General features: G+C 37.9%; 1 protein-coding gene across 3 annotated transcripts; it reads left to right on the forward strand.

Annotated features, from left to right (window-relative positions):
- Positions 1–598: 598 nt before the first annotated feature.
- Positions 599–74,540, forward strand: SDHAF3 (succinate dehydrogenase complex assembly factor 3). 3 transcript variants are annotated; one of them, XM_032643081.1, is made up of 3 exons: positions 690–822; positions 2,504–2,685; positions 74,311–74,540. In XM_032643081.1, the coding sequence occupies exons 1-3, from the start codon at positions 816–818 to the stop codon at positions 74,512–74,514; spliced, it is 393 nt and encodes a 130-aa protein (XP_032498972.1). In that variant the 5' UTR covers positions 690–815; the 3' UTR covers positions 74,515–74,540. The 3 variants fall into 3 exon arrangements, with proteins under 3 accessions (XP_032498973.1, XP_032498972.1, XP_032498971.1); XM_032643080.1 differs by lacking the exon at positions 690–822 and adding an exon at positions 849–1,400; XM_032643082.1 differs by lacking the exon at positions 2,504–2,685 and having other exon boundaries at positions 599–822.
- The last annotated feature ends 69,639 nt before the right edge of the window (positions 74,541–144,179 follow it).

Raw genomic sequence — 144,179 nt, forward strand, 5'->3', positions numbered from 1 at the left:
ATGTTCTCTAATTATTCTTCTAAAGCCAACTTGACATGAGCTAAGGATTGAAACCTGCTGGCTCAGGTCTCACTTGAGTTACATGAAACAGGTCACGCCTTCAGGGTACAAATTAGGAGCACAGCCCTGTGCAAGGTACGTGGGTGGGTGGGCTCGTGAATGGAGAGATTAATCCCATTCCGATCCCTCTCGCAGAACGCAGGAACACTGCAAAGACATCTGAAGTGTCTTTAGCCAACCATGGAAGGCTTCCTGGAGGAGTCTGATTTTGACGAAGCCTTTCTTAAGCCTTTATCAGGAGGAAAAGGGGTAAGATGAATGGAAAAGATGATGGGGTGTAACGGAGTGGTAACAAGCACCAAAGCCAGACTCCTGGTGGACGACCGCTCCGCCCCAGACGCAGCCCCTAGGTAGTCGCTGCGCTGGCGCTCCACGAAAGCTACGCCCCTTTCAGAGAAGGACCGGCCCATTTCTGCCCGCTGCTGCCCCTCGCGTTTCCGGAAGGTCCTGATATTAGGCCGGACCCAACCGGATGCAGGTCGCGCGCCCTCTTCCGCTTGTATTTGGGTTACTTATACTCAGCTTGTAAGGAGAGGCAGGCGCGCGTGGTCTCTGCGCAGGCGCGGCCTGTGGTCCACGCTCGGAGTTATGCCTGTTCGGCACGTCTCGCGTGTCCGGGCCTTGTATCGGCGCATTTTGCTGCTGCACCGGGTTCTGCCCCCAGACCTCAAAGCCCTTGGTGACCAGTACGTGAAGGACGAATTTAGGAGACATAAGACCGTTGGTTCTGACGAGGCCAAGCGATTCTTGCAGGAATGGGAGGCAAGTAACTGCCCCCTTTTCTTCGCCCCAGATCTTTGAGGTCCCTCAGCGGTGTCCCGGTTTGTCTCTGGCAGAGGCCGCCTGACCCGGCTGGTTTCCCCGGGCCTCACGAGCTCGAACACAGCGGCAGCCTGTTCCGTTTGAATTAAACAGCGCAAAGCCGTTCAAACAATACTTCCCAAAGTTACGTCCCAAGCTGGTCTGTTTATCCCACAGGTTCCTCGCTGGAGCACATCCCGTTACAACAGCGTGTCCAGTTCAGTTCAAGTTTTGCCAGGCGCTGGAGGGGTGAGGATGGAGGTTACAAAACTGAATAAGTCACCGTCAAGTGCTTAAAAGAGCTTACCGTTTGGCAGCTTTTTTGTCCCCTCCAGTGCGTTGCACGTAGCAAGCGCCTATTGATAAATTAATGGTTTTCTCGTTACTAGTTTTCAGAGTTTTAAAGGCTTGTTTCTATAATTACTATTTTTAAAATCCCAGTGCTCTTTGTTGGGTCTTAATATTCTCAGTTGACTGATAACAGAAATCGGATAAGACTGGGGGTAATTACAAGCGGTGGGCAAAAATGCTGGTCAGAGGTAAGTCAGGTGAAAGTTGGTTTCTTCGTAGTCTCAAGTCACGTTATTCTGTTGAATTGCTCTGCATCATTGCACTAAATCTTAATCAGACACATGCGTTAGGGATTAACCCTTTGATTTTTCCCTCCCTTTTTTGAGTGAAGTCAAATGATATTCAGAGTGTTTCATTTAGAGTGTTTCGTGGGGTTGGGAGACATGCAGCACTGCCCCTAGTTATTTGCAAATATAAAGAAATGAATGAAATTGGCAATTAGGGCGACAGGTATTTGAAAGCATGAAGCAGTGTTGGTTTAAGAACTGAGGTAAGCAGTTCTTCAGCCTAAAAAGTTGATGGCTATAGAGATTATTGAAGTCTGTTTTTTAAAAAAAATCATAAAGGGTGAACACAGGGTGAACATTAGGGTGAACACCGAACTTTTTCACTGAATTGCAGAATTTTTTATTGTAGACTCATGTATGCTTGCAAGAGAGACATTTAGGACAACGGTGAAATTTAGAACTTGCCTAAAAATTATGTGTATTAGATGTAGTGAGGCTGCCTAGAGCCAGGGAAGTTGAATCTTAAAAATGCAGACTGCTCTCTTTTAATATGGTAACTTGGTCTTGAAGCCAGAAGAACTGGATTCAAATTCAGGTACCGGCATTTATTAAATGTCAGGTCACTTTTCCTAGTCTTATTTTCTTATCTGTAAAATCATAACAGTATTTACAATATGCACCTCTAAATTAGTGTATGTAAATGTAAGTGACATCTTTTAAGCCAAGTCAGTTTGTGGCAGGACAGGAAGAAGTCTAGCTCTATGTTGGGAAGAAATAAGGGCACTTTGGGAGGTCCTAAGAACTGGGAAGCGTTTTAGGGAAAGAGTAGGAACCCAGAATAAATTGATAATAGGCTAGAGGAAAGAGACATTTTTAAAAAACTGGTTTTAAAAAAAAATGTGCTGATCAACTGAGGAGACTTGGTGTCAGGAGTTCAGCTTAAAAAAAAACAAACTCACAAAAACCCAAAAAACTCTCCTAGTGCTATGTGGCATTTGGTCTCTAGGATTCTTTCACACACTTCTAAAATTGCTTATGAACTTGAATTTGCTTTACTTTAAAAGGCAAAGTTGGATATGGATACCACTGGAGAAGAGAAGGGAAGGGTCAGGAATATGAGAGGACTCAGTATTGGGAGGAGAGTTCCCTACTCCCTTTCATCTATTCCCTTCTGATCACAGAAAACTGGCAAATATTAGAGCAAATTCATCGGGGGAAATTTCTGTTCAAGGACCTTTGGGGGAAGGTAAGAGGAAAGTATTTCATTTTATCTTAAGGATAAAAATGTAAATGCATATTTACAGAGTAAATAGTGAATTTGTATAATTCCTTACCATAGAGAAAAAAATGTTAAGTTCAGGGAGAGATGTTTGACAACTGGTTAGTAAAATACCCCTTGTAATCTTATTCCCAAGCCTTTTAGGGGACAACTGTTAAAAGTGGAATTGGGGCAGGGTAGATCAGGGGGTCTTACTTATTATGGCACTTTTAAAGTTCTGACTATGCTCAGTTTTGAAGAATAGCTGTTTTAGGTAATGCTTTCCATTTTTCTTTCTGTGCCGACCCAGTTGTGGAGAGAAGAACTTCTTACCACTATTTTCTGGGAAATTAGAATAAACGTTGAAAATTAAATAGCAAGTAAAAGACCTTCGTGTTAGAATGTGAGACGAAACACAGCTCCTTAGGAGCCACTTTGAAAAGACTCCCTGTGTTTAATTTTTCATTTTTTTTGCGCCATTTATTTATGTCTGTTGCTTTCTTGCCTGGTTTCCATTGTTTTCCTTAAGTAGCTGCTTTGTTCTGTGTCTCTTGGGGGAGGTTTATAGTGGAAGTTTCTGTAAAAAGCAAAATGCTTAAACATTCTTTAAATAGTTATTGATCACTTATTGCCAGGCAAAGTGCTAGGCATCGTAGGACACACAATGAATAATATATTTTACTTTTATGGTGTACAAATTTAGAGTATAATAGACGATTATAGTATGAAAGGGTGTCTCTGAAGTGCTATAGGGGCAAGGAGGGAATGGAGGAAGCTGAGGCCACATGTAATGTCTGAGCTGAGGTTTGAGCAGGTCAGAGTTACCTTGTCAAGAAAAAGACTCTAGAAAGAGGGAATAACCTATGCAGAGTTATTGAGGTAAGAAACAGTATGACTTTTTCCAGGATCTGCAGTGATGTGTTTAGAATTTAGTGTATTACATGGGAGATAAGGAAGAGATAAAGCTAAAGAGGTGACAAGAGACAGGATATTCTGTTAAGGATTTTAGGTCTTTATTTTGAACATTGAAAGATTTTAAGCAGTGGTGAAAATGATTCAAATTATATTCTAGAAAGATCACTTTAACAGCAATAGAAAGGAATGATTGAAGAACGAGACAGATTGAAGGTAGGGAGAACTGTTAGGAGAGATGTAGTAATCCCAAATATGTATGTGCCTGAACTAAGACAGAGATGTTGAGGATGGAGAGGGGGTTTTTGCGTTACCCTTTTTAAGGTAGAATGGGACTTGACTTGGTGACTGATACAGGATTAATTAGAGGGGAGGCCATAGAATGGATAACTGTCAAGTTTTGGAATACGATACCAATAACCAGAATAAGTATATAGGAGGAGGAGGTGGGGGATGAGTTCAGTATGGTACATTTTTGTGTTAAAAATTCTGGTGGGACAGTCAAGTGGAGATGTTTTGAGATATATTTACTCTGATACTCAGGAGACAGATTGTGGCTGGAGATAGAGATTTGGAATTCATTATTTGTAATTAATGGTCCAAAGGTATGAATTAAAGTGCCCAGGCTGGGTATAACGGGGGAAGCTAGATAGATAGTGGTCAAAGATAGACCACTAACATTTAGGAGTTAAAGAGAATGAAGGTAGTAGTGTAGTGCTGGAACTGTTCTTTTCTTTTTCTGTACTCAGTTGTTCCTAAGCTACTTCTGCAAAGGAACATACTTTTTCCCTTCCTGATTATGTTTAAGTCTTTAGATTTGTATGATAGTCTTTATCATAATATTTGCTTTTTTGTTTTATTTTGTTGTATTCATTTTAGAGAGGAGGAAATGCTTCAAATTTCATGTAACTGTGCATTTGTAACTCATGTGGGATATCTTACGAGTTTGAAGTGGATCATCAGATTAAAAAAATGTATGATTACATTGCATGTCATCTATATTTAGAGTTTCCTTAACTTAATATAATTAGGGTTGGATGGGTATTTTGCAGTTTTTATAATTGTACGTCTCTCTTACCTAATTTGAGGACCTCATTTTGTTGGTTTTGAACATCCTGATTTGAACTTTGTATTTTAGTTTGTGGGAGAAAAGGAATGAATTACCTCTCTGTTCAATAGATGGATTGTATGTGTGGGGGATCATCTACCAAGTATGACGGAGTCATCTGGGAACCTCTTAGTTGTACTGTTTATTCCGCATGTTACTCAGTGTGGTGTTTTTGTGATGGTTTATTGGGTGGGGATGGTTTATTGAATGGTGATATGTCACACATGTGTGTTTTCCACATTAAGCTTTACCATTTAAAAAATTTTAGCCATACTGTGGTCCTTAACTAATGGTTGAAAAAGGGGTGAAGGTGAGGATTTGAAACAGTATATCCTTGGAACATAAAATGTTTCTTTTTTTCATTTCTGAAGTATTTGGAAGCTTTTACCATATTTTTTGTTTAGAAATACTTAACTTTTATTGGTGTCAGTTGTGTTATAACCGTGCTTGTGTTATAAAGTAACTTAAGATGTTTTTAAAAATCATAGTTTGATCAACATTGCAAATATTATTGACTTTATACTATATTACTGGAACATAGAGGTATGTCCTTTTATTTAAGTGATTTTAAAGTTATTGGAATTTATAGATTTAAAATGTAATAGAATGATAGTATTAATATGCTAGTAGTTATGGTTCTAAAACAGATCTGTGTGTGTGTAGGGGTGTGTGTATGTCTATATACCACACAGACTTAAGAATTTGAAGTAAGTTTTTCCACAGAATTTAATAAAAGGATTATATATATATGCATAATATTGATTTTACTGGTTTACCTATTATTGTGAGATAAATTATTTTACGGTTGCTTAATAAGAACAGATGTCTGAAATTTTACATAGGGAGTATTAGAATTGATTGAAAGGGGCTTCACATTGCTTCAGTAAACTTGTTTTTTAGGTTAATGCTCTTAAGCTTTTTTTTTTTTTTTTTTTTAAATATTTTTATTTATTTATTTATGGCTGTGTTGGGTCTTCGTTTCTGTGTGAGGGCTTTCTCTAGTTGTGGCAAGCGGGGGCCACTCTTCATCGCGGTGCGCTGGCCTCTCACTGTCGCGGCCTCTCTTGCTGCGGAGCACAGGCTCCAGACGCGCAGGCTCAGTAATTGTGGCTCACAGGTCCAGTTGCTCTGCGGCATGTGGGATCTTCCCAGACCAGGGCTCGAACCCGTGTCCCCTGCATTGGCAGGCAGATTCTCAACCACTGCGCCACCAGGGAAGCCCTCTTAAGCTTTTTTGAAAAACCAAAGTAATGTATGTATGTGGTTAAAAAAAATTAGTGTGAGAGGGCTTATAATAAAGAGCAATATATTCTTTTCTATTCCTTAATTTATCTGTTCTGGGGACATTTTTCATTTTATTTTGGTGTCTTTCAGGTTTCAAGTATCTTGTGAATTTGGTTATCTGTCCAAATTTACAAGTAAAGCAATAAGAAACTGAGAACTCTGCATATAGGTAGGCTTGTTGATTAGAAAATTACTTTTAGGATCACAGAGTTTCAGTAAATCTCCCTTGGATTTGCTTCTTGCTCCTCATTTTCTTTACCTCCCTGGTGTTTGTGTTCAGTTGGTTCTGGCAGTTTGGCTTTATCTTCAGCTGTTATTCTCTGTTTTGTTTTCTAAGCTGTAGCTGCTTCTACTGAGGCTGTTTTATTAGTTAAACTTCTCCACCTGCTTTCCATTTTGAGAACCTTATTGAAATCTCTTGGCTTCTAATGGCTCCTTTCTTAGTCATTATGGATCGCGCCTTTAAAAGTTTTTCTGTTAGTTCAGTGGAGTTTTGGAAGGGAGAAGAAATAAGAAATAAGCTTCTGTGATTTGTCCAATCTGCCGTCTCAAACTGGGGATTCTCAGTGTTTTCATTTTAAAGATGAAGAAACTAAGGCCTGTAGAAGTAAAATGACTTGTTTGGTGCCACACAACTAGATACGATGAAAATCTTGTGCTCTCACCTCATGAAAATCAGTTAAGATTTTGGAAATTAATGTTTCCAAAAGACTATTCAATTTTTGTTTAACGTAAAATGATTATATATTTTTTCTTTGAATTTTGCTTTTTTGCTTATTACAGTTTATTTGTATATTTGGTTTGTTTTCCAGTTTTGGTATTTTTCCTAAGGGACAGGGAAGATTTTTAAAAAATCATGTTTCTACCTAATACACCTCTAGCATAATTAGGAAATGTTTAGGTAATGATTTATTTGTATGTTTATTATCCCAAGGTGCTAATTGCGACACATTTCTTTCTCAAAGATTTTTTTCATTAATGACAGAATAGAAGTTGCTGTAATGTAACTGTTAAACTGTCGTGCTAGTCAGGCACATATATTTCCTGTGTGATTTTTGGCTTCAGTTGTCTTAGTAGGGGAAGTAATATTTTACCCTTGAAATTACAGATGGACCAAAAAGTTCTCTTTTACCTCTATGATTATATTAGGAGATGAGTTAAAACTATATCAAACAGCTTAACCCACTTTACCCTTTTCATTGGCACCACTGATTTCTCTCTTTAATCTTTTCTTTTAGTTTTAGGGTTGTGTGTTACCATAGTAATACCACGGACAATAAAAATACAGTACATTTTATTTCTCTTTGTAATACTTACCATTAACATAAAGTTAATAATTCCTGAATTAAAAATTAGTTAAAATAAGAGGCAAATGGAATGTATTTGGGATTAATGTGATAGATGATTGATAGCATTAGTATAAAAAGAACTTAGCTTGGACTGGGAAAACACTTAACAGCTTTAATACAGGAATGGGCAAAAGGGACTCTAATAAGAGGTCATTCTCTGACTTATATATGAATTTAACTGCTGTGTTGAATGTATATGGTAATAGTGAAAAATTTAAATCAGTATAGATGTCCAGTGATGGCAGAAGAATGAAATTATAACGTAGCCATAATATGGATGGGTTAGTATGCAGCTCTTAGTAATGGTGTTTCAGAAGAATTAATGGTATAGAAAACTGCTCATGATACAATTAAAAATAAACAGTGTTTATCTTTGGGTGCTGGGATTAAGGATGATTATAATTTTCTTCCTTGTACCTCAGAATTCCAGATCATGTGCTACTTTCGTAATTATAAGAAAGTCAGTAAATATGATTTTAAACGATGCAGTTGGATATGCTCAGCCTTTTTGTTACCAATCTTGTGTCACAAAGCATAGGAAAATACATACATTGAGTCAACTAGCACCTTATAAATATAGTTCCTAATTTTGCCCTTTAAATTTTGTAGGTTAAACTTAGACTTCTTCATGTTTAATAAATAATGTCAGTTATATATCTTAATTATTTCTTGCTGAGTTTTGTAAAATTAAAACAATCTAAATGTGTAGACTTTTTTATTCAGTATTGTAAATGGCCACTGAAATAAGAGAAGAAATAAAAGGCATCCATATTGAAAAGAAAGAAATAAAACTGCCTTTATTCACAGGAGATATGATTATGTAGACAATTTGATTTAATCTACTAAAAAACTTCTGGAATTTAATAAGCCAGTTTAGCAAGGTTGTATGATACATGGTCAGTATATAAAAACTAACTGTACTTTTATATACTAGCAGTGAAAACTTGGAAATTAAACTTTTTAAATATCACTTACCAACAAAAAATATGAAATGCTTAGGGAAAATTCAGACAAAGGATGTTCAGACCTCTACACTGAAAACTACAAAGCATTGCTGGGAGAAAATAAACATGTATAGATTAAAAATTAAACTTTATCTAGTTACTGTTTTTTCCTTAACCACTAGAAGACATATTTAGAATTTAGAATCTTTAGGGCTCTAAACTGAGAGCAGAAAAGAGTCATCAGGGCCATCTATCTGGTATAGTTTTAAGTCTTTTTAAGCAACGTGAAGAATCTTCTCATGTTAATTTCTTAGAGATCATACTTAAATAGTCATAATTCATAATTCTCAAATTAAGTTGCTACTTAATAACTGTTAGAAATCTATTTTAATTTTTTGCCTTTTTCTAAGCATTGTAGAAGGTTGCATGAAGGCTGACAGTGTATTAGGACTGGCAGAGGAAATTGGTTAACTGTTGGTTTGTCTTCTGGCAAGTGAGACAGAGAGAGGATGGAAGGTGGCTTGGAAACCAGTAGGCTTAAGAAGGAGATTCTAGGTACGTTTGTGCCACCCAAGATTGTCATTGTAAGTTCTGGGAATTGATCTTGTACATTTGGAATTGTACTTTATCAGCATACTCAGAGATGATCCAATATTGACTTCAGATTCACACTAACTAAATTTATGTAATACTGAAGTATAAGCTAGAATGCTGATTTCTATGGGTTGGGGAGTGGGGGCTGATAAAGAGGGCTCTCCTTTTCCAGGAGTCAGAATATTCATATTTAGATCCAGGGACACTTCTTTCAGATGTGTCTCAGAATTTAGAATTTTTTAGGTTTTAGAAAGGTAAGGAGTATGATTGAATTTTAAGACACACCCCTGTGGGATCTGGAGTGGTACCCTGTAATCAAGTACATTAATATTTCTGCAGTAAAGCATTTGACTGTTCATATTCAGCAGAGTAAATAAACGCTTCACATAATCCATTTAGGTCCGATTTGCTACCAGATGAGTTCTGAAACAGCTTTTGTTTTTTGAAACTTCTTTGACTTCAGAATTGCAAGTAAGCGATTGTGGACCTCTATTAAGCTTTCTAGGAAACTGAATTAATGCTTGGAAGGTTACCTGGTAAACACAGAATTAAAATAATGGGAACTGGGTAGGCATGAGAGATTTTTCATCAGGCCTTGTAGTAGAAAACATCCCTTTAGTTTACAGTAGAAAACACTGTGGGTCCTCATGCTTCACTGCCCTTTTTTCCTGGACAGTGCTGAACACACATTAGAAAGTTTGCCCCCTCTTGATACTTTATTTTTATTTTAAGCACATTTTTTTCCTGCCAAAACATTATTATTATTATCAGTGTGTTGATAGATTAAGCTACCTAATTGGTCTTCTGGGCCTGAGAGAATTCAGATGTCTCCCATTGTGTGTTGATTTTTTTAGCTCAGTTCCCAAGGGAGGATCATATTTATCTTATTTAGAAGTTTTTGGTCTTCCCTAATCCTAAATTAGTAAACTTGGAGCATTTCTAAAATAAATTGAATTTTGACTTCTAAGCTTTCAAACACTAAAATATTTATGCTTTATTTGAATAGATTTTAAACATGGCCTATTTTTTTTCAAAAAACATTTCATCATTATAAACATAAAAAAATAGCAGAATGTTGTATATTGTATGTTTAAGTAGCAAAGCTTTCTGGACTTTGCTGTAGTGACTCTTCACTTTGCTGCAGATGAAGGTGTCTAGTTTGTTTAAAACTATCCCATTGAATAAAAAAAATCACACACTTCTCATAGGAACTTTCCCCTTTCCACACTAAGAATGGCAACTGATGGCATGGCAAATACGTATATATAAAAACAACTATAGGGCTTCCCCGGTGGTGCAGTGGTGCCAACGCAGGGGACGTGGGTTCGAGCCCCGGTCTGGGGAAGATCCCATATACCGTGGAGCAGCTAAGCCCGTGTACCACAACTACTGAGTCTGTGCTCTAGAGCCCGTGAGCCACAACTGCTGAGCCCATGTGCCACAACTGCTGAAGCCCACGCACCTAGAGCCCATGCTCCACAACAAGAGAAGCCACCTTAATGAGAGTCCAGAACACCGCAACGAAGAGTAGCCCCGGATCGTTGCAACTAAAAAGAAAGCCCACACACAGCAACGAAGACCCAATGCAGCCAAAATAAATAAATTTATAAACAAACAAACAACTATAATAACATCAGCATGCAGCATCAATGGGTCTAGCCTCACAGCACAGACCCAAAGCTCTAACCCCTCCAAAAGGTAGCTTGTTCACTGCCTCACACTTCCCAGCCTGGCTGCCTACTTATTCATTCTATAAGGTATAAATACGTACAGTTGATAATGCAGGATTTCTAGCCAATAACCATAGTTAACACCACTTAAAAAACACCATGAACATATTTAAATGCCTTTACTAGGCTAAGCAAGATGCACAGAGTGAGAAAAACGTCTTATTTTAAAATATTTGGAAATATATACAACTTTGATACAGTTTCAGGGTACTAATAACGACCTTGGCTACTTCATGTAAATTACTTAACATTTCTAGTACACTTCTAGAAACTGCAATATGATTATATTCGAATTTTGTAATTAAATCTAATGAGGGCAGAGCCATCTTAAAGAAGTTTGTTGTATTTTTCCCTACTCTGGAATTCATGTGGAGTTAGATTCTCAAGTTTATTTCTCTATCCTCCTCTTTCTCAGCCCCCTTCTTCCTCCTGTCATCCTCTTCATCTTCCGTTTTTAAGGCAACATGTGTCTCCTTTGCACCGTCAGATTTTCCTGAGTCGGCTAAACCTTTTTCCCATTTCTCCTTCAGCCTCACTACCTTGTTATTGTAAGGCTGCTTTTTTTGCTCTCAGATTACTCCACATCTGTTTGGTCTTCAGTGGAGGTGCCAGGGTTTGTGGATCTGATCTCAGCGTGGAACTCTGAACAGAACACTCCCAGTAGTGGCTACTCAGGAGCATTAGGATCCTTCCTGCTTCTCTTAGTTGTTCCAAAATGCTCCATTTCTGGATCATCAGATTTGGATTTCCTTTTCCCAGACATTGTCTTCTATATCTCAGAGCACTTCTTAGAAAGCTGCAAAGGAAAAATCAAAAACAAGCTGCAACGCTGATGGGGTCTCTTGGATTTTTCTTCTTTTGTACCTCTGGCTTGCCTGCACAATGAAGGCAGAGAAGACCCTTTGGTCTTTGGTTTCTTAGGTCACCTTCAGCCATATTGATTCATTGTTTGCTAGCCTCTGCGTGCAATTTTACTGCACACAGTAAAGAAACAGTTAACAAGAAACCAGTATTAATGATTATGATAGACATACATGTATATACTTAAGAACTATATAAAATTTGTTTTCCTGTACCATTTTCAGCTATTGTATTTAATCTTTTTGTGTCACCTGCTAGGTTAGTCAAGCTATTGGGACAAAGATTGTAATAATAACGTTTTGGAAGCTTGATACTTTTGTAACTACTTTTATGCTATGAGTGCATTTCTGAAAAGTTGTTTATAAGTTGATTTTAAAAAATTTTAACTGTATTTTAAGTATACTGGCAGATTAACTATTTAAAGAAATTCTTTTGTTAATCCTTTTGTAAAATGAATAATCGGCCCATAATTTCCTTCTTTGTGTAAACCTGCATTTGCGTACATGAAATTTGTTTTAAATAGGGTTTGTCTACAAATGTCGATGCATGTGTCTAAAAAGAAAAAAATTTAATTTCTGTTTGTGAAGAACAAATTCAGATTTGGCACTTTTGATAAGTAAGACATACCAGATTATTTTAGTTCTATTCTTTTCAACTAAAGCATATTTTAGATAGCATTTTGCTATCAAAATATGCTCTACACCTTTAATGGGTGGCAAGAAGTTCATATGTTAAGATTGAACTGTAGTATATTTTTAAAGTATATTTTCTTAGTAATAGAGCTAGTGTGAAGTTATATAAAGTTTAAAAAGTTATTTAGTAGTTTTACCTTTTCTTAAAAGCATAACTGGAATCTCAAATCTTAATGATTTTTGTCTTTAAAAATTTTGCTTTATCTTAGTCTGTACTTACAGAGGTAGATGTATATGTTGCTTCTAATTATGTTTGTTAGCTTTCTACTTAACTGTAGTTGGGTGATACCCAGCACTTTACTCCTCTGATACTAGGATGATAGATAACTCATCCTTCTTTTAGTTTGGATACTGAAATCTTGTTAACCAGTATTAACCATAAACAGCTATTTAGTCCACAGTATAGCATAAATGTGGTATATTTATGATGAAAAAATAAAAATGTAATTGCCATTGTGTAATATTTTTTTTTTTTTTTTTTATGCATTACGCGGGCCTCTCACTGTTGTGGCCTCTCCCGTTGCGGAGGACAGGCTCCGGATGCGCAGGCTCAGCGGCCATGGCTCACGGGCCCAGCCGCTCCGCGGCATGCGGGATCCTCCCAGACCGGGGCACGAACCCGTGTCCCCCGCATCGGCAGGCGGACTCTCAACCACTGCGCCACCAGGGAAGCCCCCATTGTGTAATATTTTAATTGTACTGTGGTTAAATAGACTTTTTCTGCAGGGCTGTCTGGGAGCCTTACTACTCTTTGTTATACTGTTTCTTTGGGAAAGTATATACAAATTAAAGTCTAGAGCATTGGGAACTTGGCCCCATCTCTTAGACCAGCAGCACAACCTATTGGATAATCAGTCAAAGGAGAAGCCCTCGTGATTTAACATGGGTACTGTTTGATTCCATGGAAAGTAAAGCCTTTCCTCGATAACTGAGGAAGAAGTCAGTGGGTTAGAGAACCCTTGGAAATGTCCTGGGATCTAGTAGAGACACGTCTTCTAATATAAATAAGGCCAGCCATTTGTTTGTTCATGGCCTTAACAAGTTGAGTGTCAGGGATAATCTAGAGGACATTATTAAGGGCAAAAACTGGAAAGAAAGCAAAGAATCAGGAGGAGAGGTTTCAGCAACAAGTTCAAGGTGGGACATGGAGAAATTGTTCCAAATGTAGGTCTTGAATTGTGTGAGGCTGGGAGGACTGGACAGGAGGAGCCCAACTGAGTTTATTTGTTCACTGATTCATTCAATGCCTACTATTTTTCAGGGGATACAGAGCTTAATGGTCAGTATCCATAAGGAGTTCATAAGTGTGGTACTTGTCTGTATAAGATAGAAGAAAACTCATTGTACTCTAAAGAGTAGTAGTTGAGAATGTTGGTCTTCTGGCAGCAGGGCAAACAAAGAGTGGTGTGATTACAGGAGGAAAACTTCTCTTTCCCTTAGCCATTCAATTTATGATTGTTAGGCAGTTCTCTGTCACTTGCAGTTCCTTATTCTGACTCTGTTCTGTTGGATTTTGAAGATCTTTTTATCTTTGAGTTTCTTTTTAAAATATAATTACCCTATGAGAGATTCCATTTTAAATTATTGGCAGCTAGCACTTTAATGATTAACAATGACATTGATTAACATCCAGCTACTTACTGTGTGAACGGATAATTTGATTAACCACTCTAAGCCTCAGTTTCCTCATCAGTGAAATGGGAATACCAACAGTACTTACTTCAAAGGTTAAGGATTAAATAAGATAATATGTGCACAATTGTTGCCTTGTACATGGTAAGTTCTCAATAAGTGTTAACTATTTTAGCTGTAGCGTGTGGTAGGAAGGAGATTTGATAGGAAGGAGTTTTGAAGGTACTGAAAACAAATTTTGTAATTTCATTATTCTTAATTCTTCCTTCTTTCCTATCTTCCATATCCAGTTAGTTGCCAAATCTGGTTGATTCCTTTTACCATATCAGAACTCTGACCTGTTGTCTCCATTCTCTTTGCCTCTGGATGTTTGTAGTAATTTCATAAATAATCTTGCCTTTAGTCCCTTTTAAATGTCAGCTTATAAAACACAACTTTGATCATATTATTGCCCTCGTAAAAAGCCATCACTGTTTTCCGATTGACCTCTCTTGAACCCAAGTTAAAAACTGTGCAAAATCTGACTTGAATATGTTTTTCCTACCTTACATCTCAATATTCTTTGTCAAGTTTCCTAAGTTCCAGTCATACTCAACAGAGAATGTGGCCTTAAGTTGTCGTGGCATCACTATTCATTTGCCCTAAATGTTTTCCTGTCTTTTTCTGTATAGCCAAATCCTAAAATGTCTTTCATAACAGCTCCAATCCTTTGCTATCAACTGTTTCTTGATTAATTCTCTCAGTAAAAAGCAAAACTCTGTCTTCTAATTTTCTAAAACATTATTTTGTATTTTTGTTTTCTTCATGCTTTCTACAGTGTATTATAATTATTTGTGTACATCCTTTTTGATGCTAGTAGAGGGTAAATTCCTTGAGGACGAAAACTATGTTTTATGTATCTTTGTGTACCTTAAAGCTCCAAGGACAGTATTTTGCTTATGATAGATGCTCAGTAAATCTTGTTTTTTTCCTCCAAAAGAAAAATGTGTGATTTTTCAGATGAAGACCAAACATGTTGGATAAAAAGTTAACCAAATATATGAATTATGGTTTATAAAGATTAATAGTTTAAGCAAAGGCTTTTAGCCTGATTATGGGAATCTTAAATTGTATTTCATAAATAAATGAGAATTCAGTGTTGTATTTCATAGTGTACTAGGCTTATTCCAAGCACTTTAATCCATGTTTTTAATCTAGATATGCTGTCAAGTCAGTAGGCATATGAATGCATGAATAGCTGGTTCAGGTTTTTTTTTAAATTAATTAATTAATTTTTGGCTGCGTTGGGTCTTGGTTGCTTCACGCGGGCTTTCTCTAATTGTGGCAAGTGGGGGCTACTCTTCGTTGCAGTGTGTGGGCTTCTCATTGTGGTGGCTTTTCTTGTTGCAGTGCACAGGCTCTAGGCGTGTGGGCTTCAGTAGTTGTGGCACACGGGCTCAGTAGTTGTGGCTCGTGGGCTCTAGAGCACAGGCTTAGTTGTGGCGCACGGGCTTAGCTGCTCTGCGGCATGTGGGATCTTCCCAGACCAGGGCTCTAACCCGTGTCCCCTGAATTGGCAGGTGGATTCTTAACCACTGCACCACCAGGGATGTCCTGGTTCAGTTTTAGATATGTATATATATATTTTTTTCTTTTTCCATTTAATATAGTGTTTTAAGTGCCTAAGAATGGAGAGAGATAATTAAAGAGTATTTAGGAAATTTAAGATCATGAACTGGGAGAGTCCTAGGACAGGCATAATTGCTAAGAATCTTGGAAACAGAAAAAGAAGTTGGGTGTCTGTCAGGCAGTTTCCTTAAGCTAAAATGAACACCATCTTCTCTCCGGAAGAAGAGAGAAACTAGGAGCAACTTTGCATAGTCATTTTCACTAAATTCTTCTGAGAATATTTACCTTGTTTACAACCAGATTCATTCATTCCTTCTAGTATTGACTGGAATACTCCAGTCAGATACAGGAATTTTTTGTGTAAGTGTAATTTCAAAAATTTCCACATGATGGCAGAAGATATCTGGAAACACGTTATTGAATGAAATTCAGAAAACTTCGTATTTCAGTTTTATCTGAAATAGTGTCTTTTCACATTTCTACTAGTAATTTTTACACTTGTATTGTCTGATAGAGATAGTTATTGGTATTTTGAACATTGTAAATGTTTTCACTAATTTTAAAATTTCAAAAAGAATAATTTTTTTTCCTGATTTCTTTTATATAATTTAAATTCATTTTTGAAGGTTTCATGGGTCTCCCCTGAATAGTGTTTTAAATACTTGTTTTGGTAAATGTCTTTTTTCTTAGTAAGCCAGTTTAGCGGAGATTGAGTTCAGTTATTTACTATTTATAGATAAATGTGTGAAACCAAATATGTGGACTTTTATTCAACTTTATGTTAGAAATTAAGGAATTGATTCAACATACATTCTTTTGTGTGAATACACCTCATGCTCTCTTGACTGTTTTGTTTTTTGCCTCCCTTCTCTATCACTGTCAGGTCTTCTCTGAAATCTTCCCTGTATTAATTTAAGAAATTCGTTCATTCTGGGGCCTTCCCTGGCGGTCCAGTGGTTAAGACTCCACACTCCCAATGTAGGGGGTTAGGGTTCAATCCCTGGATGGGGAACTAATATCATGCTGCACAGTGTGGCAAAAAAAAAAAAAAAAAAAGAGATTCATTCATTCTGTATATGTTTGTTAAATATTTACCATGCTTCACATAGTGCCCTCAACAATGATAATTGATAGTGTTAAAAAAAAAAAATTCACCAGATGTAATCTTCATTTGCTGGAGTTCACAATCTTACAAGACAGATAGCTACAAAATACATTATTGTGTTTGAGTTGATGTTTGTGGTTCTTATAAAGCAGTATACTTTGCATAAAATTTTAAAGAGTATGCAGCTTTTACATAGTTATGGTAGATTACTTCTGAAAGCATGAATTAGAAGAACAATGACCTGAAAAACATCAAAATAAACATATGGAAATTTTGTGAAAATGTAAATAGACCAAGATATTTTGTTTGTTTGTTTTTTGAACACTAGGTGATAGATGATCTAGTTAAAAAAGAGAGGGGGGAATAACATGGCAATTTTTGTATTGGTTAGTAACATTCTGTTTTTTTTTTAAATGATGTGTATCAAGAAGCTATTTTATTTTTACATATATTTTTTAACATCTTTATTGGAGAATAATTGCTTTACAATGGTGTGTTAGTTTCTCCTTTATAACAAAGTGAATCAGTTATACATACACATATGTTCCCATATCTCTTCCCTCTTGCGTCTCCCTCCCTCCCACCCTCCGTATCCCACCCCTCTAGGTGGTTACAAAGCACCGAGCTGATCTCCCTGTGCTATGCGGCTGCTTCCCATTAGCTATCTAGTTTACGTTTGGTAGTGTATATATGTCCATGCCACTCTCTCACTTTGTCACAGCTTACCCTTCCCCCTCCTCATATCCTCAAGTCCATTCTCTAGTAGGTCTGTGTCTTTATTCGCGTCTTACCCCTAGGTTCTTCATGACATTTATTTTTCTTGGATTCCATATATATGTGTTAGCATACGGTATTTGTCTTTCTCTTTCTGACTTACTTCACTCCGTATGACAGACTCTAGGTCCATCCACCTCACTACAAATAACTCAATTTCGTTTCTTTTTATGGTTGAGTAATATTCCATTGTATATATGTGCCACATCTTCTTTATCCATTCATCCGATGATGGACGCTTAGGTTGCTTCCATGTCCTGGCTGTTGTAAATAGAGCTGCAATGAAAATTTTGGTACATGACTCTTTTTGAATTATGGTTTTCTCACGGTATATGCCCAGTAGTGGGATTGCTGGGTGATATGGTAGTTCTATTTTTAGTTTTTTAAGGGCTCTCCATACTGTTCTCCAATTTGCGTTCCCACCAGCCGTGCAAAAGTGTTCCCTTTTCTTCACACCCTCTCCAGCATTTATTGTTTCTAGATTTTTTGATGATAGCCATTCTGTCCGGTGTGAGATGATATCTCATTGTAGTTTCTTTTTTTTTTTTTTTTTTTTTTTTTGCTGTACGCGGGCCTCTCACTGTTGTGGCTTCTCCCGTCACGGAGCAACAGGCTCTGGACATGCAGGCTCAGCGTCCATGGCTTATGGGCCTAGCCACTTCACAGCATGTGGGGTCTTCCTGGACCGGGGCATGAATCCATATCCCCTGCATTGTTAGGCAGACTCTCAACCACTACGCCACCAGGGAAGCCCTGTTGGAAGATTTTTAATCACAGTTTCAATTTCAGTGCTTGTGATTGGTCTCTTGATATTTTCTATTTCTTCCTGATTCAGTTTTGGCAGGTTGTGCATTTCTAAGCATTTTTCCATTTCTTCCAGGTTGTCCATTTTATTGGCATAGAGTTGCTTGTACTACTCTCTCATGATCTTTTGTATTTCTGCAGTCAGTTGTTACTTCTCCTTTTTCGTTTCTAATTCTCTTTTTTTTTTTTGCAGTACACAGGCCTCTCACTGCTGCGGCCTCTCCCGTTGCAGAGCACAGGCTCTGGACACGCAGGCCCAGCGGCCATGGCCCATGGGCCCAGGTGCTCTGTGGCATGTGGGATCCTCCTGGACCGGGGCACGAACCCGTGTCCCCTGCAAAGGCAGGCAGACCCTCAACCACTGCGCCACCAGGGAAGCCCTCTAAGTCTATTGATTTGCATCTTCTCCCTTTTTTTCTTGATGTGTCTGGCTAATGGTTTATCAATTTTGTTTATCTTCTCAAAGAATCATCTTTTAGTTTTATTGATCTTTGCTATTGTTTCCTTCATTTCTTTTTCATTTATTTCTGATGTGATCTTTATGATTTGTTTCCTTCTGCTAACTTTGGGGTATTTTTGTTCTTCTTTCTCTAATTGCTCTAGGTGCAAGGTTAGGTTGTTTATTCAAGATGTTTCCTGTTTCTTAAGGTAGGATTGTATTGCTATAAACTTCCCTCTTAGAACTGCTTTTGCTGCATCCCATAGGTTTTGGGTTGTCATGTCTCCATTGTCATTTGTTTCTAGGTATTTTTTGATTTCCTCTTGATTTCTTCAGTGATCACTTCGTTATTAAGTAGTATATTGTTTAGCCTCCATGTGTTTGTATTTTTTACGTATCTTTTCCTGTAATTGTTATTTAGTCTCATAGCGTTGTGGTCGGAAAAGATACTTGATACAATTTTAATTTTCTTAAATTTACCAAGGCTTGATTTGTGACCCAAGATATGATCTATCCTGGAGAATGCTCCATGAGCACTTGAGAAAAATGTGTATTCTGTTGTTTTTGGATGGAATGTCCTATAAATATCAATTAAGCACATCTTGTTTAATATATCATTTAAAGCTTGTGTTTCCTTATTTATTTTCATTTTGGATGATGTGTCCATGGGTGAAAGTGGGGTGTTATAGTCCCCTAGTATGATTGTGTTACTGTTGATTTCCCCTTTTATGGCTGTTAGTATTTGCCTTATGTATTGAAGTGCTCCTATGTTGGGTGCATAAATATTTACAATTGTTATATCTTCTTCTTGGATCGATCCCTTGATCATTATGTAGTGTCCTTCTTTGTCTCTTCTAATAGTCTTTATTTTAAAGTCTATTTTGTCTGATATGAGAATTGCTGCTCCAGCTTTCTTTTGATTTCCATTTGCTTGGAATATCTTTTTCCATCCCCTCACTTTCAGTCTGTATGTGTCCCTAGGTCTGAAGTGGGTCTCTTGTAGACAGCATGTATATGGGTCTTGTTTTTGTGTCCATTCAGCCCGTCTGTGTCTTTGGGTGGGAGCATTTAATCCATTTACATTCAAGGTAATTATTGATATGTATGTTGTTAGTTGTTTTGGGTTTGTTTTTCTGGGTCTTTTTCTTCTCTTGTTTCCTGCCTAGAGAAGTTCCTTTAGCATTTGTTGTAAAGCTGGTTTGGTGGTACTGAATTCTCTTAGCTTTTGCCTGTCGGTAAAGCTTTTGATTTCTCCATCGAATCTGAATGATGTCCTTTCTGGGTAATCTTGGTTGTAGGTTTTTCCCTTTCATCACTTTAAATATATCCTGCCACTGCCTTCTGGCCTGCAGAGTTTCTGCTGAAAAAATCAGCTGATAACCTTATGGGGATTCCCTGTATGTTACTTGTTGCTTTTTCCTTCCTGCTTTTAATATTTTTTCTTTGAATTTAATTTTTGTTAGTTTGATTAGTATGTGTCTTGGTGTGTTTCTCCTTGGGTTTCTCCTGTATGGTACTCTCTGCACTTCCTGGACTTGGGTGGCTATTTCCTTTCCCATGTTATGGAAGTTTTTGACTCTAATCTCTTCAAATATTTTCTCAGACCCTTTCTCTTTCTCTTCTTCTGGGACCCCTATAATTCAAATGTTTTAGTGTTTAATGTTGTCCCAGAGGTCTCTGAGATTGTTCTCATTTCTTTTTATGTTTATTTTCTTTATTCTGTTCCTCAGCAGTTATTTCCACCATTCTATCTTCCAGCCCCCTTATTTGTTCTTCTGCTTCAGTTATTCTGCTATTGATTCCTCCTAGTGTATTCTTCATTTCATTTATTGTGTTGTTCATCACTGTTTGTTCTTTAGTTCTTCTAGGTCCTTGTTAAAAATTTCTTGTATTTTCTCAATCCGTGCTTCCATTCTATTTCTGAGATTTTGGATTATCTTTACTGTCATTACTCTGAATTCTTTTTCAGGTGGGTGACTATTTTCTCTTCATTTATTTGATCTTGTAAGTTTTTACCTTGCTCCTTTGTCTGTAACATTTTTTTGTCATCTCTTTTTTTTTTCTTTGATGGGTGGGGCTGTGTTCCTCTCTTACTGGTTGTTTGGCCTGAGGTGTCCAGCACTGGAATTTGCAGGAAGTTGAGTAGAGCTGGGTTTTGGTGCTGAGATGAGGACCTCCTGGAGACCTCACACTGATTAATATTCCCTGGCGTCTGAGGTTCTGTGTTAGTCCAGCAATTCGGATTCAGCGCTCCCACCACAGGAGCTCAGGCTTGACCCCTGGCCTGAGAACTATGATCCTGTCCTGTAAGCTGTGTGGGGGAAAAAAAAAAAAAGACAAAGAATAAAATATAAAATAAAATTAGAAAAATGAAAAATATGTTTGAAAAAATAAAAATATAAATGAAACAAGAGCCAAAAAGACCAGAAAAGGCCTTGGTGGGAGGGGGGGGGCGGCTCAGGCAGGGGTGGGGCTTAGGTAGGGGGGTGGGGCCTAGGCTTAGCACAGATGGAGGGGGCCCTGAAGGGCGGAGGTTTAGTCCTGGGACCCCAGCAGGCTCGTGGGTGCCTGAGTGGACGGGAAACGCTGGTTGCATTCTCCTCTGATCTCCAGATGGTCTCTCGTCATTCCTGTGAATCCCCGCTCTGTGGGTGGGCCCCTCAGAGTGTGGGAACTCCTCCCCCCACCACCCCTCAGGGGTGCCGGTCCCCTCACACCTCCACTTTTCCTCCCCCTATCCCTCACTCCCACGCCCCCAGGACCCACTCTGCCGGAGGGGAGCCCTGGAGGGCTGAGGTTTAGGCTCAGGACCCCAGCTGGCTTGCCGGGGCCCAAGCGGTTGGGGGAGTCACTAGTCGTGTTCCCCTCCAATCCCCTGATTCCCTCAAGGTTTCTCCCTGTCCTCACTGATCCCTGCTCCGTGGGTGGGCCTCTTTGATCTTGGGAACCCATCCCCTCCCCCAGCTGCCCCTCAGGGGTGCTGGTCATGACCCGCCTCTGCTTTAACTTTCCCCATCCTTCACCGCCCGTGTCCTACCCAGTTGTGTGGGGATTTGTCCCATCTCTCTAGGTGTCCGAGCCCCAACCTGGTACGTGCCCTAGTTGTGAGGAAATATGAACTCTGCGTCTTCTTATTCTGCCATCTTGACTTCTCTCTCACCCCACGTGCACAGTGTTATCTACTGGACACTGGGGAAGTCCCAACAAATATTTTTATAAGACAAAACTTGTTAGATAAATTGTCTTTATTTATTGATTATTTTGAATGTTTTATCAGATTCAGCTGGTCCAAAACCACAGGCCCTTTTAAATTTTCATCCATTTTGGTATGAATATAAATACATCCAACTGTAAATATTGGAGATCCTTCAAAAGATTGTTCCCAAGAGGCTTCCCTGGTGGTGTAGTGGTTATGAATCTGCCTGCCAATTCAGGGGACATCTGTTCGAGTCCTGGTCCGGGAAGATCCCACATGCCATGGAGCAGCTAAGCCCGTGCGCCACAACTACTGAGCCTGCACTCTAGAGCCCATGGGCCACAACTACTGAGCCCGCATGCCACAACTACTGAAGCCTGTGTGCCTACAGCCCATGCTCCATAACAAGAGAAGCCACTGCAATGAGAAGCCCATGCACCACAACAAAGAGTAGCCCCTGCTTGTCGCAACTAGAAAAAGCCCACACACAGCAACTAAGACCCAACACAGCCAAAAATAAATAAAAAAAAAAATGAAAGAAGTTACCTTGCTTAAAAAAAAAAAAGATTGTTCCCAGAAGTTGAGATAAATATGCAATGATAGAATTTCATAGTTATGTCTTATATACCATTTGTATTCTTAAAATTTAATTTTAATTTATTGTTTGTTTCTTGTTTTTGTAGCAGTAAATCTCAGTCTTCCTGTTTATAAGCTTTATTTTCAAAAAATGCCATTTGTTAAGAGTTAAAAGGTTAAGCTTTTTGCTTCTTTGTCTCATATTTGAAGAATTCCTACTGATTTTAACAAAATGCAACCAAAATGTAAGGAACTCCTTTACAAAAAAGTTCAGTATCTTTGTAGGACACTTAAGTTGATTTATAAATTAGGTTTTTAAAAGGTCCGGTATTTCTAAAATTTGTATGTGATAGCACAAAGAGAAAGTTCATACAGCAATGCTGAATTGTTGCATTCAGTGTCAGCCTTGTTATAAAGATTTTGTAGATTATTCTTTCTGTATAAACTACAGAGTTTTAAAAAAATATATCAGTTTTGACAACAGATTCTGCTTTGATTAGTAGAATATCACAGTTTGGGCATAGTTATAAATTATGTACATACCACAACCAATGCCAAGTACATTGCTTCTCTAAGGGTCTCTAAATTTAATAGTAACTTTTTTTCTTGGCATTTTGCTCTACCAAAATTTATATTCATGTTATCACTGTAAAAACAAGTAATTTTATCTTTCATGTTGAACTTTTAAACAGAATTTATAATGGCTCAATAGTGTCAGATATTTCACCTTTAAGAATGAATTTCTAATAGCTTTACTTTGATTCCATGAATTGGATAAAGAAATCAAGCTATTATTTAATTGGTTTTCTATTTGAAGCATCTGGTATCACTGATACCAAGTTAACATCATTTAAGTTTTTGCAAAGTTACTCTTTTGCAAACAGTTTAACAGTGATTGCTTTTTATTTAAGCAGATGATAATCTAGAGTAGAAATGAGTAAAATTAATTTAGACAATTAGAGATTTGATCTAATTGAAAAAAATGCTTCTAGTGTTACGTGTAAACGTAGTATCTGTAGCTACACATGTTAGGTTGTCTCCGTGCACAGTCTTCTTAAAATACTTCATTATAACTTTAAAGTAGATACCGGTGCTGAATCAGTGAATTTGTATCTGCTGCTTTTCATGTGGTCAGTGATACTGCCTGCAGTAGTGTCCATGTTGCACATCTATTATCAAATTTTTTTAAGAAATGGAAATTCTGTACTTAATTTTTTATCCAAGATGCTTTTTTTTTTTAACACTGGTACCAAAAGAGTCGATGACAAAATAAAAAAGCGTTGCCAGACAATATACATAAATAGTTGTAGATTTGTGCTGTATGTTAAATGACGAAACTACTCTGGTAGGTTCAAACTCTGTGTTTTTTTCCCTATATACTCTATTTCCCTTACATATTTCACATGTACCTAACCTATAATTTCCCATGTTTCCTGCTGAGCCTACAGAATGGCAGCTTTGTATTTGGGTGAAGCACAGACCAGAGCAGAACTGCCTGGTAGACTAAGTATTTGGTAAGGGAAGTAGAGTCAAAAACTTATTTGACTGTTCTACTCCCAACCAGAAGGAGTTATATCTCTGGACCCTCTGTGCCTCTGTGCACTTGATTTTATTTGTTTCATATCTGGCCAAAGCTACAGGCTCCGATCCTATTAAAAATTGTTTAAAATTTCTTTACTTTACATGTAATTCTGATTTTAGGTAACTAATTTTATTAGTTCTTTTTTAACTTTTGAAAGGAAACTTATCAAAATCACTGTTTACTAAAAATGTCTCTTTAGATTGTCTCTTATCTTAAAAATACTTTTTTACATGACTGGGACCAATCAGCAGGGGAAACCACACAGTAATTTGAATAGGAAGGTGTAATATAAAGAATTAGTAATTATAACAAGAGATTGGAGTAACAAGAGATTGGCTAGGAAGAAGTGAAGAGAATAGGAATAACATAAAAGGAGCAACCACTCCCCTCAGGGCTGAGGGAGAGTGCACAAAGCCATGTCCCCCCACTCCAGGTGAGAGCCAGATCTTGTTGGAGAGGGCACAGCAATAGCTCTCTGGATGGCAGAGAAGTTGCTGTGGTGCGCTGTTGTCAGAACTTGCCAGAAATTAGCACCTAAGGGTGCTGAGGAAAGCTGTTTACAGGGAGGTGTCTCACTGGGGACCTCTGAGCGGGATGACTAGAGGAGCTGTGGGCTGCTGGTTGTTGCTGGCTACCAGGCACCACAGGAGATACGAGTGCTACAGGAGCGGGTCTGGAGAAAGCTGTGCACGCTTAAGCACTCCAGAACAAGAAGGCAAAACCTTCCTCCTGCACTTTCTCCCATGCCCTCTCCTGACGCAGCTTAACATCCAGCCTGCTGGCAAAGGAAGAATAGTTAAAGGGCCCAGATGCATTTCACAGAGCAGGCTTTGAGCGAATTTGGAGCTGTGGCTGTAAATTAATAACCAGCACAAAAACAAACAGCCTTCTCATTTTGCTGTGCTCTAGTAAGTTGCAGTTGCCATTCATCATGAAATTTGTAGTACCTTCTTCCAGTCCTTTTTTTTTTTCTTTTTTCATGTTTTGGTCATTGTACTAGCTTTTGCATCTACTCGATTCTGCATCAGTAATATGCCTTTCTATTAAATTTTAAAAGTTGTCCGTACTAAATTTTTAAGCTTAAAAAACAAATTTAATTATATTTTAACTTTAAAAGTATTTTGATTTAATTACCAATTAATAGGTATCACTGTAAGTCATTCTGTCTTGCATAAAGTATTCTAATACACGATACCTTGGTGCCTATAAAAACATCACTTGAGCGGGACCAATCCATTCACACTAACTGGATTGGTTAATATGCTTGTGTGTAATACTAGAAATAATGCTTGCACTCCCCTCCCCCTAGTAGTATAATACAGTAATGATATCTTACACAAAGCAACTGTTAAACCAAAATCAAAACGAGAAAGTTGTATTTACTGGGAAGATATTTTATGTTAGTTGTTTTTTTTGAAGTTTATTTTGAATTCATTATAGATTCATAGGAGTTTGCAAAGAAATGTACAGGGGTCTTGACCCATCTTTGCCCAGTGTTAACATCGTGTATAACTATAGTACAATATCAAAACCAAGCAATTGGCATTGTTTACAGTCCAGAGAACTTATTCATATTCCTCTAGTTACAAATGCACTTTGTGTGTGTGTGTGTGTTATAGATCTGTGCAATTTTATATGGATAGGTAAGCACCAGCACAATGAAGATAGATATGTACCATCACTAGAAGGCTTTTTTGTGCTACCCCTTTGTAGGCACATTTACCCCATTCCTAATCCCTGGCCACTAATCTGGTCTCCATTTTAATAATTTTGTTATTCAGAAATGTTATATAAATGGTATCATGTAACTTTTTGGGGTTTGCCTTTTCCTTTAGCACAATTCCCTTGAGGTTCATCCAAACTGCTTTGTGTAGCAACAGTTCCTCTTTTATTGCTGAGTAATATTTCATGGTGTAGTTGTGCCACAGTTGGTTTAACCATTCTTAAAGCACTGTCCACTGAAGGACATTTAGGTAGTTTGCAGTTTTTGACTATTATGAATAAAACTGTTATGAACATTTGTATATAAACTCCTATATAAAATGTCCTCATTTTTCTGGGTTAATTCCCAAGAGTACAATTGCTGGGGTATATGGTAAGTCCATTTGAAAGGAATTTCCAAGCTATATGCTAGAGTGACTGCCATTTTATATACCTATCTGTAATGTATAATTGACCAGTTTCTGTACATCTTCATTAGTGTTTATTGTCACTGTTCTTAATTTTAGCCATTTTGATACGTGTGTAGTGATATCTTATTGTGTTTTAATTTGCATTTTCCTAAAGACTAAGATGGTGAACATCTTTTCATGTGATTATTTGTCATCTGTTACGTTGTCTTTGGTGAAATGTCTGTTCATGCCTTTTTGTGCATTTTCTAATTAGATTTTCTTTCTCTTGAGTTTTGAGAATTCTTTATATATTCTAATACTGGTCTTTTGTCAGATACATGGTTTGTACATATTTCTTGTAGTCTGTAGTTTGTTTTTCATCCTCTTAACAAGATCTTTTTCAGAGAAAAAGTTTTAAATTTTGATGAAGTCCAACTTACTGTTTTTTTCCTTTTATGGGTCATGTTTTTGGTGTCAAGTCTAAGAACTCCTCATTTACCCCCAGGTCCTGAAGATTTGCTCCAGTTTTTTTTTTAATGAAAGTTTCATAGTTTTACATTTAACATTTAAGGCAGTGATTCGTTTTGAATTAACTTTTGCATATGGTGTGAGGTTTAACTCAAGGTTCATTTTTTGGCCTATGGATGTCGAGTTGCTTCAGCACAGTTTCTTGAAAAGGCTGTTTCTCTTCCACTGAATTGCTTTTGCACCTAAAAAATCAATTAGGTATGTTTCTGTGAGTCTGTTTCTGGGTTCTGTGTTTTTCATTGATCTTTGTGTCTATGCTTCACCGCACTGTATTGTTTGCTATGGCGATATAGTGAGCCCTAACATCAGGAAGCGTGATTCCTGTCACTTTATTTTTCTTTTTCAAAACTGTTTTGGCCATTCTAGGGCCCTTCCTTTTCCATATACATTTTAGGATAAGTTTGTCTATGTGTAAAAAAAAAAAAAATTTCTGGGATTTTGATAGGGATCGTGTTAAAACTTGGGGAGATCAACTTAGGGAGCATTGACATCTTTACCATGCTGAACTGCTTCAGTTTTTAAATTTAAATTTTAATGAAATAAAATTAAGAATTCATATTCTCAGTAATCATATTTCAGGTACTCAATAGTCATGTTGGTTTGTGCTACTCTGTTGGACAATGTAGCTCTAGACTCCTGTACCTACTGTTCCTTGTTTCTGGAGCCCTTCTTCCTATTTAGCTTTAATCAACTTTAAGCTTATTCTTGTAGACTCAGCTTAGATGGCACCTTGTCCTAGACACCTTCTCTGCCCCATGTCTTGTTTCTCAGCCCAAGTTCTCCCACTGAACTCTGTTCATTTCTATTTATGGCGATTATTATGCAGTCATTCCTCTTCATTATTACATTGTATGCTAATTACCTTTCTTACTTGTCTGCTTCATCACTAAATTATAAGCTGCCTTGAATCAAATTGTGTGATTATCCTTGTATCTCTAGTACTTCACATTAAGTGTGTGCTCAGTAAATAATTGGTGAGATATGAATAGTAGTATCAAATCTAGTTAATTTACTTATTTTCTAGAATTGTGGTCTCAGCTTTTGGAGCATGTATTACATATGTGTATATATATTTATTATAAAATCTGAACATGTCTTATGATTAGCTAATATCTGCAGCAAATTATAACTTAGGGTAGAGCATTCATCATTAACAACAGTGGATGTCAATTTGTATTTCGATACTTCTGAAAATTTGTGGCTGATTTTTTTTTTAGATCTGATTATATTTCCATTTTTTAAAAAAGTATGGTACCTCTGTCACAACTAATGAACAAGTCTTGGTACACTGTTGCTTACTAAAGTCCATTCTTTATTCATATTTGCTTAGATTTTACCTAAGGACCTTTTTCTGATTTAGGATCCCATCTAGGAGAGCATATTACATGTCTCCTTAGCCTCTTGTAGACTGTGACAGTTTCTCAGGCTCTCCCTGTTTGTGATGACCTTAAGTTTTGAGGAGTATAAGTCAAGTGTTTTGTGGAATGTCCTCCAAATGGGATTCATCTAATATTTTCCTCATGAATAGACTTGAAATTACAGGTTTTGGGGGGAAGACCACAGAAGAAGTAAATGCCATTCTCATCACATCATATCAAGGTACATTATTGCCATTGTTTTTACCTTGTTAATGTGGCTGATGAGCTTGTACTCATCATTGGAAAAGTGTCCATTCTCCATTATCTCCTTTGCTTGTGCTTGCATTATTAATATTGTCTTCAACCAGAAGTTTCTCTATAGGCATCTCTTAAAGCCATTGTTCATTTTATGAGTTAATTTAACTAGATAATATAAATTATAAATATACTTAATTGACCCATCACACTGGAGCACATCCAAATACTGTACACCAGAAGCAGATGCACGGGTTATAGGGACAGGTCTCTGTCAGTTCGGTGACATGGGGGAACTGGAGAACTAACCTCATGTTATCTTTTGCCTGAATCCTGCATGACCTTGACTATATTACAGTTATGAGGATGCCAGTGATAGCCTGTAATTTAAATAGCAATAAAATAAAATTTCTCTTATATTTGAATGAAAAACTTAAATAGAAATTCTGATATTTTCTTCCTTTACCCCAGTGGATTGCCTTGCTGTAATCCCTGTATCCTTGAGGTGCTCACATCTGCTCTGGAGAGGAATGATCTACTGGAAGAATTTCAGAGATCATTTTAGTACCTCACTAAATTGATTCTTTTCTGCATTCTCCAGGCTTCCTCACATTATTATTCCTTTGTGCACAGTTTCCTTGTTATGACATTTCCTTCTGTTTTCTGATAACAAGACTGGATGTACATTCCTACATTCCAGTTAGTTAGAACCTGGGAATCCATATAGAAACCCCAGCCATTGCTAGATTACTTGTCTTAAAACTTTTCTTTTGGGGAGTGGGTTAATTAGCAGGGTACTTCTAGGAGGCTGACATTTATATTCTGTAGGAATATAGATGAATGCTTTCGCTCTTTTGCCTTTTTTTCAGAACAAGTCTTCATTTCTTTTCATCTTATAATAAACACTTTCCTATTTTCCCAATGTTTATGAGTAACTCTTTGAAATGGGAAGATGCATGTGCTGTAACACTGGAAAAAAAATTAGAAAATAATATAGACCAAGATCATTTTAAGGAAATCCAGTGTATAGCATCTAAAGCTAAATCATGATTAATTAGGACTATTTTATCTCTGAAGGGATTTTTAAGCATTAACAAAGTATTTAGGAAGAAACCCTTTCATTCTGTAGTTCATTTAATATATTTCAACTTATCAAAATTTGACTCATGAAACATTTTCAGAATTTTCCACTATAAAGTGAGGCATATATCTCTAGGCATTTATGACTGATTCCTGTTGTTAAGGAATTCCAGTTAATGGATTCTATATAAAGCAATATTTGGGCAAGCTATGCTACTATATGTTATTATACTTCACAAGTGTAATAGTTAACGATACATGTTTTGTTGGGGGGGGATCTTGGGGGGTATCTGTAATCTTTTTAAGGAAAATAAGTATGATATATTCCATTTTATACAGTATTACAAGCATTATATAATATTTCTATGTGACTTTTACTTATCTCAACATTTACGGTCTATGTAATAGTCTGAAAATTCCAACCTAACTAACTATATAATACTAAATGCTAAGTCTCTAAATATGAAAGGTAAATTGCAAAATTCAGTAACTGGCATTTTGATGCTGCTGTAAGGAGAAGAAATTCGTGATACTTTTTTTTTTTTTTTTTTTTTTTTTTTTTTGCGGTACGCGGGCCTCTCACTGTTGTGGCCTCTCCCGTTGCGGAGCACAGGCTCTGGACGCGCAGGCTCAACGGCCATGGCTCGTGGGCCTAGCCGCTCTGCGGCATGTGGGATCTTCCTGGACCGGGGCATGAACCCGTGTCCCCTGCATCAGCAGGTGGACTCTCAACCACTGCGCCACCAGGGAAGCCCTAATGGTACTTTTAAGTGTGACATATGGCAGCATGCTCAAGGAAGTTATTAGTATTTTATGTCTGTTTGACGTTTTTGAGATACTGTTTTCTGAATTTTTTTAAATGTATATGTTTTAGTGAATTTCGTGAAACTCTTGTTAATTTTTTTGTTTAAAAATATTTGTTCAAGATGAATGCAGGGTTTGGGCATTCCAGGTAAACTGTTAACAATTGCATGTTTTTGCATTCGTTACTTTGCCTTCCCATTGTTTCAAATGATTCTCTTTTTATTATTCAGAGCTATTCTCTTGTCATATATTCCTCATCTAAACCATTTTCAAAAGAGTAATTGAATGGATTTGAATAGATTTGTATTGACTATGTTACTCTACAATTTTAGCTTGAAACTAGTCATAGTTATTATTTTCACAGTTACTTCTGCCAGATGTTAATACTAAAACTCTGACTCAGATGAAACTCACCTTGTAAGATAGATTCTAGCAAAGTTACATTTGAGCATATATAATTCCATTTACCTAATGACTTATATAATGAAATATAAGATTTGGTTGGGCTGGCCAACATACACTGCTCTAAGTAACTTATTGGAAAGTATATCTATCTGTAAACACATTTAAACAGCCTATTTTTTGGTATTTTTTTCCTTTTAATGTTTTTGTTAGTCAACAATATAAATAAAATATATTTTCTAAGAGCCTAATTAAACAAGAACATAGTATAAAGAAGTCACTCATTTTTCTTTAAACAAGTTCTTTATTTCACAGCAAAATAGCATGCATATCTTCTAGGTTTTTTAGATTCTAGGTCTGAATTACTCATAGAATTAACACCAACTTCTCTAACAAATAATCCCCAAATCTCGGTGGCTTAATATAAAAATTTATGTCTTGCTCTTGAGAAGTGTGTGTAGATGTTACTATTCAGATAGCTTTCCCAGAAGGATCTCCTCTAAGCAGTGACTCTGGAATCTTAACTCAGTCAACATTTTAGACATGTGGCCATTTGCATGACCTTGTAAATTCTCAGAAATATGTGGGTGTTTTTCAAAACCCTTACTCCCCAAAGGTATCTCATTCCTCAGCCTTTCCTTCTAGGGTTTTTGGTTAGTCTGTTGCTTGCCTCAACTGTTACCCCTTGCCCCAGGTATCAGTGTACATTTGCCTTACATGTTTTTGACAAATGTGTCTTGGTGGTTCCCCAGCACTGGGTGATTTCCGAGTAGGACGAGATAAAGGAATGCTGCTCCTCCAGGGAGTCACCAAACAGGTCACAACAAATAATCCCAATTGTCTGAGAATAAGGTCTGTTCTGTTCCCTCTGATACTGGGTACCCGTTCTGGGACCATGAGCTGTTGTCTTCAAGACCAGCCCAAGGCTCTCTGACTGAGATTCAGCTATTTTTCCTTGACTAAACATTTACCTGGTTACTGCAAGCTTTCCACTAGTTTCCAGAATTCTGGAAAAGTTGGTTTTGACAATTTTTACCAGTGTATTTGTTGCTTTTGTGGAGGAGTTAACTATTGGGGGGTTTCCTACTCCACCATTGTTGCTGACATCTGGTTCTACGATTTTTAATGTTTAAGAATGGTTCTTTCCTGAGGACATTGGGAAAGAAGAGGTGATAATGACAAGGAGATATTACCCATTTGATACTAATGGAAAAGTAGCCAAATGGTGATGCACTGTAGGCAGTTGTAAATGTGGAACTGTAGTGAAAGGCAGAGGTGTCAGGGTTTGAGATTAGAGTTTGGATTTGGTAATGTTGAACCTCTGGAACTCAGAAGTGAATTTGTAGAAAGAATAGTAAAGGGCTTCTGAGGCCTTAGGTTTGGAGAACAGTCTATAGTTGTGTAAAATGAAACTGAAATTGGTGTGGTGCAGTAGAACTTTTTCAAGTGGAAAAATTATTTTTGGAATTTGGTGTAAACTAACATTAATTTCTCCTTGTGCCAGTTTCTTTGTCATTTCTGAAAAAGATATTTAGTGTATAGAGTCTTTGGGACTCTACTTCACAATTAGCTGCCATTGGTTGGGATTGGAAGAAAGAATGATATCAATAGTAGTGTTTCTCTGCTTAGTTTTTATCAGAGAATCACTGATTTGTTACCTTTCTTTTACTTTCCCAATTTCTTACCCCTCCTCAAACTCAGGTAGATTATTTGTAGTTACTATTAATACCAGAGTTTTTTGATCTCTGCTGAATCATCTTGGAACAACCAATTTAGCGAAACTAACTTTCTGTTACCTAGCCAGTCCTTCAAGTATTCAAACCAGTCTTACCCCGTTTTCCACTTCTCATTCTCCTTTCCCTTCCAGTTTTTACTTCTCTCATATTTAACGCTTTTATTACAGGCTTATAGGCTTTTATGAAAAGGCAATGAGATGAAATTTATTAAAAATTCCAACATACTTCACTAATTTCCAGGGAGAAATACCAGAGGCTTTAATTATTTACAACTGCCAAAAATCTCATTAAATTTCAAAATTGTAGTTCATAAATATAGACTGAATCATAACCTCTTGGGAAGTGCAAAATAATTTCTCCCTAGTGACTCATAAGTTGTCTTTTAAAAATCAATCCGTAATTAGACTGTAAAAGAAAGGACATGATCATGAAAGTTTTAATTGCTCCCTACGTGTATTTTACCAAAGTAATAACGTTAAAAAAAATTGGAATAGGACAGTATACTCTAGACTGTGTTGTTGAAAGGAGAAACACCAAAAGCATTTCCCCTAGCATATTGGTTTAGAACATGTTAATTTGTATATCAACTAATGAAGTATAGAGATTTTACGGAAATTTTGTTTAGAGTTGAATATTCAGTTTTGTGAATATGTATTCTTTAAAGTATTCTTACTCTGTTGTATGAGGAGTAGTATAAAAACTTACATTAATCTGTATGCACTGGAGAATATGTGCACGCCTTGAAGGCTGGTTTCATTATAAGCCCAGGGCTTAACTCAGTGAAATGGGGAAACTTGTTAAGGAACATGGGGGCAGGAATCCTGTGGAGTGCAGCATCTCCAGTTCTCTGCATTTTCTTACTGTCTTAATATGAGCTTAACTGGGAAATGAGGAAGGTGACAATTACAGCGTGCTTGGCAGGGTTCCCCTTTACTCACTTGGCGGCATGGGAGACGGGTCCAGCCTACTCAGTCATTGTCTCATTCTTCTTGGAACCTGTAGGGACTAAGATTTTTAGTAGCTGTATTGGTTCTGATCTCAACTTGTTTAAAGTTGTGGTCTAGCAGGGCAGGCTGCCTTTGGAAAAAGATTCTAAGGTCCAGTTCACCTAGGAGGAGTGTACATCAAATTTAACCCTGTGTGACCTGTATGTCTCTTCATTATTCTGATGATTAAGAATTGCTGTTATGGAAATTAATAATTTTTACACTTTGAAATTTTATAGTTAAGCTGTGTTTAAGAGACTTTTAAAGATACGTTCCTGATTCTGTTTGAGAAGTTACCTTCTTTAAAAAGAATGGATAAGACTATATGAAACGGCACTTTTGTTTTGTAAGAGAGAATTATTTTTCTTAAGCTGATTTTACTACACTATGGTATAACATTTATGAGGAGTAAGCCAGAACTTACAGTTGAGCTTGAGTAGGTGCATGCATTATAAATAATCAGAAATTTTTTCATGGTTTTCATTTTGAGTCATTTTAGTGATTGACCATCATGCAGATGTGTCTAGTTTTTCTTTATTGTGATTAAAGTGTAGAATTTTTACTTAATAATGGTGGGATTATTTGATACATGTAACGTAACATGCACCTCTTAGTTTCTAGTAAATCTAAGCTAACGTGTTTATGTCCATGAATATCCCAGAAATTTTCCTGTGCTAAATATGATATATAGAAATGTGTATATTGTAGAATGTTGTTCTTACGTTAATAATGAATTATACGTCTGTTATTTTCATCCTGAGATCATATTGAATACGTTAAATTGCCATTTTAACATATTCAATAAAGACTTTATTGAAGAAAGTAACCCTTCTCCAAGCCCTTGATAGCATCTGAATGTTAATATTTTTGTGTTTGTTTAAAATTTTTTGAAATTTAAGATATACCAAAGTAGAATAAAATTACAAAAAAATCTTGCTAAGTTAGACTCTGGCCTTTAGAGTCACTTTAATTTTATACTGATAATTTTTTAGAAACTAAAACTACCAACAGATTATGATCACAGTACCTCTGTTCCAACAGACATTCAGTTGATTTCAGTAATGTTCCAGGGTCCATATTAGCTTTTTATCTTTAGAATGGGAGTTGACTTTTCCAAATATTTATTGTCGTGAAGTATTGAACACACTTTATGATGTGACATTTAAAAAAACAATATTTTTATTTGAGTCCTTTATTAAATTTAAGCTGTCCTTCTTTGCTACTATAAAGTTTTAAAATTTTAATTTAAAAATAATCCTTAGAAGCTGTGTTTTGGTTTATTAGCATTTATGAGCATATGCTATAGGACATGTTCTGTGGTTTTATTTGATTGTAAGAATTAAGAGACAGTAAAAGTGGTCAAAAATGTGATATTTTATGTACACTCAGTTTTTTACTGTTATAGTAGTTCTTTGTTGCACCTTACAGTTAAAAAGGATACTTTTATTTGGTGACAGGTTCTCCAGGGCAACCTTTTCGTACTATTTCTTTTCATTAAACACTTATGACATTTCAAATTTATCATTAAACACCTATCAGTCCCTGGATATTAGAGGGCAGAATAAAGAGCAGTGTTTATCATAATTGGTGCCTTCTCCCCAGGTATTTATGTTAAGCAGAACTGATCTTCTGTGTGGGCTGTGCACTTACATACATGGTTGTGTGGAAATTGACAGATTGCAGCCTTCCTGAAGGAAGGAGTCAGGAAAAGAGAATGTTGAACCATTATAGTAGTCATTCTCAAACTTTAGTGTACATAAGAATCATGTGGAGGACTTTTTGTTGTTGTTGTTGTTTTTGCGGTAAGCGGGCCCTCTCACTGTTGTGGCCTCTCCCGTTGTGGAGCACAGGCTCCGGACGCGCAGGCTCAGCGGCCATGGCTCACGGCCCCAGCCATTCTGCGGCATGTGGGATCTTCCCGGACCGGGGCACGAACCCGTGTCTCCTGAATCGGCAGGCGGACTCTCAACCACTGCGCCACTAGGGAAGCCCGTGGAGGGCTTCTTAAACACAGATTGCTGGATCCCAATTGAAGTTTCTGCTTTGAAGATCTGGGATGAGACATGATTATTTGCGTATTTAACAAGCTCCCAGCTGATGCTGGCGCTGTTTGCTGTTTCAGAGACTTAAGACAGATCAGGCTGACAGGAAAATCAGAAGGAAGACTACACTTTAAAAATGAAGGCAGATTGGAAATCTAAGAAGCAATTAGATAATAGGGTTATGGAAAAATTGGTTCTAGTTCACAAACACCTACCCTACCTGCCAGAGAGGCAATATCACCACATGTTCTTCTAAATTTTTTTTCAGTTTTAAGTTTACATAGTTTCAAAAGTCAAGTAGTACCAAAACATTTATAATAAAAAAAAATCATTACCCTATCTTATCCTTCTCCATTCCTGCATTTTTGCTTCCCAGAGGCAATCACTTTTTATTAAGTTTTAAGTCACATAATTAGATTTTCAGCTGATAGATCTTACATATAAACACAAAAATGCCTTTTTACTGTATGCATATTACCTATAACGAAGAAAAATTGGTAAGCATCTGGTTGAAGTACAGAAAAGGGAAAGGGGAAAGCATAAAAATGTCTAATATGCATAGATTGAATAAATAACTTTGATTTAATATATACATCATTGATACCTTATTTAATTAGCTGTCTAGTATTGTTGTTCTTTTTAAAGTATGAATCCCAAAATACAAAGGGCTTTTATAGCTGCAGTTTCAGTCTCGGTCTCCCTATCATCCTGTAAGGTTTTAGATTAATAAACAAGAGAAGAGATGGCATTTCAGTTGGAGAGAATAGCTGGAGTAAAAGTTTAGAAGCAGGATAAAGCAGATATAGAGATGGATCTTAAGAGAAAGGTGATTTGGTATTTGCTTGCTTATTAGTTCATTCATTGATTGTTCATTGTCTATTATGTGAATAAAACATCTTCCCTTCCAAGGAGGAGCTTTAGGTCCAGTAGCTGTGATAGGTATATAAATAAAAAATTAATAAAACTGTGATAAATGCCAGAGTAGAGTTGGATATATATACATAATATATATATATATATAATATATATATAATATATATTATATATATATTACTGTGGGAGTAGGGAATACCAATTAAATTTAAGTTGAAAATAATTTTGGACTGGTTAACTGGAGTTGGTTGATAGAATTTAAATTTGATCCAGTGGGAACTAGGACACCACTGTGGTTTCTAACATAAGAGAATGACTGTGTTAATGTCATTGTGGTTTCTAACATAAGAGAATGACTGTGTTAATGTCATTGTTTCTAAATATATAGTGGAAAGGTAATAATTACCTCCAAACTAAACACAGGGCGATTTATGGTTCTTTTATATAGCTCTGACAGGCCACCAGCCGTCTTGATGAATTGTTTTGAGTTGTTCGCAGTGAATAACTGGGGGTGAAGTTTTAGAGTGAAACTAGTCTACTAGTTTGGGGAAGGAGGGAGGACAGACTAACATAATTTCTTATAATTTGCTGCATACTGAAGCAATATATTATTATCGTGTAAATAACTAGTGAACTTAAACTATAGGAAAGATGGCAAAATAAATATATTAGGGAACAGTTTAAAATGGTGTATCATGGCTATGAGGAAATTCTAATGGAAAGCAATAGCTTGGAGTTCTTTGATCAGTGGAGTAACTCACTTTTTAAAAGATTAAACTGTAGCTGGCTGAAGAGCAAAGAGACAGTGTCTCCATGAGAATCATCCTCTGAAACAATGGTTTTTTATTAAGCAGTCTTTTAGATTTATCATCATTTGAAAAAGTTTACACATATGCAAAGTGGCTACATTGATACTATCCTTTAAATAAAAATAAAAGCTAAAGGAAACTGATGTGATAAATTATTTACTACAGAGACTATTATTTTTAGTGATGCAGGTTTTACATGTATAGAGAGAAAAGAGAAGAGGAAGGCATGGACATCCTTAGAACTGCTTTGAGGTTGAATTTTTTTTTTTTTTTTTTTTTTATTTTTGCTGTACGCGGGCCTCTCACTGTTGTGGTGTCTCCCGTTGCGGAGCACAGGCTCCGGACGCGCAGGCTCAGCGGCCATGGCTCACGGGCCCAGCTGCTCTGCGGCACGTGGGATCCTCCCGGACCGGGGCACGAACCCGCGTCCCCTGCATCGGCAGGCGGACTCTCAACCGCTGCGCCACCAGGGAAGCCCTGAGGTTGAATTTTTAAGAGATCAGACTATACTTGTATTTATAACTGGCAAAATAAATTTCTTGATTTCAAATTAGAGTATCTGAAACTTTTTTCCTGTTTGTTTTTTTGCTTGTTTCGCTTTCATTTTGGTTACTGTTCAGTATTCTGTTACGTGGTTTTTTAAGTATTTTATTTATTTGAAAAATAACATTGGACTTTCAAATGTGGGATTAAAGAGACCTTTCTGCCTCTTTAATAATATTTTTTGATTAAAAAATAAACTGATATTAGGGAAGATTTTGTAAAACAGTATAAAGGAGAAATTAAAACCACTCTCAAATAATCATGTTTTTATTAATCCTCACTGAATAGCCTCATTTTATTGGGATAAATCAGGGTCTGAAATCTGATGTTTAAATTTGCAAGTTCATTCAGATTTGTCAAGTTCTCTGTGTTTTTGTGGTAATTTAGACTGTGGTGTTAAATTGGCAATTTCCTTTGTGAAACCTTCAAAGTCTAACACAAACAACATAGCATATATGAACTTCCTTAAGATGTGTGTTATAGGAAATGTGTACAGAGTGCCAGCAGAGCACTAAAGGCAAACCTAGAGTGAGGGTACAGACATCATGGAGAAGAAAGTGATGAGCTGAGTCTTGAAGTTGTATGCCATGAAATAAATAAGGACAGTCCACATAGAGGGAATATATGGATGTTGATGCATGAACGAGCAGGGATATATTTGGGAACTATAGGCAGTTTGTAATGAGGCTGGTGACATCAGCAGGGGCCAGATGATGAAGGATCTTATAGATTAGTAGAAATAGTAGTTACCATCCTTGCAATTTGAGGAATCAAATGCATGTCTGAAAGTTATTCATTAAGCATACTCAGAGCGATGTAAAAGAGCTTTTACGATTAAGCTTTTACAGTGATAAACCTTCTTCCACTTGAAGGTCGTGTTCAAGGATAAAAATACTTATTTGGCTGATCTAGGCACCCTCTCACTTGAAAATACTTGGTAACATTTTACAATATTCAGTGCCTTTTTCACGCCAGAGCAGTTAAAGAGGGATGTGTTCAGATGGATTTACACTTTGGCTTTGTGTTTTCCTCATGTCTTTTACTTTTTGCCTTTTACTTTTTAAAAAATCATTGCTCTATAAACTAATTTTTGTTCCCTCTTCCTGTTATTTTTCTTTTTAAACCTATGTATAAATATCCTAAGTTCATTTTTTGTATGCTTAATCATGTAGTCTCCTTTAGTGATTGAGTTATTTTTGTTTGTTTTGTTTTTTGGTTTAGTTATAGACATGTAGATTCTGGGTAACTCATGTAACATAATTGTCATAATGATAATGCTACACTCCCTCATTTGGTTCATTCAAATAATATTTAAATGTAGAAAATAACTGTTAAGACATAGTGTATTTTAATTTTCTGTTAAAATTTGTCTTTCAGAAATAAGTAGTATTTAATGTAATAATAGCCTGCTTTGGATCATGGCACACAACCCCAATTTGAAGTGTGGAATTACTGTCAATTTCATCTGTGATTTTTAAAATACATTGTTTAACTCGATAGACTAACTCACTTGATCTTTTAATAGATTGCTGTGGAGAGTGTCTGAGAATTTTGTAGGTTGCTATGGATTTTTTCATGCAACCCAGAATATTAAGCAGTAATTAGTTAGAAAACATACTGCTCGTTTTATTTTCTTGATAAAATCTCGAAGATTTTCTAAAAAGTTTACACGAAAGTATAATTTGAATGCATCATCTTTCTTAGTTTATATAATTGTTTATTCTCTTTTTAAAAAAATATGGAATTATCCTGCATTGTAGATAAACGGATAGTAAAAAAAAAAAATCCTCTATTGGTAAATGCAGAAAATTGAGTTTTAAAAAAATATATAATTATACAGCTTTTTATTTACAAAACACGTGTCTGTAGAGTGAAAAAGAAATGAATTATAAAAATTTATCATTTCAGTTCTTGTATGTTTTTGTGATTTTTTTTTTTTTAACCTTGTATAAATGAGATAACTGCAGGGGGGGGAATGTATCAATTTAAGAAGAAAAACCAAAGTATAATGTTGATTCTGTATATTATTATCTTCCTTTTTTCTATTTTCTTCGATCAGTGTATCAGTGGTGTAAGCTGTTTCTGTTCCCTATGATTTATTACATCAGTTGGGTATATGCATTCTTATTTCACTGTATTCTTGCAATCTTCATTATAGTTAATTTTATTTCCTTGCTAATTTTCTGAATCCTCCCCCCTCCAATGGCATCAGGTTGCGAATAGGGAGTAGGTAAGGACGGGTTGGCTAGTTCCTTTTTCTTAACAGCTTTACTGTGGTACCATTGATGTACAGTGAGCTGCACATATTAAAAGTATATAATTGGGTGAATTTTGGCCTATGTATATACCCATGAAGCCATCACCACTACTAAAATAACAAAAGATTACTAATTTTTGTTCCCTCTTCCTGTTATGTCTTTTTAAACCTATGAATAAATATTCTAAGTTCATTTTTTGTATGCTTAATCATGTAGTCACCTTTACTGATTGAGTTATTTTTGTTTTTTGGTTTAGTTATAGATATGTAGATTCTGGGTAACTCATGTAATATAATTGTCATAATTCTACACTCCCTCATTTGGTTCATTCAAACAATATTTAAATGTAGAAAATAACTCCAAAAAGATTCCTTGTGCCTTACTTTAATTCTATTTTCTTTATTGCACTCCACCGTCCCCCTTGGGCCCAGGACAGCACTGGGTTTGTTTGTTTTTTTCTTGTCAGTTCAAATCAGTTTATATTTTCTAAAATTTTATATAAATGGTATCATACAGTAAGTATTTGCTTTTGTCTGGCATTTCGCTCAGCATAATTATTTTGGGGATTTATCAGTGTTGTAGCTGAGTAATAATAATACATTGGCCATAACAGAATTTGTTTATCCATTCACCCCTTATTGAACAATTTGGGTTGTTTCCAACTTTGGTTATTATAAACAAAGCTGCTGTGAGTATATGTGTACAGGTCTACAGGTCTTTGTGTGGGCATATGCTTTTATTTCTCTTGGGTAAATATCTAAGATTGAAATAGCTGGGTCATTTTTTTCACATTTTAAGGAACTACCCTACTGTTTTCCAAAGTGGTTGTACCATTTTACATCACCCCCAGCAGTGTTTGAGAGTTCAAGTTATGCATCCTTGCTAACACTTGGTATGGTTAATCCTTTTAATTTTAGCCATTCTGATGTGTGTGTAGTTGTAGCTCAGTGTGGTTTTAATTTGCATTTCCTTGATAACTAATGATTTTGAGCATCTTTCCATGTGCTTATTTTGATCCCTATATTTTCAGTGAAGTATCTGATCAAATCTTTTGCCTCCTCCCCTACCCTTTTTTCAAATTGAAGTATAGTAGATTTACCATATCGTGTTAGTTTCAGGTGTACAGCACGGTGATTCAGTTATATATGTTCTTTTTCATATTATTTTCCATTATAGGGTATTACAAGATATTGAACTTCATTCCCTGTGGTATACAGTAAATTCTTGTTGCTCATCTATTTTGTATATAGTAGTGTGTATCTGTTAATCCCATACTTCTAATTTATTCCTCCCTGCCATCCCTGTTGGTAACCATAAGTTTATTTTCTATGTCTGTGAGTCTGTTTCTGTTTTGTAAATAGATTCATTTGTATTATTTTTTAGATTTCACATGTAAGTGATTATAATACTTGACTTTCTCTGACTTACTTCACTTAGGATATACTCTAGGTCCATCCATGTTGCTGAAAATAGTGATATTTTATTCTGTTTTATGGATGAGTAGTATTCCATTGTATATGTATACCACATCTTTATCCATTCATCTGTTGATGGACACCTAGGTTGCTTCCATGTCGTGGCTGTTGTAAATACTGCTGCTATGAACATTGGGGTGTATGTATCTTTTCAAATTAGAGTTTTTGTCTCTTCTGGATATATGCCCAGGAGTGGGATTGCTGGATCATATGGTTTTTTTAGTTTTTTTAAGGAATCTCCATACTGTTTTCTGTAGTGGTTGCACCAATTTACATTCCCACCAACAGTGTAGGAGAGTTCCCTTTTCTTTACACCCTCTCTAGCATTTATTATTTGTAGACTTTTTGATGATGGCCATTCTCCCCAGTGTGAGGTGATTGCTCATTGTGGTTTTGATTTGCATTTCTCTAATAATTAGGCATGTTGAGCATCTTTTCACGTGCCTGTTGGCCACCTGTGTGTCTTTTTTGGAGAAATGTCTATTTAGGTCTTCTGCCCATTTTTTGATTGGGTTTTTTTTTTGATACTGAGTTGTATGAGCTGTTTGTATATTTTGGAAATTAACCCTTTCTCAGCTGCACCCTCCTTTTTAAATTGAGTTGTCTCTTTATTACTGAATTATGAGAATTCTTTAAATGTCCTAAATACAAGTCCTTTGTCAGATATGTTTTGATGAACATATTCATCAATCTGTGGCTTGCCTTTTCATTTTTCTAACAGTGCCTTTAGAAAAGCAAGCCCAGTTTATCAATTTTATCTTATATGGATTGTTTTTAGTGTTGTATATAAGAAAGTTTTGTGACCCCAAGGTCACAAAAATGTTTCCTTGGGTTTTTTTCTAGAGGTTTTAACTTTGGGGTATATGATTAATTTTGGCTTAATTTTTGTTCATGGTGTGATGGAAGGATTGAGTTTTCACTTTTTTGCATATAAATGTTCAGTTCTAGTATATTTTACTGAAAAGATGATCCTTTTTCCATTGAATTCCTTTGTGCCATGTAAAAAATCATTTGGCTGTTGGGGCTACTTCTGGGTTCTCTATTTCATTCTGTTGTTCTTTGTGTCTGTCTTTTTGCCAGTACCACACTGTCTGGATTATTGTACTTTCATAGTGAAGTCTTGAAATGAAGTAAGCAAGTTGTTCAACTTTGTTGTTCTTTCTCAAAACTGAACTTTTCTAGTTCCTTTGACTTTCCATAAGTGTTTTAGAATCAACATGTCAATTCCTACAAACACCCTACTGTAATTTTGATTGGGATTACATTGAATCTGTGAATCAGTTTGGGGAGAATTGACACAGGTATGTCTTTGATTTTGTGAGTGTGTGTGTGTGTGGTGCTATGCATTTTGGTACTAACTCCTTTTTCCTGAGTGCCTGTATTAATCCTAATACTTTTAGTCAATTTTTTAAAGTTTTCTTGATAACTATATTATATACAAATCAGTTTTCCTCTTTTCTAATAGTTATATCTCATTTATTTTATATCTTACTGAGTTGTCCATACATCTCATTTTGACATGTTTTCTCCCAAATAGAAATAAAAAAGACTTCAGTTGTTTTGTTTTTATAGATTTAAAAAAATTTTTTAACATCTTTATTGGAGTATAATTGCTTTACAATGGTGTGCTAGTTTCTACTGTATAACAAAGTAAATCAACTATACATATACATATACCCCCATATCCCCTCCCTCTTGTGTCTCCCTGCCACTTTCCCTATCTCACCCCTCTAGGTGGTCACAAAGCACCCAGCTAACCTCCCTGTGCTATGCAGCTGCTTCCCTGCTATGCAGCTGCTTCCCACTACCTGTTTTACATTTGGTAGTGTATATATGTCACTGTTACACTCTCACTTTGTCCCAGCTTACCCTTCCCTCTCCCCGTGTCTGCAAGTGCATTCTCTATGTCTGCTTGTTTATTCCTGTCCTGCCCCTAGGTTCATCAGAACCTTTTTTTTTTAGATTCCATATATATGTGTTAGTATATGGTGTTTGTTTTTGTTTTTCTCTTTCTGACTTACTTCACTCTGTATGACAGACTCTAGGTCCATCCACCTCACTACAAATAGCTCAATTTCGTTTCTTTTTATGGCTGAATAATATTCCATTGTATATATGTGCCACATCTTCTTTATCCATTCATCTGTTGATGGACACTTAGGATGCTTCCATGTCCTGGCTGTTGTAAATAGTGCTGCAGTGAACATTGTGGTACATTACTCTTTTTGAATTATGGTTCTTTCAGGGTATATGCCCAGTAGTGGGATTGCTGGGTCATATGGTAGTTATAGTTTTAGTTTTTTAAGAAACCTCCATACTGTTCCCCATAGTGGCTGTATCAATTTACATTCCCACCAACAGTGCAAGAGTGTTCCCTTTTCTCTACACCCTCTCCAGCATTTATTGTGCGTAGACTTTTTGATGATGGCGATTCTGACCAGTGCGAGGTGATAGGTCATTGAGGTTTTGATTTGCATTTCTCTAATGATGAGTGATGTTGAGCATCCTTTTGTGTGTTTGTTGGCAATCTGTATATCTTCTGTGGAGAAATGTCCATTTAGGTCTTCTGCCCATTTTTCGATTGAGTTGTTTGTTTTTTTGATATTGAGCTGCATGAGCTGCTTATATATTTTGGAGATTAATCCTTTGTCAGTTGCTTCCTTTGCAAATATTTTCTCCCATTCTGAGTGTTCTCTTTCTGTTTATGGTTTCCTTTGCTGTGCAAAAGCTTTTAAGTTTTATTAGGTCCCATTTGTTTATTTTTGTTTTTATTTCCATTTCTCTAGGAGGTGGGTGAAAAAGGATCTTGCTCTGATTTATGTCATAGAGTGTTGTGCCTATGTTTTTCTCTAAGAGTTTTATACTGTCTGGCCTTATATTTAGGTCTTTGATCCATTTTAAGTTTCTCTTTGTGTTGGTGTTAGGGAGTGTTCTAATTTCATTCTTTTATATGTAGCTGTCCAGTTTTCCCAGCACCACTTTTTGAAGAGGCTGTCTTTTCTCCATTGTATATTCTTGTCTCCTTTATCATAGATAAGGTGACCATATGTGCATGGGTTTATTTCTGGGCTTTCTATCCTGTTCCATTGATCTGTATTTCTGTTTTTGTGCCAGTACCATACTGTCTTGATTACTGTAGCTTTGTAGCATAGTCTGAAGTCAGGTAGCCTGATTCCTCCAGCTCCATTTTTCTTTCTCAAGATTGTTTTGGTGCTTTGGGGTCTTTTCTGTTTGCATACAGACTGAAATTTTTTGTGGTAGTGCTGTGAAAAATGCCATTGGTAGTTTGATAGGGATTGCATTGAATCTGTAGATTGCTTTGGGTAGTAGACTCATTTTCACAATATTGATTCTTCCAATCTAAGAACATGGTATATCTCTCCATCTGTTTGTATCTTTAATTTCTTACATCAGTGTCTTATAGTTTTCTGCATACACGCCTTTTGTCTCCTTAGGTAGGTTTATTCCTAGGTATTTTATTCTTTTTGTTGCAGTGGTAAATGGGAATGTTTCCTTAATTTCTCTTTCAGATTTTTCATGATTAGTGTAGAGGAATGCAAGAGATTTCTGTACATTAATTTTGTATCCTGCTACTTTTCCAAATTCATTGATTAGCTCTTGTAGTTTTCTGGTAGCATCTTTAGGATTCTCTATGTATAGTATCATGTCATCTGCAAACAGTGACAGCTTTACTTCTTTTCCGATTTGGATTCCTTTTATTTCTTTTTCTTCTCTGATTGCTGTGGCTGAAACTTCCAAAACTACGTTGAATAGCAGTGATGAGAGTGGGCAACCTTGTCTTGTTCCTGATCTTAGTGGAAGCGGTTTCCGTTTTCACCACTGAGAATGATGTTGGCTGTGGGTTTGCATATATGGCCTTTATTGAGGTAAGTTCCCTCTATGCCTACTTTTTGGAGTTTTTTTTTTTTTTTTAACATAAATGAGTGTTGAATTTTGTTGAAAACTTTTGATGCATCTATTGATATGACCATATGGTTTTTATCCTTCAATTTGTTAATATGCTGTATCACATTGATTTGTGTATATTGAAGAATCCTTGCATTCCTGGGATAAACCCCACTTGATCATGGTGCATGATCCTTTTAATGTGCTGCTGGATTCTGTTTGCTAGCATTTTGTTGAGGATTTCTGCATCTGTGTTCATCAGTGATATTGGCCTGTAGTATTCTTTTTTTGTGACATCTTTGTCTGGTTTTGGTATCAGTGTGATGGTGGCCTTGTAGAATGAGTTTGGGAGTCTTCCCTTTGCTATATTTTGGAAGAGTTTGAGAAGGATAGGTATTAGCTCTTCTCTAAATGGGCTTTTGTTTGTTGGAAGATTTTTAATCACGGTTTCAATTTCAGTGGTTGTGACTGGTCTGTGTATATTTTCTATTTCCTCCTGGTTCAGTCTTGGAAATTTGTGCTTTTCTAAGAATTTGTCCCTTTCTTCCAGGTTGTCCATTTTATTGGCCTGTAGTTGCTGTAGTAATCTCTCATGATCCTTTGTATTTCTGTAGTGTCAGTTGTTACTTCTCCTTTTTTATTTCTAATTCTGTTGATTTGAGTCTTTTCCCTTTTTTCTTGATGAGCCTGGTGAATGGTTTATCAATTTTATCTTCTCAAAGAACCAGCTTTTAGTTTTTTGATCTTTGCTATTGTTTCCTTTATGTCTTTTTCATGTATTTCTGATCTGATCTTTATGATTTCTTTCCTTCTGCTAACTTTGGGGTTTTTTTGTTCTTCTTTTTCTAATTGCTTTAGGTGTAAGGTTAGGTTTTTTATTTGAGATGTTTCTTGAGGTAGGATTGTATTGCTATAAACTCTTCTCTTAGAACTGCTTTTGCTGTATCCCATAGGCTTTGGGTCTTCGTGTTTTCATTGTCATTTGTTTCTAGGTATTTTTTGATTTCCTCTTCGATTTCTTCAGTGATCTCTTGGTTATTTAGTAGCACATTGTTTAGTCTCCATGTGTTTGTATTTTTTACAGATTTTTTCCTGTATTTGATACCCAGTCTCATAGCATTGTGGTCAGAAACGACACTTGATATGATTTCAGTTTTTTTAAGTTTCCCAAGGCTTGATTTGTGACCCAAGATATGATCTATCCTGGAGTATGTTCCATGAGCACTTGAGAAGAAAGTGTATTCTGTTGTTTTTGGATGGAGTGTCCTATAAATATCAATTAAGTCTCTCTTGTTTAATGTATCATTTAAAGCTCGTGTGTCGTTATTTATTTTCATTATGGATGATCTATCCATTGGTGAAAGTGAGGTGTTAAAGTCCCCTGCTCTTATTGTGTTACTGTCAATTTCCTCTTTTATGACTGTTAGCATTTGCTGTATGTATTGAGGTGCTCCTATGTTGGGTGCATATTTACAATTGTGATATTTTCTTCTTGGATTGATCCCTTGATCATTATGTAGTGTCCTTCTTTGTCTCTTCTAATAGTCTTTATTTTAAAGTCTATTTTGTCTGATGAGAATAGCTACTCCAGCCTTCTTTTTATTTCCATTTGCATGGAATGTCTTTTTCTATCCACTCACTTTTCACTCTGTATGTGTCCCTAGGTCTGAAGTGGGTCTCTTGTAGACAGCATATAGATGGGTCTTGTTTTTGTATCCATTAAGCTAGTCTGTGTCTTTTGGTTGGAGCATTTTAACCCACTTACATTTAAGGTAATTATTGATATGTATGTTCCTATTACCATTTTCTTAATTGTTTTGGGTTTGTTATTGTAGGTCTTTTCCTTCTCTTGTGTTTCCTGCCTAGAGAAGTTCCTTCAGCATTTGTTGTAAAGCTGGTTTAGTGGTGCTGAATTCTGTTAACTTTTGCATGTCTGTAAAGGTTTTAATTTCTCTGTCGAATCTGAATGAGATCCTTACTGGGTAGAGTAATCTTGCTTGTAGGTTTTTCTCTTTCAGCACTTTAAATATGGCCTACCACTCCTTTGTGGCTTGCAGAGTTTCTGCTGAAAGATCAGCTGTTAACCTTATGCGGATTCCCTTGTATGTTATTCCCTTGTATGTTATTTGTTGCTTTTCCCTTGCTGATTTTAATATTTTTTCTTTGTTATCAATTTTTGATAGTTTGATTAATATGTGTCTTGGTATGTTTCTCTTTGGATTTTTCCTATATGGGACTCTCTGTACTTCCTGGACTTGATTATTTCCTTTCCACGTTAGTGAAGTTTTCAAGTGTAATCTCTTCAAATATTTTCTCAGTCCTTTTATTTTTCTGTTCTTCTGCTGGGACCCCTATAATTTGAATGTTGGTGCATTTAATGTTGTCCCAGAGGTCTCTGAGACTGTCCTCAATTCTTTTCAACCTTTCTTCTGTATTGTGCTCTGCTATAGTAATTTCCACTCTTTTATCTTCCAGGTCACTTATCTGTTCTTCTGCCTCAGTTATTCTGCTATTGATTCCTTCTAGAGAATTTTTAATTTCATTTATTGTGTTGTTCATCATTGTTTCTTTGCTCTTTAGTTCTTCTAAGTTCTGCTAAAATGTTTCTTGTATTTCTTCCATTCTATTTCCAAGATTTTGGATCATGTTTACTATCATTACTGTGAATTCTTCTTCAGGTAGACTGCCTATTTCCTCTTTCTCTGTTTGGTCTGGTGGGTTTTTACCTTGCTCCTTCATCTGCTGTGTTTCTCTGTCTTCTCATTTTACTTAACTTACTGTGTTTAGGGTCTCCTTTTTGCAGGCTGCAGTTTCATAGTTCCCATTGTTTTTGGTGTCTGCCCCTAGTTGGTAACGTTGGTTCAGTGGGTTTTGTAGGCTTCCTGGCGGAGGGGACTGGTGCCTGTGTTCTGGTAGATGAGACTGGATCTTGTCTTTCTGGTGGGAAGGACTGCGTCCAGTGGTGTGTTTTGGGGCGTCTGTGAACTTACTATGATTTTAGGCAGCTTCTCTGCTACTGGGTGTGGTTGTGTTCCTGTCTTGCTAGTTGTTTGGCATGAGGTGTCCAGCACTGGAGCTTGCTGGTTGTTGAGTGGAGCTGGGTCGTAGCCTTGAGACAGAGATCTCTGGGAGAGCTCTCACTGATTGATATTACGAGGGGCCAGGAGGTCTCTGGTGGTCCAATGTCCTGAACTTGGCTCTCCAACCTCAGAGGCTCAAGCCAGACACCCGGCCACACGGCTCAGAAGAAAAGGGAGAAAAGAAAAAAAAAAAAGAAAGAAAATGAAGTTATTAAAATAAAAAAGTAATTTTAAATAAAGGAAGAGAGCAGCCAAAGCAATAAACAAATCCACCAATGATAACAAGTGCTAAAAACTAGTAAAAAATCATGGACAGACAGAACCTTAGGGCAAATGGTAAAAGCAAACCTATACAGACAAAATCACACAAAGAAACATACACAAACACAGTCACGAAAAGAAAAAATATATAGATATTTAAATTAGTATATATAAATATAATATGTATATAAAAGAAAGGGAGAGAGCCACCTAATCAATAAACAAATCTACCAATGATAATAAGCTCTAGATCGTAAACTAAGATGAACATAAAGCTAGAAGCAAATTATATGCAGAAGGCACACCCCTAGTGTACAGTTGCTCCCAAAGTCCACTTCAATTTTTGGATGATTTGTTGTCTATTCAGGTATTCCTCAGATGCAGGGTACATCAGGTTGATTGTGGGGAATTAATCCACTGCTCCTGAGGCTGCATGGAGACATTTCCCTTTCTCTTCTTTGTTCAGAACACAGCTCCTGGGTTCAGCTTTGGGTTTCGCCCGACCTCTGCATGTAGGTCGCCCTCTGGCGTTTGGTCTTCACCCAGACAGGAGGGGTTAAAGGAGCAGCTGACTCTGGGCCTCTGGCTCACTCAGGTGGGGCAGGGTAGGGAATGCGGGGTGAGCCTGTGGCGGCAGAGGCCAGCGTGACGTTGCACCAGCCTGAGGTGTGCCTGTTCTCCCGGGGAAGTTGTCCCTGGATCACGGGACCCTGGCAGTGGCGGGCTGCACAGGCTCTCGGGAGGGGAGGTGTGGAGAGTGACCTGTGCTCACACACAGGCCTCTTGGTGGCGGCAGCAGTAGACTTCGCGTTTCATGCCTGTCTCTAGGGTCTGCACCGATTGCCGCGGCTCGCCCTTGTCTCTGGAGCTCGTTTAGGCAGTGCTCTGAATCGCCTCTCCTCGTGCACCCCGAAACAATGGTCTCTTGTCTCTTCAGCAGCTCCAGACTTCTCCCGGACTCCCTCCCAACTAGGCTAGCCGTGGTGCACTAGCCCCATTCAGGCTGTCTTCACGCAGCCAATCCCAGTCCTCTCCCTGGGATCCACCCGAAGCCCGAGCCTCAGCTCCCAGCCCCTGCCCACCCCTGGGGGTGAGCAGACAAGCCTCTCGGGCTGGTGAGTGTTGGTTGGCACCGATCCTCCGTGCGGGAATCTCTCCGCTTTGCCCTCCGCACCCCTGTTGCTGCGCTCTCCTCCGTGGCTCTGAAGCTTCCCCCCTGCCACTCCCTGTCTCCACCAGTGAAGGGGCTTCCTAGTGTGTGGAAACCTTTCCTCCTTCACAGCTCCCTCTGGGTGGTGTGGTCCCGTCCCTTTTTTTTGGTCTGTTTTTTCTTTTTTCTTTTGTCCTACCCAGGTATGTGAGGAGCTTCTTGCCTTTTGGGAAGTCTGAGGTCTTCTGCCAGCGTTCAGTAGGTGTTCTGTAGGAGCTGTTCCACATGTAGATGTCTTTTTGATGTATTTGTGGGGAGGAAGGTGATCTCCACATCTTATTCCTCTGCCATCTTGAAGGTCCTCTCCTAGATTTTATTTTTGTTAAATCCTTATAGCAGTTAGATAATTGACAACTTATTTATTTGCATTGACGTCTCATTTCTGCCATCATGACATATTTGATTTGTATGTGACTACAGAATTCATAGTAAACAAGTGTAAGGAGCATTTGTGAACCAGATTGTCTACATTTCCTTATTATTTTCCGAACCAAGAATCTTCCATGTTCTTGTTCCAGTCTTTTTTTCCTGCTTTAGGTAGTAATTAATACCTTTTTTGTTCATCCCTGGAGTCACAGGTGACACCTGAGTTTGCTTTACTGCACTGGGCAGAGGAACCTGGGAAACTTGATTCCAGGGAGGCCCAGCTTCATGGCCACCTGAGAAATACAATGATTGGTGACACTGGTGCTGCTTTGTATTCTTGTTTGTTTGTATTCTGTGAGTCAGTGTGATGTAATAAAAGTGTTTGGGGGCTAAGAAATAGCATAGGTGGTTATTTGATATTTTTTGTGCTATAAAAAGGGATACTCTGTCATCAGTGACTTGAAAATCATAAAACCTGATTAAAGAGAGCCAAGAAGTCAAATTTATTATTATTGACAACATGGATTCCTTTTTTATTCTGTAATATAACGTATTCTGTATTAATGACTTAGGCAGCTGTGCTTCAAATCCCCAAGGTGTCTTTGATTAGTCATTGTAATTCGGGTAACTTTCAGGTTTCTTACAGAGCGGCTGTTTTTGTTGGTTTTGTTCCTTGAGGAGGAGGACGCATGGCGTTTTTAATCAGTTCTCTGGGAAAGCTTGACTAAATGCTCCAAACTTAAGTTTATTGGTTCAATGTTGCTAAATAAAATTTTTAAATAATTCAGTAATTTGGGCACAAGGTAATTTTTTCCTTTTAGATCTAGTAGTTGTCCTTCTCTTTGTGAGTTTACACTGAAGGAGTATAAATAATTTAGTTTGCCAAAACTCTGAAAAATTACCGTCATTTTAGCTTTCCAGGAAATTGTGGGCATGGCAGCACCATATATGCCTATCTTGTAATGGAATTAATAATATGACTTATATAGTTCAAAAGAAAGATATCTTAAACCATTTGGTTTCATTAAAGGGGGTCTATGATAAATGCTTTTCTAAGTATGAGTATCCTTTTGGGACGCAATCCTTTTATTTACAAAGTTTGACGGTTTGGATTGTCATATATCATGGTTTCTTACAGAACCAAAAGTGTTTCTGACTGTGCTTTTGGGATATTTAGTTGTAATTTTGTTTTAAAGAACAAAGAAGGATAAGTAGTAGGTATGTGATTAAACAAGATAATGGAATTTGAGTTTTCTTTTGTTAATCTTTATGGCCAAGTTAATTAAGCACAATAGGCAAATGGATTTGGTCTCTGCTGTTAGGATAAATCATGAAAAAGCAGAGTTGTAACTTCCTCCATTCCAAAATTTCTCATATAAGCTTCTCTTTGCTTTCTTTCCCTCCCATTTAACTACTTAAATAATATTAACTATTAAAATAATGTTCATTATAAAAGTTCAAAACAGTACAGAGGTGAGACGTTCAGAACAAAATATGAAAGACATACCCCCAAACTTTTGTGGGCATTCTTTCAGCTTCTGTGTTTACATAAATATATAAAAGTTCTATTACATGTATAAATTTGTACATATTTTTAAAACATATGCAAATGGAATTGTATTCACATAATCTGCAAGTTGCTTTTCTTAACTTGTCTTGGGGAGCTCTTTATGTCAGTACATTTTTTACTTTATTCCTTTTAACTGTTGCATACTATTCTATAGAATAGATGTACCATAGTTAATTTGACCGATCCTTATATTTTTCTCTATATACATGTATTTTTTTAAGATATGAATATGTCCAGTATCTTTTCTGCCCACATGTTCCTGTTACTTGCACTTAAAGTCTCAATTCTCTGAAATCTGTAGCTTCTGGGATTTCTGAGATTCTATCACCATCTCATATTCAATCCCATTCTCTTCTCTTCTTGCCAACTGTGTTTCTCATTGGCATCTTAAAAAATTGTGGCCCAGCTTTGTTTATAGGAACCAATCAGTCTCAAGTTTTGTATGTCAGGTGTATAAGGAATTTTATTCTACTTTGATGCTAGCATGTGGGGCAGGTAGCACAAATTCAGTGATTTACATTAATTATAAATACAAACGGTAATTAAGTGGTGCACAAAGTGAGTTTAATCAACAGTCACAAGCATGTGTTAAAGTATCAATTCAAAATTCTATCCTTTTGGTGAGGAAATTGTTGTGAAGCCTATTTAAAAATGGTTTTGGGGCTTCCCTGGTAGTGCAGTGGTTGAGAGTCCACCTGCCAATGCAGGGGACGCGGGCTCGTGCCCCAGTCCAGGAAGATCCCACATGCTGCGGAGTGGCTGGGCCCGTGAGCCATGGCCACTGGGCCTGTGCGTCCGGAGCCTGTGCTCCGCAACGGGAGAGGCCACAACAGTGAGAGGCCTGCATACCGCCAAAAAAAAAAAAAATTTTGGTATGTTTTACTTCGATTTTAAAAATGTGTCTGTCTTAAAAATTATAGTAATTCTAAGGTGTTTAAGAATATTGTCAGAAACAAAAAAGAAAAATGGATGATGAATGTAGGGTATTTTTAAATTAAAGAACCTTAGTGTGCTCTCTAATGAAATCTTAATAGAGAAGAAGGAGAAACCTAAGGAAATGATTAATTGGTGCAGGAGAGACTGAGGCTCAAATAAGATTAATTAACAAGGACTAAAAGGGATGAAACTTTGTTACCCAGGTAATCATTGGAAACAAAGTTCTCAGGACTGAGAAAAGATACCCTCAAAGCTACCTAGTTTTCTTATTTGAACCCTGCTGAATCCACAAAAACAAACAAAAACCCCGAAGGGTATTTTAGAAGTTGAGGCAGCAAAGAACCACTAATACTCGAATCTGAATAAAAGTTTGCTTTTTTCTGTGCTGATTCATAAAAATTAATTTAAATTTAGCATTGAAGACACCTAATATCACTCATTGAAACAAAAAGAATTGAGAGCTATGATTTTTGGTTTGAGAAGTTAAAGCAACATGAGAGCACTCTCTAGAGTTGCAGGCTTGGGGTTAGATTAGGCCAATGGTAGCGTTTCGGTGTCTGGGAAGCTTTGGAGGTAAGTTAAATTTCATACTCATAGTTGAAATTTATAAGTGATGGGAATAGTTTTAGTTTAGTGCTGTTTGTACACAGTTAATTCTGTTTAAGTTATGTGTTATATATGCACGTGTATATGTATGTACATGTTTTTTTTAGTTAATGGAAAAAGATTCAAACGTATACAAATATAGAGAGAATATAAGAAACTCCATGTACCTATCACTTGGCTTCCAACATTTTAACATCAGTTTAAGGCCAGTCTTATTTCATCCGTATTCCCACCTACTTTTCCTCTCACCCCTAGGTTATTTTAAAGCAAATCACAAGCATATGATTTTATTCACAAATATTTCAATATTTAAGAGACTTTAAAATAATGACCATAATACCTCCAAAATTAGAAAGAATTCCTAATTCATGTATCATCAAACATCTAATCAGTTTTTTAAATTTCCTAGTTGTCTATTTGTTAATAGCACTTTCATTTGAGTAAGAATCCAAATAAACTGATGCATCGTGATTAGTTATGTCCATTAAATCTCTTTTAGATATTTTTTCCCTATTCTTTTCGCTTCTTACAGAGTTATAGTACAATTATCAGAAGTAAGCAATTAACATTGGTGCAATATTAGTTACTAAGTGTATTCAATTTCACCAGTTTTTACATTAATATTCTTTTTCTGTTCTAAGGCCTAATCTAGTATTACACGTTGGATTTGGTTGTTATGCTGCCTTAGTTTCCTCTAATGTGTGATAGTTCCTTAGTTTTTCCTTGTCTTTTGTGACATTAAAGCTTTTGAAGATTCCTGGTCTGTTATTTTCTAGAGTGTCTTTTTTTAAAAATTAATTAATTTATGGCTGCATTGGGCCTTTGTTGCTGAGTGCAGGCTTTCTCTAGTTGTGGTGGGTGGGGGCTACTCTTCGTTGTGGTGCGGTGGCTTCTTTTGTTGTGGAGCATGGGCTCTAGGTGCACGGGCTTCAGTAGTTGTGGCACGTGAGCTCAGTAATTGTGCCTCGTGGCTTTGGAGTGCAGGCTCAGTAGTTGTGGCGCATGGGTTTAGTTGCTCCGTGGCATGTGGGATCTTCCTGGATCAGAGGTCAAAGTGGTGTCCCCTGCATTGGCAGGCGATTCTTAACCACTGCGCCACCAGGGAAGTCCCTCTAGAGTGTTTCTTAATTGAGGTTTGTCTGATATTTTCTTATGCTTAGATTGAAGTTGTATATTACTGAGATGAATATTACAGAGATTAATACCCATCTCAGTGTGTAATTATCTGAGGGTCATGATATTAATATCATGGATTATTTTTAGTTTTCTTTATTGAAGTAACATTGGATTATAACTTCATATATGTTTTAAACATGTGTACATTGTATTTCTACTTCTCTATACACTACATTGTGCTCACCACCAAAAATTTAGTTTCCACCTGTAAACATACAGTTGATCCTCTTTACCCATTTCACCCTGCCCTGCCAACCCTTTCCCCTCTGGTTACCACTAATCTGTTCTCCGACCTATGTGTTTGTTGTTTCTGTTTTTTGTTTGGTTTGGCTTGATCGTTTATTTTGTTTTTTATATTCCATATATGAGTGAAGTCATATATTTCTTTCTCTGACTTATTTCACTTAGCATAATACCCTCAAGATCCATCCATGTTGTCACAAGGCAAGATTTCATCTCTTTTATGTCTGAATGGTTATACACACACACATACACACACACACACACACACACACGTCTTCTTTATCCATTCATCTGTTAATGGACACTTAGGTTATTTCTATATTTGGCTATTGTAAATAATACTGCCATTAATATTAGGGGTGCTTATTTCTTTTTGAATTAGTGTTTTCATATTCTTTGGATAATACCCAGAAGTGGAATAGCTGGATCATATGGTAGCTCTGTTTTTTTGAGGAATCTCCATACTGTTTTCCATAGTGACTGCACCAATTTACATTTCTGCCAGTACAGTATGAGGGTTCCCTTTTCTCCAGATCCTTGCCAACACTTGTTTTTGACAATAGCCATTCTAACAGGCAAGATGTGATATTTCATTGTGGGTTTGATTTGCGTATCTCTAATTATTAGTGATGCTGAACATCTTTTCGTGTGTCTGTTGGCCATCTTTGGAAAATGTCTATTCAATTCCTCCTCCCATTTTTTAATCAGGTTGTTTGTTGAGTTATATGCCTTCTTTATGTATTTTGAATATTAACTCCTTATCAAATATGTTATTTGAAAATATCTTCTTCCATTTGATAGATTGTCTTTTCATTTTGTTGATGGTTTCCTTTGCTGTGCAGAAGCTTTTTAGTTTGATGTTCCATTTGTTTATTTTTGCTTTTGTTTCCCTTGCCTGAGGAGACATATCCAGAAAGATATTAGTAAGACTGATGTCAAAGAGTGTACTGCCTATAGTTTTTGTTTAGGAGTTTAATGGTTTCAGGTCTGATATTCAAGTCTTTAATCCATCTTGAGTTAATTTTGTGTATGGTATAAGGCAGGGATTCTTTTGCATGTGACTGTCCAGTTTTCCCAAGAGACTGTCCTTTCCCCATAGTATAGTTTTGGCTCCTTTGTCATAAATTAGTTGACCACATATAAGGGGTTTATTTCTGGGCTCTCAATTCTGTTCTGTTGATCTGCGTATCTGTTTTTCTGCTAACATGCTGTTTTGATTACTATAGCTTTGTAATACAGTTTGAGATCAAGGAATGTGATACCTCCAGCTTTGTTCTTTTTTCTCAGAATTGCTTTGACTATTTGGGGTCTTTTGTGGTTCCATTTGTATTTTAGAATTTTTGGTCTTATTTCTATGAACAATGTCCTTGGGATTTTGATAGATATTGCATTGAACCCATAGATTGCTTTAGGTAATGTGGACATTTTAACAGTGTTAGTTCTTTCAATCCATGAACATTGACTATCTTTCCATTTATTTGTGTCTTCACCAATTTCTTTCAACAGTGTCTTATAGTTTTCAGTGTATAGGTTTTTCACTTCTTTGGTTAAATTTATTTCTAGGTATTTTATTCTTTTTATTGTGATTGTAAGTGGGATTTTCTTTTTTCTTTAAGTTTGTGATGAATTTTGATATGGATTAATTTTATGATGAAATATTTAATAAAGAGTATAAAATGATAAATACATGAATTAATAATGGAAAGGAAAAGCACATGTAACTTTTGTCTATAACATTTTTATGGGATTGTTTTCTTAATTTCTCTCTCTGCTAACTCACTGTTAGTGTTAGAAACACAACAGACTTCTTTTGTTGATTTTGTATCCTGCAATTTTACTTTGTTTATTATTTATAATAGTTCTTTGGTGGAGTCTTATGGGTTTTCTAAATAAAATGTCATCTGCAAATAGTGACAGTTTTACTTCATTCTTTGCAGTTTGGATGCCTTTTATTTATTTCTTGCCTAGTTGTTCTTGCTAGAACTTCCAATACTGTGTTGAGTAAGAGTGCTGGGAGTGGGCATCCTTGTCTTGTTCATGATTTTAGAAGGATCGTTTTCAGTTTTTTATCATTCAGTATGATGTTAGCTGTGGATTTGTCATATATGGCCTTTGTTATGTTGAGGTATATTCCTTCTATACCCATTTTATTGAGAGACTTGATAAATGGGTATTGAATCTTTTCAGATCATTTTTATGCATCTGTTGAGATGATCATATGGTTTTTATCCTTCATTTTGTTAGTGTGGTGTATCAGGTTGATTGGTTTGATGATGTTGAACCATCCTTCATACCTGGAATAAATCCCACTTGATCATGGTGTATTATCTTTTTAATGTACTGTTGTATTGGGCTTGCTAATAATTTTGTTGAAAATTTTTACATCTATGTTCATCAGAGATATTGGCCTGTAATTTTCTTTTGTGTTGTCCTTGTCTGGTTTTGGTATTAGAGTAATGTTGGCCTCGTAAAGTGAGTTAGGAAGCATTCCTCCCTCTTCAGTTTTTTGGAAGAGTTTGCAAAGGATAGTTATCAAATTTTCTTTGAATGTTTGGTAGAATTCACCAGTGAAGCTGTCTGGTCCTGGACTTTTGTCTGCTGGGAGATTTTGATTAATGTTTCAATCTCTTAACTAGTGATTGGCCTATTCAGATTTGTTTTATTCAGTATTTAGTCTTGGAAGGTTGTATGATTCTAAGAATTTGTCCATTTCTTCTAGGTTGTCCAATTTGTTGGCATATTGCTGTTCATAATATTCTCTTATAATCCTTTGTATTTCTGTGCCATCCATTGTTATTTCTTATCTTTCATCTCTGATTTATCAGAGCCTTCTCTTTTTTCTTAGTGAGTCTAGCTAAAGGTTTATTGATTTCATCTTTTAAAAGAACCAGCTCTTAGTTTCATTGATGTTTTCTGTTGTCCTTTTAGTTTCTGTTTCATTTATTTCTCCCCTGATCTCTTTTATTTTCTTCTTTCTGCTGACTTTGGGATTTGTTTGTTCTTTTTCTCATTCCTTTAGGTGTAAGTTTATTTACTTGAGATTTTTTCTTGTTACTTGATGTAGGCCTATATTGCTATAAATGTTCCTCTAAGCACTGCTTTTGCTGTATCCTGTAGATTTTGGTATGTTGTATTTTCATTTCTATTCATTTTTAAATTTCCTCTTTGAGTTTTTCATTGATCCAGTAGTTGTTCAGTAGCCTGTTGTTCAGTCTCCACATATTTCTGATTTTACCAGTTTTCTTCTTAGAGTTGATTTCTAATTTCATACAACTGTGATCAGTAAAGATGCTTGATATGATTTCAGTCTTAAATTTATTGATCCTGTTTTGCATCCCAACATATGGTCTGTCCTTAAGAATGTTGCATGCCCACTTGAGAGGAATGTGTATTCTGCTGCATTTGGATGGAATGTTCTATAAAACCATATCAAATCAATCTGGTCTACTGCTTCACTTAAGGCCACTGTTTCCTTTTTGACTTCCTGTCTGGATGATTTATCTGTTGATGTAAGTGGGGTGTTAAAGTCCCTTACTATTACTGTGTTCCTGTCAATTTCTCCTGTTAGGTCTGTTAATAATTGCTGTATATATTTTGTGCTCCTATGTTAGGTGCATTTATATCAATAACTGTTAATGTCTTCTTGATGAAATATCTCCTTTATCATTATTAATGTCCATCTTTGTCTCTTGTTACCTTTTTTGGCTTGAAGTCTGTTTTGTCTGATGTGATTATGGCTATGCGTGCTTTCTTTTGGCTGCCATTTGCTTGTAGTATCATCTTCTATCCCTTCACTTTTGAGCCCAAGTTTGTCTTTAGAGCTGAGATGAGTCTCTTGGAGATAGAATATAGTTGGGTCATGTTTTATAATGCAGCTGTGCACTCTGTGTCTGAATTGGTGAATTCATTCCATTTACATTTAGGATGATTATTAATAAATGGGAACTTAGTATTGCCATTTTATGCCTTGTTTTCTGGTTGCTCTCTGTCTCCATTGTTTCTTTTTCCTTATGTTTCTGTCTGCCATTTTCCTTTGGTGGTCTTCTATGTTTTCTCAGTTTCCTCTTTTTCTATATTTTGTGTCTGTGTTCTGGATTTGTATTTTGTGGTTAACATGAGGTTTGTATAAAATGTCTCATAGGTAAAATACTCTTTTTTGTGATGACAGCATCTTGTCTTCATTTGCCTAAATGGGTTCTGTCCTTTTCCTCTCCCCTGCTGCCTTTGTTTTCTATATTGTGAGTTTGTTACCAAATTGAAGTAGCTATAGTTATTTTTGCTGCTTTTTTTCCTCTTTAACCTTTATTCTGTAATAATATTCTAATGTAGAGTTGAAATGTTCAGATTTATGACTTTATGCAAAGTTTTGTGTACTCTGGCCTTTTGTTTCTGGTAGAAGAGCTCCTTTCAGCATTTCTTGTAAGGCAGGTCTAGTGTTGATGAGCTCCCTCAGAGATGGGAAAGTCTTTATTTCTCCTTCATAACTTTGCTGGATGGAGTGTCCTTGGCTGACAGTGTTTATCATTGAGAATTTTGAGGTGATCATTTCATACTCACCTGGACTGTAGAATTTCTGGTGAGAAATCTGCTCATTTCCTAGTGGTGGTTACTTTGTCAGTTATCATACATTTTTCCCTAGCTGCCTCTAAAAATCTTTGTCATCGACTTTTGACAGTTTAAATATAGAATGTCTTGGAGAAAGTCCTTTTGCATTGAGGTAATTAGGTGTTCTCTTAGCTTCATGGACTTGTATATCCAGTTCCTTCCCCAGGATTGGGAAGTTCTCAGCTATTATTTCTTTAGATAAACTGTTTCCTTCTCCCTCCCTTCTCCTTCTGGGATACTCATTATCCTAATGTTGCCTTTCCTAAAAGAGTTGGATAGTTCTTAGAGAATTTCCTCTTTTTAAAACATATTTATTTATTAATTTTTATTGAAGAATATTTGAATTACAATGTTATGTTAGTTTCTGCTGTATAGCAAAGTGAATCAGTTATACATATACATATATCCACGCTTTTTTAGATTCTTTTCCCATATAGGTTATTACAGAGTATTGAGTAGAGTTCCCTGTGCTGTACAGTAGGTTCTTATTAGTTATCTGTTTTATATATAGTAGTGTGTTTATCTCAATCCCAGTCTCCCAATTTATCTGTCCCTTCCCCCTTTCCCCCTTGGTAACCATAAGTTTGTTTTCTACATCTGTGACTCTATTTCTGTTGTGTAAATAAGTTCATTTGTACCATTTTTTTAGATTCCACATATGTGATATCATATATTTGTCTTTCTCTATCTGACTTCACTTAGTATGACAAGCTCTAGGTCCATCCATGTCACTGCAGATGGCATTCTTTCTTTTTTATTTTTCAATTTTTTTGGATCTTCATTCATTTTCTTCTTCTATCTATATTATTTATAGATTTCTGTCTGCAGGCTTACTAATTCTCTGTTCCATGGGGTCTGCTCTGTTTTTAGTGCTTTCTAATGCAGTCTTCATTTTGATTATTGAGTTCCTCATCTCCAGAATTTGTTTGGTTCTTTTACCTTTCAATCTTTTTGGTAAGGTATTCCTTCTTGTCATGAATTTTATTCCTGAGCTCATTTCAGAGTTTTCGTGAAGCTTGTTAGTTTCTTCGTGGCAGCTATTTTGACTTTTCTTTCAGATCACAATATTACATGCCTTTAAGTTTGGTTTCTGGAGAACTGTCATTCTCTTTTTGTGATATAGTGTAGGGGTCCCCAACCCCCAGGCCACAGTCTGGTACCAGTCCACGGCCTGTTAGGAACCAGGCTGCACAGCAGGAGGTGAGTGCTGGGCAGGGGAGGGAAGCTTCATCTGTTTTTACAGCTGCTCCCCATTGCTCGCATTACTGCCTGAGCTCTGCCTCCTGTCAGGTCAGCAGCAGCATTAGATTCTCATAGGAGCGTGAACCCTACTGTGAACTGCGCATGTGAGGGATCTAGGTTGCGTGCTCCTTATGAGAACCTAATGCCTGATGATCTGAGCAGAGGCGGTGAGGCTAGTGCTGGGGAGTGGCTGCAAATACCGATTATCATTAGCAGCGAGGTTTGACTGAACAGGGACCATAATAAATCAGTTGCTTGCAGACTCATATCAAAACCCTATCAGTGAGTGGCAAGTGACAATTAAGCTGCATCTTATGGAGTAGACTGGAAATAAGCAACACACTTCAGGTGTCACTGTCTCCCGTCACCCCCAGGCAAGACCTCTAGTTGCAGGAAAACAAGCTCAGGGCGTCCACTGATTGTGCATCATGGTGAGTTGTACAATTCTTTCTTTGTATATTACAATGTAATAACAGTAGAAATAAATGTAATGTGCTTGAATCATCCTGAAACCACTCCCATTCCCACCCAGCCCTGGTCCATGGAAAAACTGTCTTCCACAAGACTGGTCCCTGATGCCAAAAAGGTTGGGGACTGCTGATACAGTGTTACTGTGGTTCTGCATGGTACTTGATGACTTGTTCCTCTGCTGCTGCATTTGAAATAGCAAACATCTTTCTTCTTTAAAGTTACTGGTTTTTTAATTTAATTCTAGGGATTCAACAGGTTAGAAATTAGAGTCCTTCCTTTTGTTTTCCAGTGGGTGACACTATGACACAAGTTTTTTGTTTTTCTTACCTTAGCTGCCTCTGGTTATATTTGAGAGTTGGCACTTTCCACCTTCTACCACCTGTCATAGGTGTTGCCAGTTGACCTTGTTGCTGCTTGTGCCTTGAGGGTTGTTGGTGCCTTGCTGCTGTGGTATTGCTGGCATTCCACCAGGGACACTGGGATGGTAAGCGCTTCTGCTGTGTCCAGGATCTCCCAAGCCACAGGCTCTGCTGCTGTGGGGGGAGGGGAATGGGGAGGAGCTGGGGCAAGGTTGCCTCTTCTGTGTCTGGGGTTGTCGTGTTTGCAGGCACCACTGCTCTGAGCAAGGGGTCAGAGTGGTGGGTGCCTCTGTGGCTGGAGGAATGTGGTCATAGGCCCCTCTGCTGCTGCTGCCCAGTTACCATGGCCAGGAGTGCCAACGTGGCCAGGTGTCTGGAGTCATGTGTGCTACCTCCTCTGCTGTTACTGGGCTCCCTGGGGCTGTGGGCTCTGCTGCCACAACCAGGTAGCTGGGATTGCAGGCACTGCCTTTGCTCTTTTTCTGGTTCTGTCTTCTCTATGTGTTCCAGTCTACCCACCTTTAGATGTACAGATGTGTGGATCTCTGGCATCCTGATCTGTTGGGCAGAGGTACTTTTGTTGAGGGCAGATGTTTTAGTGGTTACAGATTGAAGAGGAGAGACAAAGGGAGCATCTTATTTCACCATGATGTTTTCAGTATCACTTACTACTGGTAATGTTAATCTTGATCATTTGGTTAATGTAGTGTCTTCTAGGTTTCTCCACTGTAAAGTTATTTTTTCTTTATTAGCTCTAAGACTGGGGTTGTTTGTTTTTGTAGCTTTTCATAGTCTGGATTCTGCTGATTGAATTTCCATAGTGATATTTAACGTATTCTGTAAATTGGGTTAAATGTAGAGGATATTCAGTGCAGATGGATTTTCTGTGTTAAGTACTTCCATCAGGAGGCCCATAATATCTGGTTGTTTCTCTTTTTGAGTTATTCCTTTAGTTTTTTAAGTCCCAAAGCTGGTTTAAAAAAATCTAATACAGTTCATTTTTATTCTTAAAAAAGTCTTTGCCTGCATTTTGCTAATACTTTGCTTTAGAGGCAATTTTATTAGATGGACAGTTTATTTTTATCTTTTAAGTTAAAGTCATGTTATAAAAGATTCTATCTCCTTTGTTACCAGTAATTTAATGGTAATCAGTTGGATTCAGACTATAGACAAGTTTAATACATAAAGAATAAGAAAGTACAGTGAAGGCATAACTAGTCTCTTAAAATATTTCTAATTATTGTCACTGATAAGACTAGGTACTCTGGTAGTCTAGGTTCTCTGCCTTTTTAAAAACTCTAGTGAGAAAGAGAATTAGCAAGCCACACTTCAAGTTGTTACCATAGCATGAAGGGTAGTTTTTCCTGTTATAAACCTTTCCTAACATCATATTTCTGTAGTTTACTGCTGTATTAGCTTCCTGGAGCTGCTGTAACAACTTAGCACAACTTGGTGACTTAAAACAACAGAATTTTATTCTCATACTGTTCTGGAGGCTCTGTGTCCTAATCAAGATGTTGGAGGTTCTCAGGGAGAAACCATGCTTTGCTTCTCCTAGCTTCTGGTGGGTGAAGGCATTCCTTGACGTGTTGCCATGTCATTCCAGACTGTCTCCATCTTCACAACACCTTCTCCTCTGGTGTGTCTAATTTCTCTCAGTCTCTCCTTTATGAACATTTGTGATGGTATTTAGAGCCCACCAGGATAATCTCCTCAGCTCAAAGATTTGTAATTTAAATAAATCTGCAAACCCGTTACCATATAAGGTAATACAGGTTTCAGGAATCAGGACTTGTTATCTTTGGAGGACATCATTCAACTTACTACACCTTCTCTCACCATACTCAAAGAGTCTTCCTTTGATGGCTTTCTGCTACCTGAGGAAGCACTGTGCATTCTTTTTGGTTCAAGAGATCAAATCATAGGAGTCTTCTAACTTGAGGAAAATTCTGGGATAGCTTTATTCTTAGAGGCTAGCATGACAAGCTTGAAACCAAAGGGTGCTGTAGCTCATATGAGATGTTTTTCTATTCTCTGTCTTCCTCCCTCTAGGGAGGTTTTCATGGCAGGGGATCTAGTCAGAAAATTAATATTTTATTGCTGCTTCTCCCTATATCTGGACACATACAAATTGTCTTAAAGTTGTTGGGTTGTTTGTTTTACATTTTTCTTTTATCCTGTCAATAGAGGAATGTTGAAAGTGCATGGGGCAGACTGGTAGGCAATAGAGGGTGACAGCAGGGGGGAAGGGTGTTCTTTTTCCCTGCTGTGACAGTCTTTACACTCAAAATGTTCACTGATCATTCCCCTTAGATCTTTTTTTTGGCATTTTATCAAACCAGTATGGACTTGAATTATCAGATTTTTAAAAATCGAGATATAATTGACATGTAGTTGGCCCTCTGTATCTGTGAGTTCCGCAATTACTAATGCAGAGGGCCGACTATACTACACCATTTTATATAAGGGACTTGAGCATCCTTGGATTTTGGTATCCACAGGGGGTCCTGCAACCAATACCCTGTGGATACCAAGGGATGATTGTATAACATTGTATTAGTTTTAGGTCTACAACATAATGATTTAATGTATGTGTATATTGTGAAATGACTACCAGAATAAGTTGGTTAACATCCATCACCACACATTTACATTTTTTCTAGTGACGAAAATTTTTATGATTTACTCTTTAACAACTTTCAAATATACAATACAGTATTGTTAACTATGGTTACCATGTATACATTACATGCCAAGGACTTATTTATCTTGTGACTGGAAGTTTGTACCTTTTGACTACCTTCACCCATTTCCTCCCTTCTCTGCCCAGCTCCCTCCCTCTAGTAACTACCAATTTGTTCTCTGAATCTGTGAGGTTTTTTTTTAAGATTCCTCATATAAGTGAGATTATACTATATTTGTGTTTTTCTGTCTGACTTATTTCACTTAGCACAATGCCCCCATGTTGCAAATAGCTTAATGATATTCCTTTGTGTGTGTGCGTGTATATATATCGTATTATATATGGCATTATTTATATAAAATCACATATACCACATTTTCTTTATCCAGGAAGAGACTGTCCTTTCTCCATTGTATAGTTGTGGCTCTTTTGTCATAAATTAGTTGACCACATATGCACGGATTTACTCCTGGGCTATTTCTGTTCCATTGATCTGTTTCTGTTCTTTATTGCAATACCATACTGTTTTGATTACTAAAGCTATGTAATATAGTTTGAAAGCAGGAAGTGTAATGCCTCTTGCTTTGTTCTTCTTTCTCAAGATTGCTTTGGCTATTTTGTGGTTCCATACAAATATTAGTATTGTTTACTGTAAAATGCCATTGGAATCTTGATAGGGGTTACGTTGGATACATAGATTGCCCTGGGTAGTATGGATTTTAACAATATTCTAGTCCGTGAGCATGGAGTATCTCTTCATTTGTGCCTTCTTCCATTTCTTTCATCCATGTCTTACAGTTTTCAGTATACAGGTCTTTCAGCTCCTTGGTTAAATTTATTCCTAAGTATTTTATTCCTTTTGATCCAGTTGTAAATGGGATTGTCTTAATTTTTCTAATAGTTTGTTACTAGTGTATAAAAATACAGCTAATTTTTGTATATGGATTTTGTATCCTGTAACTTTACCTAATTGATGTATAAGGTTTTTTTCTTGGAGTCTTTAAGGTTTTCTATGTATGTCATTTACAAATAATGACAGCTTTACTACTTTGTTTTATTTGGATGCCTTTTCTTTTTTCTTTTGTTCTGATTGCTCTGGCTAGGACTTCTAGTAGTATGTTGAATAAAAGGGGCAATAGTGGACTTCCTTCTATCATTGCTGATCTTAGTGATGAAAAACTGAAAGCTTGTCCTCTGAGTATGATATTAACTGTGGGCTTGTCATGTATGGCCTTTATTATGTTGAGGCATGTTCCCTCTGTACCCAGTTGTTGAGAGTTTTCATAATTGAATTTGAATTTTGTCAAATGCTTTTTTGGCATCTACTCAGATGATCATATGATTTTTATCCTTAGTTCTGTTAATGTGGTGTATCACATTGTTTTGCTGATGTTGAACCATGTCATCCCAGGGACAAATCACATTTGATCATGGTGTATGAACCTTTTTGTGTATTGTTATATTGGGCTTGCTAATGTTTTGTTGAGAATTTTTGCATTCATGTTTATGAGGAATATTGGCCTGTAATTTTCTTTTCTTGTTTGTTTTGTCTAGTTTCAGTATCAGAGTAATAGTGCTGGTCTTGTAAAATGAATTTGGAAGTATTCTCTTCTCTTCTGTCTTTTGGAAGGGTTTGAAAGGGATTGGTATTAATTCTTAAAATGTTTGGTTGAATTTATCAGTAAATCCATTTGGACTTATGTTTTCTGGGAGGTTTGTGATTACTGAGTCAATCACCTTGTTTCTAATTGGTCTGTTCAGATTTTCTATTTGTTCATGATTCAGTCTTACTTAGTAGGTTTTATGTTTCTAGCAGTTTATCCATTTCTTGTAGGTTGTCTAAATTGTTAATGGATAATTGTTCATTGTAGTCTCTGATGGTCCTTTGCATTTCTGTGGGAACAGTTGTATTGTTCTCTTTCATGTCTAATATCATTTGAGTCTTCTTTCCTTAGTGAATCTAGCTAAAGGTATGTGTACTTGGTTTATCTTTTCAAAAAATCAGCTTAGTTTCATTGAACTTTTGGTATTGTCCTTTCTTGTCCTTATTTATTTCTGCTCTGATCTTTGTTATTTTCTTCCTTCTACTAACTTTAGGCTTAGGTTTTTCTTTTTCTCGTTCCTTCAGGTATATAGTTAGGTTTTTTATTGAGGTGTTTCTTTTTTCTTAATGTAGTCATTTATCACTATGAACTTCCCTCTTAGAACTACTGCATCCTATACGTTTTGGTGTGTTGTATTTCCATTTTTGTTTGTCTCAAGATATTTTTTGATTTCTCTTTTGATTTCTTCTTTGACCCATTGGTTGTTCAATTTCATGGTATTTAATCACCACATATTTATGAATTTTCCAGTTTTCTTTCTGGAATTGATTTCTAGTGTAATAATACCATTGTGGTTGGAAGAGATGCTTGATGTGATTTCGGTCTTCTTAATCTGTGTCCTAACATAAGATCTATCCTGCAGAATGTGTCATGTGTGCTTAAGAAGAATGTGTACTATGCTGCTTTTGAATGAAATGTTCTGTAAATGTTTGTTAAAGTGCATGTTACACCAGATGGACTTGAATGTTTTCTTACTGATTTTCTGTCTGGATTATTTGTACATTGATGAGAGTATGGTATTAAAGCCCCCTACTATTATTGTAGTTCCTGTCTCTCTCATTAGATCTGTTAATATTTGCTGCATACATATTAAAAATGTCATTCTTTTTTGGAGGGACCCCCTTTTCATTATACAGTGACCTTCCTTGTATCTCTTTTTGTCTTTGTCTTAGTCTGTTTTATCTGATATAAGTATAGCTACCCCAGCTTTCTTTTGGTTTCCACTTGCATGGAATATCTTTTTCCATGTGTCTGTTTGTGTCCTTAAAGCTGAATTGAGTCTCTTGTAGGCAGCATATAGTTATGTCTGTTTTTTTAATCCATTCAGCTACTCTGTGTCTTTCAATTGAATAATTTAGTTCATGACATTTAAAATAACTGTTGATAGATATGGACTTACTATTGACAGAGAAGCAAAAGCTGAAAGAGTTCATCACTATTAGACCAGCCTTACAAGCTTCTTTCATAGAGATACTGACAACCTGTGGCAGGGTAATGGGAGCATGCCAGGATGGTGCCCACCTATTTGCAGATCCTCAGTGCTGGGTTGGGGTTTATGGGGAGATTGTGTCTCAGCCTCTGTTACCTTTTTCAGTGTGGATTTTTTTAAATTTACCCAATATGTAAGAGTCGTGCAGCTAGTTTCTGGATTTTTTTCAGAGGAAATTGTTCTATGTATAGCTGTAGATTTGGTGTGTTTGTGGGAAGAGAAGAGTTCAGGAGCCTCCTTTGTTGTCATCTTGAACTGGGACCTCCTCCTCACACTTCTGTGTGAAATGCATTTCTAGTTTTCTCAAGAAACATAAGAATTTAAGATAAGCATTAGATTGTTACCTTAATTATTATAAATTATACCCCAGTGAAATGTTCTAGAATTTTGTATACTTAAATTTTTAAGTGTAAAATTATGAAAATTTCCAAAATATAGGAAGAAGAAAATTGTATAAAGTACATTCATATATCCACCACCCAGATTTAACACATAGTGACATTTTACAGTATTTGCTTAAGTCAGTCTTTAAAAGTACAGCTAAAACTTTACCCCAGTCTTTGCCTCGTAAAACAAGGAAGGGGGAAATCAGTATCCTGACATTGGTGTCTGTTGTTTCCATGCTTGTTTTCATACATTTTGAACATATGTATATAACTCTAAAGAATATATATTTTCTATACATATGGTCATACTATATAAGTTTCTTTTAGGATTTTTACTTTATGGGTCCTTTTCAACAATCTGACTACTGTATGCCTAGGTGTGGCTTCATTTTGTATTTATCTTGCTTGGAGCTTGCTAAGCTTTTTGAACCTGTACATTTAGTTTTCAAAACAAATTTTTGCCTCATTGTCTTCTGGGATTCCATTTAAACACAGTTTTGACATTGTCCCACAGATAACTGATCTTAAGTTCATTTTTTTAACATATTTATTGGAGTATAATTGCTTTACAGTGGTGTGTTAGTTTCTGCTTTTTAACAAAGTGAATCAGTTGTACATATACATATATCCCCATCTCTCTTCCCTCTTGAGCCTCCCTCCCTCCCACCCTCCCTATCCCACCCCTCTAGGAGGTCACAAAGCACTGAGCTGATCTCCATATGCTATGTGGTTGCTTCCCACTAGCTATCTATTTTACGTTTGGTAGTGTATATATGTCCATGCCACTCTCACTCTCCCAGCTTACCCTTCCCCCTCCCCATATCCTCAAGTCCATTCTCTAGTAGGTCTGCATCTTTATTCCTGTCTTGCCCCTAGGTTCTTCTGACCAATTTTTTTTTCTTTTTTTAGATTCCATATGTATGTGTTAGCATATGGTATTTGTTTTTCTCTTTCTGACTTACTTCACTCTTCACACTAGGTCCATCCACCTCACTACAAATAACTCAATTTCCTTTCTTTTTATGGCTGAGTAATATTCCATTGTATATATGTGTCACATCTTCTTTATCCATTCATCTGTTGATGGACACTTAGGTTGCTTCCATGTCCTGGCTATTGTAAATAGAGCTGCAATGAACATTGTGGAACATGCCTCTTTTTGAATTATGGTTTTCTCAAGGTAATGCCCAGTAGTGGGATTGCTGGGTCATATGGTAGTTTTATTTTTGTTTTTTTAAGGAACCTCAATACTGTTCTCCATAGTGGCTGTATCAACTTACATTCCCACCAACAGTGCAAGAGTGTTCCCTTTTCTCCACACCCTCTCCAGCATTTATTGTTTGTAGATTTTTTGATGATAGCCATTCTGACCAGTGTGAGATGATATCTCATTGTAGTTTTGATTTGCATTTCTCTAATGATCAGTGATGTTGAGTATCCTTTCATGTGTTTGTTGGCAATCTGTATATCTTCTTTGGAGAAATGTCTATTTAGGGCTTCTGCCCATTTTTGGATTGGGTTGTTTGTTTTTTTGTTATTGAGCTGCATGAGTTGCTTGTATGTTGTGCTTCATTTGCAAATATTTTCTCCCATTCTGAGGGTTGTCTTTTGGTCTTGTTTATGGTTTCCTTTGCTGTGCAAAAGCTTTTAAGTTTCATTAGGTCCCATTTGTTTATTTTTGTTTTTATTTCTGTTTCTCTAGGAGGTGGGTGAAAAAGGATCTTGCTGTGGTTTATGTCTGCCTATGTTTTCCTTTAAGAGTTTGATGGTGTCTGCCCTTACATTTTGGTCTTTAATCCATTTTGAATTTATTTTTGTGTATGGTTTTAGGGAGTGTTCGAATTTCCTTCTTTTACATGTAGCTGTCCAGTTTTCCCAGCACCATTCTCCACTGTATATTCTTGCCTCCTTTATCAAAGATAAGGTAACGATATGGGTGTGGGTTTATCTCTGGGCTTTCTCTCCTGTTCCATTGATCTATATTTCTGTTTTTGTGCCAGTACCATACTGTCTTGATTACATATCACTGATGAACATAGATGCAAAAATCCTCAACAAAATACTAGCAAACAGAATCCAACAGCACATTAAAAGGATCATACACCATGATCAAGTGGGGTTTATCCCAGGAATGCAAGGATTCTTCCATATACGCAAATCAATCAACGTGATACACCATATTAACAAAGTGAAGGAGAAAAACCATATGATCATCTCAATAGATGCAGAGAAAGCTTTTGACAAAATTCAACACCCATTTATGATAAAAAACCCTGAAGAAAGTAGGCATAGAGGGAACTTTCCTCAACATAATAAAGGCCATATATGACAAACCCACAGCCAACATCATCCTTGATGGTGAAAAACTGAAACCATTTCCACTAAGATCAGGAAGAAGACATAGTGTTGGAAGTTTTAGCTACAGCAATCAGAGAAGAAAAAGAAATAAAAGGAATCGAAATCGGAAAGGAAGAAGTAAAGCTGTCACTGTTGGCAGATGACATGATACTATACATAGAGAATCCTAAAGATGCCACCAGAAAACTACCAGAGCTAATCAACGAATTTGGTAAAGTAGCAGGATACAAAATTAATGCATAGAAATCTCTTGCATCCCTATACACTAATGATGAAAAATCTGAAAGAGAGATTAAGGAAACACTCCCATTTACCATTGCAACAAAAAGAATAACATACCTAGGAATAAACCTACCTAAGGAGACAAAAGACATGTATGCAGAAAATTTTAAGACACTGATGAAAGAAATTAAAGATGATACAAATAGATGGAGAGATATACCATGTTCTGGAAGAATCAACATTGTGAAAATGACTGTACTACCCAAAGCAATCTACAGATTCAGTGCAATCCCTTTCAGACTACCACTTGCATTTTTCACAGAGCTAGAACAAAAAAATCACACAATTTGTATGTAAACACAAAAGACCCCGAATAGCCAAAGCAATCTTGAGAAAGAAAAATGGAGCTGGAGGAATCAGGCTCCCTGACTTCAGAATACTACAAAGCTACTGTAATCAAGACAGTATGGTACCAGCACAAAAACAGGAATATAGATTAAGTTCATTTTTTAATAGTTTTTCACTTTCAGGTTGGATAATTTCTACTGACATACTTTCAAGTTCATTGAATCTTTCTTTTCTCATCTCTAGTATGCTGTTAAACCCATTCAATGAGGATTTTTAAATTTCAGATAACTGCATTTTAGAGTTCTAGAGTTTTCTTTTGGTTCTTACAGTTTCTCATTTTCTGCTGAGAGTTCTCATCTATGCATTTATTATGAAATTTTCTTTTATGTATTTGAACATAAATAATAACTGCTTCAGAATCCTTTGCTGCTAGTTTTAATGTCTGAACCATTTCTGGCATTGCCTTTTCTCTTGATTATGGGTCCCATTTTCTGTATCTTCATGATTCTTGTAATTTTGGATTTTTTTCTGGACACTGTGAATGATAGATACATTGTAGAGACATTATTCCACTGTGTTCTTCGAAGTGTATTAATTTTTGTTTTATCAAGCAGTTAACTTGGCAGAACTCAGATTCCAAACTCTGTGTTCCCCTTGACAAAAAGTGTCTATTTAGTTCTTTTTGCCTTAGCTGGGCTTTAGTCTGTCATGAGCATGCTTAGTTAAGGGGTTAGCCAGAGATTTTGGCAGAGTTTATTTGCAGAATTTGGGGTTCCCCTTTTGTAGTTCTTTTTCTGAGATTTCCCTTTCTTACTTTCCAGTTGCTGCTGTTCTCCCACACACTGTGCTCTGAGTCCTCAGTAACCTTGCAGCACCAACTGGCATCTTCCCTTGGAAAAAATGCCATAAAAGTGGCAGTCTAACCCTGTGTTCCCTGCCATTCTCCATTCTGTCAGCTCCTTTCTGATTTGGTTGCTCTCCAGTGTCTTGGGATTGTTGTTTGATTATATTTTGTGTAGACTTTATGTTATCTGCAGGAGGGTTGGTTTGATAGAAAGTACCGCAGTATTAATGGGAGTAGAACTCCTTGCGTAGCTTTTTTTTTTTTTTTTTTTTTTGCAGTACGCGGGCCTCTCACTGTTGTGGCCTCTCCCGTCCGTTGCGGAGCACAGGCTCCGGATGCGCAGGCTCAGAGGCCATGGCTCACGGGCCTAGCCGCTCCGTGGCATGTGGGATCTTCCCAGACCAGGGCACAAACCCGTGTCCCCTGCATTGGCAGGTGGACTCTCAACCACTGCGCCACCAGGGAAGCCTCACTTTAGCCATTTTTAAGTGTACCACTCAGGGGCATTGATTGCATTTACAGTCTTGTTCATCGGTTACCACTGTCTATACCCAGACAAACTCTGTGCCCCAAAAGCAGTACATCCCCACTCCCTCTCCCCAAGCCCCTGGTGTCCTCTTACACTTTTGTCTCTATAAATTTGCCTGTTCTACATATTTCACATGAGTGGAATCCTGCAATATTTGTTTTTTGTGTCTGGCTTATTTCCGTTTTAGCATAATGTCTTCAAGTTTCATCTGTGTTGTAGAATGTATCAGAATTCTTTTTAAGTGTGAATAATATTCCATTGTATGTTCACACTACATTTTATTTATCTATTCATCTGTTGATGGATATGTTTCCACATATTTGCTGTTGTGAATAATGAATGCTGTTATGAACATGGATGTACAAGTATCTGTCTGAGTTCCTACTTTGATTTATTTGGGGTATATACCTGTAAGTGGAGTTGCTGGATCAGATGGTAATTCTTTAACTTCTTGAGGAACTGCCAAACTGTTTTCCACAGTGGCTATACCATTTTATATTCCCACTAGCAATGTACAAGTTTCCAGTTTCTAAAAATTCTCACCCATATGTGTTATTTTCCTTTTATTTATTGTCTATTATTATAGTCATCCTAGTGGGTATTAAGTGGTATCTCATTGTGATTTGGATTTTCATTTCTCTAATGACTAATTATGTTGAGTATCTTTTCATGTCCTTGTTGATGGTTTATATATCTTTGGAGAAATGTCTACTCAAGTCTTTTGCCCATTTTTTGAGTTGTCTTTTTATTGTCTTGACATATTCTGGTTATTAAATGCTTATCAGACATAGTTTGCAAATATTTTTTCCCATTCTGCAGTTTCTTTTCACTCTGTCTTCTGATGCACAAAAGTTTTTGATTCTGATGAAATCCAATTTATCTAGTTTTTCTTTTGTTGCTTATGCTTTTGGTGTCGTATCTTAGACTTGTTGCCAAATCCAAGGTCATGAAAATTTACCCCTGTTTTCTTCCAGGAGTTTTATGGTTTTAGCTCTTATGTTTGTTTTTCATCCATTCTGTGTTAATTTCTGTATATGGTGGGAGGTAGGGATGCAACTTTATTCTTTTGCATGTGGAAATCCAATTTTCCCAGCAGTATCTGTTGAAGAGATATTTCTTTCCCCCATTGATGGACTTGACACCATTGTCAAAAGTCAGTTGGCCATATATGTAAGGGTTTATTTCTGGATGCTCAGTTCTATTCCATTAGTCTCTATATATCTACCCTAAAGCCAGTAAGTTTTGAAATTGGGAACTGTGTATACTCCAACTTCGTTTGTTTCTTTTTCAAGATTGTTTTGGCTCTTCAAGGCCTCTCACATTTTCATATGAATTTGAGTATTGGTTTTTCTATTTCTACAACTGTATAAATTTTTTTAACTTGCATTTTGGATTCTGATTATTTTAGAGATTTATTCATGTTAATACAGACATTTAATTACTTAATGGATTATAAAGAAGTGTCTAAACACTTTATTAATAAACAATGTTTTGCTTTTATAAGGAATGCCACAATGAACATTCTTTGAATGCCTCTTGTCCCCATGTTGTAAAGTGTCTTTAGGACAGTAGTTCTCAACCTGGGCAGTTTTGCTTGCAAGGAAACATTTGGCAGTCTTTGGAGACATTTTTGATTATCAAGACTAAGAGGAGGGGTGCTGCAGGCATCGAGTGGGTAGAGACCAGGGACACTGTTAAGCACCCTACAATGCAAAAACAGATTCCCACCCACCCTATTACAAAGTATTATCCAAATTACACACTTTGTTAATAGTACTGAGGTTGAGAAACTGTGCTCTGGGGCATATACTTAGAAGTGGAATTTATAAAGCCCTAGGGTGTGTGCAGTTTTTTAGTATTATATGAAATGGGTTTCTGTAAAATGTGACAAAGATATTATTTCCAATTCAAATAAAGGTTTGGAATATCTGAAATTAAAGTTTCTTTGGTGATGCTGGTATCTAACAGTTATAAGCAATTTAATTATCTTAAACCAGATACAATAGCAGCATTATCCAGAGTTAACTAATTTGTTTACTTACTCAGAGGGTGCACATAATTTAACTTCATGAACTGAAATACACTGGTACTTCCTGCCTGATTAAAAGAATGAGAGAAAAATTAGTGTGAAAAATGTAGAATTTTTTTCTGGCAAAGATGGTTGTTAAATATTGAAAGCTTAAAGGTTTGAAAATTTTTTCTAAGTGTGATTTAAATTCGTTTTTAAACTGAAGACAGGGGAATGAACCTAAAGAATTTTGAGACCCACTTTTAAGCCTATATGACCCATGACTCCCCCTTTGAAAATCTGATGAAAGTTATGGCCCCAGAACTATGTGCATGTTTGTGTACATACAATTTTGCGGTGGTTTATGCATGCTCCTGAAGCCCGTTCATGGACCACTCCTACCTGCCTTGAACCTTCTAGATTTCCAGATTCAGGACTTTGGTAATAAAACTCTTAAAATGCTAAAAATAAGATATATGTATGTGAAACTATCACTGAATAGTAAAGACACAGCTCTATATTGTTCGTGTCTTATTTGCCAAATGCACAAGACTCAGTGATAGGATTCTTTAAGTTCTTCAACATTAAATGAATGAATAAATGAATGAATACAGATCTCATTTTAATATCTATAACCTTCAATTTTTTTTCTTTTTACTAGGCATATGCAGCAGTGCTATGGCAACAAGCTAATGAAAACAGACAAAATTCAACTGAAAAAGCATGTTTTGGAATCTCCCTACCAGAAGAAAGACTTAATGACTTTCGTGATGAACAAATTGGACAGTTGCAGGAGCTGATGCAAGAAGCCACTAAACCCAATAGGCAGTTTAGTATTACTGAGTCCAGGAAACCAAAATTTTAGTCTATACAATAAAGTTTAACAAAGCACTTCAAATTCAGAGCCCCTTATTTTAACTATCATTGGTTTTGAAATTTTATTTCTTAAGCTTTTAGGTTTTGAGAATGCCTGGTGTTAATGAAATATTCTTTTATCTGGGGATGAATGCTCTTTGTAATATACAGATCAGGATCATAAGTGGATGAAACTTTACATTATTGAAGTAACAGCACTTGCTGGATAGGATTTGTGTTTTGGATTGAACAAGAAAGAATGGCTCTAACATGGACAAGCTTGTGAAATTTTGCCAAAAATTTTTTTATGTATAAATTTATTTTAATGCTCTTCTTGTTCAACCATTAGCTTCATGGCTTTAGCTTTATAAGTATATTTATTATGATAATGATTGATTGATAGATGTAGAATTCTGAGGTTATTATTTAATTTCCATTTGCATGGAATATCTTTTTCCATCCCCTCACTTTCAATCTGTATGTGTCCCTGGATCTGAAGTGGGTCTCTTGTAGACAGCATATATAAGGGTCTTGTTTTCATATCCAGCCAGTCTGTGTCTTTTGGTTGGAGCATGTAATCCATTTACATTTAAGGAAATTATCAATATGCATGTTCTTACTGCCATTTTATTAATTGTTTTGGATTTGTTTTTGTAGGTCTTTTTTCTTTTCCTCATTTTATTTATTTATTTATTGGCTGTGTTGGGTCTTTGTTGCTCTGTGTGGGCTTTCTCTAGTTGCAGTGACTGGGGGCTACCCTTCGTTGCAGTGCATGGGCTTCTCATTGCAGTGACTTCTCTTGTTGCAGAGCATGGGCTCTAGGCTTCAGTAGTTATGGCTTGCAGGCTCTACAGTACAGGCCCAGTAGTTGTGGTACAGGGCTCAGTTGCTCTGTGGCATGTCCCAGACTAGGGATCAAACCTGTGACCCCTGCTTTGGCAGGCAGATTCTTAACCACTTTGCCACCAGGAAAGGCCCTTTTTTTTTTCCCCCCTTCCTCTGTTGTGCTCTTCTCTTGTGATTTGATGACTATCTTTAGTGTTGTGTTTGGATTGCTTTTTCTTTTTTGTGTGTGCATCGTAGTTTTGGTTTGCAGTTACCATGCAGTTTTGATTTAGTAGTCTATGTATATATAAGATTGTTTTAAGTTGCTGGTCTCAATTTCAAATGCATTTCCAATATCCTGCATTAGTAACTCTCTTCATGATTGCTGGTTTTGATATATTTGTGTGTGGATGATTTCCTGCCTTTACTGTATGGATGATTTCCTGCCTTTACTGTATGTTTGCCTTTACTGGTGAGCTTTCCCATTCATAATTTTCTTGTTTCTACTTGCAGCCTTTTCTTTTCCATCTGGAGAAGTTCCTTTAGCATTTGTTGTGAAGCTAGTTTGGTGGTGCTGAATTCTCTTAGCTTTTGCTTGTCTGTAAAGCTTTTGATTTCTCCATCCAATCTGAATGAGAGTTTTGCTGGCTATTCTTGATTGTAGGTTTTTTCCTTTCATCACTTTAATTATATCATGCCACTCCCTCTGGCCTGCAGAGTTTCTGCTGAAAACTCAACTGATTGTGATTTTGGAGTTTTTGTGAGGGGAGGTGAGCTCAAGTCCAGCAAGGTTATTATTTAAATACATTGTTATCCTGAAAATTTCATCACTTCTGCTTTAATAATACATATGATTATTCTTTTAAATGTCCCTTCTCCCTGAGTCATTATTTACAATGAAAGGTTAAAAAGAAGCTTTAGGATTCAGTATTATACATATTACCATTTGTCTACTAGATTTTACAATGTTTAGTATTTCTCTGGTGTTTGTTAATAACAGATGACCCCTTAAATTAATTTGTAGTTACCTTGAGAATCTCATTTATGGCCTAATTCATGGGGAGATAAAAACACTTTCATTATTTTTTTCTTACACTTGTCAATTTATACACTGAAAAGAAAAACATTTTGTAATGTGACTGGGATTATGAATTTAAAAAAATATTGTACACTAAAATAACCTGCATATATAATTATGTATGTATGTGTACTTTGATTTTTTTTAACACCTTTATTGGAGTACAGTTGCTTTACAATGGTGTTAGTTTCTGCTTTATAACAAAGTGAATCAGTTATACATATACATATGTTCCCATATCTCTTCCCTCTTGCTTCTCCCTCCCTCTTTCCCACCCTCCCTATCCCACCTCTCTAGGTGGTCACACGGCACCCAGCTGATCTCCCTGGGCTATGCAGCTGCTTCCCGCTAGCTATCTGTTTTACGTTTGGTAGTGTATATATGTCCATGCCACTCTCTCACTTTGTCCCAGCTTACCCTTCCCCCTCCCCATATCCTCAAGTTCATTCTCTAGTAGGTCTGTGTCTTTATTCCCGTCTTACCTCTAGGTTTTTCATGACCTGTACTCTGAGATTCTTAAGTGATCATTTTTCAGATGCAATTGTGTTTATGTCAGCTTTTCAAAAAATTAATTCATATTTGCTCTGTTTTCCTATCTTGTGCTTTCTCTGTGTGTATCGCTGCTGGGTCCCTCAGTCCTTTCTTCTGTTCCTCTCTGATCAGTCTATAGACTGATCAGTGAGTCTTTTCTCATACATCAGTCAGTAATTAGTCTTTACATTATAACAGGCTCCAGGAATAAAACAATGAATAAGATAAAGCTCTTGCCCTGAAGTTAGTTTGTTAAACTAACAGTGCATTCAGGAACCCTGTTTCATCATGAACGAATATGTTATGTTCTCAAACTCTTTATAGTACTATCTTTTTCATCTTCTTGGTTAATAGAAACCTAACACCTGCGAGGACACTGCTTCTTTGTGTCTTGTGATGTGGGAGTTGGGGATCCTTTAGAACTCACTGGAACATAGAACCCCCTCCTGTTGTCCCTTTCAGCCCATCACTGTGTCACCCTTACTTAAGAAATCTTTCATTTGTAGTATTTTCTTTTTGGTTATACATTTTCTTGTTCTTTGGTACCTGGCTCATACCTCTTCATCTCATGTCTTGACATCATTCTGGTGACATTAGTACTAATCTATGTGGTTGACTTACGTAGTAGCCAGATGGTTCTTTGATGGTTCATTATTCACTTATCCAACCACCCGTTTTCTTGGCTACACTTAAACCTGCTCTATTCAAAACTGAATAAAGCTCCAATTCTGAAATTATGGATTACTACATTCCATGCTTTTGTCATTGCATCTTAATGTGATGAGTTTTTTACTCCTGCACCTGGGTATTCTTTCAGCAAATACCAAAGAACCTTAATATGCCAGGCATCATTTTAGAGACTGGGATACAGCAGTTATCGAAGAAAAAATGTCTACCCCTACGGAATTTACATTCTAAAGGAGGGAAACAAAATACATAAATAGGTAGGGTGGTTAGAACTATGAAGAAATAAAGCAAGGATAGGGGATAGAGCTGTGGTTCCCAAAATATGAACTGAGATGCCCCAGGGCACCACAGAGAACCACAGCGGTGCTGCAGGATATTTCAAAATTTTCAGGAAATCACAGCCATATTTACTGGACACCACACAGTTACTAGTTTGAGGTATTTCAGTTTCACTGTTGTACTGTAACTTTCTTTTGGATGACATATATTTGTAAACCTAGGCTTTAGCAATTGCTGTGAGAAAAGCAAATCCCACACAAAAATTAGTGACAGAAAATTTCCAGTATGATTACAGTGTTTGAGAAGCTGTGTAGTGTCCAGTAGGTGCTAAGTTGTTTGTTAGTACTTAAATACCTACTGAGTTGTTTGAACTATGTAGTGAAACTGTTGTGGGGTTTTGTTTTGTTTGCTGTAGGTGTGCTGTGTAAATACTGAGACACTAAGAGTGTGGGAACTGATGAAATCAGCAGCATGTCAGAGAGTGGTCTGTAACTGTGAACTCATTAGTCTTTGACCACTCAGTTTGTTCAGTATCATTCCTTTACTGCCTTCATTTCCACCCCAATCTCCCCTAGTTTCTGTGATCTTTCACTTCATTCAGCCATTTAGCAATACCCTCAATGTCACTGTCTCCTTTTACCTCATCTGCTGCTCTCAAGGTAACCACTCACTTGCCAAAATTAATAGGGTATTAATCAGTATAAGATCGATATGTTAGGGACTTCCCTGGTGGCACAGTGGTTAAGAATCCGCCTGCCAATGCAGGGGACACGGGTTCGAGCCCTGGTCCAGGAAGGTCCCACATGCTGCAGAGCAACTAAGTCCATGTGTCACAAATACTGAGCCTGCGCTCCAGAGCCCACAAGCCACAACTACTGAGCCTGCGTGCCACAACTAGAGAAAGCCTGCATGCTGCAAAGACCCAATGCAGCCAAAAATAAATAAATAAATTAAAAAAAAAAGATTGTTATGTTATCCTGTGAGGCTTGATAGTATTATTTACTTTCTCCTCCTTTTAACTCACTCCTGCTTGGTTTGTATACTGCCTAACTCTCCTTTAGGTTATAACTTTTCTCGTTTTTAAAAAAGTGATGTTCTCTGGGATTTCATCTTTAGGACTCCTACTTTACACATCCATTGCTTCAGATATTGGCTATACTCTTAAATCTATAACACCAACCTAAATCTCATTTCTTATCTTCAGATCTGTGTTTAAAATTGTTTGTCATTTTCCAACTCATATTTAAAATTACTTTTCTTCCCTCCTCAGGGAATGAATGATATTAACATATACTCAGTGCAGAATTCTGTAACTTAGCCTAGATATTCACAATTTTCCTGGAGGCCTCCCTCTCATTACTCAATTCTGACAACTCCATGTGGTGGACTGCAAAATAGCCATAGTTCTCTATCGCTCCTAGTACCCATGCCCATTGCAGTGTGACTTTGCAGTTCCTCCCGTCAGGAATTCCATCCATGTTAGAATTCTGCAAACCTGGAACCGGCCTCGTTTCTTGTTTTGCTAAAAAGAATGTGGGTAATGACAGTATGCCAACTCAGGCTCTAGGCCTCAGAGCCTTGTACACTTCCACCTGCACTACTGGAAACCTACCCAGCTACCATGTGAACAAACTTGGTCTTGTGGAAAATGTGGAGCAGAGATGAAGCCATCCTAGACCAGCCAGCTCTTAGCCAACTGCAGTTACATGAATAAGCCCAGCCAAGCCCAGAAGGACTGCCCGGCTGATCCCAGCCCAAATTCCCAATTGTAAGTTAAATAAATGGTAGTCCTTTTAAGTCACTATATGTTTTGTGGTGGTTTGTTATATAGTTAAAACTGATACACTCTGCTGCTTTACTATTTCAGAATCATTACCTTTTCTCTACCTAGTCTGATATTTCAGACTTAGAATTTTTTTCTTTTTCTGTAGTAAGTCATATGGCTTCCTTGTCTTTGGCATACTCCTTAATATATAATTCTCCATTTGGCTGTAAACATCACCTTATTGACATGAAAATCTGATCTAGAGATGGTTCAGTTATCAACTTACCATTGGTGGTGCTGGTTGAGGGGAATCTATAGAAATTGGCAGTGTGTATTGAGAACTTTAAAAATTATCATACCTCTTGGACCCATTAACTCTATTGCTAGAATTCTGTCCTAAGGGGGGAAAAATTAGAAATGTGGACAGAGTTTTTGATATAAACATATTATTAGAATTGGTGTTTAAAAGAATCAAAATTTGAGAACAAAAATTCCCCAAACATCAGAAAGGTTAAGTGAGTTGTGATAACATGTACAGTCAAACAATTTAAATTTAGATTTACAAAGGGTTTTTTTTTTTTTTTTTTTTTGCAGTACGTGGGCCTCTCACTGTTGCAGCCTCTCCCATTGCAGAGCACAGGCTCCGGACACGCAGGCTCAGCGGCCATGGCTCATGGGCCCAGCCGCTCCGCGGCATGTGGGATCTTCCCAGACTGGGGCACGAACCCACGTCCCCTGCATTGGCAGGCGGACTCTTAACCACTGCGCCACCAGGGAAGCCCTACAAAGGGTTTTTAAGGACATGGGAAATTACTTGACATTGATAAGGACGAAAAGGATGCTACGAAATAGACAACATTTCACAAAGACGTTAGATTTCCTTGCCAGTAATGTGGCAGACTTCGTTAACCTGAGTATTTCTCCTCATGAAAATGAAAACGTTTAGGTAGAATATAAAAGCATTTTTGAGACGCATGTAGAGTTGGCAGTATTCTAAGAGTTTAAGTAACAAGGCCAATATCTAAGTGAAACTGCTGAAGCCTCTTTGGCTCCGAGGGTGAATTTCAGCTTTGGTTTTGATAGTCCTTTGGAACAGTAGGCAGAGGACAAAGCATACAGGCCTCCAGAGGTGGAGAAAGCCAGCAGCTAAGGACTACACCATCAGGGTAAGAGTGAGCCAGAAGCAACCCTGCTCTGTTTGTGCAAAGTGAAGTGCTAAAACAGACAAAACTTGATCTATGAATTTAGTGGCCCCAGAATGAATGCCTGGCACATGTAAACAAATCTTTGGAGGATACTAGACAGTTTTCCTAGGAAATGAATGCCTTAAGTTTAAATAAAGTCCATAAGGAAGACTAGCATCATGAATGAAAGGCAGCAAAGATACAAGAAAATAACTTTGGAATTAGCACATGTATAATATAAAACATCTATGTTTATATGTTTAAAAACTAGAAACTAAAAATATCTACAGGAATCAGCATTATAAAAACTGACCTAGCATATTTAAAAAAGAACCAAATAGAAATTCTGGAAATGGAAAATAGACGAATTAAAATTAAAAATAAGCCACTGTGGAGGTTTAATACAAGATTAGATGGGCCTGAAAAGAGAATCACTGAGTACAAAATAGAAGAAATGATCCAGAATGTAACATAGAAGAGAAACTTAAAAATATCAGAGTGGAGAAATCCAAAGGGTCTAATGTATAGCTAATAAGAGTCTCAAATAGATGATGGGGCACAAGCAATATCTGAAGAAATCATTGCTGAGAATTTTTAAATCAATTAAAAATACCAGTCCACAAATTTATCCCAAGTGGGATAAATATGAAATCCTCACTTAGTTAAACTGCAGTGAAACAGTGGAGTGCTGAAGACAAAAACTTGCAAAAGTAGCTAAAACAGAAGTTGCGGATAACCTTCAGAGCTACATCAGCTAGACTTTTCTTTAGCTGATTTGGAAGCCAGAACCCAGTTGGATAACTGTAATGCGTGAGCAAAAAATAACTTTCAACTTAAAATTCTATACTTAGCAAATATATTTCAAGAATGACAGTGGAAAAAAGTTTCAGACAACGAAGCATGAGCACAGTTGCCACCTGCAGGTTCTTACTAAAGGAAATTCTAAAGGATGTGCCTTGTATAGTAGAAAGGTGATGAAAGAAGGAATAAAGGACCAAGATTGTTGTAAATATAGATTAATCTAAAGGAACATTTACCATATAGAACAATAATGATGTTTCCTGGGGTTAAGAAATGAGGGATTTAGAAAACAATAATATGTAAGTTGGTAGGGTAGTGATTGGAATAAGTGCTCTAAGTTTGGATGGACTGAGAAGAGAATAAAAGTACTGATTAACTAAGTGGAAGTGTGATTTCTAGTGCGTAACTCATTTCTGTATAACATGTTAGTGGTTGTTACATAGAAATGAGTATATAACTTACAAGCTAGTAGAGAGGAAAAATGAAATAGGAAAAAATAATCATTATAAAATAAGGAAAGACAAGAAGCATAGGAGATAAGTAGATGAAAATTGAGAGATATAGAGTCCTCTCCCTGCACAAAGCGAGCCTCAGCTCCCAGGCCCGCCCGCCCTGGTGGGTGAGGAGACGAGCCTCTCGGGATGATACACCAGAAATACATCTACACGTGGAACAACTCCTACAGAACACCTACTGAATGTGGGCAGAAGACCTCAGACCTCCCAAAAGCCTCAGAAGCAGCGGACTAAAGCTCCACAATCAACTTGATGTACCCTGCATCTGTGGAATACATGAATAGACAACGAATCATCCCAAATTGAGGAGGTGGACTTTGAGAGCAAGATTTATGATTTTTTCCCCTTTTCCTCTTTTTGTGAGTGTGTATGTGTATGCTTCTATGTGAGATTGTGTCTGTATAGCTTTGCTTCCACCATTTGTCGTAGGGTTCTCTCCGTCCGTTTTTTTTTTTTTTTCTTAATAATAATTTTTTATTTTAATAAGTTTATTTTATCTTACTTTATTTTACTTTATCTTCTATCTTTCTTTCTTTTTTTCCCTTCCTTCCCTCCTTCCTTCCTTCCTCCCTCCCTCCCTCCCACCCTCCTTTCTTTTTTTATTTCTTTCTACTTCTACTAATGATTTCTTTCTACTTTTTCTCCCTTTTATTCTGAGCCGTGTAGATGAAAGACTCTTGGTGCTGCAGCCAGGAGTCAGTGCTGTGCCTCTGAGGTGACAGAGCCAACTTCAGGACACTGGTCAACAGGAGACCTCCCAGCTCCACATAATATCAAGCGGCGAAAATCTCCCAGAGATCTCCATCGCAACACCAGCACCCAGCTTCACTCAACGACCAGCAAGCCACAGTGCTGGACAACCTATGCCAAACAACTAGCAAAACAGGAACACAACCCCACCCATTAGCAGAGAGGCTGCCTGAAATCATAATAAGTCCACAGACAACCCAAAACACACCACCAGACGTGGACCTGCCCACCAGAGAGACAAGATCCAGCCTCATCCACCAGAACACAGACACTAGTCCCCTCCACCAGGAAGCCTACACAACCCACTGAACTAACCTTAGCCACTGGGGACAGACATCAGAAACAAAGGGAACTACGAACCTGCAGCCTGCAAAAAGGAGACCCCAAACACAGTAAGATAAGCAAAATGAGAAGACAGAAAAACACAGCAGATGAAGGAGCAAGATAAAAACGCACCAAACCTAACAAATGAAGAGGAAGTAGGCATTCTACTTGAAAAAGAATTCAGAATAATGATAGTAAAGATGATCCAAAATCTTGGAAATAGAATAGACAAAATGCAAGAAACATTTAACAAGGACCTAGAAGAACTAAAGATGAAACAAACAATCATGAACAACAAAATAAACGAAATGAAAAATACTCTAGATGGGATCAATAGCAGAATAACTGAGGCAGAAGAACGGATAAGTGACCTGGAAGATAAAATAGTGGAAATAACTACTGCAGAGCAGAATAAAGAAAAAAGAATGAAAAGAATTAAGGGCAGTCTCAGAGATCTCTGGGACAACATTAAATGCACCAACATTTGAATTATAGGGGTTCCAGAAGAAGAAGAGAAGAAGAAAGGGACTGAGAAAATATTTGAATATAGTTGAAAACTTCCCTAATATGGGAAAGGAAATAGTTAATCAAGTCCAGGGAGCACAGAGAATCCCATACAGGATAAATCCAAGGAGAAACACACCAAGACACATATTAATCAAACTGTCAAAAATTAAATACAAAGAAAACATTAAAAGTAGCAAGGGAAAAACAACAACACACAAGGGAATCCCCATAAGGTTAACAGCTGATCTTTCAGCAGAAACTCTGCAAGACAGAAGGGACTGGCAGGACATACTGAAAGTGATGAAAGAGAAAAATCTGCAACCAAGATTACTCTACCCAGCAAGGATCTCATTCAGATTTGATGGAGAAGTTAAAACCTTTACAGACAAGCAAAAGCTGAGAGTTCAGCACCACCAAACCAGCTTTACAACAAATGCTAAAGGAACTTCTCTAGGCAAGAAACACAAGAGAAAGCAAAGACCTACAATAACGAACCCAGAACAGTTTAGAAAATGGGACTAGGAACATACATATCGATAATTACCTTAAATGTAAATGGACTAAATGCTCCCACCAAAAGACACAGATAGGCTGAATGGATACAAAAACAAGACCCATATATATGCTGTCTACAAGAGACCCACTTCAGGCCTAGACACACATACAGACTGAAAGTAAGGGGATGGAAAAAGATATTCCATGCAAATGGAAACCAAAAGAAAGCTGGAGTAGCAATTCTCATATCAGACAAAATAGACTTTAAAGACTATTAGACAGAGAAGGACACTACCTAATGATCAAGGGATCAATCCAAGAAGAAGATATAACAATTGTAAATATTTATGCACCCAACATAGGAGCACCTCAATACATAAGGGAAATACTAACAGCCATAAAAGGGGAAATCGACAGTAACACATTCATAGTAGGGGACTTTAACACCCCACTTTCACCCATGGACACATCATCCAAAATGAAAATAAATAAGGAAACACAAGCGTTAAATGATACATTAAACAAGATGGACTTAATATTTATAGAACACTCTATCCAAAAACAACAGAATACACATTTTTCTCAAGTGCTCATGGAACATTCTCCAGGATAGATCATATCTTGGGTCACAAATCAAGCCTTGGTAAATTTAAGAAAACTGAAATTGTATCAAGTATCTTTTCCGACCACAACGCTGTAAGACTAGATATCAATTAGAGGAAAAGATCTGTAAAAAGTACAAACACATGGAGGCTAAACAATACACTACTTAAGAACGAAGTGATCACTGAAGAAATCAAAGAGGAAATTTAAAAAATACCTAGAAACAAATGACAATGGAGACACGACGACCCAAAACCTATGGGATGCAGCAAAAGCAGTTCTAAGAGGGAAGTTTATAGCAATACAAGCCCACCTTAAGAAACAGGAAAAAAAAAGAAACAGGAAACATCTCGAATAAACAACCTAACCTTGCACCTAAAGCAGTTAGAGAAACAAGAAAAAAAAACCCCAAAGTTAGCAGAAGGAAAGAAATCATAAAAATCAGATCAGAAATAAATGAAAAAGAAATGAAGGAAACAATAGCAAAGATCAATAAAAGTAAAAGGTGGTTCTTTGAGAAGATAACCAAAATAGATAAACCATTTGCCAGACTCATCAAGAACAAAAGGGAGAAGACTCAAATCAATAGAATTAGAAATGAAAAAGGAGAAGTAACAACTTAAACTGCAGAAATACAAAGGATCATGAGAGATTACTACAAGCAACTCTATGCCAATAAAATGGACAACCTGGAAGAAATGGACAAATTCTTAGAAATCCACAAACTGCCGAGACTGAATCAGGAAGAAATAGAAAATATGAACAGACCGATCACAAGCACTGAAATTGAAACTGTGATTTAAAATCTTCCAACAAACAAAAGCCCAGGACCAGATGGCTTCACAGGTGAATTCTATCAAACATTTAGAGAAGAGCTAACACCTATCCTTCTCAAACTCTTCCAAAATATAACAGAGGGAGGAACACTCCCAAATTCATTCTGCGAGGCCACCATCACATTGATACCAAAACCAGACAAGGATGTCACAAAGAAAGAATACTACAGGCCAATATCACTGATGAACATAGATGCAAAAATCCTCAACAAAATACTAGCAAACAGAATCCAACAGCACATTAAAAGGATCATACACCATGATCAAGTGGGGTTTATTCCAGGAATGAAAGGATTCTTCAATATATGCAAATCAATCAGTGTGATACACCATATTAACAAATTGAAGGAGAAAAACTATATGATCATCTCAATAGATGCAGAGAAAGCTTTTGACAAAATTCAACACCGATTTATGATAACCCTACAGAAAGTAGGCATAGAGGGAACTTTCCTCAACATAATAAAGGCCATATATGACAAACCCACAGACAACATCATCCTCAATGGTGAAAACCTGAAAGCATTTCCACTAAGATCAGGAACAAGACAAGGTTGCCCACTCTCACCACTCTTATTCAACATAGTTTTTGAAGTTTTAGCCACAGCAATCAGAGGAGAAAAGGAAATAAAAGGAATCCAAATCGGAAAAGAAGAAGTAAGCCTGTCACTGTTTGCAGATGACATGATACTATACATACAGAATCCTAAAGATGCTACCAGAAAACTACTAGAGCTAATCAATGAATTTGGTAAAGTAGCAGGATACAAAATTAATGCACAGAAATCTCTTGCATTCCTATACACTAATGATGAAAAATCTGAAAGTGAAATCAAGAAAACACTCCCATTTACCATTGCAACAAAAAGAATAAAATATCTAGGAATAAACCTACCTAAGGAGACAAAATCCTGTATGCAGAAAATTATAAGACACTGATGAAAGAAGTTAAAGATGATACAAATAGATGGAGAGATATACCATGTTCTTGGATTGGAAGAATCAACATTGTGAAAATCACTCTACTACTCAAAGCAATCTACAGATTCAGTGCAATCCCTGTTAAACTACCACTGGCATTTTTCACAGAACTAGAACAAAAAACTTCACAATTTGTATGGAAACACAAAAGACCCTGAATAGCCAAAGCAATCTTGAGAACGAAAAACGGAGCTGGAGGAATCAGGCTCCCTGACTTCAGACTATACTACAAAGCTACAGTAATCAAGATAGTATGGCACTGGCACAAAAACAGAAAGATAGATCAAAAGAAAAGGATAGAAAGCCCAGAGATAAGCGCACACACATATGGTCACCTTATCTTTGATAGAGGAGGCAGGAATGTACAGTGGAGAAGGGACAGCCTCTTCAATAAGTGGTGCTGGGAAAACTGGACAGGTACATGTAAAAGTATGAGATTAGATCACTCCCTAACACCATACAGAAAATTAAGCTCAAAACGGATTAAAGACCTAAATGTAATGCCAGAAACTATCAAAGTCTTAGAGGAAAACATAGGCAGAACACTCTATGACAAATCACAGCAAGATCCTTTTTGACCCACCTCCTAGAGAAATGGAAATGAAAACAAAAATAAACAAATGGGACCTAATGAAACTTAAAAGCTTTTGCACAGCAAAGGAAACCATAAACAAGACCGAAAGACAATCCTCAGAATGGGAGAAAATATTTGCAAATGAAGCAACTAACAAACGATTAATTTCCAAAATTTGCAAGCAGCTCATGCAGCTCAATAACGAAAAAACAAACAACCCAATCCAAAAATGGGCAGAAGACCTAAATAGACATTTCTCCAAAGAAGATATACAGAGTGCCAACAAACACATGAAAGAATGCTCAACATCATTAATCATTAGGGAAATGCAAATCAAAACTACAAAGAGATATCATCTCACACCAGTCAGAATGGCCATCATCAAAAAATCTAGAAACAATAAATGCTGGAGAGGGTGTGGAGAAAAGGGAACATTCCTGCACTGCTGGTGGGAATGTGAATTGGTACAGCCACTATGGAGAACAGTATGGAGGTTCTTTATAATACTACAAAGAGAACTACCACATGACCCAGCAATCCCACTACTGGGCATATACCCTGTGAAAACCATAATTCAAAAAGAGTCACATACCAAAATGTTCGTTGCAGCTCTATTTACAATAGCCCAGAGATGGAAACAACCTAAGTGTCCATCATTGGATGAATGGATAAAGAAGATGTGGCACATATATACAATGGAATATTACTCAGCCATAAAAAGAAACGAAATTGAGCTATTTGTAATGAGGTGGATAGACCTAGAGTCTGTCATACAGAGTGAAGTAAGTCAGAAAGAGAAAGACAAATACCATATGCTAAAACACATATATGGAATTTAAGAAAAAAAATATGTCATGAAGAACCTAGGGGTAAGACAGGAATAAAGACACAGACCTACTGGAGAAAGGACTTAAGGATTTGGGGAGGGGGAAGGGTGAGCTGTGACAAAGCGAGAGCGAGGCATGGACATATATACACTACCAAAGCTAAGGTAGATAGCTAGTGGGAAGCAGCCGCACAGCAAAGGGATATCAGCTCGGTGTTTTGTGACCTCCTGGAGGCGGGGGGATAGGGAGGGTGGGAGGGAGGGAGATGCAAGAGGGAAGAGATATGTGGACATATGTATATGTATAGCTGATTCACTTTGTTATAAAGCAGAAACTAACACACCATTGTAAAGCAATTATACCCCAATAAAGATGTTTTTAAAAAATTGAGAGATATAACTCAAAATGTCAGTAATTATCTTAAATGTAAATGGACTATGTTATCCAGTTAAGGGTAGATTGTTAAACTGGTTACAAAATTAAACCAATTATATGCTAAGGTAAGAGACCACACCTAAAGCATAAAATACAGAACGTTTGAAAGTAAAATGATGGTAAAAGTTATACCAACCGGAAATAAACTGATGTAGATATATACATATTTGAATAAAATTGCTTAAGGCAGAGAGATTGCTAAAGAAAGTAACTTCATAAAATGAAAGGTTCACTGTACTAGGAGGATCATTTTAAATTGGTATTTACCTGGGAAGTAAGTGATTAAACAACCCCATATTCTAGGAAGCTAACAGTTCCAAATAACCCATGAATTAATCAAGAAATCCTAATGGATCCTAGAGTATAAGTGAAACTGAGCACTAGTGGAATAATTAATAAAATATGGGGGTTGTAGCTAAAGCAGTAGTTGAAGGAAATTAATAGCTTTAAATGTGTCTAGCAGAAAGAAAGAAAAGAAAAAGAAAGGCTGAATATTAGTGAGAGAAGCATGTAACTTAATAAATTAGAAAAACAGCATACAATAATCTCAAAGGAATGAGGAAAATCAAGATAAGGGCAGGAAATTTTTATAAAAATAAGAAGTTCATTCTTTGAAAAAAGACAACAGTGACAAGTCTCTGGTGAAGTTAAGAAAAAAAAGAGCGGGCACAAATAATATCAGGAGTGCATAAGAGGACATAACTATTTCTGTGATTTTTAAATATGATATTATGAGCAACGAAAAACCAATAAATTTGTATCACGTAGAAGAAATGGACACATTTTTAGAAATATATAGCTTACCAAAATAGAAGAATGGTTTTACAGTTATTAAATTAATAAATATTCCTAGAAAGAAAATTCTAGGCCTAAATAACTTCTTTCATGAGTACTGCCAAGTATTCAATAAATAAATAATTCCGAACTTAAGCCCTGACAGAGAATAGAGAAAGAGGGTTGCTCCCTAACTAATTTTATATCAGACTGGCAAATTCCTGATAGCAAATGATAAAATGGAAAATTACATGCCAATTTCCCTTAGGAACATACTTGAGAAATCCTAAACTAAGTATTCATCATGACCTTGTCAGGTTTATGCCAGGAATCCAAAGTTGTTAGAAAATCAATTACTGTGATCCGCCACATAATCAAATTAAAGGAGATTTACTTATGATCATCTCATTAGATGTAGAAAAAGCATTTGCTTAACATTCAACATCAATTTCATGATAGAAATTCTCTTAACAAAGTAGGTATAAAGGTTACTTCATCAATCTGATTACATGGTTTCTACCAAACATCGGCAGCAAACATGATGAAGAATCCTTGAAAGCTTTCTCCTTGAGGCTGGGGAAAAGACATGTCTGTCATCACTGCTCTTCAAGTCAAAACTGTTAGTCTCATAATATTATCATATATGTGGAAAACCTAAGGGAATCTATAAATCATTAGAATGAATAAGAGAATTTAGCAAGTTTGTTAGATGCAAAAATTTCTATATGAAAGTCAATTGCATTCCTATATAGCAACAAACAACATGAAAATTTATGAAAGTATCCTTAAAATAATATCAAGTATTAAATACTTAGAAAGCAGTTTCACAAAAGGTATTCAAAACTCTCTGGAGAAAATTGTGAAATTTTACTTAAAGACACTAAAAGAAGACTTAAATGAAGTTGTACTCTATGCTCAAAGATTTAAAGATTGAATATTGTAAATATCTTAGGTATCCCCAGATGGTTTGTAGTTTCATTGCGATTTTCATCAAAATTCCAGATGATCTTTTTCTAATTGACAAGCACATTTTAGAATTTATATGGATATGCAAGACCAAGAATAGCCAAGGCACACTCTAAGAAGAACAATGTAATAGGATTTACCCTGCCTGTGAGATATCCAAACGTAATTGAGACAGGCTGGGACCTGGGACCCTCTGCTGCAGTGCTTGCACCTGGACAAATGTCTCCTCAAGCAGCAGAATACAAAGAAACTACAAGGGACTGAAAAGTAACTGCGTGCATGTACATTTGGGGCAAATTATGAAAAACAAGAAACAAAAAAGACCAAAACCCAACTGCCACTTCTGAGGTGCTGGGAGCAAAAGCAGCCTACTGCGCATGATCCCAGCACCACCAAAGGGGTGGGCAGGCCACCCAAGCCGCCCCTCCTGCCCGACCCCCGGACCTGCCCCTACCCTAACCCCATCTAAGGGACAGCTCGCCCACACCCTAGAGAGCTAGCAAGGGAACCTGTTGCTTGCTTTCACTCCCTTGTGCTGCAGCACGAGTCCCAATAAAGCCTTGCCTGAATTTCTTGTCTGGCCTCTTACTAATTTCTATTGATTAAAGATTCGAAGAACTCCGGTCGGTAACATAACTACAGCTATTAAGACAGTGTAGCATTTAATTATATGGAGGTTTGGTTTATGGTGATGGTGGTACTGCCATTGCCGTAATGGTGGTGGAGAAAGGACTCCCTTTCAAAAAATGGTTCTGGGACAATTGAGGGTTTTTTTGTTTTGTTTTTTTGTTTTGCGGTACGCGGGCCTCTCACTGTTGCGGCGTCTCCCGTTGCGGAGCACAGGCTCCGGACATGCAGGCTCAGTGGCCATGGCTCACGGGCCCAGCCGCTCCGTGGCATGTGGGATCTTCCCGGACCGGGGCACGAAACCGTGTCCCCTGCATCGGCATGTAGACTCTCAACCACTGCGCCACCAGGGAAGCCCCAATTGAGTATTTTTGTGGGGGGAAAAAAAAACTTTTTTTGGTGCCTAGAATTGGCTGTAGGTTTCTTAATTAAAGGCAAAATTACAACACTGTAAGAATATAATACAGATCATATCTTCAAAATGTTGGGGTGGTAGAGAACTTTTAAAATAAGACACAACCAGTTCTAACTGTAAAGGAAAAAAGTAAATAAATCTGAATATATTAACGTGTTACTTTTTTTCATTAAAAGGAGTAAAGCGTGCAAATGCAAGCTTCAGAGTGTGAAGAAATGGTTGCACCACATATAGTGGCCAAAGAAATAGTATTCAGAACATCTAAAGAATTCCTACATATCAATGAGAAAGATGTAAAATCCAATAGAAAATAGGCAAAAACTTAAGAAATTCACAAATAGGAAACCCACATGATCAGTAAACATAAAAAATACCCTTTGCCTCATCTGTAATAGAGGAATGCAAACGCAAATCACAATGATATTGTATTACACAACCTTCAGATTAAAATAAGGAATTTGACGAATAACAAGTGTTGTAAAAGATAGGAAATAATGAAAACTCTCATCCTACTTGTGGGAGTATAAATTAGTATAACCTCTTGGGAAAACATTTTAACATTCTCTTACAAATTTGAAGATGTTTATAGCCTATACATACTATTACATTATAATGTGGTGGTTGAGTACAGACTCTGCTGCCAACTATATGGATTTGAAGCCCATCTTTCTAGTTCTGTGATCTCGAGCATATGACTTCATACATAAAAAGAGTAAGATTTTGTCCTCCTACCCTGCCTCCAAGAATCAATTTTTGCCCTTGTGAGGATAAAATGAGTTAATGCTCAGAACAGTTCCTGGAAACTAAACACTATGAAGTGTTTGCTGAACTGCTCAGAACAGTTCCTGGAAAATGAACACTATAAAGTGTTTGCTATCATTGTTATTTGCTAGTACTGTTGTTATTAATATTACTTTACCACCGACAAAATCACTCCTTCATATGTACACTTGTGGAGGATTAGGATACTATACAAGAATGTTCATGTAAGAATTATTTTAGCAGCTGCCAACTGGAAACAAACCTAATGTCCTTCAGCAGTAGAATGGATAAAAAGTTATGGTATAGTCATATAACAATGAAACAATGAACTCTAGCTTCTCATAATACTAACTGAAAGAAGTCAAATACAAATGAATACATATGGTATGAATCCATTTGTACAAAGTTCAAAAGCAGCCAAAATGAAACAAAATTGTAAGAGACGCAGATATTAGTGGTAAAATTGTAAGGAAATAACAGTCATAAAAATTGGAAGGATGGTTATTTCCATGGGAGTGAACAAGGTTGTGACTGGTAATGGACATATGAGGGTTTTCTGCGGTCCTGGATGGCTATGTTTTATATTTTGACTGGGTGATGTTTATGTGAATGTTTATCATTATTATTCAATTATACATGTATATTTTAATACATTCTTCTGTATATCTGGTGTACCTCATTGAGTTTCATTTTTTAAACTAGTAAAAACTTTGGGAGTGGGAAAGATAGCTGTTGTTTAAACTAACAGCAAAGGAAAGAGAAATAATAAAATAAAGATCTCTAAATAGACTGTCTGAAAGGCTTTTGGAGACACGTGCTTAAGATCATAGGAAGAAAAAGATATCAACAACCTCTTGCCCTGCCCCACACACGGCATATTGGGACTTATTTAAAGAGCATTTTACCATTGTGTATGATGTTGTATTTTTAAAGATACAGATTACTGGGTGCCCACTCTGAAGATTCTATATGGGATAGGGCCTGGGCACTTAAGAGGGTTAGACAGTTTTTAAAAGCTCTCTAGGAAATTTTGACGAATTTCTGAGATTGTTTTTAGTAAAGCAGTAGAACTCAAACAACAACCACCCATGATTAAATAAAACAGGAAAATAATTATTTTGTTTCAATTAAGGATCAACAACAAGTTTTCTTTCTTTTAATTAGCTCCCCGCTTTCTTTTAGCCTAAACAAACTCTCCACAATTTTGATGTATTCATAACACTTTATGAACTTGGTCAGTATGGTAATGTAAGAACGTATCTGTTTGCGAGGGAAAATAAAGATAATGTTACTTTTGTGTCTGCCCTTGTTGCTTTAATTCATCTTTTATAAAGGTCTTTGCTTTCTAGCCCTTGGCACCAAGTTAGTTGATGTGTTTCAAATAAACTTGGCTTTGCAGTGAACAATACTTGAGGGTTGTTTGCATTTTCTCTTGGTTTCTAATTTTGTTCTTTTGGTAAGAGACCTGATAGAGAAGGGACTAGAGGATCTTTGTAATGTCAATTAGCTTCATATAAAATTACTGAATTTGAAGATGGTAAGTTTATCTAGCCTAATCTCAGTTTTCATCTTTTCATTTTCAGAATTTATTTGATTAAGAAATTCATTTTGACACTCAAGATTAGTGAATTTGAAACACTAATTCACTTATTCCAACTAGTTTTGTGTTCTGGATATCTCTTAAGTTTGACAGAAACATGTAGAAATGCTGGGTTCAATTGGCAATTATTATGGGCTTTAATAAATGTATCATTTTTGTACAAATTGTAAGATTAACTGGTTCTATTTTAACAAAGAAATAAGAGTTCAAAGCTAGATACCTGAAATAGTACACCCTCTTCAGGGTTTTAAAACATCTTTGTGCAAAAGCTGGTAAGAGCTGAATAGGGAATAGTTGTTGCTAAGCAACTTCAAAAGAATATCTACATAGTAACAACGTATCTGTTGAACACTGCCACTCACCCTAGATGACTGAAACGGTACCAAGCACCAGGATAGTAAAGAATAGTAAAATTTTAAATTTAAAATATATATCATAATGAACTTACAAGACAAGCTCACTCGAAAGCAATTTGACTTTAAAATATGATTAAACAAAAAGATTGTGGTAGATACATTTGAAGGAACTGGATTTGAATTAGTCAGTATTTTAAACCAACTTTTCTAAAGTAGGGAGCAGATGTGAGTTTCATCCCAAAGCTTAGGTTTATGAAACATGTGAGGGACACCTTGTGCCTTCTAGAGCCTAAGAGACATCTCACATCATTTAACTCCGATGCCCCAATCTTCCTATAGAGAATACAACTTTCCTAGGGCAGGAATTTTGTCTTGTTCACTGATGCTTTGTTACTACTTAGAACAGTGCTGCCCACATTGCAAGAACTCAGTAAGTATTTGTGGAAAAAAATAGCTAAAAATTGTGTACGAGGGTCCATTCTGGAGACAGAAACTACCATTCATTTGAATATGAAAAGTTTAAAATTTAAAAAGAACTAAATATAATAGGGAAGTAACTCTAAAGATGTAAAGGGGACTCGAGAGAATAGCCTAGGGCTGAGGGAGGGTACCCAAGGAAGGACAAAGTTGGAATGAAGCACCCTCCCCGAGGCTGGGATTCTGAGCTCACTGGAGAAGGTGTGGTTGCAGCCCACACAATAGCAGAGATGTTTGCTGTGTTGCCCAGGTTCTAGAGCTAGTCTGTATTTTCCAGGCAAGCAGGAAATTACCCTCCAGCAGGTATGCTGAGGCAGGCTGGCTGGCAGGCAGGCTTGCAGAGGAAGTTGGGGTATTGGGACCCTGCTCACTGGCAGGACAGTGCGCAGCCTGGGGTGTGCAGTGTGCACGTCTGGAGGGCCTTGGAAAACAACTCAGGGAGTGCCGGCAGGCCGAGGCTGGCGGCAGGCACACAGAGCGAGCTGGGGCATCAGAAGCCTATCTGTGGGCAGAGTGCCACAAGGCCTGGGATGCTCTGTATCCATGTTAGGAGGGCCATGTGAAGTGATCACCAGTTCAGGCCAGGCTACATACAGCTGAGGCAGAGTACCACTGGATATCCCAACACACGTGCCACTGACAGCCACACAGCAGGAGCGAGAAGCAAAAATGGCACCATACCATACTCTGGGAGAGAAATCCCATCTCCTGCAAAAACCCTCCATTGATAAAGCTTAACACTGTGCTCACTGCAAAGGAGAAATATTTAAATCTCCAGGATCACAGAGCCAGTAATGCAGGCTGACTTTGGAGAGGAGCCTAAATAAACCGATATCTAGCACAGATAGCTCACAGAGAAGGCTTATTATATACCAGGCATTGGGATGTATAAGGATTTTCTCTTTTAAACGTCAACTTCCATATGATTGGGGTTGCTATGACTTTCACCATTTCATCCATGAATAATCGGAAGCTTAGAGGAGTGAGGTAACTTGCTGGAGGTCAAACAGTTGCTCAATGCAAGGTGCTGGGATCAGCTCTTTTAGTTTGCCTATCACCTGTGCCTTTAACCATTACACCATTATACTCCTCAAAGGAAAATATAATTGAATTGGTCAAGGTAATAGATTGGTCCCCTGTTGGGTCAGCACCTATATGTCATGTCCTATCAAGTAGCCATTTAGACACGGCTTTGCAGTAGTCTAACTCAGAGGTCTTGTGTTGCCCACAGGGTCTCAGCATTCCTTTGGCACCTCTGCATCAGTTCCTCAGAGACGAGCGCCCCACACTGGCCACCTAAGAGTCATGCCAATGAACAAGGCGGTCTCCTCTAGAATCCCCTATGTAGGGAGACACTGGCATGGCAGTGAACGCTAGATGACAGCATAGCAACTATCCAAAAGGAGGAGATTGTGAAGCTCCTTTGTGAAGTCCTTAAGTCCCGCAAATGGGCCCTAAGTCTGAACAGAGCTGATAGTACCTTTCAAATTCAGAAATGGAGAGAACTACAACTGTTTACTCCAAAACCACACCAAACATCCTCACATTGTGTTTTAGGTTTTTGACCTTAGACCTCTTCTCACTCCCTTCTCCCCCTGGACACTCCATCAACTTCTTTTGCTCTCTTACCAGGCATTTTCATGACTCCCAAATCTCTATCTCCAGGTCAAATCTACTTCTCGTGAGTTCCGTATCTCTGAATCCAGCCACCCCTAGATGTCCTAAGACCCAATGACCACAGTTCACAACCGAATTGATGTGACTGCCCTAAACCTGATTACCCTTCAGTGTTTGGGCTTCTTTTTCTGAATTGAATCACCAGCTGTCATTACATGAGGCTGTGTATCATCCTTGATGGCTTCCTGTCTCACCTTCATGTGAAATAAATTCCTTTCCCTCCTTCCTACCTTTCACCAATTCATCACCAATTCCTGTTGATTCTAATAGTATTCGATATTTAATAGGTCTTACATTTACTCAGTTTTTTCTGTCAACACTTTCGCTTCTTCAGTTCAAGCCAGCATCTCGTCTGGATTTCTGCCACACCTTAGCCACCTCTAGTATTGACCCTTCCAACCTATTCTCCTGAATTCAGCCAGGATAATACAATTTGAATTTGAGAAAAATTATGTCACTTTCCTGCTTTAAAAACCCTTCAACCATCTTGTTGAGGGTAAGTCCAAACTTCTTACCAGGTATATTGTACGATGCTTTACGATCCAGTCTGTGTGTGTCTTTTGAATCGAGTGCAACTCAGGAGATAGAAACCATACCAGGCACTTCCACTGAGATAATTTAATATAAAGGATTGTTAACTAGTTATTGAAGAACTGATAAAGCAAAGAGAGAACACTAAGATATCAAAGAGAGAGATTCCAGAAAGCATCTATCAATTCTAGGGCTGGGAGAATAAAGGGAGAGGTTGAAATTATTAAGCTTCAGAAGCTTCGAGATGGTGATTTGAGCAGCTGAAGCTCAGACCTCGGAGGAGAGCGCAGGGGACAGCTAGTGGTCGCGTCTCTGAGACGGTCTGATGAGGCCAGTTTGCAAATGGCAGAGAATGAGCTGCCACTTCTAAGAGGAAGTGAGGCTGGGCTGACCCTGAGAGAAGTGAAGAGCAAATAAGCAGCACACAGTAAGTAACAGGAGGGAGCAAGCCTCTTCCTCCCCCGCCTGTCCAGTAGTTTTTCTCTAGCGCCCCCTACTGGCAGAGCCTAGCAAAGCCTTGCAGCAGAGCAGAAATGTGATTTGCAGAGGGGGAGCCCCAACCTCACAAAGCAGACGGTGGGTTTGAAGCTGAGAGATCATAACCTAATCACTGACAGACTCCTCCCTTTGGCTGCTCAGCACACATACACATCACTTCTATGCCTATTTGTCTTCTAAACAATGACAAAAACAACTCTATGTTTTTATGCAGAAATGCAACTATCCTTTGTTCAAATAAAGATATTCTCACCCTTTTCTCAAAATGAGGGGCCCAAAGTCTCAACCGTAAATGAATCCACCTTCATTAGCAGTCACGCTATGTACCTCTGGGCCATAATAATTCCCCCAATTCAGTCACAGTTCTATCTGAATATTTGGTCACCTAGAGACTAAATGGTAAACATATATAAAATAGCACGTGGAAGGATGTGAAAGAAAAATAAATTTGTATTTACAAATACACACAAATACACCCATTCATACAAAATGCAAAGAAGAAATAATATATAGCCATTTAGTCATTGTTTCTACAACTATTCACAGGGATATGTTTATAACTTCCTTCTTCTACTACCCATCTCATGTTTCCTTGCCTCTCAGCCATAACTTCAGAAGGTCAAGGTTTTGTGCCTGGTGGGATGTTCTAAACCTTCATTCCTGAAGGGTCAGAATCTTCAGCGGACCTGCTATTTTTTGGTTGGGGGGGCGGAGAAATTTCTGCATTCCACATAATTCTCCCTGCTCTAATGTAGCACAGCAACCCAACTTCCTTTTAGTCATCAGGATCACTCATCTCAGCAGTAGATTAAGCCCCTCTTTACCTATAAGATCAGTAGCATGAGGACCTAGGTGTCAGTCTTAACTTCTAATTCAGTAGAACCACCATTGTGTGCAGTGATGGAAACATTGCACCTTTCTAAACTGGCAAAGTCCAAGGTTGTGGGAACAGGAATCAAAAATTCTGCACTTGGATTATTAATAGTGAGGGAAACCACATGGAATTCCATATGTCAATTCCTGGACCTGTAAGCAGCTCTTTGCAAGAAATCGCCCTCAGCAAGAAGCCCCTTTTCTTGTCACTTTAGCAAAGTTTTATTGAAACTAACTTTTTTTTTTTTTTTTCTGCGGTACGCGGGCCTCTCACTACTGTGGCCTCTCCCGTTGCGGAGCACAGGCTCCGGACGCGCAGGCTCAGCAGCCATGGCTCACGGGCCCAGCCGCTCCGTAGCATGTGGGATCTTCCCGGACCGGGGCACGAACCCGTGTCCCCTGCATCGGCAGGTGGACTCTCAACCACTGCGCCACCAGGGAAGCCCTGAAACTAACTTTTAAACCAGACACCCCCATGCTCTACTCATCTCCAGTCCAAGCATACCTTTCAAATCTTTTAATCACACAATCCCTTGCTTAACTTGTCAGTTCTTTCCGTAGATCAAAGAAGTAGAAATGAAGAAGTAATTAACAGATGACTATATCTCTTCCTTAGCTTCCCATTCAGTAACCTCCCAAACAAACTGTGACCAAACTGTATGAACAAGATAACATCTAGAGGAAGATCACAAGAAGCTCATGAGCCTGCACGCAGTGGGGGGATGGTGACAACTCTGGCCCCCATCTCAATGATTGACTGAGATGACTTCCCTCCTTCCCTTTAAAAGTTTCATGGCCGAGCAGAAACTGGGGAGGTGATTTTTGGGGGATGTTGAGTCCACCATCTCCCCAGGTTGCTGACATTCTGATTAATTCTACCGACATTTGTGAGTACGTAATTGATTTTGTAAGTGGTGAGCAGTGGGGCCCCCATTCAATAACAGACCCACGTATTCCGACTATGGGAGAAACAGTACCATATGTTGGTCACTGATTAAAAAATGTCAACTGCATCCTGTAAAATAGAGCCCCATCCATTCAGGATATTATCTCCAACTGGCATCATAACTCGTCTTCAGGAGGCTGTTCCACCACTCTACTAGGTCAGCTGCTTCTAGGTGATGGGTAGTGGAAGACTGATGAACTCCACTGGAATGAGCCATTGTGCACTTTTGCTCTGAGATGAGGTCCCTGATGAGGAGAAATATTTATGTAATCCCATGATGATGAATAAAGCATTCCAGAGGTTCACAAACTGGGGTGCTGGCAAGGAACTATAAATAGGAAAGGCCAATTCATGTCCAGATACAGTTTATTTCAATGAGAATAAGTCCATGCCTCCCCCATGTAGGGAAGAGACCAATGTAATCAATCTGTACCAGGTAACTGGTCCCTCTGGGGAATACTGGCACATCAGGGGGCTCAGCGTTAATCTCTGATGTTGGCAGATCAGGCACTCAACAAGAGTGGAAGCCAGGTCAGCCTTGGTGAGGGGAAGTCTCCATTCCGGCCACCATGGCCACTTTGTACGTGGGCTCACTGAGTAAGCACTGGCGTAGCTGGGGAGAGATCGAATGACGTCCACACACCATGTTAATTTGTTCTCCTGATTACTGAGAACCTCCTCCGCAATGGATGTTTTCTGATGACCAGTCACATGGGATACAAATATCTTCACACACTCTGTGCCCTCTCTGAGAGATTCATCTTCATACTTCTTTCCCAGACCTCCCTGTCTGGTGTCTCCCAATATTGTTTTGTCCAAGTCCCTGATCATCTGGCTCAACTGTTAACAACTGCCCCTGAATCAATGTAGGTACATACTTTTGTCCATCTTCCGGTGCAAAGTGAACAATCAAATAAACTGCGTGAAGTTCTGTGCAGGAGTGCAATGCTGCAGCCATTCTGGTTGGTGCTAGCACGTTGTACAGAAACATCTGTACACCAGGGCTGAGTTTTTTCCTTCTCAATCAATCGGTCAAAGGAACTCACAGGGGCCATAAATGTGGACTGAGGGAAAAGAGGTAATGCAAGCAAAGTAGGTGCCAAAGAAGTCTGAGCCATCTCATCGTAGAACTTGCTGATGGACTGCTGCTCTAAACACAATTTACGGTTTAGTGAGTCAGCACCCAGTTTGTCATAGGCAGCTCAGGTCACATAGTCACTCGATATCTCATGGTTAGGCATTTAATCTTTATCAGTACCTCGTAGCAAGCCAAAAGCTGTTTCTCAGAAGGACAGTTTTCTGCAGAAGAGGGTGTGAGTTTGCTTTGAAACCCTTGAGCTCTAGGCTGTGATTCTCACCAGAGGCTCGTACATCAGCCCCATTTGCTATGGACATTTTGGGTCTCAGTGGAACCTCTGTCCTAAGGCCCAAGTGGAAGAGCATTTGCAGTCTATTCTTGACTTGCTGTAGAGCCTTCTATGGCTTTGGACCCCACTCAGAAAAGGCAGTCATATGAGTTACTAGATAAATGGGTAAGAGTAAACACCTCATCTTACACGTTCCTCTTTCAAACGTGAGCCTTCTGGTGAAGTTCACGAACCTCGTGCAGTTCCATTAAGGTGGCATGTTTTCTTTCTGCTTATATTTCTGTAGCCATACAATGTGTGTCCTAGTTCTGAGACACTCAGGAGGCAGCTGTGCAACAAATTGAAGCCTAAGCTTGCTGATTCGCTGCCTTTCTCCTTTTTGAGGACAGGCGGGGCAATAGCGGAACTTCAGATCCAAGACTGTTCAAGCCCCCTTTTCTTTACGTCCTAAAGGAGAATACTCTTTTTGCTTTGTCCATGTAATCATCTCCCTTTAAGCAAGTAAGTCTACTTACTGGCAGTTCTTTGTTCCTATCTCCTCTCTACTTTGTTCTACCCATTTCTTTCCTGCTTAGAAGGTCTTCTCTCTTCCACCTCTCCCCTCAAATGCTGCCTCTTCATTTTTAGAGACCTCCAGCTTCAAGGTCCCTAACTTCCCTGGACCAACCTATTCCCTTCTCTCTGGTTCCACACTGGTCTCTCTCTCCTTCCCCAGAATTCCTCCAACATGGTTTAAATGCATCAAAAGAGACTGAATTTTCTTCTAATACATGAGCTCCCTCTGAGAGAGAATTGTGTTTTTCTCATTTTTTTTCTCTTTGCAGCTTTCACAATGTCTCAATACCTACCTATTTTTAAAAAATTATTTATTTGGCTACGCCAGGTCATAGTTGCGGCATGTGGGATATTTAGTTGTGGCATGCAGACTCTTGGTTGCAGCATGTGGGATCTAGTTCCCTGACCAGGGACTGAACCCGGGCCCCCAGCATTGGGAGCATGGAGTCTTAGCCACGGGACCACCAGGAAGTCCCCATGCATATGTTTTGGCTAATTGTTCCATTGGCAATTGAAGCCCGGGCCTTGCTGCTCTGACGGGTGGTTGACAAGATTCAGAGTGAAGTGTTGCTGCCTTGGCAAGGTGGGTGGGGACCAGCCCATTGCACTGTTTTTCCTGCCTTCTCTGTTGTGTGAGCAAAGCAGGCTCTTGGTGAAGCATCTTGTTCCCAAACTTCCTTTTCCTTGGCTGTTTGTCTTAATGTTCACGAGGCCAGAGAGGTCTCCCAAGTTATCCCAAACTCTCCTGGCCATGGAGACCCAAGCAGAGTTAACCACAGGTCCAGTTCCCCTTCCTCTTCAAGTGGTTGTCTGTCTGTCTGTCTGACTGACCAGAAAAGCTAAGTGGTGGGTCAGCGGTTCAAAAACAAGTCATAGGCAGTTGTGTGGCGCTTCTGAACTTTAGGCAGAATCCAGCAGAAACTGTTCTTGCCCCTTAGGGTCTGTAGGTGGGATGGCTTAACTCAGATCAGGGTTTTAAACAGAAGTTAGAGCCAAACTAGAGTAAAAATGCTCAGAACAATCCCTTCAATGCAAAGGAGAAAAGAAAACCCTAACTCTACTGATCAGGGTTCTTTGTGGCAGAAAAAGAATCCCCTCCACCTGGTGGAAAGATGCATATGGAAAGGGTTTGGTTGGCCCTTGGCATCTACACAGCCAGGAGCAAAGAGTTGGGAAATGCACCCCACCCAAACTGAATTAGTTATAAGGGAAAAATCCCTGCTACTCGCACCTATGATGCTAGAGTCGGGACAGTGGAAAGACACTGGCATGCCCCAGAGAAAAACAGATACCTCTGTCCTTGCATCTGCTCAAAGCTTTGATGGCTTTGCCACATCACCTGGTGCTCCCTTCTGCCTCCAAGTCACACTCAGGTGGATCCGCTTGACAGAACCTCAAGGCCAGGTCACCAGAGTGAGTTTCCCGTTTGGATGGTTATTCAGACCGTCAAGGCACCGTAGCCTTGCCCAGCACAATGGTTACTTAGCTTTAAGAAAGGATCCAGGAGAGAGAGCATCCAGAGCAACAGCGTCACAGAGGCCCTGGATGCAGCTTGTGATGTCCCCAGTCACATGCACTGGGTATGTTTTGGTCACAGGAAATGAAAAGAAATGAGTGTGGATCATATCAGCAAAGGGATACCTCAGAGTTTAGGATCCCTGAGCTTAAACACTTTCCTAAGCATGTTAGCTTCCCAAAGTCACTGTGATGAGCTCCCACTCGTTATGGCAGCCACAGTCCCTAAATCACAGGTTATAAAATAAACAATCCTGATAACTAGGTACAGCGTACTTAGCAACATCTTTGGATTCCTCAATTAACCACAGTGGATTCTTCAAGAAGTTTGACCAAAGATTAAACGGTGCTCAAGCATCAGTAAGATTTACAGTCCAGCTATTAATTCTTTCTTTTTAGCAGGTCACTTGTATAATCCTGGCTGAAAGCCTGGGTAATGCAGTTTGCAGCTTTTCCAGCATCTATGGTCCAGGAAGCCAAACAAGAAGAAAGATGGAACAGATGTTGCGTGGACCAGAACACAGAAGTACCACACCATCTAATTGGCTAAAGGCTAAAAATCCCTAGTCCGGGAGTCTGGCAACAGGCCTCTGAAACCACTTACCCTAAGTTGTAACTTTGGACAAATCACATACTCTGGTTTTCAACTTCCTCATTTGCCACAAGAGAGATTTGGACTGAACCGCTTTAGCGATTAGGCTAGCTGTAACACTGTATGATTCCATAATCTGGGGCAACTCTCTTCCAAATTCACTGAGCTTCAGCCCCACAGAGGACACATAAATAGGCAGGCTGTGTGTAACTGATGCCTTTAAATCAAAAATCCATCCCATATCAGAACCTTAGCTCTTATGCATTGTCCTGCTGTTTTCAGATATGTGAAACAATTTTCTTGCTCTGGGGTAGTGGGATTTGTATAAAACTCAGTTGGCTTTAATTCAAGTCCATAATATTCCATTTTACAAGCTTAAAATCTCTAAGTATATTTTAAATTATTTTGGACATTTAATTTCTGGAAAGTACTATATATATCTATGTATATATCTATATATATATATAGATAGATATATTATTATTTTTTTAACCTGCAGCATGCTCTTCAGGCATTTTTGTTGCTATTCTTGGAGGATGACAGAACTGGAGCATCTTCCTGCTGCCTGCTGGGGAAGGTCGCTTTTACATGTACTTCCGCATTGGTACGGGAAGCACTGTAGGCTCAGAGAGGGCTAGTTTCCCTGCACAGCCTTCCCTGACCCCTCAAGACCCAGTTAGATGCGCCTTCCAGGTGCCGCAGGAGGCTGCTCCTTCCCACCCCCCACCCCCCACCCCCCCCGCCCCCGCGTGGGGCTTATCACACCGCGTTGAACTTGCCCGTGACTCGTCTGTCTCGGCTCTAGACTAGTGGGCTCCTGGAGACCCAGGAGAGTCTTTTGTTCTCCACCGTGTCCCCAGCACACAGGGAGGCACACTGTAACTTTAATGCACATTTGTTGACTACATCACAGATTGAATGGCTGTGTGGCCCCGGGAGAGTCCAGGTTGGGTAATCCAGTTTCCATCTCTGTCAAAATGACATTTTTTTGTTGAACTGGCATCTTTTCTGTGCAGGACCACCACCATGCAGGGGCTGGGGTGGGTCAATGGCTGTATTTGCCAGGTAGGTTTGGAGCAAGGGTGACTTACAGGCTCTGTGGCAGGTGGGCATTTTCTAGCTCTTGGAAAAGTCATCTTTTTTTTAATAAACAAAAGAGCACTACATAAAAATATTGTGTCAGGTGACATCAACTCTTGCGGCAAAAGCAAAACTACCTCAATGGAACCTAAATTCATAGTAAAGAGAAGTGTCAGATCGTTACCTTCTAAGTTGAAATCCCTACAGGCACTCCTGTATACAAACACAAAATGAAACAATCAATGGTTGAATACTGATGATGTCTACACGTAACCATTTATTTACCACCTTGGGATCTTTCTCTCTGGCTTAGCTTTCCTCACAAATTTGCTTCTTAAGTCCTTGCCATAGGGATGGTCAGGCTCTATTTACTTCATTATCTTTTTAGAGTGACATAAACTTCAGAAAGACATTGAAAGGGCGTAATGATTACAGAGGCAGAACTGAGAGAGATGCTATGTGTGAATTAATTTAGAAATGAAAAATCCTCTCACTGAAAGTGATATTCACCTCACTGCAGTGGTCACCGAACCACCCCCCTCTTCAAGTTGGTTATTTTTACAAGTTTAATGGGCTGAAGCCTAATTGTGTCAAGTCATTTAGTCCAGATGATAGGGACACTAAGAAGAGATTAAAAACATTAACATATCTCGTCAAATTCTTTTGAGTATTTCTCAGGGGCAGTTTATCTTCTGCCTTTGTGGATGAGATTAATTTTGGGAAATAGTCAAGTGTAATAAATACAACGGATGATTCATCTGACAGTACCCAAGGCTTATCACACAAAATGTTATGATAGATAGGCTGATTTCCTGTGCAGGTGAAAACCAGTTCTGTTGAGGAGTTGGACACACGGCTGATAAAGCTTATACGTGGAGGATTTTGTGTTCTGACATTTGCTTTCACAGTTCTTCATGTGCAGCCCTAATTCCCAACCCTCTCAGTTTTTAAACTAATAGACTAGGTTATAGGTCTTGAATTATTTAGTTCTCAAAATGACCTCCAGCTCTTTTGGCTTTTTCCTCTTAGTTTTAGAGCAAGGCTATGATGGAAGAGACCAGAATGTGCTTTTACCTGAAAAGGTCCGAAAGCCTTTAGTGACTGGGGAATGGAGAGAGTGTGGGCAGCCCAGGAGAGCAACTGGAAAGCTTAGCAACCTCTGAGGGAAATAACTACAAAACAAGTCCCTTCATTTGTCTACCTCTGTGACATAAAAACAAATCACCAGACCTTCCTGAGGTCCACACATCTATCCCTTTTACACTCAGAAAATGCTAAGAGATCCAACTGTGATGGCTTCATTAAATCTAGAGTTGAGCAAATATTTCATATTTTATATCTTTGTCTCTAAAAATGTTGTTATCACAAAATAATCCTGATACATAAAAGATGGCAAGTTTGGGGCTTCCCTGGTGGCGCAGTGGTTGAGAGTCCGCCTGACGATGCAGGGGACACGGGTTCGTGCCCTGATCTGGGAAGATCCCACATGCCGCAGAGCGGCTGGTCCCGTGGGCCATGGCTGCTGAGCCTGCGCGTCCGGAGCCTGTGCTCCGCAAGGGGAGAGGCCACAACAGTGAGAGGCCCGCGTACAGCAAAAGAAAAAAAAAAAAAAAAAAAAAAAAGATGGCAAGTTTGTAATCACATAGTGTCTTGTCCCTCCTGAATTAAAGAACTGAAAGGGGGCATTTCAAAATTGGATCAAATAAAAAGAGGGGGGCGGTGAGCAAAAGCACATAAACATGCCAGATAAATAAAGTTGGGAAAAGACTTTAAAGTGCAGCCTGAAAATATGAGGTTGCTCCTGGGAAGATGGTGTTGCCAGGCAAGGATTCATAGGAAGAACATTCCTTTACCAATTTATTTCTGTTTCTGGATTGTCCTAATGTTTGCCTTGGTGACAGGGGAAAGACGGAGAGGACTGAAAATTATTAGAGAGGTCTACTCTTACCATTATGTCCGAAAGATGTGACAGGACATTTCATTTTTCAGCTCTGAAGTTACAGTGAAAATAGGGACAGTATCTCAAGAGAGTGGGTTCATTTGGGAGGGGACACTAAGCAGGTCCTAGCGAAAGATGAAACATGGTCTCTGGGAGGAGACTTGAGCAGGTGGGAAGATAGCTTAGAGGTAGCATTGCCAGATTCAATAGCAAAATGAAACAAACACATGCACATGACAACACACACAAAACGAAACAAAAACAGGACACTCAGTTAAATATGAATTTCAAAGAAAAAAAAATTCCGTGTGTGTGTAGTATTTTTCGTCAGTCCCAATGGACACGCTAAATGATTAGTCAATGAATATATTCAATTCAAGTGTAACTGGGCATCCTTTCATTGCAAAGGAACCCCAGACAGTCCCCAGGAGAGCGTGGACGTGAGAATGCACTGAGAGGGAGGAAACTGACACTGTGGGACCATTTTCGGCAGGGAGCGGAGGGTAGCAGCAGCTGGAATGGGGGGGCGGGCAAGAAGAGGGGCCAGAATTGGGTGCCCTGGGAAGATGCTAGGTCTCCTGCAATCCCGAAGTGTCCCGTCCTCCTCTATCGTGGGTACCCTACCTGGCTGGAGGACAAAGCTGCAGGAGAAAGGAGCTGTCTATCAAGTATCTCAAACTCAGAAAATAGTTGGGACTGTGCAGTCAACAAATGTGTGTGAAGCTAAGTGATGCCTCTCATCTACTTTCTGGAAACATGAAGGTTTTTCTGGTCTTTCATTTTCTCATTTTTGATATAGACGTGAGTCTATACCAAAAATATTTTTCTTTCATAAGAAAGACAACAGAGCACAAATGATAAACGGCAGATGTTGGGGAGACAGGAGGATATGGTGAGAATCATATCCACGGGATCTCCAGCATGTATGTGGGTCTTGTCTGAAGAGGGCAGAATCCAAAGCCATAGAACGTACAACACAAAAAGTGAGCCCTATAGACTTCAGTTAATAATAATGTATCAATCTTAGCTCATCAATTGTAACACATGTCCCATACTAAGTGCAAGATATTAATAATAGGTAATGCTAAGTGAGTGGGGAGAGGGTGTATGTGGGACTCTGTACTATGTGAAATTTTTCTGTAAACAGAAACTGTTCTAAAATGTAAAGTGTATGAATTTTAAAGAGTTTTGCAGCTAGAAAAACTTTGAAATTCACTGAATTAAAAAGAAAATTAGCTTTAGGTGAAAATAGAAACTATCTGAAGATTTAAAATGGAACAGGTAATTTCAGCATTTGCTTTGGCCTTTAGCACTTGGAAAAATGGGATTCTCGCTTTCCTGAAAAGAATAGATCTGCATGCCAGTAAACAGCCTTGTACGGTTTGTTTGAATGGCTAGCAGGTCAATGCTGTGGATTTCAACATGGAGTGATTCAACTGTAACAGTAAAATACCATGGCGGGGTCCTTTCCTAATGCTGTTCCTTCTGTTTCAAAAATTCTTGTTCCTTCCATTTCCTTAGAATTCCTGCTTGTTCCTTTGATCTAGCCTAAAGGCCCCTTCTCTGTGAAGCCTTCCTCAATTACCTTGGGCGCAGCTCCTGTGTTTGCTCTCATTGTCTCTGGTACTTATCTCTGTCTTATTCCAGGTATCCCTCTGGTCAGTGTTGGTTGTTGGTGTGTCTGCGTCCCCCGACCCTGCTCCCCTGGAAATTCATCTCTGAATTCCCAGCACTCAGCATAGAGAGACAGTAGTGGACATCTAACTACTTGCTGACTGATTTAGTAGCGGAGCTATTTCTTGGCTGGTGTACTAGTTTGCTAGGGCTACTGTACTAAAGTGACACAAATTGAGTGGCTTAAAACAACAGAAACTCTAGCCTCAGTTCTGGAGGCTAAGTCTGAAATCAAGATGTCATTAGAGCCATACTTGCTGCAAAACCTCTAGGGGAGTATCTATTCTTGCCTGTTCCAGCTTCTGATAGCCCCAGATATTCCTTGGCTTGTGACAGCAAAACTCCAACTTGCTTGAGTCTTCACATGGCTGTCTTCCCTCTGTGTCCTTATAAGGACACCAGTCATGTTGGAGTAAAAGCCCACCGTACTCCAGCACGCCCTCATCCTAACTACTTAACATCTGCAACGACCCCATTCCCAAATAAGGTCACATTGTGAAGTACCAGAGGGATAGGACTTCAACGTATCTTTTGGAGGGGGGGACACAATTCAACCCATAACAGATAGTAAGGATCTTATGGGAAATTCCATGGTGTGTGCCTTCCACACCATCTTTTTACAGGTGAATTCTGATTTAGAATTAAGATCACAGGCAGCTTTAATAAATAGCACGTGGAAATTGAATGTTAGAGAAAGTCTGTTAAATGAATGAAAATTAATTTATAATGGTCAAAGGGAGGAAATACCATTTGCTCTTTACACAAATCTGATCCAGATATTAGAATCATAAATATTCACTGTTATTTTATGCTAACCAAAATATATTTGATGATTTATTAAAGTGTTGGCAGCTTACATTTGAAAAAATTGAGTGAATAACAAGAGAAAGGCAGGCAAATTAATTCTTGAGGACAGCATGGGAATACTGAAAAGGACATTGTGATGTTAAAAGTCTAAGATGTTAGCAGCACCGGTGTTGGAATCCATGGCAGGTGGCACCCTGGGGAGACCTCAGCACCTTTAACCTTCAGTAACTGGCAGCCCTGCCCTGGCGAGGAGCGACGGTGGGGACATCTTGGAGACCCTGCCACTGGGGTCCCAGCAGTGGTAGAAACCACCACCGTGCTGAGTTGGGACAGCTGAGGAAGTGAATGGCAAGTGCCAATAGGTAGCACAGAGTCCTTGACATGACACACATCAGATGCCCTCTTCAGGTCTAAGGACCATTTGAGAGGAATTAGACAAACCTTATTATCTAAGGTTTCTGCAAAACACTGTGAGAAGAGCCAGACAACTGTGGAGTGGTGACATTCACGGTGACATTATTTTACCTCCAGACTTGTCTGGCTTTAAGTTCCTGATTTCACAAAGAAAGCAAGTAATAAAGATCAACCAGAGAGCCTGAGGGAGCAAAAAAAAAGAAGAGCAAAGGGCAAGAGAGAAAGGTGATGTGAAGGGAAGAAGAAGATAGAATGAGGGAAGGGAAGAAAAGTGTCCCAAGGGAGAGCAGCAGGCCTAATAATCCATCAGGGATGCCCTGAACGCGGAGCGCACATATAATAGGGAGTAAGGCTGGGAAGGTGTCACCAGGCTTTCTGTCTAAGGAGCATTTTAGAGGGAGGGGAAGGATGGGTGAACACACGTTTTGTCTAGAAGATGGGAAGTGTGTGGAGAGTATGTAGTGCGACTCTGAAAGGTACAATGGCAGGAGAGAAACTGGGGTCTGGGGCAACTGGTGTGTGGAGAAGGGGACGACTAGGGAAGGTTGGAAGGACGTGGCAGGAGGGCTGTTGACGTGCTGTCCCGAATGTCCACGTGCGCCAGGGGTAGGGCTGTTGTGCACTGTTGTGCAGGTGAGGGCAGCTGGCTGAGGGGATGTGTGGGGTTTACCATCCACCAAGACAGCACCCCTTTGGAGGAAGGGGGGAGACTTTCTAAAATTCATAAAGCCATGTGTGGACTTAGCATAGCCACTAGCATTTTCTCTGGTCATTTTTGACTCATGAACCCCTAATGCTTCTTCCTCCATTACTTCCCCTATTTGGAAACACCTCCCCTTCTACCCCACCCATTCTGTAAAGCCTGGGGACTTGGCTGATTTTCCCAGTCAGCTCTGATAAAAGTATTGACACAAACTTGAAAAAGCTTTATGCTGCGGCTCTGTGTCAAGCTTCCCCATCAGTTACTGCTAAAAACTTTCCTGCCTTAACATCCGGTTCTCATTTTCTACACTGGCCAGAATCTTCACAGTACCTCACATGTTCAGGGTTCATTCTTCATCCTCAACAAGCTCTTCCTACCATTCACTCAGGGTTGACTTACGTGCCCCGCCCCCCACCCCCACCCCACCCCGAGTGAATGGCATTTCTCTTTGCCTTTCTTAGCTAAAGCTTTCTCTTTGGGGTCTTGAACCTATTTGAATATTTATAAAGCTATGAACTCTCTCTCCACAAAAGTACACACAATTACATATACATTTTCAGGAGTTTCCGGATTCTGTAAAACTTGTTCACAGCACTCCCTGAGAAGGTAAGTCCCAGCTCTAGAGACCATCTGAGGTAATTGTTGACTCCTGTATGTTGTATACTATATTATTATTATTTTTGGTAGAACTCAGTCTCAAATGCAAAAAAAAAATCCTGATGTAACCAAATGTCTATGGTGCCTAGAGGCATTTGCATTTGTGGCCACTGCTCTGAGAATACTCTACTACTATGATTTTGCTTTAATCTATTGCCTGCTCTTCAACTTCATTCCCTGGGTTTAGGCCTTAATAATTTGTAACCTGGTTTATTACACATGGCCTCCTCATTTATTACCTTGATTCTTACCCTAACTCATTCCGTGTTCCATTTTGGCTTCCAGAGTACTCTTTGTTTGATATCATTCCCTTGCTTAAAACCATTCAAGGATGTGATTGTACACTTGTGACCATCAGTCCTTCATAGCTCTAAGTGTGAAGATCTGATCAACGTGTAAAATCAGTTTTTGCCCCAGCTGAGGGCACGTGGTGAGGTCTATCAGAGAGAACGTGGAGCTGAGAGCGTCACGTAATTCAGCGTAACCGGGGCAGAGCTCGCTGTGACGCTAACATCAAGCCAGGACAAACCAAGGGTCATGTGTTTCCCGAAACTGCAGTTCCCTTGTCTTGAGAGCGCGGAAGAAAGCTCAGGAATGGGAGCAATAAACAGTTCTACCCAGAGGGCAGCACATGGCTGAGGGATGACCAGAGTTATGGTCTGGTAGTTCTGATCTCTGCAAATTGGGATAGTCTACTCTTACAATCTCCTGTACTCTTGTAATGGATGAAAAAAAGGAAAAACTGTTCTCTTGAACATGAAATGAGGCTTACAGTTTTTTCCTCCTAACATTTCTAAAATACACAGAATACATGAAAATCGCAGACCCTGAGGCAAGGATTTATTTGGGAGGTTGTGGGAGGAGGCGTGGTGGGCAGGGGGGGCAGCGAGATGGGGAAGGAAAGAGCCACTCAGGGGTGCATTCATGCGCGGTGACTGCGGTGGGCACCTGGGCTGTCGGCTGGGGCCTCTGCAAGAAAGAGCAGAAGGAAACCCGAGAACTGTCTCTCTAAGGGTGGAAGGAAGCAGCAGGATTTTCTCACTAACACCCTTCCTTCACTCTTTGAGAGGGGCCTCGGGGCACTCCTACGCTCTTTGGGCTGGTACTTTTAGGTTCCTTTGGCAGGCTGAAGAATGTGTTTTCGCCACCAGAAAAAGCCCTCAGTTAGAGACAAACCTCACTTTAAAATGTAAACTAATTTACAATTACGATTTTGAATAGTTACAGTACTTATTACTACGAGAATATAAACATGTTTTCTTTATATATTTACACACACAATACTGTCTATCTTCATAGATTTTTTAACCATGATGCGTCACCATGTTGTTTCCCATTCACATCTCTACCATAGACTCACAAATTATTGGAAACCATTGGCTTGAAGACTAGCAATGAACAAGTCAAGTCCCTCATGATCTATCCCCAGCCTTGTCATCTCCCCCCCGTGACCTGTCCCTCACATGCTTTATGGCCCAACAGGACAAAACCCTTACAGTGTTGTTTCATACTCTTGGGCTTTTTAAACACGCTGGTTCCTCCCCCTGGACTGTTTTTTTTTTTTTTTCCTGCTCTATTGGCTTCATCCTCCAATGCCCAATTTAGTCATCTTATCTTTTGTGCAGTCTTCTCTAGCTGTCTACCTCCCAACAGTCATTCCCTGCTTTGCCCCACCACTCCATGTTGAATGCACATTTTTTTTTGCATGTATCTCACTGTTACATGTTACAAGCAATAGTTCTGTAACTATTGATTTATATATGTCTCCTCCTCCATGTTTTATATACATTTATACTCCCATCATCTACCATGAACTTGACATATGATAGGTACTTAATATTATTTAACTAAATTGAACTATATTTCCTGGATCTTTGTAACAAGCTACATTGCTGCTGAGTTGGATAGATAGATCCATTCAGGCTCATAAAGCCAAGGTCAAAAGAAATAACACAGGCAAGCAAATCCTTTTTTTTTTTTTCTTCTCTATTGTGGTAAAGAGTTTGGATTTTATTCTAAAAGCAAAGGAAAGCCATTGAAGGAGAGAGTCACATGATTCAATTTGCATGTTAAATATATCACTCTGGTATGCTTTCATTTCGATACTAAAGAAAGCATTGTTCATGGGTACTGAACCACTTATACCATACACATTATGCAAAAACAAGTCCACATTATTGAAGTCTCCAAGGATGACTAGATAGAGAAATTTAAATGTGGCAAGTCAGACAAAGGTATTAACCTGCCATCTTCATATTCGCCCATGTGTGAACTTTCTATTGGGAATTCATAACCTTCCCAAATAATATTTCAGCTAAAACAAAGAAGAATGTCTTTTTTTTTTTTTTTTTTTTTTGTGGTACGCGGGCCTCTCACTGTTGTGGCCTCTCCTGTTGTGGAGCACAGGCTCTGGACACGCAGGCTCAGCCCAGAAGAATGTCTTTTAAGTCTTTGGCAGAACACCGAATGGCAGTACACAAGGTAAAGTGTATACGATGTTCTAATGATACACGTGTTGGAAGTTTAAAAAAATGGGCAGTGTTCTTATTCCTGTGTGTCATCATCAGGGCCTCTGGCAGGCTCCACCAGGTGAGGAGCTAAACAGTGGGGTGATGGCCTGATCTAGCCTTCCCATCCCCAGGAAGGTGAACTCCACAGTGTTCCTGAAGCCAGATAGCACCTCTTGATCCTCCATATCTATTGTCACCTGTCCAACATTGCCCACTCTGTGACCAGCTCTGAGTGGACACCTTTCCTGAGCTCTTGGTCACTAGCAGTTACCTGGGCACATGGCACTGACTGGGATTTCAGAGCGAAAACCATTCTTCCAAGAAAACTGAACGTAAGTAAACTTCTAATACATTTACTAATTATTCACATAGAAATGTGAACCTAATTTCAGCTGCTTTGTTTGGTGACATTCTGAAAGCAGCAACATGGAGAGGGTAAGGAGTCAGTCAGATCTGCTGCTGTGTGACACTGGCCATGTTTAACTTCTCGGACTCCAGTTTTGTTTTTTATAACATGAGGATAGTAATACCTGCCATACGGGGTTTTTACAGAGTTTAGAGATGGTGTGTATATAGTGCTTGGCACATAATAGATGCTAAACTAATGATACCTTTTATTGCTATCATATTTGCCAATTCTGCCTCTCCATGGAGTTAATAATATCTTTCTAATCATGAGTGAATTAGAGTTGCAATCTCTTTTTTTCTCTTTGGTATATTTCTTCTGTCATCCATTTAGTTATTCGCTTTTATTTTTCCCACAAAATAATTCATCCGTTCCCAAGGGAGATGTCAGAATTCAAGTTCCAAGCTTCCTTTGCAGTTAAGGTATATTTGATTAGGATACTGTAAATGGGGCTTCGATGTTTGCTGGGACAGGTGACAGGAGCAGCAGTAGTTGTGTTTTTCTAGTGTTTGCAAGTTTGAGTTTCGGAGGCAGAAGCAGCCCTGGTGAACGAGCTACCAGTGGTTGCAGTGAAGTTCCTGGTGTTTGTGAAATTTGATGGTGTGATTTGAGGCTTTGCTCCTTAACCTTAAGAATCCTTCACGCGGGCTTCCCTGGTGGTGCAGTGGTTGAGAGTCCGCCTGCCGATGCAGGGGACAGGGGTTCGTGCCCCGGTCCGGGAAGATGCCACATGCCGCGGAGCGGCTGGGCCCGCGAGCCATGGCCGCTGAGCCTGCGCATCCGGAGCCTGTGCTCCTCAACGGGAGAGGCCACAACAGCAGGAGGCCTGCGTACCGCAAAAAAAAAAAAAAAAAAAAAAAAAAAGACTCCTTCTCGTAATATCCTATATCTGCTTTATCTTCCCGAGCAGATTCCGGTACATTCTGGGATTTTTTGTTTCGGTTTGTTTCATTTTGTTTTCAAATAAATGTTTTTATTTGGAATGATTCTAGATTTACGGAGAACTTGCAAAGCGATTTGCAAAGTTAGGGAACATTCCACAAAATCACCCTCACTTCTTATACCATTTGCAAGCTATGAGGTGCCCAAGACTACCCTCAGTTTTGATATTCACGAGAAGGAGTCACAGAACTCACTGAAATTACTCTCAGCTACAGTTTATTACACTAAAAGGATACAGATTACAATCAGCCACAGGAAGAGATGCATGGAACAGAGTCCAGGAAAGTTCAAAGCATGAACTTTCAGAGCTTCCTACTGACGTCTTGTGGAGTCTTGAATAGCTTTACCGTTCCCGGCGACAATGTATGAAACACACAGGAAGTATTGCCAACCAAGGAAGCCCACCAGAGCCTTGATGTCCAGAGATTTTATTGGTCACGTGCACCTGGTTGGCTATCTGATTGGCTGACCTCAATCTCTGGCTCCTGCGGAGGCTGAGCTAATATCATATGACCTAAAGCCCCTACACTAAATCCCATTGTGACACTATCTTTGTGGCTCGAAACCCCCAGGTAAACAAAGACATTTTTATTAGGTAGGATACTCTCCAGAGCTCTTTGAGCAAGGTTAAATTCTTTACAACACACACATCTAAATAAAAGTTTAAATATACCTCATATCAGTACTGACATGAAGCCATTCTTTGTAGTAGCTACGTTTAAGCATCTTATATATTCCAGGCTATTTACAAGCATGATTTCTAATCGTTGCAGCAATATTTTAACGTAGCTATTATGCTATTTTATAGATGAAGTAACTGGGAATATTTTATAGAGAAGAAGTGCAAACATGCCCAAAGTCACCAAGATAATAAGTGATAGAGTCCTATTTTAGAACCAGCCTGACACCAAAGCCTATCTCCTGTATTTCATCACATGGACTCAGAAACGAGTATAGCCTTTCTCTGTAAATTGAGGACTGGAGATTTATAGAGATGAAGTGACTTGCCCAAATTACACAACTGCTAAGTGATAGAAACAGGATTTGAATCAAGGAAGTCTGCATTGAAACCCATGCCTTTAATCACTAGGTCCTATTTCTGATTAGGAACCCATAGTCAATAAAGGAACCATAAGAAGAATCCATCTTTCCACTGTTACAACTTGATGCCTTTAGATCTCAGTGTTGACTGCCTTGATATCACACTAGGAACAGCTATGTTGTCAGGAAATAGAAAAAAAGAGTTGGGACAATTAGTAACCTCCATGGAAGCCTTAGGAGGGACCAGTGGAGAGAAAGTATATTTTCCTGGCTCTTCAGTCAAACCTTCCATTTCCCACCATTTGCCTTCTGCCAATCTTGTGCCCCCAGGAATACCAAAATACAACAGATATTGAAGTTTCTAGACTGATTTTCCTCCTCTGTCTCCCCCTTCCTCTCTGCCCTTCAGAACCTCAGGTTGATTCTGGTTTAGGTTCAGCAGGTGTAACAGAGATTGGGAGTGAAAAGTGATGTTAATGAGAAAACAGTATACCAATAAATGTATCTTCCTGTACAGCCCTATCTCCAAGCTCCTGAAGGGTAGATGAGAGAGAAGTACAGCCCCAGGCCAAGGAAGTGACAGGTTTACTCTGAAGAAATTGAATGCATCATCTGGGAAGATGAAAAGTTTTATAGTTTGTGTTGATATGTCATAGGAGAGCCATGTTCATTATAGCATGTGGGGACCTCAAACTTAACAATGGCCTCCCCACACAAGAGCAGTTAATCACAGACACTGTGGCATCATAACAAGTACAGTTTATGAAAATGATTTAACAGTGATGAATCATACACACCAAATAAAGCAGCAGCTAAGTATATAAAGCAAACACTATTAGATCTGCAAGGATAAGGTGACTGAGGCACAACAATAGTGAGAGAATTTCATGTATATATTTTGAGAATAAGACAAATCTACTGGACAAAAATAAGCAGGGATGTAGAAAAATCTACAAGTTTTATTTAGCAGATAAGCATAGAATTTTTAATCCTATAAATAGAGCATAAAATTTTTTTTCTTTACAACAAACTTTCCATTTGACCATAAAGAAAATCTTAATACTTCTTTTCCCATAAAATTGAGATTTCTGCAGGCTACATACTCCAATCCTTATGTGATGAAGTTAGAAATTAAAAATGGATAAACAACAAAACTTAATTGCTTAAAATTAAAGAAAAGAGGACATTAAAACTGAACTTACAAGATATAAAGCAATGAAAAGGAGAACACGTCATACTAAACCAATGGGCCCTAGCTAAAATTATGTATATCATTTTCAAGACTAAGACCCCTGCTTCTGTATTTATACTTGATAGTTCACTTGTTGAATTCCCAGAGCAAGACCAAGCTATTTCCTACTGGAACTATAGCATGCATGTTTCCATAGAAAAGTCAGGTGAAACATTCACTCCCTACTGCAGGGACCCCAAAAGAACTTCACTCCTGCCTGAATTTCTGGAAAACTTTTTCCAGACTTCAAGGGGTTTTAAAGCTGTATTTCCACACAGAGACCCAGAGCTTCTGAGGAGCTTTGGGGCAGTGTGAGATCAATGGCAAATAAAGGGCAAGGGGAGAGAAGGGAATAAAGCCTCAGAAGAAATGTAGTGAGCTGAAAGCAAGAGGATGCGACTCTGGGAGCATCTCTGCAAGTAAAAGAGTCCTGGCAGGGAGTCACAAGGGAAGGTATGTCAAAATCCAGGAGGCCACGAGAGACAGAGAATGGAAGTCACTGTTTCGAGACTGCACTTACTTTTCTCAAGAATAACCCAGGACCTACTCCTGCCAAGAACGCCAAATAGGAATGCCTCACTGTAAATCTCATGGCTTTTGGAAGGTGAATGGGAGTGAAAAAGAAAGCTAACCGGAGGGGAGAAGCCCATGGAAAAGAATAATTGAGGAAGACGCCACCTTTCTAAGTACGGGGATTGGATAAACTATTTAAAGGCTCCCAGACGTAGCCTAGGGTTAGCCATTGCTATGTCATGATGGTGTCCCCTTGGGAGGGACTCTTTACTATAATAACTATAATAACAAGAGAGAAAAATGGCTAGTAACGTAAATAGATGAGGACTGCTTCCTTAAGAAAAAAGGTACACCTTTTGTGTCATCAAAATATACCTTAGAATAATGAGACCCCAATTTACCAAAAGTGTCGTAAGTCCTTGGATTGTAGCTGAAAGCCCTCTTCTGGTAGACTACAGATTTACTTTAAATGGCAGTGGCGCTACCTCCTGAAACAGTTCTCAAAAGACTCAAACTCTTTGGTGAAGTCTGGAATATTTTTGAGACCCTTTCATGATAGTTTTACCACAATAATGAAGAATAATCTGACTGTCTTACAAGGAAGACTGTGAAATTTTTCATTTCTGGTCAGAAATTTTCTAGACATAAGTTTTTTTAAATTAAAGTTTTAATTTTTTTTTTGCGATAATTGTAGATCCACATGCAGTTGTAAGAAATAATAGAGATCCCATGTACCTTTACCCTGTTTCCCCCAATTTGTAACATTTTGCAAAACTGTAGAACAGTATCACAACAAGGATAATGACACTGATACAGTCAAGATATGTAAGCAGCTTTTGTCAGGAAAGAGTTCTTTGCAGGAAAGAGCTCTCTACAAGAGGCCCCCTTTTGTCTTGTCACTAACCTTAAACCAGGCACACTCAGGCCCTACTCATCTCCGGCCCTAGCACACCTTTCAAGTCTTTTGATCACACAATACCTTGCCTAATCTGTTGGTTCTTTCCATAGATCAAAGAAGTAGAAATGAAGGATAAATAATTAACAGACCACCAGATCTCTTCCCTAGCTTCCCCTTCAGTAATCTCCTGAACAAACTGTGTGGACAAGAGAGCATGTAAAGAAAAATCACAGGAAGTCGACAAGCATGCACAAAAGGCTGCACGCGGTGGGGGGGAACGGCAACGACTCTGACCCCCCGTCTCAATGATTAACTGAGATTATTTCCTCTTTTCCCTTTAAAAACTTTCATGGCTGAGCAGAATCTTCAGAGGTGGTTTCTGTGGGACACTGAGTCCACCATCGCCCCAGATGGCCGGCATTCTGATTAAAGGCAACTTTCCTTTCTACCAACGTTGCCTCTCTTGAGTATTAACTTTAGAGTGGTGAGCAGCTGGACCTGATTCGGTAACAGATACAGAACAATCCCATCACCAAAAAGATCTCTCATGTTGCCTGGTTATGGTCACATCCACTTTTCTCTCGACTCACCTTCTCCTTAACCCCTGGAAACCACTAAACTGTTGCCATTTAAAAAATGTTATATAAATGAAATCATACAATATTTGACCTCTTAGGATTGGCTTTTCCACTCAGCAGAACTCTCTGTAAATTCATCCAGATTGTTGTGTGTATCAATAATTTGTACCTTTTTATTGCTCAGTATTATTCCATGGTATGGATGTATCTCATTTGTTTAACTAGTCACCCGCTGTAGGACATACGGGTAGTTTCCAGTTAGGAATAAAATAAAGATGCCATAAACATTTATGTACAGATTTTTGTTTGGACACAAGTTTTTGTTTCTCCGGGATTAATGCCCAGGAGTGCAAATGCTAGATTGTATGACAGTGGCATGTTCAATTTTTAGAAATGCTGAACTGTTTTCCAGACTGGCTTTGTGATTTTACATTCCCAACAGCCGTGTATAAGTGCTTCTTTTTTTGCATTCTTACCAGCATTTCGAGTTATCACTATTTTTTACTTTAGCCTTTATGATAGTCATATGTCCTTGTGGCTTTAATTTGCATTTCCCTGATGGTTAATAATGGTGAACATCTTTTCATGTTCTTATTTGGCATCTGTATATCCTTTCAGTAAAATTCTACTCATATCTTTTGCTTGCTATCTAATTAGACTGTTTTAGTTTATTTTTGAGTTTGAGAGTTCTTTATATAGTTATTGACAGATACATGATTGGTGAACATTTTCTCTCACTCTGTAGCTTGCCTTTTTATTGCCTTCATAGGTTATTTCATAAAGCAAAACTGCTTAATTTAGATGAAGTCTAACTTATCCATTTTTCATTTTATGGACTGTGTTTTTGGTGTTTGCTTTACATTTTACATTCGAGTCCATGATCCATTTTGAGTTAATTTTTATATAAGGTGTGGGACTTATGTTAAGGCACATTTGTTTTCCACTTATGGATGTCCAGTTGTTCCAGCACTATGTATTGGAAAAGCTACGCCTCTTTCATTGAATTGCTTTTGTTTTTGAGTGTATCTCTTCATACAACTTTTTTAGTAGTGGCTTTAGGTGTTATATATACGGAACTTATCACAGTCGTCTACTGCCATCATTGCACCTATTAGAGTGAAATATAGAAAACTTACTTCCTTTTAAGTTCTTTTTGCCATCCTCCATTTTAATGTAATTGTCTTAAATATTTCCTTTACATACATTTAAAACCACATCAGAGAGTAGTATACTTTTTGCTTCCACCATCAAACCTAATTTAGAAAACTCAAGAGGAGAAGGAAACCCACTGTACTTATGTATGTGACCATGATCTTTCTTTCTTCCTTCCTGATGTGAAAAGATTCCTTCTGGCATTCTCCTTAGAGAATTAGCTCTAACTACTCCCCATTGTGACTTTGCTGGTATGAATGGGGGTGGGACCACAGTTTTTTATGTGGTGTTCAGCTGAAGTACAGTGGTGATTCTCTGAAGGTTTTCTGTCTTAATGGCTTTTCCTTTGTTGTCTCCTTGGCTCTAAAGAGAGCAGACTTTTGTTGGAGTTTCTGTCTGTGCCCATTGGCATTTCTGGGTTTCTGGCTTCTTCCAGCTCCCAGTTTGGAATATACGAAAATCCAGGGAACTTTCATCACCATGTGTTCCTTGAGTCCCATATTCCCCAGTGGTCTGTTCCCTTTTCTCCACCTCTCAGAGTTTTCTTATGTTTGTTTTATATATAGTTTCTGGGTTTTTTTTGTTGTACCGATGGGGACTAATATGGACAAGTGTATCAACCTCATTTTTCTGGAAGTGAAAAAGGCTTGAGTTTTGAAGTTAATAATTTTATCTCAGCCACTGAAAGTAATTCAGTTGCTCTTTGGTTAGAGAGATACATCTAAAAATCCTTCCAAATCCTTCCATTGATTTTAAAAGGTTTGGTTGCCTTAGTCTAGAACCCAAAATTAACCTAGATTTGAAAACAAAAAAAGCAAGCCTAAGTCATGCTTTCCAGAAAGCTTCACATTCCTTCCTTCTTTCTTTCCTTCATTCCTCCCTCCCTCCCTCCCTTCCTTCTTCATTGCTACACACGGGCTTTCTCTAGTTTTGGTGAGCGGGGGTTACTCTTCGTTGTGGTGCATGGGTTTCTCATTGTGGTGGCTTCTCTTGTTATGGAGCATGGGCTGTAGGCACACAGGCTTCAGTAGTTGTGGCATGCAAGCTCAGTAGCTGTGGATCATGGGCTCTAGAGTGGAGGCTCAGTAGTTGTGGCATACAGACTTAGCTGTTCTGCAGCATGTGGGATCTTCCCGGAGCAGAGCTCGAACTCATGTCCCCTGAATTGGCAGGCGGATTCTTAACCACTGCACCACCAGGGAAGTCCCAACATTTGTTCTTTAAACTGAAAGCTCCTTAAAGGCAAGGGCTACTTTTCTATTTTCTTGGTTATTCCAAGCTTTTCTCTTTCCACAACTGGATTAAAAAGGGTCCAAGGACAAGAAGACAAGGATTCAGGGTAGGAGTTTAATAATGATAATAGTGTGTCTAAGACTAAATACCAAGTAATGGGGTAGAGAAATTTCACAAAGCATCACATAATATCTCTAATTTTCCCTAAATCCTATAAACTGAGTAGTGATCTCTCTTTATATATGAGGAATTTAAGATTCTGAGAGATTAAATGATTTATATAAGAAAACATGGCTTGGGAGTGCTGTGGCCATAAATTGATCCCAGTATCCAAAGTTGATGCTTTTTCCTTTACATCCTAAAAGCCTGAACTATGAAAGGAAAAAAGAGTGACTGAACACAAGGGAACTTCTGGAAGCAGGAACAGCAGGATTTTTTTTTACTGCCTGGATTTGTTGTGTAATGAAAGAGGAAAAACTGAACAAGACTTTGAGGTTCACTGCAGAAAACAGTGACTGTCTTCAGTTATTAAGTAGAAAAAGATTCAATAACAGTAATCAATGCTGAGAAAATCATAGGACAGCCAGAAGAGTGGAATCTAGCCTAGCTCTCCAGAAATCATTCCCAGATCCCACATCTGACCTATTAGGGGACTTACTACTGCAGAGGTCATCCCTGAAATTATTGAGTTCAAAGACACACCACCATAATAGGCTAGGTTCCTGCTAACAAGGCTGCCTCAACTGTGGTTGGGCACCAGAATCCAGAGCCCAACTGCTGCAACCACCGGAATTACTTGTTAATTACCCAAGAAATTGGAGAATGGATGTGGATATAAGGCTGCAGAAACTCATGTCTTTGTAACTTTGATTTGAAAAATAATATAGCCAAAAAGTCAGTCCTCCCAATCTTGGGTGTGTACTTCCAATTGGCAGAACATAATCAGTATTCTGAGCCATGGCTGAAAAGGAATCTGAAAAATGTCTTTTCTTTCCCCACCTTTGTAGATAAATTAAAAAACAAAAGAGCATCTGACAAGAGTGCCCACTATCATCACTTTTATTCAACACAGTCTTAACAGTGCTAGCCATAGCAATCAGAGAAGAAAAAGAAATAAAAGGAGTCCAAATTGGAAAGGAAGAATTTAAAATGTCACTGTTTGCAGGTGACATGATACTATACATAGAAAATCCTGAAGACACCACTGGAAAACTACTAGAGCTCATCAATGAATCTGATAAAGTTGCAGGATACAAAATTAGTATACAGAAATCTGCTGCATTTCTATACACTAACAACAAACTATCAGAGAAATTAAAGAAACAATCCCATTTACCATCACATCAAAAAGAATAAAATACCTAAAAATAAGCCTACCTAAGGAGGCAAAAGACCTGTACTCGGGAAACTATAAGACACTGATGAAAACAATTGAAGACAACACAAAAAGATGGAAAGATGTACCATGTTCTTGTACTGGAAAAATCAATATTGTAAAAATGACCATACTACCCAAGGCAATCTATAGATCCCAAATAATCCCTATCAAAATACCAATGGCATTTTTCACAGAAATAGAACAAATAATTTAAAAATTTTATGGAAACACAAAAGACCCTGAATAGCCAAAATAATCTTGAGAAAGAAGAATGGAACTGGAGGAATCAGGCTCACTGAGTTCAGACTATACTACAAAGCTACATTAATCTAAATAGTATGGTACTGGCACAAAAAACAGACATAGATCAATGGAGGAGGATAGAGAGCCCAGAAATAAACCCATACAATTATGGTCAATTATTCTATGACAAAGGAGACAAGAATATACAAAGGAGAAAAGCCAGTCTCTTTAATAAGTGGTGCTGGGAAAACTGGACAGCTACATGTAAAAGAATGAAATTAGAACGTTCTCCAACACCATATACAAAAATAAACCCCAAATGGATTAAAGACCTAAATATAAAACCAGATATTATAAAACTTCTGGAGGTAAACATATGCAGAACACTCTTTGACATACATCATAGCAATATTTTTTTGGCCCTGTCTCCTAAAGCAAAAGAAATAAAAGCAAAAATAAACATATGTGACCTAATTAAACTTAAAAGCTTTTGCACAGCAAAGGAAAACCATTGATGAAACAAAAAGACAACCTACTGTATAGGAGAAAATACTTGCAAATGATATGACCAATAATGGATTAATATCCAACATATATAAACAGCTCATACAACTCAATATCAAACAAACAAAAATGTGATTTAAAAATGTGCAGAAGAACTGAATAGACGTTTTTCCAAAGAGGAAATGCAGATGGCCAACAGGCACATGAAAAGATGCTCAACACCACTAATCATCAGGGATATGAAAATCAAAACCACAATGAGATACCACCTTACACCTGGCAGAATGGCTATCATCAAAAAGAACACAAATAACAAATGTTGGCAAGGATATGGAGAAAAGGGAACACTTGTATACTGTTGGTGGAAATGTAAATTGGTACAGCTGCTGTGGAAAACATTGTGGAGGTTTCTCAAAAAACTAAAAATAGAACTACCTTATGACCCAGCAGTTCCACTCCTGGGTATATATCTGAAAAATAACAAACACTAATTCAAAAAGATACATGTACCCCAATGTTCATAGCAGCATTATTTACAACTGTTAAGGTATGGAAGCAACGTGTCTGTCAGCAGATGAATGGATAAAGAAGTGATATATATGTATATATAAATGGAATACTACTCAGCCATAAAAAGGAATGAAATTTTACCATTTGCAACAAAATGGATGGACTTGGAGGGCATTATGCTATGTGAAATAAGTCAGAAAAAGACAAATACTCTATGATATCACTTGTATGTGGACTCTAAAAAATCAACAAACTAGTGAATATAACAAAAAAGAAGCAGACTCACTGATATAGAGAACAAACTAGTGGTTACCAGTGGGGAGAGAGAATTGGAGAGGGGCAAAATAGAGTAGGGAAGTAAGAGGTACACACTATTAGGTATAAAATAAGCTACAAGGATATATTGTAAAACACAGTGAATATAGCCAATATTTTATAATAACAATAAATGGAGTATAATCTTTAAAAATTGTGAATCACTATATTGTACACCTGTAACAAACAGTATTGTATGGCAACTATACTTCAATAAAAAGAATAATAAAATTGAGAAAAAATAGTCAACAGCAAAGGCACAGGTATTTGTTAAAAATTACTTAAATTTCTTTTACTATCAATACGTGTAACATTTTAGCCTCTATTAGTGGGAAAAAGAAGAAACAAAAAAGGACATTATAAAGGGATAAAAATATAAACCAGGAGATTTTGCTCAAGACCATATATGCACATAATAATATAGCTCAAATATATAAAGCAACAATGAATGGATTTATGGAGAGAAAAAAAAAATAACCATTTTTGGTTACAGGCTTTATACAGCCTTGTTAGAAAATGATAGAAGAGTGAATCATATGAAAAAGTTGAAAAAATTTGAATTTCCTGCTAATTTGCCATGAAATACTTAACTTTACATTTATATCACAAGATTCATAATACACATCAAGAGCAAACTGGTTGAATATCACCAATTCAAATACTATCTTAAGAGTTGTCAGTCACTGAAATGTCTTAAAATCTTATACTCCTATATATATTAAAAAAATTTTTTCAATGAAGTCACAAATTTGATAACAATTTAAAAAATTTATGACTTACCAAGAATGAGATGTGAAACTGAAAGAAAAAAATTTCTAAACTATAATATTGATGAAAAGCATATTTCAATCTACTATGAAAAGGGAAAGACTCAATTAGTATTATATTATTCTATAAAAATATAAAATTGTTTTCATATGAATATGTGATCAATGAATGTGCAGTCAAAATGTAGGAAAAAGTATTACAGAGGTGTGTTGTGCAGTTAGTTAATAACTGGAATTTTGGATGTCTTTGATATTGTAAAGTTTAAAAAAAACATAATTTATTTTTATTTTGTTCTCATTCTAAATAAATTCATTTCATACTTAACTCTGTATGTGTAATCTTATATTCTTCTTCTAAAAGAAGGTTCCCTAAGTTAAGCATATGCTTTGGGCCCCACAAAGCCTGAATCTGCTCCTTTCTCCCAAATAGTACATCAGTCTTAAATGAATAAAGTTTCTAAAACCCTATTGAATTACATTGACAATCTGAATAAATAAAGAGCTGTCATATTAATGTATGGTCAACTTAATATTGTTTCCAAATGAATTCTCTTGAAATTAATCTGTACATTTAAAGCAATTGATTCCTTAAAATACTAAAAATAGAGCTGCCATGAGATCCAGCAATCCCACTCCTGGGCATATATCCAGAGAAAACCATAATTCGAAAACATACATGTACCCAAATGTTCATTGCAGCACTGTTTACAATAGCCAGGACATGGAAGCAACTTAAATGCCCACTGACAGAGGGATGGGTAAAGATGTGGTACATGTGTACAATGGAATATTACTCAGCCATAAAAAAGAATGAAATAATGCCATTTGCAGCAACATGGGTGGATGTAGAGACTGTCATACTGAGTGAAGTAAGTCAGAGAAAGACAAATATCACATGATATCACTTATATGTGGAATCTAAAAAAAAATGGTACAAATGAACCTATTTAGAAAACAGAAATGGAACTATAGACGTAGAAAACAAACTTATGGTTACCAAGAGGGAAGGGTGGAGGGAGGGATAAATTGGGAGATTGGGATTGACATATACACACTACTATATAGATAACTAATAAGAACCTACTGTATAGCACAGGGAACTCTATTCAATACTCTGTAATGACCTATATGGGAACAGAATCTAAAGAAAAGTGGATGTATGTATATGTATAACTGATTCACTTTGCTGTACAGCAGAAGCTAACACAAATTGTAAATCAATTATCCTCCAATAAAAATTAATTTAAAAAGTAAAGCAATTGAAACACAAATATTGTGGATTTTTTCTTTTTGAACTTGACAGATTGATTCTGAACTTGACATTTTTATCAGTCAAGATTTAGTCAGAAATCAAAAACCACACCAGTTATTAGTGGAGATAGTTTAATATATATAAAATTGCAAGCAGGTATTACAGAACTAAGAGGCAAAAAGAGAGCAGTGAGGTTCTCTAGGGCTGGAGAAACAAAGGGACGGTGCTAGAAGTTTGGAAGAGGGTCTTGTGGAGATGGGACTCAGACATCAGTGAAGGCGTGGCTATTCAGATGAATTGGGAGATTGGGACTGATATATATATACACTATTGACACTATGTATAAAATAGATAACTACTGAGAACTTACTGTATAGCACAATTGAACTCTATTCAATACTCTGCGGTGACCTAAATGAGAAGGAAATCCAATAAAGAGGGGATATATGTATACGTATAGCTGATTCACTTTGCTGTACGGTATAAACTAATACAATATTGTAAAGCAACTATACTCCAATTTTAAAAAAAAAAGAGCTCTGACAAGGGCATCCCAGCCAGGTGATTCCAGCAAACCTGAGGCAACGTGATGAGGCTGATTTCTGGAGACTGGAGTCAGTTGCTGCTGTTGGGGTGACTATGTTAGGCTGAGGCAACGCTCACAGCAACCAAAAGCAGACAGTAAGGAACACAGCCCTTGTCTTCCTCCAGTTATCCTTTAGCGTCCCCTAGTGACAGGGCCTAACAGGTAGCCACTCAGAAAAGGAGAAACAGGACTTGTAGACCCTAGCTCCAGCATCACAAAGAGAGTTGTAAAAGGTAGGCTAGAAGCTGAAAGATATAGCTTAATAACAAGCATGGTATAGAAGAACGCAGGTCTACCAACAGCTAGGATAATTGTGAAAATGAAGAGTAAAGGTGAAGGACTTGCCTTCTTATTATTTTAGAACATAATTTTTAAAAGTTGTACAAAGAGTTTGGCGCTAACATGAGAATAGAAAAGTAAACCAAAGGGAAAGAATAGATTGCCCAGAGATAACCCTTATAAGTGGTCAATCTTCGTATTATGATAGAGGTGGCCTCATAAATCAATCAGAAATGATTTTTAAAACTTCCATTGCACTGGAAAGAAACAGATTGTTTTATTGGTTTATAGAAAAGAATATACCAGGTAAAATGCAGGTGTTTTAAAGGCCTAAATATGAAAGGTAAGATTATAAATCTTATGGAAGAAAATATAGGGGAATATCTTTGTGGCATACGTATGAGAAAGGATTGCTTAAACCAGCCCTCAAAGCACAAACCATATGGCTGAAACTTGGATTTCTGTTATGTGAGGTCACCACAGATGTACTTAGGAAACGAGAGGGAGAAGATATTTACAATATCTAAAAATGGCAAGAAATAAACATTATTCTACTACATATAAGGAACTCCAATGAATCAAGGGGAAAAAAAGAAAACCCAATTAAAAATGGGAAAAATATATGAACAGGGAAGACTGAAATGGAAAAATATATTTGTGATGTCATTTAAAACTTATGTGAAGGGTAACAGGAATGTATTTTATAAGCTATTACACTCTCCTACAATAAGGAAAAAAAAATGGCGTCTCCTGACTTTCAGCAATTCTTTCAGGCTTAAAATTTAAAGATTACATTGCAGGTATTTAAATGTAGTGGGGAAGTTTCGACATGATTTATTACCTTTTTGCATTAAATATGCAAAATTTCTGGAGCCTGTGCTCCTCAACGGGAGAGGCCACAATAGTGAGAGGCCTGCGTTCTGCAATAAATAAATAAATAAATAAAAATAAATAAGTAAGAAAGAAGATGATCTCTAGGGTGCAAATCATTCATGTAGATCAAGAGAAAACAAGCTCTATAGCACAAAAGAAAAATCCCTATTCTATGTTTATGTGAGATCCAATTACACACAATTAACAGGGGTATGTAGCTATCTGTCTCTATACTTCTACATAAAATCATATCATTTTCACAGATACATATATTTCCCAAAACACATATAACCATATGGGAGCCAAAATCAAGGTGGGAGGAGGAAATGGGAGTGGGCATAGAGTGTAATAGGGAAAAATAATAAAAGAAGAAACAGATCAGAGTTGAAAAGTGTGCCCCCAACAGCGACAAGTATGATAACACAAATCCCTCTGCTTGAGGAGGGAGAGAGGTGGGGGAAGGAGGGGGAAGGAGAGGGGAGGAGGGGGAAGGAGAGGGGAGGAGGGGGAGGAAGAAGAAGAGAAGAAGACCTACTCTCCTGCTCAAAATCTTAGCTCCAAAGCGTGAAATGAGTAAAGCCTGTTCTTTTTAGTCAGGTGTTAAACGTCTTCTGCCATCTGTTCCAACATTAATTTTCTATCCTTCAGCCCTACAGTTTGCTCACCTTGCTAAAGCGGACTGCTCATATCCTCTGAGTGTTCCTGGCCTTTCTCTTTTTAAAGATATGTTTTGGATGTGGACCATTTTTAAAGTCTTTATTGGGCTTCCCTGGTGGCGCAGTGGTTGAGAGTCCGCCTGCCGATGCAGGGGACACAGGTTCGTGCCCCGGTCCGAAGTCTTTATTGAATTTGTTACAATATTGCTTCTGTTTTATGTTTTGGTTTTTGGTCATGAGGCATGTGGGATCTTAGCTCCCCGACCAGTAATCGAAACCACACCCCCTGAACTGGAAGTTGAAGTCTCCACCACTGGACCACCAGGGAAGTCCCACCGGCCTTTCTCAGACAGCACTACCCACAGTAGCTGCCATGTGTTGAGTAACTATTCTTGGACTAGGAGCTTTAACATTCAGACCATCACCATATGTCAACAGAGGCATTCAGTCTCAGAGCCTTTGAAAGCAGGGGCATGATCTCCCAGACAGGAAACTGGGAAGCTGGGTAGGCAGTTAGGAGCCATCTGTGGCTACAGTTTTACAGTTTCAGGCATCCCAGGAAGAATCCCCATGACCCAGTCAGTCATCTGATGCTGGATATTTTACTAATAACCTTATGTCCCCATATTAGAACTCAGATTCAAAATCCCATCACAACTGGCAGAGAGAAAACAAGGCATTATTGCTGAGATGACAGTGATTGATATCAGATCTTCCAAAAAGTCAGATTTTGAAAACAGTGCATGTATTTGCGGGTGTGGGTGTACTAGGGTGAAATGGGGCAAACTGTGGAGGGGAGAGAGAATGGAAAAAGGGATGCAGGGTTCCTATAGGGCAAAGTGGACATACTTCACTATCTCATAGAGGAGGATTGAGGTTTGGGCAAGCAAAGTAGAGCCTTCTGTTGAAGGAGAGCCATAGCTTTAGATGGGAAATTTGGGGGCCCACTCCTCTCTTTAAAAAGTTTGATTAATTGGGGAGTTTTAGAGGGATCAGTAAATACCACTCCTGAGTTCAGAACCCTCTGATAAGTGGACAAATAGAAATATGGTAAAAGTTGAAATTATTTGTTTTGTTATTGATGTAAGGTGAATTGAAGAATGTGGCTTAGATCTAACATCTTCTGTCCCTGAGTCAGACACACGCCCTAACCTCCCTCCCAGTCACTGGCGCATGTAGGCATTGGTAGGCTTCCCTCAGAAGGGCAGAGCCCGTCCTTCTGAGTGTACCATCTGGTGATGAAAATTAGGAAGGCAGGCTGGCTTTCAAAGACAAGGAGGAAGCTGCTGGACCACACCTACCCATTCATTCTTTGAAATTGACCAATCAGATACATTACTCCTCATTACCTAGGACAGGGAAAGCCCTGAAGAGAGGCTGGGGAAATTCCTCCACGTGGACTCATGAGAGGAGAGGAAAGGGAGATATCTACCCCAAACCCACACATGATTAATATCAACAGTTAAACCCACTCTCCTCCATTCCTTCTCCTCTTCTACATTCTACCACATTTCTTCAACGTGCCTCGGTAGTGACCTGACCAGCTGAGGGTATGACATGTTGTTAGAGAGATAAGATATTTGCCCCTAAGGAATTTATGATTTTTAACAGAGATAAAATTGAAAACCACAGATAGAACAAACAGAGCTATTTTTCAGAACCTTGCTGAACAATTATGCTAGTCATCAATGGATTGCTTCTCAGCTCTAATTTCACCCTTATCTTCTGCTCTGTAACAATGGGCCCTGAAAATATATCTCTCTTGCCAGTGGGCAAGAGATCAAGCTTTGTTGGAAGAGAGTCCCAGAGGGACACTGGCGGAGAAAGGAAGTTTTTCTTCCTGGCAGCTGTGTGTCCCTCAGGGCAGGTTCTGTAGAGTGTACATTCCTGCAGCTCCAGGCCCTCACAGCAGCCAGGGGTTAGTAGCACATGGCATTTCCCTGTGGGCACCTCCCCTCCCAGCACAGTGCTACCAGCCTGGCAACCCCCTGTGAATGGCTTTCTCCACAGCCACCAGCGAACACGGCCTCAGGGGACTTCTCTCCCATCCCGGGCTGTGCTCTGTCCAATGAGGTCTGGATCCCTGGTGAAGCCCTCTTCCAGATCTGTCCCTTCCTTGGATTCTGTATCCCAGCCCCACGGGCAGTTGTTGCTTCTGTAACTGCCCTCTTTACTCCCTATTAGTCAATCCTCTGTTTCTTCAAGCTCCCCTTACAGTTAATAATTCTCTATGTTTGATTTTATTTGAAAGTTACCTACTCAACTTACTCTAATCAAGTTACTCTGTGGTTTCCAGATTGGACGCTGACTGATATGACAGTGAAACAGTCATTTTAACACTTATGCTCCAGAGCATGGTAATTATGAAGAAAAACATCACCTTTTAATATTTTACAAGCAGGTCATTTTCTTCCCACAATTGTTTCTGAACTCTGAGAAACATAATTCAGAGCAATCTTTTCCATATGTATTATGTGTTAAGCCATTTAAATGTACAAAAATAAAGCATTTTTCTAAACTCTCCGAAGGTTTTGAGTATGAGATGGAAATACGCTTTGATAGTGTCATTGATTTTCAAATGCTGCAGTAAAAGAGTTTCTGAAAGATGTTAAATCCATGTCATTAAAACCAGTGACAGGGATTCAGTTTTAATCTGCTTGAAAAATTGCCTGATTAGGTAAAAATGGCTTATCTCAAATGCTTGCCCTCACTTTGAGAACCTTTGTCTCTTTGGGGCTAAAACACCTACACAGAAGAAGGGTTAGGCCCTGATGGTACCTGCGACTCTCCAGAACGTCCAAATGTTTTCCAGATAAACAGTGTGAGATAAGCCTGAGTGACTTCCCTGGCAACTGGCAGTCTCTGAAATTCAGTTCCATTCTCCGTAAATTGGGTTCAAAGAAAGCCTAGAATGATCATGTATGATTTTCTGGATTTCATGGATATGCTCTCAAACACTATTATAGATTCCAAGAAAGGACACATATTTGAACATTATTTTTATTGAGAGGCAAAACAAACCAAGACTATAACTTGATGTAATTCTTGTAAATGGTCACAAGTCCAGAGTTTGGGATTCTAGCCTTAACTTTGAAATAAACTGGTTGTATAACCTTTGACTTGTTATTTGAACCTCTCCAAGCCTCATTTACATACACCTGTAAAGTAAAAGGACTGGCTGATCACATTTCTGCCAGTGTTAAAATTCTGTGACTCTGAAGAGTTTTCTCTAAGTTCTTAACATGCCTCCAATGTAGACTCTATTTTTTCTCCTCATATTTTCCCATCATTATTATGTTTTTAGCTTTCCTCTTTATTTCAAGTTTTGGGTTTTTTTTTCTTAATAGTAATTTTTAAAAATTGAAGTATAGGTGCTGTACAAAGTTACAGGTGTACAATATAGTGATTCACAAATTTTTAAGGTTCTACTCCATTTATAGTTATTATAAAATATTGGCTATATACCCCATGTTGTACGGTATATCCTTGTAGCTCTTTCTCATCATTCTTTGACTCTCCCACAGCTAGTTTTCAAACATACTGTTGATACTACACGCTGAAAAGTCACTTATGGATTGTTGGCCTATAACAAGAGACCTGACCATCTTTCCCTGCTTCCTCTCTCTGACTGTGACAATCACCTCACTTCCATGTCTGATCATCCAATAAAGCTTACTGCCTGCAGGCACATAAATTCTGCTTTTTCTCATTCACTTTTAACCACTCTTTTTTTGTGTGTGGGGGGGCCCACCATGCGGCTTGCGGGATCTTCCCCAGCCAGGGACTGAACCCAGGCCACCACAGTGAGAGCCCAGAATCCTAACCACTAGACCATCAGGGAAGTCCCTCATTCATTTCTCATGTGCAGAGGCTCATCCCTCCAAATAGAAGCCCAACATTTTTTCCCCTTCATGTTCCTAAGCAGAAAACTATCCACATAGTCCACTTTATATGTCGATTGCTACATACCCTTTGACTAAAGATGGTTGGACATAATTAAAGACTGAAAACCAAATCTTTATCTTTCTGAGATGCTTTCCCTAAGGAAAAAGTAGAATCAGAAAAAAAATGATTGGCAATAGTTTTTCCCCATAGTTTGTTTATGTTTTCTTTAGACTCAAGAAATATAAAAGTGAATGAAGTAGAAAAAAATTCTGTACTCTTCCCTATCCTGTCCCCTAGGATGTTGACAGTTCAGTGCATAATCTCAGCATCTTTCTTTTGATAGGTGGACAGACAGACAGACAGACATCCCTAGTGGTTCCTGCAGCATCTGGAAAAGTACCAAGGTACACTCTAGTAACAGAAAACAAAAAAAACTCTCTTATCACCAGTCAATTAATACACACAGAATACAGAACAAAGAGGTAGAAAGTAGTTCCTCATTTTTCTCAAGCTGGTGCCTGCGATGGACATTTGGAAGGTCCTTCTCACTCATTTCTTTCCCACTCCTCTAATTTCTGCAGATACTCCTGTCTTTCCCAGCCTGAGCAGTCCTTGCCCCTCCTGAGATCTCAGATCTATGAAACAGGCCCTTGGCTCCCACCTTGCAACATCCCTGGGAGGGCCTTCCTGGGAATAAGGTGTAGGTCTTTTCGGTTCTTCACAATGGAATAGCGGTTACACACTTTCTCTTCCTGACATCAACTATCTTTTGAGGCATACCTTCGAAGTTTGGAGCATAAAATACAAAATAATTCTTTTTTCTTGCCTTACTAAAGACTTTCTCTTTACCAAGTAAAAATAGGGGAAGAAAATAGGAGGTGAAGAGAAAGACAAGCTCACTCTATCTATAATATAATATCATTCTATGATAATTTACCATTATACAACATAGATAAATATGTATAAAATTATACATATACATACATGTATCTAGTGCATTATTCATTTTTACAAGTTCACATAACCTTCCTGACCAGACCAGATCTCTCCTCATGACTGCCTTCTTTTTTTTTTTTTTTTTTTTATAAACTAAGGGTTTTTTTTTGTTTTCGTTTTTGAATCCTGATTCTATGACTCTGTGAGGGCAATAGAGACACTGAGTATCCAAGGCTTTGGAAATCCAGGATGCTTATAAAACTTGAGACCAACAATATTATCAGAAAAATTTATCTTTGTATATTATGCAAGTTAAAAAATATATATCATACTTACTTTAAAGCTATGAGAAAATATCCTAGTGTAATCATTTTTCTAAAAGTTACATATATTGTCATTTGGCCAGAGAGATATTTTCAATCTGAAATATTTGGGGTGCCAAGAAAGATAACCATTTATTAAATTAACAATTAACAGTATTATGATGGTTGGCATTTCAATTACTTAGCCATGGAAACCAAAATTGTTCTTGTTTGTGAAATAGAAATGGGGGCATGGTGTAAGTTGTTCAGTATAAGAAGTCACCATACATTTTATCCATATATTCTGAAATATTATTTTGTGAGTAGTTATTTAGTCTGGAATATTGGGATTTTTAAGGAGAAATCTTTTCATTTTCATTCTACATTACTTATGTTATCCTTCTGGCATTCTTTCTTAAATATCATGAAAGCCTTAGTGATATAACTTCAGAATTCTGATAATTACCTCAACAAACCTAAGGATAAGAGCAGCAAAACAAGGTCACAAAGAAATTGGAGGAGTTTTGGGAACAGTGAGATGTTTATAATAGAGATTCATTCTTTAGGTTGGAAACAACCATAACCTTCACTATTATCTCATTGAAGAATGGTAGCTATCTCTAATTCAAGCACTAAGATACCTTGTTGAAGCTCAACATATGTGGGAAAACCCTTCCCAAATCTCTTATCTTCCTGAGTTTGTTGCCACCATTCATTCTCAACTCCTCTAGCCGAGACCAGGAATCAGATCCTACCAATTGTACTATTCAGAATCTTTCCTGTTCACCCATTTATTTATTTATTTATTTTTTGCCCCTTCTGACTGACTCCAATTTCACTGACAGCTTCATCTGATAATAGCTTCCCAGCTTTTTCTTTGCCTCTTGATTTGCTTCTCCCTAGACCTCCCCAAAGCCAACAGACTTTGGTTTATTCTAAATACGAAATTGTTAGTTGATCACACTCTCCTACTTAAAAATCCTTCTGTGGCTTACCAAGGATCTCAACATAAAATCCAAACGTGTTTGCAAGGCAAATATAGCCATTTATAGCCTGATCTCTCTCTGCTTTCTGCCCGATCTCATTTCTTGCTGTTTTCTTCCTCTTGCTCTGTGTTTCTGACATTGTGGACAACTTGCAGTGCCCTGAACATCCACCATCTCTCACAGGCCCATGAAGCCTTTGCAGTTACTCTTCAAAAACTCATTTCATTCATCATGTCCTCCAGAAAGTCTGCTCTGATTTTATTTCCTTGTTCTGGATTTGATAAATTATGAACACTTCAAGGTTTATATTGTAATTGTTTACCTGTCCATTATATTCACAGATCTTTGAGAGCAGGAAGATTTCATCTTTGAATGCCTAGCATCCAGAGTAATGTTTGTATAAACTGAATACTCATTACACTGGTTGAAAGGACATATTGAATTTGCATAGAGATTTACTCCTTAGGTAAGTTCCAAGCTTACCCTATTCATAAACCATAATGCAGGTGGGTGTTTTAGTCCTTCAGTAAGAAACAGTTGCTAATTTTAATGATATAATAGTGGGGGATAAGGGTTGTTTCTGGTAAAATGATTTTCCCATTCTGTAACATATGCAAAAGTGTTATTTCAGCTAAAATTAATGACATAAAAAATGGAACACATTTTACATTCTGTCAACCAAGTAAACTGTGTGTATGGTAATCTTAAGAAATACTGAAGAGGCGTTGGGGTTTTAAGACTGTGAACTTGAGTGCTGGACGTCTAAGTTCATGTCTCATATCTGACATATCCTCGGTGTGTGAACTTGGGTCTTTTAATTTCTCTAAGGCTTATATATAAGACCCTCATATGATTGTTGAGAAAAAACAGAGACAATACATGTAAAAACATTAATCCAAAAATTGGCACGTAGTTTTGGCTTAATAAATATTGGCTATTATTTATTTATAACAAAGCTTTTGAAATATCTTAGTTAACTAGGAACTATAAAAGCCAGTTCTCATTCATCTGACAAACTGTGAACAAAACAATCCTGGAAACCCTTGCTTTGGCTATATCTCCAGAAACAATCAGGAGTTAATTAAATCTAAAACTGTTAGAGGATGGTGAAATAAACAATAGGGAATACAGTGGGAAAAAAAAGCTGGTCAGAAGAATGCAAGACACATCAAAAGGAAATTTTACAAAAAGGTTTGACAGGAGATGAAAGTTGAAGATGTGATGACATTAACTAGTAGAACTTTTGTTAAAGCAGTACACCTGATTCCCCTAAATGTAATATTTTGGATAATAATGCATTTACTCCTTTCGTTTTTGTTTTTCAGCTTTGTTACTTTGTTTTATAATTTTCAAATTATTTTGATCTCCTTGTTTTCTCTTTGTGTACTCCCCACACAATCACACATCAGAGGAGACAGACTATTATTATGTTGTTATGTATTTTTAGCCCCTGAACACTGCTCCATTTCTCCTTATTTCTGTGGCTGTTCATGTAAATGGCCAACTATTTTGATTGCAGTGACAGAAAACATGTGCAGCACTTGGTTATCATATGCGTGCTTAACATACTTGCAATTGCTATGAAAATCCCAGAAGTTCTGGAAAAAAATTTTATTTCTCTCAAAAATCAAAAGTAAAGCTTTATATATAAAATAAGAGCTATTAAAATTAAAAAGCTTAACATTGATCTCTTTTTACAGCAGTAAAAACTACCATAGTTTCTTAATCCAGAAAAGTTGAAGAATATTATATTATTTAAATGATAGACAGGACTTCACATTTTTATAGTCTTTACTTAAAAAGCAGATTTTTCTCGTGTCTTACACAGAACAAGGTTGCAAAAGTCACACTGACCAATCCATATATTATTTTTAAACCTTTCTTCCAAAACATTTCTAATTCCAATCAGAACTAAAATACAGTTTTTCATGGAACTCAACAAACTAATCTGAAAATGTATGAGAAAAAAGTAATGGTCCAAAATGTACATGAGAGGAGAATAATTATCTGAGATATTTTTGAAGAAGAAAGTTAGGGGTGGCTGTACTGGATATTAAGTCATAATAAAATTATATTAAGAGAGTATATTATTAATTTGGAGATTGATAGAGACCAATGGAACAGAATGGATAGCCCAAGACACAGACATGTATGAATTTGACAGAGATGGTTTTGTCAAGATAAGTGAGAAATGATGAACTAGCCAGTAAATGGTGCCAAGACAATTAGTTACCAAATGGAAAAAGTAAAATTGAATACCTTCCTCACACCATATAGTAAAAGATATGTATTTTCTTTTAGAAGAAAATATAGGAGAATAGCTTTATAACCATAAGATAGGGAAAGTGTAGGAAGTGCAAACCATCATTTAAAAAAAATGAGAAACTGGAGTACATGAAAATTAAAACTTCCATTTAGTAAAAGCAGAGTTATGATAAAAAGACAATTCATAGACTGGGAGAAGCTATGTGCAACATATATAAGTTTAGTGTCCAGGATGTATGAAGAACTTCTACAAATTTTAAAAAAGTATAAAACTTAACGGAAAAAAGGGCAGAAAATATCAGCAACAATTCATAGAAGAGGAGCCAGGAGAAGAAATACACAAATACACACACACACACACACACACACACACACACACACACACAAATACTCTAACTAGTGGTCTGTTTTAGTTTTCATTAAAATTACTCACATGAGATTGATAAAATATAAAAAGTGTGAAGGAGGATGTGAAACAATTATAATTTTATAATTCTTTGTGGGAGTATTAGTTGATTCAACCACTGTGGAAAGCAATTTGGTAATAGATAGTAAATTGAAGATGACAGTAATCCATAGAATCTACTCCTGGTACATGACCTAAATAAAAGCTCACTCATGAACTCAAGGGGACATAAAATGTTTTAGGGTAGTGTTGTTCATAATAGAAAAAAGGAAACAAACTATAAATCCATCAATGAACCAAACTATATATATTAACATAATGTTGAGCAAAAAATTCAAGTTTTAAAAGAAAACTACAGTGTATCCACTTAAAATTTTAACACATGAAAAAATATATTGCTGAGATCTACATCCATATATAGGAGAAGTATAAAAAATGATCAGTAATGATAAACATGTAATTCAATATGATAGTTACCCACTGATGGAGAAAGAATGGGGATGTGATAGAGAGGCTTAAATGATCATAATATCTTAAGTCTTAAACTGGATGGTAGACATTTAGGTGTCCATAATTGTAAACTTTCCTTTTTTTCATATGTCAAATATTTTCTAGGAAATTTAAAAATAAAGAAGTGCTGATGTTAGCATCATGGTGGTATAAGATGTTTCTCCTTTTTGTACCCCCCCTTTCAACAACAAATTAGACATCCATCACAAACAAAAGTACCTTTGTGGGAGTTGTGGGATTTAGAACCACACTCCAAGGGGCCCAGGAGGAATTCTGCCCACCTGTGCATATGATAATAGGTAGGTAGACCTTGGTATGAGCTGTGGAACCAGTGGAGCCAGTGAATCTGCTACCACACCTCTCACCATGGTCAGCAAAAAACCTGGAGTGTGCTGACCTGGGCAGAAGCTCATGGATGAGAGAGAATTGGCAGAAGTCCAGCCTCCCTGAGGGGAGTTTCCAGCACACCACTGGAGAAAAAAGAGGTTTGGATACATTGGACACTTTAAGAGGAACTTTACCAGTGCCACCTCCTTCCTCCCCAAGGCAACACTGCCTGGGGCTGAAAAAAACAGGTGGTGGCAATATCTCCTGAAGGGGAAAAGGAGAGCAATGAATGAGAGGCTGGCAACCCCAGTGCTGTAGGACACAGCTGGAAAAACCTGTTTCTCTCCACCAGCACCCAGAGTACCCAGGTGGGACCTCTCCGACTTGTTGGAGAGTGATCAGAAAGACAGTTAAGAATATCAAAGGGCATTAAAGAGATGAGGTTCCTGTTGTCTATGCCCAGAACTTTAGCAGAAAGTCTGCCCACAAGCTTCTAGGAGTATCTTACCCAAGGATCTTCCTACCACAGGTTTGCAGGCACCCCAATGCCCTGAGTGCTAAACTTACACCTCCCCTCATTCTGCTACCGACTCCTTGTGTGAGCCCCTGAGTGTGGCTAGGGAGTGAGCTCAGAAAACAGGCCAGGGTCTGTAGTCAAGGGAGAAACCACAAACTTGGGCATAGTGACACCTCTGGAAAACAAAAGACAGGTTTTCAGCACCCACCTTGTGGGTTGTAAGAACCAGAGCACATGCCACAACTAAGACCTGGTGCAGACAAAAAAAAAAAAAAAGCTGTCCTCTTAAAAAAAAAAAAGTGTAAAAATTCTACCTACTATAAGAGGGACCAAGAAAAGTGAAACAGGTGTACACATACAAAGGTGGAGAAAACTCCAGATAATAATAGCACCAATGAATAGAATACCCTACCTGAAGGCAACTAGCAACTATTTAAGGAGGTGTCTGATACCTCAAATTTGAAAGTAACACACAACTGCAAGGAACATGAAAAACCAATCAAACGTCATCACCCAAAGATAATAATTCTCCTGTAACTGAGCTCAAAGGCACAGAATTTTGGAATCAAGCTGATAAAGAATTCAAAATAGATGTTTTGAAGAAACTCAATGAGGTATAAGAAAATTCAGAAAGAAAATGCAATGTAATCCCAAAAAAATACATGATCAAATTGATATTTACCAAAGAGGTAGAAGTCATAAAGAAGAACCAAACAGAAACTCTGGAGATGAAGAATTCAATGACTGAAGTGAACATTCAATAGAGAACAACTGCAACAGAGTAACTACAGAATAAGTGAGTTAGAGAACAGGAATTTTGAAATAACCCAATAGAGGAGATCAAAGAAAAAAAAAGAAAAAGAGTAAAGAAAGTCTTCATGATCTATGGGAAACCATAAAAACAAAACCAAAAACAAAATGAGTAGAATAATTGGGATTCCAGAAGGAGAAAAGGGGGTGGGGCAGAAAGGTTCTTTAAAGAAATAATAGCTGAGAACCTCCCAAACCTGGGGAGAGATTTGGACATCCAAGTTCAAAAAACTAATAGGTCACCCTATTAACTCAGTGCAAAAAAACCTTCTCCAAGACACATTATAATGAAACTGTTAAAACTAAAGGTAAAGAAAATCCTAAAAACAGCCAGGGGAAAAAATATTGTAATCTAGAAAAGAACCTCCATTGGGCTATCAGTGGATTTCTCAACAGAAACCCAAAAGACCAGGAAAGAGTGGAATGACATTCAAAATATTGAAAGAAAAAAATTGCCAGTCAAGAATATGCTATCTGACAAAGTTATTTTCAAATACAGAGGAGAAATAAAGCCTTTCCCAGACAAACAAAAGCTGAAGGAGTTTATCACCACTAGACCTGCCTTGCAAGAAATGCTGAAAGGAGCTCTTCAAGCTGAAATGAAAAGACACTAATCAGGGACTTCCTTGGTGGTCCAGTGGGTAAGACTCTGTTTTGCTAATGTAGGGGGCCCAGCTTTGAACCCTGGTTGGGGAACTAGATCCGGCATGCATTCTGCAACTAAAAGTCCACATGCCGCAGCTAAGAAGTCTGCATGCTACAACAAAGATACCATGTGTCGCAACAAGACCCGGTTTAGCCAAAAAAAAAAAAAAAAAGAAAAAAGAAAAGACACTAATCAGTGACATACAAACATATTAAAGTATACACACACTGGTAAAGGTAAATACACAGTCAGACTTAGGAAAGTCTAATTCTGTAATAGGATGGTGTGTTAAACTACAGTATAAAGGTTAAAGGAAAACAGTATTAAAAATGGTTATAGGGCTTCCCTGGTGGCGCAGTGGTTGAGAGTCCGCCTGCCGATGCAGGGGACACGGGTTCGTGCCCCGGTCTGGGAGGATCCCACATGCCGCGGAGCGGCTGGGCCCGTGAGCCATGGCCGCTGAGCCTGCGCGTCCGGAGCCTGTCCTCCGCAACGGGAGAGGCCACAACAGTGAGAGGCCCGCGTAACGCATAAAAAAAAAAAAAAAAAAAAAAAAAAAAAAAAAATGGTTATAGCTACAATAATTTGTGAATGAATCCACAATATAAAAAGAAGTAATTACATAAAAATATAAATATAAAAGGGGGAATAAAAGAGTGAAGATTTTGTTTAAAAATGGACTATTTTATCAATGAGATGTCTTACATAAGACTCATGGTAACCACAAAGAAAAACCTAGTAGATTCTCAAAAGATACAGAAAGGGCAAACAGAGCACACCACCAGAGAAAATCACCAATTTACAAAGGTAGGCAGAAACAGAGGGAAAAAGAAATAATAGAAATACAAAATAGCCAGAAAGCAATTAATAAGATGGCATTAATAATTCCTTATATATATCAATAATAACTCTAAATGTAAATGGGTTGAATTCTCCTATCAGAAGTCACAGAGTGGCTGGATGGCTAAAAATACAAGACCCAATTTTACTTTGCCTACAAGAGACTCACTTTAGCTTTAGGATACACATAAGTTCAAAGTGAAGGGATGGAAAAAGCTATTTCATGCAAGAGGAAAAAAAGAAAGCAGGGAAGTCATACTTATATCATACAAAATAGACTCTAAGTCAAAATCGTAACAGGAGACAAAAAAGATTATTATACAATGATAAAGGAGTCAATTCATCAAGAAGATATAACAATCTTAAATATATACATACTCAACATTAACCTCAATATATTAACCTCAATATATTAACCAAATACTAACAGATCAGAAAGGGGATATATTAATATATTATATTAACCAAATACTAACAGATCAGAAGGGGGAAATAGACAATAATACAATAACATCACGTACTTCAATACACCACTTTCAGCAAAGGATAGATCATCCACATAAAAAATCAACAGGGAAATGGACTTGAACCATATATTAGACCAAACGGACCTAACACACATTTATAGAACAGTCCATCCAACAGCAGCAGAATACACATTCTCTTCAAGTGCAAATGAAACATTCTCTGGGACTGTATAATAGGAAGAAAACAAATCTTAGCAAATTCAAGAAGACTGAAATCAGAACAAGTATCTTTTCTGACCACAATGCTATGAAGCTAGAAATCAACAAGAGGAGAGGTGGAAAATCTGTAAATATGTGGAAATAAAACAACACGCTCCTGAACAACTAATGTATCAAAGAAAAAAAACAAAAAGGAAATTTAAAAAATCTTGAAACTAATGAAAATGGAAACACGATTTATCAAAATCTATGGGATGCTGCAAAAGCACTTCTGAAAGGAAAGTTCATAGTAATAAGTGCATATATTAAGAAAGTGGAAATATCTCAAATAAACAGCCTAACTCTACATCTCAAAGAACTAGAGAAAGAAGAATAAACTCAGCCCAAATTTAGCAGAAGGAAGAAAATAACAAAGATGAGAGAGAAAATAAATGAAGACAAGAAAAATAATAGAAAAAAACACCCTAACAAACTTAGTTGCTTTTCAAAAAGATAAACAAAACTGACAAACCTTTAGCTAGACCAAATAACACAAAAAGAGAGAAGACTCAAATTCATTAAATCAGAAATGAAAGAGGAGACACTAAAACATACTACAGAAATACAGAGGGTTATGAGAGTCTACTATTAAACAATCATATGCCAACAAATTGGATAATGTATAAATGGATAAATTTCTAGAAATGTACAGCCTACCAAGACTGAATCAGGAAGAAACAGAAAATCTGAGCAGACCAATTACTAGTACTGAGATTGAATCAGTAATCAAAACCTTCCAACACAGAAAAGCCCAGGGCAAGATGTCTTCATGGCAAATTCTACCAAATATTTAATGAGGAATAAGTGCCAATTCTTCCCAAACTCTTCCAAAAAACTGAAGAAGCAGGAAAACCTTTAAACTAATTTTACAAGGCCAGCATTAATCTGACGCTAAAGCCAGACAAGGACACTACAAGAAAAGAAAACTAGACCAATATCCCTGATGAATACAGAGGCAAACAATGTCTACAAAATATTAGCAAACAAAATTTGAACAACATATTAAAAGGATTATACACCATGACAAAGTGGGATTTATCCCTGAGCTGCAAGGATGGCTCAACATGGCCAAATCAATAAATGTGATACACAACATTAATAGAATGAAAAATAAAAATCAATAACTGCAGAAAAAACATTTGACCAAATATAACATCCTTTCATGATACAAACCCTTGACAAATTTGGTATAGAAGGAACATAACTGAATAAAGCCCATATACGACAAACCCACAGCCAACATTATACTCAACAGGGAAAAACTGAAAGCTTTTCCACTAAGAACAGAGATGGGACAAGGGTGCCCACTCTCACCATTCTTATTCAATGCAGTACTGGAAGCCCTAGCTAGAGCATTAGTCAAGACAAAGAAATAAAAGGCATCCAAATCAGAAAGGAAGAAGTAAAACTGTCTCTATTTGCAGATGATGTGATCTAGATATATAGAAAATGCTACAGACTCAACCAAAAAACTGTTGGAACTCATCAATGAATTCAGTAAAGCTGCAGGATATAAAATCAACATACAGAAATCAGTTGCCTTTTTATACACTAGTAACAAAACATCTGAAAAGGAAAACTACCCCATTCACAATAGCATCAGAAACAATAAAATACTTAGGAATAAATTTTACCAAGGAAGTGAAAGATCTGTACAATGTAAATTACAAGACTTCATGAAAGAAACTGAAGAATACACAAGAAATGGAAAGATAGTCCACGTTCACGGATCTAAGAAACTAATATTGTTAAAGTGTTCACAATTCCCAAAGTCATCTATAGATTCAGTGTAATCCCTATCAAAATTCCAATGGCATTATTCACAGAAAATAGATAAACAGTATTAAAATATGTATGGAACCACAAAAGACCCCCAACAGTCAAAGCAATCATAAGAAAGAAGAGCAAAGCTGGAGGCATCACATTTCCTGACTATAAACTATTGTACAAAGTTATGGTAATTAAAACAGTATGGTACTGGCATTAAAAAATAGACAACAAGCCAATGGAACAGGATAGAGCCCAGAAATAAACCCCTGCTTTTATGGTCAACTAATATTTGATAAGGGAGCCAAGAACACTCAATTGGGAAAGGACAGTCTCAACAAACTGTGCTGGGAAAACTGGATAACTTCATGCAGAAAAATGCAATTGGACCCCATCTTACACCACTAACAAAAATTAACTCGAAATGAATTAAAGATTAAACATAAGACCTGATATCATAAAACTCCTAGATGAAAACATAGGGAATAAGCTCCTTGACAATGGTCTTGGCAATTAATTTTTAGATGTGATACCAAAAGCACAAGCAACAAAAGCAAAAATCAAATAGGACTATGTCAAACTAAAATGTTATGCACAGCAAAACAATCAAAAAATGAAAAGATGATCTACAGAATGGGAGAAAATATTTGCAAACCATGGATCTGATAAGGTATTAAAGTCCAAAATATATAAAAATCTCATACAACTCAATAACAAAACCCAAGAATTCTATTAAAAACGGGCAGAGGAACTAAATAGACATTTTTCTAAAGACATTCAAATGGCAAAAAGATACATAAAAAGATACTCAATATCACTAATCATCAGAGAAATGCAAGTAAAAATTACAGTAACATATCATCTCAAACCTGTTAGAATGGCTATTATCAAAATTAGATATAATAAGTAGTAGGGAGGATGCAGAGAAAAAGGAAGCACTGTACACTCTGGGCGGGAAAGTAAATTGGTGTAGCCACTATGGAAAACAGTATGGAGGTTCCTCAAAAAATTAAAAATAGGACTACCATATGATCCAGCAATCCCACTTCTGAGTATATATCCAAATGAAAACTGGATATCAAAG

The sequence above is a fragment of the Phocoena sinus genome, chromosome 9 (genome assembly GCF_008692025.1).
Source record: "Phocoena sinus isolate mPhoSin1 chromosome 9, mPhoSin1.pri, whole genome shotgun sequence".
NCBI classification, from domain to species: Eukaryota; Metazoa; Chordata; class Mammalia; order Artiodactyla; family Phocoenidae; genus Phocoena; species Phocoena sinus.

What these genes read in the sequence shown, in the direction of transcription:
- SDHAF3 (XM_032643080.1), top strand. An exon ending in TCAAGGACCTTTGGGGGAAG is followed by an intron (nt 2,686 to 74,310) that starts GTAAGAGGAAAG and finishes TCTTTTTACTAG; the next exon opens with GCATATGCAGCAGTGCTATG.